Source organism: Passer domesticus, chromosome 31 (assembly GCF_036417665.1).
Source record: "Passer domesticus isolate bPasDom1 chromosome 31, bPasDom1.hap1, whole genome shotgun sequence".
Lineage (NCBI taxonomy): Eukaryota > Metazoa > Chordata > Aves > Passeriformes > Passeridae > Passer > Passer domesticus.
This window is the reverse complement of record NC_087504.1, coordinates 77,539-198,612: the sequence shown is the minus strand read 5'-3', so window position 1 is coordinate 198,612 and position 121,074 is coordinate 77,539. Positions and strand designations below refer to the sequence as shown.

The window sequence follows — 121,074 nt, the reverse complement described above, 5'->3', positions numbered from 1 at the left end:
ACAGTAAATATTTGAGGAAGCAAGTTTGCTGCTCCAGAAATTCCTTAAATCAGTCAGTTAAACGGTAAGATAACACGATTTGGGATGTGTAATCTCACTTTAATTCATTGTGCAGAAAGCTACAGTGAGCTGTGTGTCTAACCTAAATGACCTTGCCACCAAGAACTTAGAAAAGTGGGAGAGATGGAATCAGTAGCACAAGGATCTGCATTGTGATTCTCCCACAGGCCTGAGGACACAGCCCACTTCCACTGGGCCATGGCTTTTTATCCTACATCAAAACTTTGTGCTTCAGGTTGTGGTAGTGAATGCCCCCGGCCTTGTCCGGCCACACGGTGGCCTGAGAAAGGCTTGTGAGGCCTGGGCCTTGCTGAACAGCCCCTGGGCCCAGCTCCTCCTGAGCTTGTCAGAGACACTGAGCACTCCCAGGAGCTTGTGCTGTCTGACGAGCTCCTGGGGTGTCCTGTGAACAGCCTTGGAAACCACTTTTCTTGCCTCAGTGGCACAACATCCTTCTTCTCCCACTTTCAAAGACAGGCTGCTGACCCACAGTGTGGCCATGATGAAGCATTAACAAAACACCCAATATATAGAGACCTATCTTGCAAAGTTGCCTTAGCCAAGGTGCAAAGCTCCATTCTTGGAACAGATCATCCAACCAGGATTCACCATCCTCTTTAATTTGGGCTGTCAAATCTTTCAGTTTTTGTATGCTTTTGTGAATGGATTCCGAATGATCAGACAGGTTCATACAACACAGTCCTTCAAATTCCTCACAACCATGTCCATGTGCCAGTAAAAGAAAGTCAATTGCTGCTCTGTTTTGAAGGGTAGCATGTCCAACACTATCAACATCGGTCAACATATCACTAATGGCAGAGGATGTGGCATTAGTTTGCTTGCTCAGCCAACACCCAACTCGATCTAATTGTTTCAAAGCCACTGCTGAAGTCAATTGGGGTAAAAATATACTTGCTGAAACCCTTCTTGCAGCTTTCCAAGGCATGAAATCACTCTGACAGTTCCATCATAATGATGAGCAGATCTTGTTTTCCTTTGTTTCCTTTTCATGACTGCTTTAGCTGAGGGTGCAATTACAGTGAGCATCCCAATGCCACAAGGGTCACCTTCAGGGTGTGCTGGAATGCCTTGCCAAGCCCTGTCTCCACAAATGAACCAATATCCCTTAGGCAATTGCCGGGGATATAGGTCAGCCTCAGGAAGCACATCCCAACTGTTTGAAGAATTACACCAAAACCTCAAATTTCTATATGCAAAGTAATGGGGAGTAACATTGAAATTTGGAGGATCACCTTTTCGCCAAGCACTAGCTATGAAGGTAAAGCAAAAATCTATTGTTAAAGAACCAAGGATTTCCAATTCTTGGGGTTCAGAAGCTGACCTCGGAAGTTTTTTGGCCCAAAGGTTCCAATTCAGTGTGGGATTGTTTCCATTGTCAATTTCACCTGGCTTACCATTGGATTGTTTTTTGACTAAAGGCAACTCTTTTACTGGCACACCAACCAGACAGGTTGAGAAAGGTTTTTCTGGTTCCGAATTAGACAACCATACGGTATCTGAGCCGGCTGCCTTGGCTAAGGTCACCCAAACATTTGGTTTTGGTTGTTCCACAGGCAAATCTGCACGACAAAAAAGAATTAAAACCCACCAATACCAACATACAACTTGCATTTGCTTCATCTTATCCATGAGCTAAATTTTGGCAGAATCCTTACATATATATCAATTTCTAAAATTTTGCTTTCAACAAAAACAAAAACCCAAACTTTTGCCAAAAGTCAGCTCTATAAAACAAACATTTGACATACAATTGACACACTTGTAAATAACATTAACACAAAACCAGAATTTGCAGGTTCCACCGATGCACAAGGAACGTCAGGCGTGACCAGGGATCTCTGTGCTCGGCTCACATCTGTGTACTTGCTTCCTCGGTTCTGGACTTGTCAACACGTTCTGGGGTGCGATATGGTTTGACATTTTTGGCTGGGACCCACCTAATTCCAGCACCTGTAGAGACAGAAGCATACCCTTTGCTCCAGGTTATTAATTGGAAAAGACCTTCAATTTGTCCAGATTCAGGGTTTCTAATTAAAACAGGTGGATTTTCTTTCAGTTTCACCTGAGTGTTATTTGAAAAATGCCTAAAAATTGATGGATCAGGTTCTGCAAAACGAACTGTTTAGGAAATTAAAAACATACAAAGCTTTGTTCAGTCTCATCTGTGGTGTGACCTCTGCTCCCCCTTTCTGTTGATCTAAAATGCGTTTTAATGTTTGATGTGCTCTTTCAATAATTGCTTGGCTTGTGGGAGAGTGAGGAATACCACAAACTTTGATGTGATCTTTTGCTTGAGCGAGTGTGGCAGTTGCAGGCTCCTTTATTCCTGTTTTTGGACTTGACTTAACTTTTAGTTCAGGGAGATTAAGACTCAGGCAATATAGATGGGGGTATTTCCTGCTCGATTTCTCAAGTGATGGAATGTAGGAATGCCTTCCAGGTGGAAAGAAGTGACGGAGTGCCTGTCTCAGATGAAGAAAGCGAGGCACTGCAAGAAACCAGCTGTCCTGGGTTGACTATATGATGCTTTTATCCCCAATTGTCTTGTTCTGTTTATACTGAATAATAAGTTTTACACCTTTAAGACTCTCTTCCAGACAGTGAGGAGGAGAGGGAAGAAGCGCGCAGTTTGTTTTCAGACTGCTCTCACTCCTCCACATTCCTGCTCCTGTGTTGTCTGTGGATGGACAGACAGCCGGACAGAGCTCCTTTTTCCCTTTTTCTTGCTTTTAGTTAGTTTTAGCTAGCTGAGGCAAAGAAGTTCTCCAGATTGTGATTTTTTCCTTTTTTCTTGGACCTGTTCAAGCCTGCTCTTGACTGAACACCCAGAAGAGCACCGGCAGCTCCACCTGTGGCCCCTGGCCGGGCCTGGGCCGCGGCGTTTCCAGCACCAGAGAGACTGATTAAAGACTGAGTGAGCCGACCTGCAACCCGGGGAGGGGACTGTTCTGAGTTTGCTTTTCCTTGAATTGTTTAATATTGTTTTATTGTTTAATATTATTTGGTTTCTATTGTTTAATAAACAGGTTTCTTTCCACTTTTCTCCAAGGAGATATTTTCTCCCGAACCGGTTGGAGGGGGGAGGGGCAATTGACTCTGCTTCTGTAGAGAAGCCCCTTTAAGGGTTATCTCCCAAACTTGTCCTAAACCAAGACAAATACAGTTAGTGGCGCCCAACGCGTGGCTTGAGAAAGTAAAAAAAAACCCTTTATTGATTGTAGGTTTGTTGTGCTTGGTGTGTAGTAGGTTAAAGTACCCAGTAGCCATGTTATTTGAATTTGTAATGTCTCTTAAGGAGGCCTTTATATGGCTCTGGTCTCTAGACCTTTTTGAGGTTTCAATACCTTTCTAGTCACTAGGATTATTGTCCCTATCACGTAGTTTTTGCAGTAAAGGGGCACGAATTAGATTAGCTATTGTGTTGGCCTTAGTAATAATGATTTATAAGGCGTTTACAAAAATACTGGCGTCTGTTTACGATATGTATGGTTTATGGTTTCTTCGTCCTACCACCCTGCATCCCAATTCTAGCAGTATGTTTTGGGAATTTATTAGTAATTGCACCCAGCTGGTTAGAGGAGGAGCAGGGAATGAGGCTTTCCAGCCTTTCCTTTCCTTCTTCTCCTTTGAATCTGTTATGTCACTTGTAGAAAATGTTCAGTTTCCCCTGAATATTAAACAGACCATCTTTCTGGCATTTAATCTAGTAGGCTTCCGCTATATAGTCTGCAGCTTCTCTAGAATGAGGGCTGAGATGTCTAGAAAAGCTGATGAGACCCCTGACCCAGAAGCAGACCCACGTGTGGAGAATCCTGAGTGGGGTGGAAAATGGGAAAATATGAGCCAAATCCTGAAAGAATTCTCTGACCCTATAGTCTAAGACTTTCCCCATGAACAAATTCAGAACCCAGCTAAAGTGGGAAAATATCTGAAAGAGAAGTATCTCAATGATGGCCCTAAAGAGAAAAAGATCATTGCAGTGAGCTGGGCCCTGGCATATGCTTATCGCACACTGCTAGATACTCTAGGGCAGCAGACCGAGGAAGAGGGGCAGGGAGATACATCAAGAGCTATCCCAGTCGCTCAAGTTACAACCAACACTCCAGGCTCAAAGCCAACAGCTAAACCACATAGTGAGCCTAAGCCGGCGGTTAAACCAAACAATAAACCTCAACCAATAGCTGTTGCTACTAGCACTAAAAGTAGGAAGTGCACAGACAAGACCGATTGACCAATAAATGATAATTATGATGATGCAGGAGAAGGACCCTCAACATTTCCTGACATAAAATCAGGAGTCAAAGCAACTGGCACAAGATCAGAAGCCAATATTGAGTCCTTCTCCCTGAAAGACCTGCGTAGCCTAAAGAAAGATTACAACCGACCATCTGATGAATCCATAATTAGCTGGTTAGTCCGTCTTTGAGATGCTGCAGGCGAGGCTACAATTCTGGACGGCACAGAAGCGAGACATTTAGGATCCCTGTCACATAATCCTGTCATCGACCAAGGCATGATGAGGGGGGCTAACCCTCACAACCTCTGGGCACGGGTCTTAGACAGTGTAGCGCAAAGATACCTATATGCCGATGATCTCTACATGCAGCAAACACAGTAGAAGACCATAGAACAAAGGATTCAACGCTTGAAAGAAATGGCAGTGGCGGAGATTATATTCTCAAATGACATAACAACTAAGAATCCAGACTTGGTACCATGCACATCTGTGATGTGGCGAAAACTAGTACGACTTAAGCCACATAAATATGCATCTGCTCTAGCTATCATGAAGCGGGATGACACAGATGAGACCGTGCTTGACATGGCAAAGAAACTCCGAGCTTATGCAGATGCTGTACATAGCCCAACACATGCCAGAATCGCAGCGGTAGAAACACGTCTGCAGAGATTAGAGGATAAGATAGAGGAGAATCATAAGAAGCTCAAAGAGGAAATTAAAGAAGACCTTCTCCAAATCTCGACAATACAAATCAGAAGTTCTAGTACCCAACGCAGACGTTCCCCAGATGGAGAGAGAAGGTACACCCCACGAGCTGAGCTGTGGTTCTTTCTGCGTGATTGTGGAGAAAACATGAAGAGATGGGATGGAAAATCCACCGCTGCTCTAGCCCAAAAGGTGTGTGAATTGAAAGAAGACAAGGCTCAGAGAGGAAGTTCCACCACAAAGAAAGCAGCTCCAGTTGCCCATAGCCGAACTGCCAGGTATGATAATAATAATGACATGTCTAATCCCCTTGAAAAAACCTCTAAGACATATGCCCAAAGAAAGAAAGATAACCAAGCTTAGAGGAGCCCTGCCGCTAGCCAAGTAGAAGCTAAAAAAAATCATGTTTTCTGGACAGTATAGATTCGTTAGCCTGGCACATCAGAACCACAAGAGTATAAAGCTTTAGTCGACACTGGTGCACAGTGTACCATAATTCCATCAAGACACGTAGAGACAGAATCCGTTTCTATCGCTAGTGTGACAGGGGGATCACAAGACTTCACTTTAGTAGAAGCTGATGTAAGCTTGACTGAGAATGAGTAGAAGAAACATCCTATTGTGACTGGCCCAGAGGCCCCATGTATCCTGGGCATAGATTATCTGCGAATTAGATATTTCAAAGACCCAAAAAGACTAAAGTAGACATTTGGGATAGCAACTGTAGTGACAGAGGGCGTCCAACAATTGAATACCTTGCCTAGACTGTCTGAGAATCCATCTACAGTAGAGCTTCTGAAAGGAGAAGAGCAACAGGTACCAATTGCCACTTCCACAGTACATTGTCGACAGTATAGAACCACTCGAGATGCTGTGATTCCCATCCATAAGATAATACAAGAGCTAAAAAGCCAAGGAGTAGTCAGCAAGACCCACTCACCCTTCAACAGCCCCATCTGACCTGTGCGTAAATCTGAAGAAGAATAGAGACTGACAGTTGACTACCGTACATTGAATGAAGTGACTCCACCACTAAGTGCTGCTATGCCAGACATATTAAAACTCCAATATGAGCTTGAGTCCAAAGCAGCGAAGTAGTATGCCACTATCGATATTGCCAATACATTTTTCTCCATTCCGCTGGCAGCAGAATGCAAGCCTCAGTTTGCCTTCACCTAGAGAGGTGTGCAGTACACTTAGAACCGGCTGCCCCAGAGGTGGAAGCACAGTCCTACCATCTGCCATAGACTAATCCAAAGTACACTAAAAAAGAGTAAAGCTCCAGAACATCTGCAATATATTGATGACATCATTGTATAAGGGAAGACAACAGCAGAAGTGTTTGAAAAAAGAGAAAAAATTATCCAAATTCTCCTGAAAGCCGGCTTTGCCATCAAGAAAAGTTAAATCAAGAGACCTGCTCAAGAGATCCAGTTTCTAAGAGTGAAGTAGCAAGACGGACGGCGTCAGATTCCCACTGATGTCATCAACAAGATAACAACAATGTCTCCACCATCCAACAAGAAGAAAACACAAGCTTTCCTAGGTGCCATAAGTTTTTAGAGAATGCACATTCCTAAGTATAGTCAAATCGTGAGCCCTCTCTATCTAGTCACCCGTAAGAAAAACACTTTCCACTGAGACCCTGAACAGCAACAAGCCTTCGTCCAAATTAAGCAGGAGATCGCTCATGCAGTAGCCCTTAGCCCAGTCAAGACAAAACCAGATGTGAAGAATGTGCTCTATTCTGCAGCCGAGAACCATAGTTTGTCCTGGAGCCTTTGGCAAAAGGTGCCTGGGGAGACTTGAAGCCGACCACTGAAATTTTAGAGTCGAAGCTACAGAAAGTCTGAAGCCAACTATACTCCAACAGAGAAGGAAATTTTAGCAGCCTATGAAAGAGTCCAAGCTGCCTCAGAAGTAATAAGCACCGAAGCACAACTCCTCCTGGCACCCCGACTACCAGTACTGGGGTGGTTGTTCAAAACAAAAGTTCCCTCTACCCACCATGCCACCAATGCTACATGAAATAAGTAGATTGCTCTCATAACACAACGCGCCCATATTAGAAAGCCAAATCACCCTGAAATTCTGGAAATAATTACAAACTAGCCAAAAAGTAAAAACTTCAATCTCACTAATGAAGAAGAACAAGAAGTGACACGTGCTGAAGAAGCTCCTCCATATAACCAACTGCCAACAAAAAAACCACAATATGCTCTTTTTACTAATAGTTCCTGTTGCATAGTAAGAATGAATCGCAAGTGGAAAGCAGCCGTATGGAGCCCCACACGACAAGTTGCAGAGGCCACTGAAGGAGAAAGTAAATCAAGCCAACTTACTGAACTCAAAGCTGTTTAACTAGCCTTAGACATTGCTGAAAGAGAGAAGTGGCCAAAGCTCTACCTCTACACTGATTCATAGATAGTAGCCAATGCTCTGTGAAAATAGCTAAAAAGGTAGAAAAAGGCTAATTAGCAACGTAGAAAAAAACCAATTTAGGCTGTTGAAGAGTGGAAAGACATCGCTACCAAAATAAAGAAGCCACCTGTAAAAGTCCGCCATATAGATGCCCATGTCCCCAAGAGTAGAGCCAATAAAGAGCACCAAAACAATAAGCAGGTAGACCAGGCTGCAAAGATAAGAGTGTCCAAGATAGACCTAAATTAGGAGCACAAGAGAGAGTTATTCCTAACTCAATAAGCCCATAATGCCTCAAATCATCAGAGTAGAGATACCAGCTATAAGTGAGCACGAAACCGAAAAGTAGATTTAACCATAGACAATATTTCTCAAATTATCCATGACTGTAAGACGTGTGCTGCCATCAAACAGACCAAGACAAAGTCCCAGTAGTACATGTCAGAAGTTTATTAGAGAAGACAGTTTAGATCAATCCTGCCTCGAATACAGACAAACCCATTCGTGAGGTTGTTTTTGCTCAAGAACCAAGTTGCACATAGTAAATAATGCAAAAAGATAGAAGAACACGATGTGTACCTCAAAGAGATCTGATTGTTGAGTGAGAACCATGTATAAATATCACTATTTGCTGAATGTTGCCACCATTGTCTATATATAGCTGTATATTAGATGTATAATGTATGTGTTTGTAGAGTTAGAATATATATATTAGTTTTAGTAATAAGGTGACGATATAAGAATAAAGAGTAGAATATCCTGGGTTGACTATATGATGCTTTTATCCCCAATCGTCTTGTTCTGTTTATACTGAATAATAAGTTTTACACCTTTAAGACTCTCTTCCAGACAGTGAAGAAGAGAAGAAAGAAGCGCGCAGTTTGTTTTCAGACTGCTCTCACTCCTCCACATTCCTGCTCCCGGACTGTGTTGTCTGCAAATAGACAGACAGCAAGACAAAGCTCCTTTTTCCCTTTTTCTTGCTTTTAGTTAGTTTTAGCTAGCTGAAGCAAAGAAGTTCTCCAAATTGTGATTTTTTCCTTTTTTCTTGAACCTATTCAAGCCTGCTCTTAACTGAACACCCAGAAGAGCACCGGCAGCTCCACCTGTGGCCCCTGGCCGGGCCTGGGCCGCGGCGTTTCCAGCACGAGAGAGACTAATTAAAGACTGAGTAAGCCGAGCTGCAGCCCAGGGAGGAGACTGTTCTGAGTTTGCTTTTCCTTAAATTATTTAATATTGTTTTATTGTTTAATATTATTTAGTTTCTATTATTTAATAAACAGATTTCTTTCCACTTTTCTCCAAAGAGATATTTTCTCCCGAACCGGTTAGAGGAGAGAAGAAGAATTGAATCTGCTTTTGTAGAGAAGCCCCTTTAAGGGTTATCTCCCAAACTTGCCCTAAACCAAGACACCAGCATGCCAGGGAACTGCTGTCCTGGGCTCACGAGTCCGACTGACAGTGGTCCTGCAGGCCTTTGCCCATGCCTGCTCCAGCTGGGCCATCTGCAGCCAAAGCTGGAGGTGTGAGTGCAGCAAAGCTGTTGTCCAAGGAATGCAGCACAGCTGCTGTTGAGGCTGACTGTTGCCTGCAGTGTGTGGGGAGGATATTGCCGGCAGCAATTGCCAGAGAGATGCTTGAAGGCATCTCTGGACAGTGGGTGTGGAGGATTTTGTGAACAGCTGGCTAGCTAACAAAGGTCACACTGACATAATACCGTTAGTTAGGGATGAAGGAGACGAGGATAGGAGTCAGCAGTCAGTGTCCAAACCTGGCAAGGGCACTGTGCCCTTGGTGCAACATCAGGATGGGGGAGAGGTTCGTTAGTTGGAAACATGAAGAAAATATGTAAACAGCTGCAGCATAGTAGCCTCAAGAATGATAAGGTAGGCGTAGTTAGCTGATAAGTAACTAACCAATAATGAGCTCGCTTTTTGCAATATGTATTAGCCTCATTAACACCAATATAAATGTATGTGCCTATCAATAAAGTGTGGAGATTTGCTGATCACTCATATTGAGTGCTGCATTTCTTCCGCCGATTACCACAAATGGTGACCCCGGACGTTAAATCGGTAACGGCAACCACGGTGGATCGGTGAAGGAGTTCGGGTCCTACAGCAGCAAGGACGGCGAATAAGCACTGCTGAAAAAGCGAAAAGTGCCGCGCCCTGGGTGACCTTATAGAAGAGCCCGGCCGATACGTGCTGCCGAGACCTTGAAGGGCTGCAAAAACGTCGACGTTCTCAAAAATGGAAATGGAAATGGAAATGGAAAGGCAAGCAGCATATTATTTATTTACTTGCTTTTTAAAAAAGCGTCAGGTTAAGGACATAGACTTGCAGAAAGAGCTCCCACAGTTGTTAGCTTACGGGTGTGCACAAGGAGTTTCTCAAAATCCTTATACAGTACATGAATTAACAGAGTGGCGTAAGTTCGGGACCAGGAGGGCAACAGGGGCCGCGGGAGAGCCCGGGGCAGACGCGGCGGCGAGAACGCGTATGGCAGTGGTGGCATGCTCGGTGCCAGCGGCGGGCACGCGCACCGCGGGTCCAATGACACGCACGGTGACAAAAAACTCGCACGGCAGCTGTCCGTGGAGAAAGCGCACAGATCGCGAGGGAAGTGCCAGCCAGGGCCGGGCCAGACAAGGCGAGACGCGGGGACCGAATATGCGGCAGCGACAAGCGCAGTGCCAGTGGTAGCGGCGGCGGACGTGCACCAGTAACGCGAAACCCGAAAGCTGGAGCTGGGAGGGCTTTTTCACTTTTTGCAAGCGCACAAAAGCACAAGCGGTGCGGGACATGCTCCCGCTGGCTGCGGGTGTTGGCGCAGAGCCAGGGGGAACCAGCCCGAGCGGAAATCCAGGCACAGCGGAGCCCAAAGGAGATCGGGGCTGCGCGGGTCCGGGCGAGAGCGTTCCTTTCCGCACCCCCGGGATAGCACAGACTGAGGCTCTGCCGGAGCAGGCCGGAGACGGGTGCGGGCAGACATTCCTCAAAGCACCGCCCTGTCACAGCTGCCTAGCAACCACAGCAGCCAGCCCATCGCAGCAATTCAAACAAGTGTCTGAGAAAAAACAGGTCAGGAATTTTCTTCAAGATCAGGATGAAAAACTTCTGAAAATTCACACAGTGCTTCATCCAGATGTTATACTGGGCATTTTACCCAACTGTTCCACAGGCTTTACAGTTTGTTTACCAGTTTTTTGGGTTTTTTTTGTAAATGTGTTTGCTTTTTTAAAACTGTTAGAGTATTTGGATTTGATTGCTTTAAGTTTGATGACTTCATTGCCTTTCCCTTACCTGAGGCAGGAACAACCTTTTAAGGGAACAGAATCTAAATAAACTTCCTAGTTTCTTTTTGGACTACATGTGAGAAGATTTAAACTGTAATATTTCTGTATACTATGGTCTTTATGGTCTTTGCTCTCTTCTATTCATTAAGAGATGGCATTAGATAAATGGATGTAAATGTGCTAATTGTTTTTGTACTGTCCTTATTTTAAGTGAAATTATTTGTGTTTGAAATTATCTGTCATCTTTCTCAGTTTTGTTTTAAAATATCTATGCAAACTGTCCAGCCTTACCAGCCTGTTATCCTTCAGTTAATGATTGTTGTCAATCAGTAAAAAATCTCAGTGTAAAAAAAAAAAAAAAAAAAAAAAAAAAAAAAAAAAAAAAAAAAAAAGGGAACTGCTTCTATTGTAAAAAATTATTCCCAGGGAAACAAAATGTCGTGTAAAGATGAAAGTATTAGCAAATATTTAATTACCCAAGGTGTCTTGGAAGACAAAGCATTTGGGAAAGGTCAATCAGACCCTGTTGTGGGGTCATCAGTCGATTCCCCAATGATTCAAAGTTTTAAGAATTATTTATATTAAGTTTATAACCTTTGTTATTTTCAGTTTTTGTAAGTAATGCTGATAGATAGTGATTGTTGTTAATACTAGATGAATACTTTGGGAAGGTTGTCTTAACCCCTTCAAGAACTTCTTGTTAGGGAGTTTTCAGATTTTTGTGATGAGAGTTGTTGTTAGTATGTTGTTGTGGTGTTTGCAGCCGGCTTTCATGTGTTTTTCTATTTTTTTTTTTTTTGTGTGATCACCTGCAAGACACGTGTCTCTTCAGGATCCTGTCTTTTATTTCCTAACTATTTAGATGTTTTTGAGGGTTTTTATCCAAATTGCCAGTTTTGTAGTTCTTTTAATTATTATTACAGGAATACTCCAGCAGAGAATTCAAGAAGTTTGCTGTGTTTGGAAAATCTCTGTCTTGACAGAAACTTCAGAAGGATTCAATTGTTTGATAATTTAATTGGTTTGTAACCCTGAAGTTTTTTGTTTATAAGGATTGTTTTTAAAAGTCCTGATTAAAAAGTATGTTAAGTGACACTCACCAATTAGAGTTCGGGCTCTGGCCAAGCTCTAGCTCTATTTGGATGGAGTGATTGACAATCAACCCAGATGTTTTCTGCATCAAATAGTATTCAAGTCCTTTTGACTTGGCAATTTGACCATCTATGACGGCTGAGCCATTTTCAGAGGTGATTTGGAGAAACATGAATCCGGACATGATTTCTCCAATTCTCTGTCATTTTAAGGTTTATCAGCTGTCGCAGACTCTGGGATAAGAGTTCAGTGTTGTAGTGTTTGGTAATTTTCTGATTTTGTATGTGTTGTTCATTGTGTGTATTATCTGAATTTATTCCTAATTACTCTTATCTTAACATTTCTCTATGTAACATTGCAAAATGAAACCAGGACCCATTCTTCACCTCTAAGATTTTGAGAAAATTCTTCATTCCTGCGGGGACGTGGGATTTGTTTGTGTTTTAACAGGTGCAAAATCCAGATGGATTTCAATGAAGAATGTGAAACTTTATCAAGAGCAAGAGAAACGTTGACCATTCAACAAGCAAAGAAGACAGACAGATACTGGACTGTGTGACGCAGGGCAGTGTCCGGAGACGAGACCTTAACCTCCCTATACAGCTGACAGTTTGGTGTGGAACTAAATACTTACTAGGTGCACTTACTCAGCAAAACAGAAAAACGGGGGAGGTGTGGGCCTTGGAATGGATATCTCCTCCACTTCAACAGCATAAAACCCTTCTTCAAAAAATTGAAATTTTGGCTGAGTTGCTCAAAAAGGGTCGTGAACGGACACTACAGATCATGGGAAAGGAGCCTGATCAGATACGGGTACCAATGAAGAAAGACACATTGACCTGGTACCTGATAAACAGTGTGGAATTACAAGAGGCACTGTTGGGAGCTGGAAGTGTGATTGCCACTGATGATATCCCCAATATACCGTTGAATTGGATAGGGCAATGGGGTTGGATTCAATGCCCAAAAAGGTCACAGAAACCCCTGTCGGATGCTGTAACAGCCTACACGGATGCAGGAAGAAAATCCAGAATTGCTGCAGTGACCTGGCAGGAAAAGGGACAATGGCACCATCAGATTCTCCAGGCCTCCGAGTTGGATACTTTACAAACGATGGAGTTATTGGCTGTTGTTTGGGCCATGATGCATTTTTCTGGGCCCCTCAATATTGTGACAGATTCTTTATATGTCGCTGGAGTATGCGAGCGAATAGAAGATGCCTCTATAAAAGAAGTTCAGAACAGGAGGTTACATGAGCTGTTTATACAGTTACAGAGGGCAATTAAGCTGAGGAAGTATCCTTTCTCTGTCATTCATATCAGAAGTCATAAGTGGGATATTGGCCTAGGAGAGGGTAATGCACGAGCAGATAAGCTAGTCTCAATCACACATGTGACTCCAATTCCCAGGCAGACTATGGCCAGAGAGGCACACTCCATGTTTCACCAAAATGCAAAAGGCCTCCATAGAGAATTTCAGATATCTATGGAAGAGGCACGGGCAATAGTCAAAGCCTGTCCCATATGTAGTCATCATAACGGGGGCTGCGGGTTAGGTCTAGGAGTTAACCCCAGAGGGCTGAATACAAATGAGACCTGGCAAATGGATGTCACACATGTTGCTGAGTTTGGAAGGATAAAGTATGTGCATGTTACTATAGACACCTACAGTCATTTTATATGGGCCACAGCACAAACTGGTGAGAAAGCAGGGCACGTGGAGAGGCATCTCAGTAGCTGCTTTGCTGTAATGGGAGTGCCACGACATATTAAGACAGACAATGGACCTGCCTACAGCAGCAAAAGAATAAAACAGTTCATGCAAATGTGGGGGATTGAACACGTGACAGGCATCCCTAATTCCCCGACAGGACAAGCGATTGTAGAGAGAGCTAATGGTACTTTGAAAAAATATCTAGGTAAATTCAAAGATATTAGAGAGCCGCAAGAGAGGTTGCTAAAATGTCTATTTGTTTTAAATCACCTGTGTGTTTTTGGGGAAAGCAAAGTTCCTGCTGTAATTCGTCATTATGTAACAGAGAAAGATAGTGTGAAGCAGGACGTATGGGTAAAGTATAGAGACCCCAAGACAGGACAATGGCAAGATCCTGCTAAGGTATTATACTGGGGCCGCGGGTATCTTTGTGTTTCTACCCCCACAGGATCCTTGTGGGTACCTGCTAAATGGACCCGAGCAGCTGTGTTAGATGGAACCGGACCCCAGACAACTGAGCAAGAAGGACCGTCAGCGACTGGAGGCAAAGCTGCTGATCACCATTCGACTGATACTTCTCAAACTGAAAGGACACTATAGCTTTGCCATTGACCGAGCGATTGATCGGTGTCAATCTCTGGACAGTATACTAAGCCTGATTCCAGCACTTCATACGTTTTATCATAGAGGGCCTAAGAGATTAGCTTGTATTAAGTGTCAAAATACTCAGTGTGCTGCATGGATATTGTTCTTTTGCCAGGGGTATCAGCAGCAGGTGCCCATGCCATTTTAAACAAGCTAGGGTGCTGGCTTGCTAAGCAAACTAATGCCACCTTTTTAGCACTTTCTAACCTTTTGCTTGATGTTGATTCTATTCGCTATGCAACGCTTCAGAATAGAGCTGCAATTGACTCCCTTTTACTGACACAAGGCCATGGTTGTGAAGAATTTGAGGGCATGTGTTGCATGAACCTCTCTGATCATTCCCAGTCCATTCACTCCCAGCTCTCTGAGCTGCGAAGGTTAACTGGAAATTTACAGGTAGAATCGGGCTCTGGTATTGATGAGTGGCTCAAATCATTAGGCTTGGGATCATGGTTGCGCTCTGTTGTTAGAGTTATCATTATAGTAGGCATTATAGCTTTGTTAGTAGTGTTAGTTTTGCCTTGTTTTTGCATGTGCTTACAGAACATGGTTCAAAGAATGATATTTGCTGCATCTAATCAGACTATGCTTGTGCAACAGAAAAACAGGGGAAGTGTGGAGGATTTTGTGAACAGCTGGCTAGCTAACAAAGGTCACACTGACATAATACCGTTAGTTAGGGATGAAGGAGACGAGGATAGGAGTCAGCAGTCAGTGTCCAAACCTGGCAAGGGCACTGTGCCCTTGGTGCAACATCAGGATGGGGGAGAGGTTCGTTAGTTGGAAACATGAAGAAAATATGTAAACAGCTGCAGCATAGTAGCCTCAAGAATGATAAGGTAGGCGTAGTTAGCTGATAAGTAACTAACCAATAATGAGCTCGCTTTTTGCAATATGTATTAGCCTCATTAACACCAATATAAATGTATGTGCCTATCAATAAAGTTTGGAGATTTGCTGATCACTCATATTGAGTGCTGCATTTCTTCCGCCGATTACCACAAGTGGGCTTTTGGGGGGGTCCTGCTACTTCTTGCTCGGGCGGTAAAGACTGTCCCAAGACAATGCTCTTCCCTTTGAAGTGATGAAGAGGAACCACTGAGCTCCTCACCCTTGTTCCTCTCCTCTGCTCTCCACAGCAGCTCCAGCTGCGCCTCTGCGCTGTCTCTCGTGGGCCTCTCTGAGATACCAGCAGCTCTGAGATAGCCACCCCCTGAGAGGGCAGCCCAAGGCTCTGTTCAGAAGAGAGCTGTGCCTCAACCCTTGAAGCAAGCCTCACAAACTCTTCTCATATAGACACCCACACTTGCAGCCTTCCAGATGCACAACTGAGAGCTGTGGGACATATGCATGCTCATGCCCTGCAGTGCCCTTTCTGAAATGCCTCGGCTGCTTCTGAGGGAGCTGACATGCCACTGCAGCAGCAAAAGAGCTCTGGATTCAATGGGGTCCGGCAAAAAGCGTGCCTGGCATTTGCCTTGTGTGTTGCTCTGTCCAGTCGCCAGTGCCTTGGTTTGCCACCTCATCCCTGCTCTCTGCCACTGGGGCCGGGAGGGGCGGGCCCGGGGCTGTGGGGCTGTGCCGGCCCCGCTTCCCGGGCCGCAGCTCCAGCTGCCGCCGCTGCCTCGGAGCGGCCCCGCTCCGGCGCGAGGGCCGAGGCGCCGGTGCCGGGCCCCATTGGCCGCTGTCGTGCCGCCGCAGGAGAGCTCTCCGCCGTGTCCCGGCTGCAGAGAGCGGCTGCCGGGGCGGTTCGCCTGGGAGTCTGAAGCGAGCATGGCCCAGGGAGCGGAGCCGAGAAATAGAGACCTAAGAGACAGGGGCAGGAAGCAGAACGGAGAGACAAGGGGAGCAAAAGAGGGCCAGGGAACGGGGCCGGAGCTGCGGGAAGGGGCAGCAGGGACAGAGGAAAGAGACGCAGAATGAGCAGGAGGGAGCAGGAGAGAGCGAACGCTGGGCTGGGGCGGGATGGAGACTGTTGAAGAAGCTTTGGAGGGACAACAAAATAGAGAGCGAGTGGCAAAGAACAGGGCTATAGCGGGCAAGCAAGGGACAGGCAAGTGGCTAGAGCAACACACAAGGAGAAGCCCAGGGGCAGTTTTTGTATGCACTCCAGTAAAGCCCGAGGTGTTTTCCTGCTGCAGTGGTCGCTGCGAGCCAGCAGCAGCAGCTGGGGCTGAGGCCCGGCAAGCGGGGCCGGCACAGCCCCGCAGCCCCGTGCCCGCCCCTCAGGGCCCCGTGCGCAATGGCGGCAGCAGGGGACGAGGAGGCCGCGGGCTGCGGGCAGCGCTGCCGCCCCGCCGGGCCACACGCCGCGGGCGGCTTCAGCAGCAGCACAGGAGCTCTGGGGACACTGGTGCCGCAGCTGGTGACGGGCCGCCGAGCAGCACAATGGCGCGGAGCGCGGTAAGGGAGAGCCTGGGCGTGTGGCCCCTTAAGGAACAAAGGAGGGCCGTGTTCATTGGTGCTTCCCCTCGGGCAGGAATGGAGGGCCCGAGATGGCGCTCAGACCCAAGGCCGAGGCAGCTGGGCAGCCTGCCTGGGTCCTACGTAGGAAGGAGATGTCACCAAGACATCCTCCAGCCTGCTCTGGCCCTCTGCTCATTATGGGCTGCGGCCTTCACAGTGGGCAGTGATGTGTGCTTGATTCCAGAGGATGCCATGGGCCGAGTTTCTGCAGCTTGTCAGCTGCATAGGACTCTTACGAGCCTTAGAGAGAGACCCGAGGGGTGGAAATCTGTCAGTGCCTCTTTGCTTGCAGCTGGAAACACCTGGGGCTTAAGTGGTGCTTCAGGGACAACTGTACCAAAGGTGCTCTAGAAGGCTGTCCAAGAGCTCCTGAGCGTAGGTTGCCTGGCACACATAAGTCATGCATATTTATTTGCCAGAAGAGCTGCTCAGCTAAAAGGCCAGCAGTGTTACCAGATATCTGCAGCAACCAAGACATTTGTGTGTGTCCCGTGGCGGTGCCTGATGGTGTCCGAGGACAAGGCAGAGGGAGCTCAGGGGCTCTGGATGACTGCTTGAGGGATCTGGGCCGCATGTGGTATTTTCTTCCGCCACGTGCAGTGAGCCAGACCCAGGAAGGCTCTAGAGGTGAATAGCTGGCAGCCTGGTGTTCCCAGCAACAGTGTGGGAGTTTGAGCGTGGGTTACTCTACAGGACAGCAGGCCTGATGGTGGCACATGGGCTACATCTGCCTCAAAGGGAAAAAGGCTCTTGGCTCCAGAGTTAGCAGGGCTCCTTGAGAGAGCTTTAAGTAGCATTGGAAGTGGAAAAGGGAGTAAACCAGGCTGACGGGGAAGATGCGTGAGCACTGCACAGCCATGTTTGCGTGACAGTGGAGGATGGAAGCAGTGCTGCCATCAAAGGTCATGAAACTGTAGCAGAAGTCATGGGAAAAGCAGGTTTTTGCCACAATTCTTTCAGACAAAAATACTACCAAAGAAACACTCTTGAATTTGGGCTTTTTACAGCAGCCTTCATCCAGGTCTTCTTCTAGGGAATTTCTGAGGAATAAGACATGAGTGCCTCTGCATTCCCATGCACAATGCTGCCTCCAAAATACTCCAGCCCTTCTCCATTTGGCTCCTTCCATTCCTGTGCAGAATAAGGAAATTCAGTAGAGGGGAGGTGCAGGAATTCACAGGCAACGTGGGTGTACATTGGGGCCTTCACAGCCATCACTTTGTTATGAGGTCACAGAGCTCTGTTTGATGTCACGTTCCAGAGCCCCACTGTGCTCTTCAGTGCTTGCTCTGGGCAACACTGCAGCAGCAGCAGCAGCAGCAGCAGCAGCAGCAGCAGCAGCAGCAGAGTGTTGCTAGCAGGGGGGATCATGGTCCTGAGCCGCTACCTCCTGCTGCTCTTTCTCGTGGCCCTGCCAGCCCAGAATGCCCAGAGTGCTCCAGCAGCTGGGCAGGGAGCAGGTAGGCAGGCAGGGGCCAGCACACAGCCCTGGCTGGCAGCAGCGGGGCCGGGAGCAGGGATGGCTGAGCCAGGAAGGCAGCACGGGGCAGGCAGAGGGGCAGAGGCTCCAGGGGAGGTGTGAGGGGCTGCAGCTGCTTTAGGGTGCAGCATGGAGAGAGCTTCCTAAGGAGCAAGGATGTGGGGAGGGTCGGGTCAGGCCCGGAAGCTCAGCACCAGTTCTCCATCACTCAGCAGTGGCTGTCCGTCCCTCCGCTCTGGTTGTCCAGCCTTCTGGCCCGGCTCCAGGGCTGACCCGCACACAGATTGTGTGGGCACGCCACGGCTTTTCCCTTCATGTGGGAGCTGCCAGCTCAGTGTCCCAAGGGCAGCCAGACCCCCCTGCAGCTGTGAGGATGCAGACCTGCCTGAGCGTGCCCTATCAGTGCCTCCCACATCCAGGCCTTGAGGTGTGCCCATGAGGGCAGTGCACGTGATGGTAACTTCTTGTGGGTGTTTGGTTGTAGTTGTGGACACAGAGAGTGCTCTTTCAGCCCCTGAGCGAGGGGCAGATACCGTGCTGACTCCGAGCTGGTACCTCAAGCGTGAGTAGTCAGTCTGTCCTGCCTTCACAAAAAGGAGCGCCCCTTTTCCCTGTTTTATTCACGAGAAAAATACCGTCATGGGTTAACGTGCTTTTGTAAATCTAACAATAGGGATGAACGATGACAAGGTTCCTGAAGAGTTCCCTGAAGGATTGCCGGATGTTCCAGAGGAGCTCCTGGCAGCCTTGCATGAAGCCCCATCTGGTTAGTATATCCCACTCTGTTAACCCTGGCAGCCGGCAAGCTGAGCTTTTGGTTCCTGTAGGCATGTGCTGTATCCTGGACAGGCAGAAGCACTCAGTCAGAGTCTTGCTGCAGGCCCACTCCATTTCACAGCTCCTGCAGGGAGCCCTAGAGATGGTCCAGCACAGCCTCTGCTCGCAGCTGTGCTTCCAGATGACTGCCAGGGGCTTCTCCAGCTGCTGCTGCAGTTGTAGCATTCCTGGCCAGGGCTGCTCTGTGCAGACATTGGCATCCAGATGTTGGGCAAAGGCCAGTGCTGAATTTGGGTTTGCCACATGCTCAGCACAGCATGGAGGCAGCAATGACATCAGAGCAAGCCTTGGCTGCCCCTTGCAAAGCTCAGGCTCAGGGACGGGTTGAAGCTGGAGTCCAAGGGTGAGGGGGAACCTGAAGGTACTCCTTCTGTGGGTCATTTGGTTGATTAAGTCTTGGCTGGTTTGGGTCTGCACTTCTTGTTGCACTGCAGAAAATCCAGCTGTCGATTCCTCCTGTCTTGGGGGGGACAGCGGCCTCGTCAGCGCCGCTTGCCGGAATGCCCAGGCCATGGTACCGTGCTTGTGCTGAGGGGCAGTGGCTTCTGCTTAATGTGTGCAATGGTTTTTTTTTCTGAAGAGACAGATTCTGAGACTGTACCGGAGACCTTAGCTGTGGAAGAAAGTGACATTGTGCCAGGCTCACATGAAAAAAGAGAACCAATAGAGGACACCAGGACACTTGCTGAGCCTGAGGAATATTCAGGTGAGTGCTTGCTAGATGCTGTCTTGGGCAAAGAGCAGCATTTCTGCTGTATCCCTGCAGTGCTCTCCATGGGTGAATTGCAGGTGCCCAGCACGCAGCCCGGGCCTGCAGCCCGGAGGAGTAGATGGGGCAGTGCTGCTCCCTGGCACACACTGGGCTCTTGTGCATGAGAGCTTGATGGGATCCCTCTTGGTCCCTGATGCTAAGACACCAGAGCCAGAGGAAGCCATCTCTGAAGACATCAGATGTCAGTTCTGATCCACTAGCAGTGCCAGTCCTTGGGCATCTGAAGCACACTGTGGGGTTATGCCTAGTGCAGAGCACAAACGCTGACTCTTGCATTGTCTCTTCTCCTGCCAGGGTCATCCGGTGGGCAAAAAGCCGAGACTGCTGGACACTGTGACCCGAGCAAGTACTACATCCTAGTAGGGACAGTAGCAGCCTCAGCTTTGCTTCTGCTTGGGGCAGTGTCTGGCTATCTAGTCATGCATCAGCTGCTGAGGAGAGACAGGTGAGTTATTAATTGCTGCCATTGGCAAGGAAGTCTTTGCAGCATGCAGGAGCGCCCAGGCTGCTCCTAGCAGGGCTCTGAGGAAACTGTGCTCCAAATTCCTATCTGTGAGGAGTCTTCTTGGAAATCTGTTTCTACAGGAGGAGCCAGGAGGACAAAGAGGCAACAGCACAGGACTGTGACTCTTCCTGGGAAAGCAGTGGTCAGCCTAGAGGTGAAGCAGAGTCAGGAGAAGGAGTGGGAAGCGGCGAGAGAGTCCAAGGCAACGGGTTCAGGGACAGCTGCCGCCTGTTTCCTGAGCTCTTTGCAGCAGAGCTCGCCCAGTTGTACAAGAACATGAGCGCAGACCCGTCACCTCTGCCCACCTGCTCCTTCTGTGCTCTGGCTGACAATGCCTCTTCACAGGACCACTGGATTTCCCTGGAGTCACCTCAGCCCACAGCATCCTCTTGCCCCTCCTACCAATACCAGCAGGACTACTATCTCTTAGAGGATGATGATTAGTGATAGTGATAGATGATTAGTGATAGTGATAGCCATAAATAGTGATAGTGGTAGTGATTCTTTTAGTGATAGTGATAGGGACACTTGATATTAGAGGGTGGTGGTTGTTTTAATGATAGTGATAGTTAATATTAGAGGATAGTGATGGTTTTAATGATAGCGTTAGTTAATATTAGGGGATAGTGATTGTTTCAATGATAGCGTTACTTGATATTAGAGGAGGGTGATTGTATTAGTGATAGTGATAGTCATAAATAGTGATAGTGGTAGTGATTCTTTTAGTGATAGTGATAGGGATACTTGATATTAGAGGGTGGTGGTTGTTTTAATGATAGTGATAGTTAATATTAGAGGATAGTGATTGTTTTAATGATAGCATTATTTGATATTAGAGGACAGTGATTGTATTAGCAATAGTGATAGTTAATATTGGAGGATGGTGATTTTTTTTGGTGATAGTGGTACATTTAGTGATAGTGATACTTGGTATTAGCAGACAATGATTGTTTTCTTGATCTTGATAAATAAATATTTTTCCAAAAGCAGTAAATTCTTGCCTGGTGCGGCTGTTTCTGTTGGGGCAGAATGCACAGAGCTGGGAGCAGGGCTGGGGCTGTGACAGGAGCTCTGAGAAACTTGCACTGCAGTGCAGGAGCTGCTTGTGCCACCTCAGCCTGCTTTCCCAGCAGTGGCCGTTCACAAAGCTTTCCTGCACCAGCACGGGGACACGCTGGCTAGCAGTGACATGCAGAAACTTCTCTGGGAGCTCATTTGGGATGCTGCCCTGAATCAGGAAGGTCTGGGCAGAGAGGGAAAGATGTTCTGCAAGGGATGGCTGTCCAGCAGTCAGCACATCAAGGAGACCTGAGGTGGTGACTTAGGTCGTGGCAGTCCCTCCCCGAAGAGCTTCAAGAGAGGAGCATCAAGGAGCAGAAAGCTGGAGCCGGGCTGTGTGAGAGAGGAAGGAATGTCCTATCAATCACAGGAGCCTTCTTAAAAATTAGATGGATAACAGCGACTATAATTATAATAAAAATTACAGTCTTGTCGCACGCAGTATGGGAAAAAAGCCCAGAGCTGGAATAGAACAGAGAACTTTTGTGGAGGATTTTGTGAACAGCTAGCTAGTTGACAAAGGTCACACTGATATAATACCCTTAATTAAGCAAGAAGGAGATGAGGATAGGAGTCAGCAGTCAGTGTCCAAACCTGGCAAGGGCATTGTGCCCTTGGTGCAACATCAGGATGGGGGAGAGGATGGTTAGTTAGAAATATGAAGAAAATATGTGGACAGCTGCAACATAGTAGCCACAAGAATGCTAAGGTAGGCGTAGTTAGCTGATAAGTAACTAACCAATAATGAGCTCGCCTTTTGCAATATGTATTGGCCTCATTAGCACCAATATAAATGTATGTGCCTATCAATAAAGTTTGGAGATTTGCTGATCACTCATATTGAGTGCCGCATTTCTTCCGCCGATTACCTGAAATGGTGACCCCGGACGTGAAACCGGGAACGGCAACCACGGTGGATCAGTGAACGAGTTCGGGTCCTATAGCAGCAAGGACAGGGAATAAACAGCACTGAAAAAGCGAAAGGTGCCGCGCCCTGAGTGACCTTATAGAAGAGCCTGGCCAATACGTGCTGCCGAGACCTTGAAGGGTTGCAAAAACGTCAACGTTCTCAAAAATGGAAATGGAAATGGAAATGGAAATGGAAATGGAAATGGAAATGCAAGCAGCATATGATTTATTTACTTGCTTTTTAAAAAGCATCAGGTTAAGGACATAGACTTGCAGAAAGAGCTCCCACAGTTGTTAGCTTACGGGTACGCACAAGGAGTTTCTCAAAATCCTTATACCGTACATGAATTAACAGAGTGGCATAAGTTCGGGACCAGGAGTGCGACAGGGGCCGCGGGAGAGCCCGGGGCAGACGCGGCGGTGAGAACGCGTGTGGCAGTGGTGGCATGCTCGGTGCCGGCGGCGGGCACGCGCACCGCGGGTCCAGTGACACGCACGGTGACAAAAACTCGCACGGCAGCTGTCCGTGGAGAAAGCGCACAGATCGCGAGGGAAGTGCCAGCCAGGGCCGGGCCAGACAAGGCGAGACGCGGGGGCCGAATACGCGGCAGCGACAAGCACAGTGCCAGTGATAGCGGCGGCGGACGCGCACCAGTAACGCGAAACCCGAAAGCTGGAGCTGGGAGGGCTTTTTCACTTTTTGCAAGCGCACAAAAGCACCAGCGGTGTGGGACATGCTCCCGCTGGCTGTGGGTGTTGGCGCAGAGCCAGGGGGAACCAGCCCGAGCGGAGATCCAGGTGGAGCGGAGCCCAAACGAGACCGGGGCTGCGCAGGTCCGGGCGAGGGCGTTCCTTTCCACACCCCCGAAGTGGCCCAGGCTGAAGCTGTGCCCAAGCAGGCGGAGACGGGCACGGGCAGACATTCCTCAAGGCACCGCCCTGTCACAGCTGCCTGGCAACCACAGCAGCCAGCCCATCGCAGCAATTCAAACAAGTGTCTGAGAAAAAACAGGTCAGGAATTTTCTTCAAGATCGGGATGGAAAACTTCCGAAAATTCACACAGTGCTTTATCCAGCTTTTTATAAAAAAAAAAAAAAAAAGGGCAACTCCACAGAAAATGCAGCAGATGTTATACGGGGCACTTCACCCAACTGTTCCACAGGCTTTACAGTTAGTTTACCGTTTTGGTTTTTTTTTGTAAATGTGTTTGCTTTTTTAAAAGTGGTAGAGTATTTGGGTTTGATGGCTTAAAGTTTGATGACTTCATTGCCTTTCCCTTACCTGAGGCAGGAACAACCTTTTAAGGGAACAGAATCTAAATAAACTTCCTAGTTTCTGTTTGGACTACATGTGAGAAGATTTAAACTGTAATATTTCTGTATACTATGGTCTTTATGGTCTTTGCTCTCTTCTATTCATTAAGAGATGGCATTAGATAAATGGATGTAAATGTGCGAATTGTTTTTGTACTGTCCTTATTTTAAGTGAAATTATTTGTGTTTGAAATTATCTGTCATCTTTCTCAGTTTTGTTTTAAAATATCTATGCAAACTGTCCAGCTTTACCAGCCTGTTATCCTTCAGTTAATGATTGTGATGGGAATATAACCTTTTTGTTCACTGAAAACAGGAGAAAACATAAGGTTGTGATGGGAATGTGACCTTGTTGTTCACTAAAAGCAGGAGGAAATATAATGTAAATAAGTAACCGCCAACTGCCATGCGATAATGTATAAGACAAAACATTGCTGAGCTAATCAGGATACAAGTTATTCCCAGCTCAGGTTCCCAGAGGGGGGGGGCGCCGAAGAAAAGTACCAGAAGCCCTATTCAACGACCACCAGGAGGCAGAAGGAGACCCTCTAACAACCTGGTGGACATGCGCGGAGGAGCACCGGAAAGGCGACGGAGCCAGGAGCGCGGGAGAGTACAAAAAGGAGAACGGAACTGTTTTCGGCGCAGTAGTTGGCGGAGCAAGGACTCCCCCACCGCCCAGCGCTGCGAGTTTGCTTTCTCTTTTCTGTATTATTAAATTAGCTATATAATTGACCCGACTGACCCATTGTGCTCATTTATAACAACTTGGTGCCGTGACTCGGATCGGTGGCCGTCGGAGGGGTCTCTCAATACCGGAGGGGGCGCCCCTCCGATTCGGAGGCCCCGGGACCTGAGGGACCCGCTCCCGGCCCCGACCGACGAACCCCGAAAAGAGGAAAGGAGAAAGCAAAGGGAGGTTGCGGGCCCAAGGAGACCCCTTAAAAGATTTGTGCACAAAGTCCGGACGAAGACGCAGGACGCGTAAGTATTACGGGATCCGTCCGGGCGGGGTTGGGATCCCGGAGTGCAGCGAGTGTGTGGTGTGTGAGAGGAAAGCTGACAGTCGGACTTTCCAAGTGAGTGCGGACCCGTAGTAGTGCGTTTCCCACAGACCCGCGAGGGCTTGGGCCACGAACCCGGGGAAGCGAAAGTTGACTGTGTGAAAGAAGGCACTCCGGAAGAATGGGACAGGGGAAGAGTAAGCCCCCTGTCGAGGTGAAACTCCCTCCAATACCTAGGGAAAGCCCTTTAGGATTTATGATAGAAAACTGGCGACATTTTCCAGGCACACGGGACAAGGATAAGGCTAAAATGATTCACTATTGCATGGAAGTATGGGGAGGAAAAGAAATCTCCAAGAGGGTGTTCTGGCCTGTATTTGGCTCTTCAGAAGATTGGGTAAGGCAAACCTTAAATATCTGGGTAAATAGTAGAGAACCCCCCTGTGCTCAAGAGGAGAGTGATTATGCTAAAGTTTGGGTAGAGAGACCCGAGGTATTTCTCTTCAAACTCTCTGAAACACCGAAAGGGAATAAGAGCAAGAAAAAGGGGAATAAACCAGAAGACACTTTGGTGCCACCCCCTCCTTATGTACTCCCACCCCAAGCACAGGAAGCGGAGGCTCCTCCGAATGCACCAGCAGGGACAGACTCGGATTCGGATGGGCCCGAATATACAGGGCCAATGACTCGAAGCCGAACCAAGAAAGGCTTATACCCCTTAAGGGAAATGCCCATGGGGGGACCCCAGGCCGGTATAGGGTTTGTGTCGGTGCCCCTAAGCTCAGGAGATGTTAGGGAATTTAAGAAAGAAATGGGACACCTCTTGGAGGACCCGCTTGGAGTGGCCGAGCGGGTAGATCAATTTTTAGGACCTAATATGTACACCTGGAAGGAGTTACAATCCATACTGAATATCCTGTTCACGGCAGAGGAAAAAAATATGATTAGAAGAGAGGGAATGCGCATCTGGGATGCGCAGCACGCGCAGGGGCCGGCAGCAGATATAAAATGGCCGTTACAAAATCCTAATTGGGATCATCAGGACCCGGCCCATAGAGTGCACATGCAAGACCTCAGAACAATAATTGTGCAGGGAATCAGGGAGTCTGTCCCAAGGGGACAGAATATTAATAAAGCCTTTAACGAAAGACAAAAAAAGGATGAGACCCCCACTGAATGGCTAGAAAGATTAAGGAAGAACTTTCAGTTGTATTCAGGAATGGATCCAGATGGACAGATGGGACAAGCAGTGCTAAAGGTACACTTCGTTTCCAAATCCTGGGAGGACATCAGGAGGAAAATACAGAAATTAGAGGATTGGCAAGATAGAGGGTTAGACGAGTTGCTAAGAGAAGCTCAGAGAGTGTATGTGAGGAGAGAGGAAGAGCGAGATAAGAAACAAGCCCGACTAATGATGGCGGCAGTACGTGAAAGCCAGGGAACGGATAGGAGACCCGAACAAGACAGAAGGGAATTGAGGCGAAGTGGGCAGAGAAGCCCACGGGATAAACAGGAACTGAAGGTGTACTTTTACTGCGGACGGAGAGGACACTTTAAGAGGGAATGTCGGATGCGAATTCGGGACGAGAAGGAGTTTAAGGAGGACTAGGGGGGTCAGGGGCTCTATCTCTTGGGGACCCAGAAACATCAAAGGGAGCCCTTGGTAAAATTGAAGGTAGGTCCCCAGGGCCAGGATGTTACCTTCCTGGTTGATACTGGAGCTGAGAGGTCCACACTCCAGTCATTACCTAAAGGGTGCAAGTTATCTAGGGAAACCGTTACAGTAGTGGGAGCAAAAGGGGAACCGTTCGAAGTTAAAGTTATAAAAGAGGTAGTAGTAGAATCGGACTCCAAGATGGGTATTGGGAATTTTTTATTAGTACCAGAATCAGATTATAACTTATTGGGTAGAGATATGATTGTAGAATTAGGTATTCAAATCAAGGTGGTAGAACAGGAGATTCAGATTAAGTTGTGTCCCCTAAGATTAGAAGATGAGAGAAAAATCAACCCTGAAGTATGGTATAATCCGGATAGTGCCGGCAGATTAGAAATTACCCCCTTCAAGGTAACCATTAGAAATCCGGAGATTCCAGTAAGAATAAAACAATACCCGATGTCTTTGGAAGGAAGCAAAGGGTTGAAACCGGAAATTGATAGACTAATCAAACAAGGATTATTAAAACCCTGTATGTCCCCTTATAATACCCCAATTTTACCAGTAAAGAAATCAAACGGGTCTTATCGTTTAGTACATGACCTGAGAGAAATAAACAAGAGGACAATAGCTAGGTTCCCCGTGGTGGCTAACCCTTACACATTATTGAGCAAACTAAGCCCGGATAACCACTGGTACAGTGTAATCGACCTGAAGGATGCCTTTTGGGCTTGCCCCCTAGATGAAGCAAGCAGGGATTATTTCGCCTTCGAATGGGAGGACCCAGAGACAGGGAGAAAACAACAGCTTAGATGGACGGTGTTACCCCAGGGCTTTACAGAATCCCCTAATTTATTTGGACAAGCTTTGGAACAAATCTTGGAGGATTATCAAACCGAACCAGGGATAACCCTGATACAATATGTAGACGATCTATTGTTAGCAGGGAAAGATGAGGAGGGAGTACGAAGAAAAAGTATAAAACTTTTGAATTTCCTGGGGCTTAAAGGACTAAAGGTTTCGAAGGCTAAGCTGCAGTTTGTAGAGGAAGAAGTAAAGTACTTAGGACACTATCTCAGACGAGGTGAGAAGAGAATAGATCCGGAAAGGGTGCAGGCTATTCTATCATTGCCAAACCCCAGGAACAAGAGACAAATCAGACAAATCTTAAGTTTAACAGGATACTGTAGACAGTGGATAGAGAATTACAGCAGTAAGGCCAGGTTTTTATACCAAAAATTGACTCAGGATGGGTGGATGAAATGGACTCAGGAAGATACAGAAAACTTGAAAGAATTAAAGGAGAGCTTGGTGCATGCTCCAGTTCTAAGTCTCCCTGACTTAAAAAGACCCTTTTATTTATTCGTCAATATTGAAGGGGGAATTGCCTTTGGAGTACTAACCCAAGAATGGGCAGACAAAAGAAAACCGGTAGCATACTTATCGAAACTTTTAGACCCCGTGAGCAGGGGATGGCCTACGTGTTTACAAATGTTAGCCGGGTGTGCCTTATTAGTTGAGGAAGCTAGGAAAATTACCTTTAACAGTAGTCTTAAGGTTTTCTCCCCCCATAATATCAGGAGCGTAATGCAGCAAAAAGCAAATAAATGGATATCAGATGCTAGGCTCCTGAAATATGAGGGGATTTTACTAGAAGCACCAAATTTTACCCTAGAAACAACTGCTATTCAAAATCCAGCTACCTTTTTGTTCGGGAATGTAGAAGAAGCACCTTTAATACATGATTGCTTAATAACTATTGAAGAACAAACCAAGATTAGGCCTGACCTGGAAGAAGAAGAGCTAGACGAGGGAGAAAAGTTGTTTATAGATGGGTCCTCCCGGGTGGTAGATGGGAAACGTCAATCAGGATACGCTATTATTAGGGGCACAGACCTACAAGTAGTGGAATCAAGGGCTTTAGATAAATCTTGGTCAGCACAAGCCTGTGAACTATACGCTATTCTGAGAGCTTTGAAGCTCCTAAAAGGGAAAGAGGGAACGATATATACCGATTCTAGATATAGGTTCGGGGTAGTACATACCTTTGGAAAATTATGGGAAGAAAGGGGATTAGTAAACTCACAAGGGAAGGGATTAGTTCATCAACAATTGATAACTGAAGTACTGCAAGCCTTGAGGAGACCAAAAAGAATAGCAGTAGTACATTTGAAAGGCCACCAAGTAAGAACAGACCTCAAGACGAGGGGTAATAATGCAGCAGATCAAGAGGCTAAACGAACAGCGGCTAGAGAAATGCTCTTGAGAGAAAAACCAAGGGAGCAGGATAGTCAGGAAGATCCAGCTTTGGTCTTCACTCCCGAAGAGGAGGACAAATTGAAGAAAATGGGATTGTCTAAACTTAATGGGGAATGGGTAACTCGGGATAAGCGGAAAATATTGCCAAAAGCCGTGGCCCAAAGAGTCCTATATAAACTACACCAAGGTACACATTGGGGAGCACAAGGGTTAGCAGATCACTTTGCAACCCAATATATGACTATAGGGCTACATGATATCGCCAAATACATTACCAAGAGTTGCCCGACATGCTTACGGGTTAATCGAAATAACCTGAGGAAGTTGCCCCCAGGGGGTCGGCCGTTGGCAAAAAGACCATTTTCACATATACAAATTGACTTTACTGAACTTCCAAAGGTAGGGCGGACACGATATCTCTTGGTAATGGTGGACCACCTTACCCATTATGTAGAAGCATTCCCAACTACCAGGGAAACCGCCCATACTGTAGTAAGAATCCTATTAGAGGAAATAGTGCCAAGATATGGAGTACCTGAAACCATAGATTCAGACAAAGGGCCACATTTTACTTCAAAGGTAACCCAGGATCTAGCCGACTCCCTAGGAATAAGGTAGGAGCAACATACCCCTTATCATCCCCAGAGTTCGGGAAGGGTGGAAAGAATGAACGGGGAAATAAAAAAACAGCTAACCAAGTTAGTATTAGAAACTAAGTTGTCCTGGGTAAAGTGTATACCCCTGGCATTACTAAACATTAGGACACAACCCCGGGCAGACACAGGGTTATCCCCTTTTGAGATGCTATATGGAATGCCCTACCACTTAGAAAAAGTACAGATAAACCCCAATATCAGTAATAAGAGTCTGAACAGTTATTTGGTTACCTTGGAAAAATACAGAAAGAAACTGTGGGAAAAGGGAATGTGGGTTCAACGACCTCCTTTGAATCTTGTGTTACACCAGGTTCAGCCAGGAGACTGGGTGTTAATCAAGAGTTGGAAGGAAAATCCTTTAACCCCAAAGTGGGAAGGCCCATATCTTACCCTGCTCACCACAGACACTGCTGTGAGAACTGCCGAAAAAGGGTGGACTCACGCCAGTCGAATAAAAGGACCAGTGAACCCCTCCAACTTTCCTGAGCATTCACAGAACTGTCAGTGGAGAATAAAAGGACCCCCAGACGGCCTAAGACTGACATTCACCAAAGCACCAGAAATGGGCCGTCATCCCGATGACTGAGCAGTGGGAAAGGCTAGGACCAGCGGACCAAAGGAGGGTCCAACAAAAGCTGTCATTAACTTTACAGCCGTATCTACTAAGTTTAGCACGCTTCAACTCAGCAGCTCGAGAAGCCTTAACAAATCCTCCAGACAATTGGATCTGGTGGATTGAGACTTTTGGACCCCAAGAGGAACCCTCGTTCCGACCCCTTAAACGCAGTCCCTGCTGTTGCTGTGGAAAAGAACTTTGTGAGGCATGGGTAGCCTTTAAATGCGGTGGTTGTAATAAGGTTTATTGGAAAGAACAAAGGTTAATATATCACTTGTGGTGTGAGAGGTGTGCAGGCGAAGACATTAGGAGGGGAGATTGGGCTCTAGTATTAGAGAAAGAAAACGGAATACCTTATACTCAATTTCGGAGTGTGTATGAGACCCCAGAACAGCTCTTGTTAGCATGGGCAAGGTGGCAAATTAAATGTTGGTCGAAAAAGTGCCGACAGATCGCCAATTCCCGTATTCTAACTGCAAGGTGCCGACATACAGTACCATACTTAAAGACCTCGATAGTTGGACCCCTAGGAAAAGACACAGACCCAGACACAGCTTTAAATAATTTGATTGCTAAATTTGAACGTCTACATATCAAGAAAAGCCGGGCCAATCCATCCCTGTCATAAACTTTGTAAAAGGTTGTGGTGAGTCCACTGCCAGAGAGGGAGGGCTCCCAGAAAAATACGTACCAACCTCGTTGGGAGGGATTACTAGGGAAAGAACTCTAGAGTGTCCTAACCAGTCTCTTGGTCCTTACAAGGGTAAGACTCGCAAGCAGAATAACAGCTATAGGTGCGACTCCCCATTAACCCTCTTAAGAGACGAAGGAGGTGCAAACCCCATCCCTCAGAAGATCCTTGCCGCCGAGAAGATAACAACCCTCGTAACTAGTCGCAAACTAGTTGACGAGCGAGGCGGAGGGATACTCAGCAGAAAGATGGAATTTCACAAAATGGGAGCACCAATAAAGCTTACAGGCAGGGATCAAAAGGACCAAGGGACTCAAGTTGAAGAAAGGGTGAAACTGGACAGGCTGATTATTCACACCCATACTGGCAGTGGATGTTACTCAACTTTAATGCGAATATTGATGATATGGTTATTGATTAGGGAAACATTAGGAAACAGCGTAAGCCATGAACCCTTCAAATGGTCACTCATTAGGTGGGAAGATCAACGAGTCATAACAACAACCACAACTTCAGGGGTCCCCTCCTTTAGATGTCAGCTATGCGATATTATCCAGGCTAAACCCTGTTTAAATAAGATAGGGTTTTATATGTGCCCAGCGTCGAATCCAGGGAAACCATACTGCAACTATCCTGGACACTTTTATTGTGGATATTGGGGATGTGAAACGATAGCTCATGGCTTTACCCCAGGAGGAGGGAGGGACTCATATATAAGAGTCGGATGGTACCCATGGGGCTGTACCCCTCCCCGATTTGATTTTGCCGGTGGAGTGACAACGGGGGGGAACTGCCAGTCCATTCAGATAAACGTGACCTATGACAAAATTAACGATCCAGTCTGGGTCACAGGAAAAACCTGGGGGGCAAAATTATGGGAACCAGGAAAGGATCGGGGAGGGCATTTTCTAATAAGAAAAGAGCCAGTCCCTCATGATCCGGAACCTGTGGGACCGAACCCCGTACTTACTGAAGAGGGGAGAAAGGGAGAAAGGGGCAATTATTCATTAGTAGAAAATCACACAAGGAAGCCGACTCAGTCGGGAGAATGGCCACTAACAGCTCCACCTGCTCAGGAGTATAGTATGCTGTGGAAAGTGATGCAAGCTACATTCAGAGTTCTCAATACTACGAACCCAAATTTAACCAATGAGTGCTGGTTGTGCTATACTGTTAACCCGCCTTTTTATGAAGCTTTAGGAACTACAGCAAAACCTAGGAGGATTAACGGAACCAATCCACGGAAGTGCCTTTGGAAGAGAGGCCAGGACAGAACCCCAGGGATATCAATAGTTCAGGTAACAGGGAAAGGGAGGTGCGTAGGAAAAATTCCATCAGACAAAAAACATCTGTGTGAAATAGATGTGACAACCGTTAAGTCTGAAAAACCGGCTAAGTGGCTTCTCCCTGCAGTAAATGCCAAATGGGTATGCAATACACTGGGAGTCACTCCATGTATATCTATACCTCATTTCAATGAGTCATCCGAATATTGCATACAGATTGTGATAGTTCCCCGAATTATATACCATCCAAAGGAATACATATATAAACACCAAATCACTCCTAAACATCATTTAGTGAAACGAGAACCCTTTACGGCCACAGCTCTTACAGTAGCCGTCCTATTGGGCTTAGGAGGAGCAGGAGTAGGAACAGGGGCAACTGCCCTAATAAACCAGCAACGGGGTATGAAAGACTTGAGAGCCTCAGTAGATGAAGATCTAAGTAGAATCGAAAAGGCAATAGATGGACTAGTCAAATCAGTAAGATCTTTATCAGAAGTAGTACTCCAGAACAGACGGGGATTGAATATACTGTTTCTACAACAAGGAGGGTTGTGCGTAGCATTACGAGAGGAATGTTGCACATATGCAGACCACACTGGAATAGTGATAGATACCATGGCCAAGCTCAGAAAACAATTGGAGAAGTGAAAAAGGGAAAGGGAAGCACAACAAAACTGGTACGAATCATGGTTCAACCGCTCCCCTTGGCTTACCACACTCCTGTCCACTATAGCGGGACCTCTCATATTGTTTATCCTAACAATCACTTTCGGGCCTTGCATATTTAATAGATTGATTAATGTGGTAAAGGGGAGATTGGAAGCCGCCCACCTCATGCTCATTAAGGCAAGGTATGAACCTCTAAGCGATGGGAACACAGAGGACTACTTAGAGCTCAGCAGGAAGGAGCTTGCCAGATTCAGTGAACAAAAATAGTGACATAGAAAAAAAGGGGGGTTTGTGATGGGAATATAACCTTTTTGTTCACTGAAAACAGGAGAAAACATAAGGTTGTGATGGGAATGTGACCTTGTTGTTCACTAAAAGCAGGAGGAAATATAATGTAAATAAGTAACCGCCAACTGCCATGCGATAATGTATAAGACAAAACATTGCTGAGCTAATCAGGATACAAGTTATTCCCAGCTCAGGTTCCCAGAGGGGGGGGGCGCCGAAGAAAAGTACCAGAAGCCCTATTCAACGACCACCAGGAGGCAGAAGGAGACCCTCTAACAACCTGGTGGACATGCGCGGAGGAGCACCGGAAAGGCGACGGAGCCAGGAGCGCGGGAGAGTACAAAAAGGAGAACGGAACTGTTTTCGGCGCAGTAGTTGGCGGAGCAAGGACTCCCCCACCGCCCAGCGCTGCGAGTTTGCTTTCTCTTTTCTGTATTATTAAATTAGCTATATAATTGACCCGACTGACCCATTGTGCTCATTTATAACAATGATTGTTGTCCATCAGTAAGAAATCTCAGTGTAACAAAATGCCACCTGGATTCATCAAAAAACCAAAAAAAACAACAAAAAACAACAAAACAAAATTTAAAAAAAAAAAAGGGGAACTGCTTTTATTATAAAAAATTATTCCCTGGGAAACAAAATGTCGTGTAAAGATGAAAGTATTAGTAAAGATTTAATTACTCAAGGTGTCTTGGAAGACAAAGCATTTGGGAAAGGTGAATCAGATCCTGTTGTGGGGTCATCAGTCGATTCCCCAATGATTCAAAGTTTTAAGAATTATTTATATTAAGTTTATAACCTTTGTTATTTTCGGGTTTTGTAAGTAATGCTGATAGATAGTGATTGTTGTTAATACTAGATGAATACTTTGGGAAGGTTGTCTTAACCCCTTCAAGCACTTCTTGTTAGGGAGTTTTCAGATTTTTGTGATGAGAGTTGTTGTTGGTGTGTTGTTGTGGTGTTTGCAGCCGGCTTTCATGTGTTTTTCTATTTTTTTTTTTGTGTGATCACCTGCAAGACACTTGTCTCTTCAAGATCCTGTCTTTTTATTTCCTAACTATTTAGATGTTTCTGAGGGTTTTTATCCAAATTGCCAGTTTTGTGGTTCTTTTATTATTATTACAGAAATACTCCAGCAGAGAATTTAAGAAGTGTGCTGTGTTTAGAAAATCTCTGTCTTGACAGAAACTTCAGAAGGATTCAATTATTTGCTGGTTTGATTGGTTTGTAACCCTAAGGTTTCTTGTTTATAACAGCTGTTTTTAAAAGTCCTGTTTAAAAAATGTGTTAAGTGATACTCACCAATTAGAGTTCGGGCTCTGGCCAAGTTCTAACTCTATTTGGATAGAGTGACTGACAATCGACCCAGATGTTTTCTGCATCAAATAGTATTCAAGTCCTTTTGACTTGGCGATTTGACCATCTATGATGGCTGAGCCATTTTCAGAGGTGATTTGGAGAACCATGAATCCGGACATGATTTCTCCAATTCTCTGTCATTTTAAGGTTTATCAGCTGTCGCAGACTCTGGGATAAGAGTTCAGTGTTGTAGTGTTTGGTAATTTTCTGATCTTGTATGTGTTGTTGATGGTGTGTATTATCTGAATTTATTCCTAATTACTCTTATCTTAACATTTCTCTATGTAACATTGCAAAATGAAACCAGGACCCATTCTTCACCTCTAGGATTTTGTGAAAATTCTTCAGTCCTGCGGGGACGTGGGATTTGTTTGTGTTTTAACAGGTGCAAAGTCCAGATGGATTTCAATGAAGAATGTGAAACTCTATCAAGAGCAAGAGAAACGTTGACCATTCAACAAGCAAAGAAGACAGACAGATATTGGACTGTGTGACACAGGGCAGTGTCCGGAGACGAGACCTTAACCTCCCTATACAGCTGACAGTTTGGTGTGGAACTAAATACTTACTAGGTGCATTTACTCAGCAAAACAGAAAAACGGGGGAGGCGTGGGCCTTGGAATGGATATCTCCTCCACTTCAACAGCATAAAACCCTCCTTCAAAAAATTGAAATTTTGGCTGATTTCATCAAGAAGGGTCGTGAATGGACACCACAGATCATGGGAAAGGAGCCTGCTCAGACACGGGTACCAATGAAGAAAGATACATTGACCTGGTACCTGATAAACAGTATGGAATTACAAGAGGCACTGTTAGGAGCCGGAAGTGTGATTGCCACTGATGATATCCCCAATATACCGTTGAATTGGGTAGGGCAATGGGGTTGGACTCAATGCCCAAAAAGGTCACAGAAACCCCTGGCGGATGCCATAACAGCCTACACAGATGCAGGAAGAAAATCCAGAATTGCTGCAGTGACCTGGCAGGAAAAGGGACAATGGCACCATCAGATTCTCCAGGCCTCCGAATTGGATACTTTACAAACCATGGAGTTATTGGCTGTTGTTTGGGCCATGATGCATTTTTCTGGGCCCCTCAATATAGTGACAGATTCTTTGTACGTTGCTGGAGTATGCGAGCGAATAGAAGATGCCTCTATAAAAGAGGTTCAAAACAGGAGGTTACATGAGCTGTTTATACAGTTACAGAGGGCAATTAAGCTGAGGAAGTATCCTTTCTCTGTCATTCATATCAGAAGTCATAAGTGGGATATTGGTCTAGGAAAGGGTAATTCCTGAGCAGATAAGCTAGTCTCAATCACACATGTGACTCCAATTCCCAGGCAGACTATGGCCAGAGGGGCACACTCCATGTTTCACCAAAATGCAAAAGGCCTCCATAGAGAATTTCAGATATCTATGGAAGAGGCACGGGCAATAGTCAAAGCCTGTCCCATATGTAGTCATCATAATGGAGGCTGCGGGTTAGGTCTAGGAGTTAACCCCAGAGGGCTGAATACAAATGAGACCTGGCAAATGGATGTCACACATGTTGCTGAATTTGGAAGGATAAAGTTTGTGCATGTTACTATAGACACCTATAGTCATTTTATATGGGCCGCAGCACAGACTGGTGAGAAAACAGAGCATGTAGAGAGGCATCTCAGTAGCTGCTTTGCAGTAATGGGAGTGCCACGGCGTATTAAGACAGACAATGGGCCTGCCTACTGCAGCAAAAGAATAAAGCAATTTGTGCAAATGTGGGGGATAGAACACGTGACAGGCATCCCTAATTCCCCGACAGGACAAGTGATCGTAGAAAGAGCTAATGGTACCATGAAAAGATATCTAGGTAAATACAAAGATATTAGAGAGCCGCAAGAAAGATTGCTAAAGTGTCTATTTGTCTTAAAACACCTGTGTGTTTTTGGGGAAAGCAAAGTTCCTGCTGTAATTCATCATTATGTAACAGAGAAAGATAGTGTGAGGCAGGACGTATGGGTAAAATACAGAGATCCCAAGACAGGACAATGGCAAGGTCCTGCTAAGGTATTATACTGGGGCCGCGGGTATCTTTGTGTTTCTACCCCTACAGGATCCTTGTGGGTAGCTGCTAAATGGACCCCAGCAGCCGTGTTAGATGGAACCAGACCCCAGACAACTGAGCGAAGAGGACGGTCGGCGAGTGGAGGCAAAGCTGCTGATCACCATTCGACTGATACTTCTCAAGCTGAAAGGACACTGTAGCTTTGCCATTGACCGAGCAATTGATCGGTGTCAATCTCTGGACAGTATACTAAGCCTGATTCCTACACTTCATACATTTTATCATAGAAGGCATAAGAGATTAGCTTGTATTAAGTGTCAAAATACTCAGTGTGCTGCATGGATATTGCCTTTTTGCGGGGCTTGTCAGCAAACTAAGTGGGTGCTTCAGTCCCAGTTACCTGAGCTGTGGTGCAGAAGCTGTGCATTTTATTGGCAGTGGGATTCCTGGCAAGTAGAACTCCAGGCCTTTACAGGGTTACCTGGCTGCCAAGGGTTACAGTTGTATGAGTCCCCAGAACAGAAAATTCTCGCATGGTTTAGGTGGGAAACCCAGCACTTTGCCAAACACGTTTACAGCAATCTCAAATGTGTATCTTACTGTGTAAGTGTGGTCGGGGTATTCTCCTCTCCCAGTTAGATATAGTAGGTCCGATTCTGGGGGATCAAGATCCCAACCAAGCGTAGGATGATTGTTTAAGGGCTCTAAAAAGATTAAGTCTGGGCAGCTCGAGAAAGAAAAAGGAGAAAGGAGAGAAGAGACTTTCTTAACAGTTTGTGAGCAACCTGTTAATTTCCCAAATGTCTGGATGGTTCAAAACAGCGCCCGGGAAAATCAGGGTGATGTGGCAGACTTATGCTGCTGTTTTACTCATTTTTACCCTCTTAATAGACAGCCCAGACATTGCCAAAGGAGTGGGAACCCATCAAGCATGGGCTCCACCTCAGCCCAAGACTAATATTTGGATCACCATGGCAAATTTAACTAACCAGGAGGCTATTTGCTTGTCATTATCTTCTCCCAGCAATCCATTTACCACCTGTTTGGTTGGACTACCGGCAGATCCCTGGCCATGCCCATCAAAAATACCCACCTGCAAAACCAATGACGCCAGGGTCAGTGTAGATAACTGGGACCAATGGATTTCTCATTTTCCTATAGCACTGCAGGAACCCCAAGAATTGGAACTATTAGGCTCAGTGATGGCGGATGCATGCCTTAGGTTTAAGCATAAAAGTCAGCTGCCAGCCAAGAACTATTCTACTATTGTAACTTCTAGCATGGCCATTTACCGTAATGCAACAACCTGGTGCAATTATACCACAAAGAGGGTGTCAATCTCATCAAATGACCCTATTCAATTACCAGCAGGTTACTTTTTAATATGTGGGGACTGTGCTTGGCTTGGTGTCCCATCGATGCTGAGAGGGAGGCCATGTACAATTGGACGGTTGTCTCTACTCACACCCAATAAATCCATGATCTTAAATATGAGCCACCGCTATCATAGAATTAAAAGAATGGCCCATGCGTTTACTGCTGACTGCAAAGATGATGTAAAATTTTGGTCCCCAGGGGCCATAGTGGCAGCATCCTTTTTGGCTCCAGGGGTATCAGCAGCAGGTGCCCATGCCATTTTAAACAAGCTGCGATGCTGGCTTGCTAAACAAACTAATGCCACTTCTTTGGCACTTTCTAGCCTTTTGCTTGATGTTGATTCTATTTGCCATGCAACGCTTCAGAATAGAGCTGCAATTGACTTCCTTTTACTGGCACAAGGCCATGGTTGTGAAGAATTTGAGGGCATGCATTGCATGAACCTCTCTGATCATTCCCAGTCCATCCACTCCCAGCTCTCTGAGTTGCGAAGGTTAACTGGTAACTTATAGGTAGAATCGGGCTCCGGTATTGATGAATGGCTCAAATCTTTAGGCTTGGGATCATGGTTGCACTCTATTCTTAGAGTCATCATTATAGTAGGCATTATAGCTTTGTTAGTAGTGTTAGTTTTGCCTTGTTTTTTGCATGTGCTTACACAACATGGTTCAAAGAATGATACTTGCTGCATCTAATCAGACTATGCTTGTGCAACAGAAAAACAGGGGAAGTGTGGAAGATTTTGTGAACAGCTAGCCAGTTGACAAAGGTCACACTGATCTAATACCGATAGTTAAGCAAGAAGGAGATGAGGATAGGAGTCAGCAGTCAGTGTCCAAACCTGGCAAGGGCACTGTGCCCTTGGTGCAACATCAGGATGGGGGAGAGGATGGTTAGTTAGAAATATGAAGAAAATATGTGGACAGCTGCAACATAGTAGCCACAAGAATGCTAAGGTAGGCGTAGTTAGCTGATAAGTAACTAAGCAATAATGAGCTCGCATTTTGCAATATGTATTGGCCTCATTAGCACCAATATAAATGTATGTGCCTATCAATAAAGTTTTGAGATTTGCTGATCACTCATACTGAGTGCCGCATTTCTTCCACCGATTACCACAGGCCTCAACCCACTACTTTTATCCCAGCAAGTACAGTGAGACAAGAGCACTCCTTTAGATCCAATGCATTGAATTCAGCAAAACCTCCCCAGCCACTCCCAGCTGAGATGTTCAGGAATCAAAGGAGGAAGCTCCACCATGATTTCATTGGCAGTAATGGGGACACGCCTCTGGAAGTGCTGCCAGCTGAGCCAGGGGCTGGGCCTGGGGGGGACTCCTGTGCCCCCATTGCCCTCTCAGGGCAAATGCCGTGCCTGCAACACCAAGGAAATGTAATGAACACTGCCTTGGGGATTTCATAGAGACAGAAAGGCAAAATGGAGCAAACTTTGGTTTAATGATAAAAACAGATTGTGTCTCAACAAAGACAAAATGTGAAAAGTTGAAGCATAGAAACACCAAACCTGTTACATTTATTGCTAAATCTAACACTACTGATACATCTTGAATAATACTTATATATCTTAGCTAATAAACAGAGAGATTACTATCATGTAAACTAATAGAAGAATAAACAATCCTAAAAACTTGAAAAACAATCTTATTTCTATCTATCCTCTTGACGCCTAACTCTTGCTAGCCTGGGGCAAATGCAGGGCTAATTTGGCCTTTTCTTCTTGGGGAGAGGCTGTGCATCCTTGTGTGGGCAATGTCTTCTTCTGTGCTTGTTCCTCTCCTTGATTGTTTCAAACTCCCTGGAAGACAGGAAACAAACCATCCATTGTTAACTTCATACACACCATTAAGCCAAGCGCCGAGATCTCCCTTTTTGGATGAATTTCCATCTTTTCAGGCTGTGACACCTTTGTAAAGTGATCAGCACCATGAGTCTCATCTTTCTGGTTTCAACTCTTTGAAATGTCTTCCTCCTTTTGCTTCATCATAGGTTTAATTGGATCAGCAGCATCAAAGCAAGCTTTGATGCATGTGTTCCTGCTTCTATGAACTGTGTCTTGTTGGGGCATGGCAAGGTTTCACTGGGAATGCTGGGTTTGAACGAAGCTGTTTGGGTTTCAAGTGGGCTGTAAGCTTGAGCAGGGCTGCCAGGGGCGATCCTGCAAGTGGCCTCAGCTTGCCCTGTGGTGCCTTTGGAAAGGGTCAGCGTGCTCTAGGCCAAAGGGGCAGGTGGGAGCAGAAGGAGGAGGAGCTTGCGCACCGTTGGCACTGCCCGCACGGAAAGGGGCCTCCCGCCGCCTGGGGCGGCTGGCGCGGTTGGCAGCAGGGACACTCCGCACTGCCAGCCCGCTTGCAGCTTCTTTTCCCTGTCTCCCCAGTCTCCTTCCTGGGAGGGCTTTTCCTCCTCTTCCGTTTGCCCGCAGTCTGGGAATCAAAGAATCCTTATCAGTGCTTCCTTCCTCTCAGAAAGCTGGAATTCACAGCATCCACCCCAAAAATCTATCAGCCTAAGCAAATTCTTCCAAACCCCGAAGAGCTGAGAAAAGGGCTGGATATGGCAGTGGGCTGCGGCAGGCTGCCAGCCATGGAGGTTGGAGGAAAATACTCCCCTTCACTACAGCTCTAAGGGGGTGGGATAAACACGTGGCTATCTCTAGTTCTACATGTCTTATTTCTACCTCTCTGCCTAACATCTATTTATCTCTGGTTTTCCTCCCCACATGTCTAGGGCATGGCTTTTACATTCAATCACACTAGTGAAGACACATGATTACCTATATTCAGCTACCCAAAATGATCTCTCTCTCTCCCTCTCTCTGTCTCTCTCTGTGAAGAAAATTGTTCTTTGCTGGTAAGGAAAGTATTAAAGGTGCCATGGCACCGGCAGCTCCTTCTTGGGGATACGCTGGGGTGCTACAAAAGATCTCTAAAATTTGGCAGCATCTCCATGAAGGCAGCCCAGATGGCTGATGTTAGCAAGCAGTGGGGAATGAAAGGTCTGATTGGAATCTGAGGGTGCCAGCCCTTGAGAAACTGATTTGTAGAGAGTCAAAGCCCATTTTGGTGGTGGTGCTGCTTTGTTGGGTCAAAGTTGTGCTCCAGAATTCCGTATTTTAGGGTAGCAGCACAAGAAAGCCCCGGGCAGCACCTGCTGCGCCTCTCCCAGTGCGTGGGACCAAGGGAGCTTGGCAAAGCGGCGTCTGGCGTGGCTTGCCAGCAGGGCTTGTGCCCTTCTGCCCGTTTCTTGACCCTGCTGGCATGTCTGGATTTTCTTCCCACTCACCTGAGCAAGAGTGCTGCTGGCAAGTTTCTGCTCTTTTTTCCAGCAGTAGTAATACTCCACACACTGTGCCACGGTCTTACTTGGGATCTGTTGTGAAAAGCAAAAGAAGGAATCTGAAATGGCCATCCTGTAGGGTGCATTGGAGAACAATGAGATTACAGAGTAAAGTAGGAATTAAAGTCACGGAGAAAATTGAGGAGGGTGTAAAATGAAATCAATATGCAGGAGTCAGAGAGGCATTATGCAATGTAATAAACCGAGTATTGTGCTACGTGGTAACGCATGTAATGCACAGATCAACACCAAGTCCCTCTAGCAGAGTTCTTCTTTGCCCCGTTCACTGCAGTTATCCCAGCACAAGGTGTTGTGGAAGCAGCAGCACACCTGGGAGACAGGTTTAACAGAACAGAGCTTTGTCTTCCAAAACAGCCTGGAGAGAAGGGCTGCAGAGGAAGGATCACCATTTTCACACAGGCCTTCCATGTCCTGTTCTGTGACTACTTTAACAGTTCTGGTACTTGAGAAAAGAGGGACATAGGTGCAGTATTTGGTACCACAATAGTCAACTTGTCCTTTTGATGATCTGCCAAGGTGTGGAATGTCCTGTGGCTTTACCTGCTTCTGGATGAGATGGAAATCCTTGCCGTAGGTGTGGAAAGCCTTTTGGAAGGCCTCCTTCTCCTCAGGTGTCCATCTATCAGAGCCTGGCAAGAAAAAGCAGCAGCTGAATTGATCCCTCTAGCCACTTGAAGCAGATCCCACTGGCTGCCGAAAGCAAGCTGGTGCCAGCCGTCATTCACGTGTGTGCATGTCTGCTCCCTCAGAAGGTGATGAAGACGAGAGCAGGCATTCCCCAGGGAAAAAAGCATGGAAAACGAGTCAAGCTGAAGGAGTAGATGCTGGTGCTTTCCCTGCCCCCAGAGAAGGCGAGATTGTGTGCTGGTTTTAAGCACAACTAATTGAAGCAGAAATGCTTGACACAGCCATTAAGGGCACGGCAGCATGTGTCAGTGAAGGAAGAAGCTGGGCTTAGGTTACCTGCGTAATGATAATCAGCCAAGGGATGGCCTTGAGCTGTTGGAGGACCCCCTGAGAGCAACATCTCCAGAGCCTCCTGCAAGATGCAAAGGAAAAAGGCTTGAGCTGCCCCACAACACAAAAAAGGAGCCAAACCCCACCCATGCTGCCCTGCAGCCGCTTTGCGTCTTCAGCTGAGGATTCAGGACACTGGATCTCATATGGGTCAAAGATTGTGCTTTGCTCCCAGTCCCTCATTTTTGCTGCCCAGCCCTTGGCTCCTGCTCCCAAGGGTAGCATTTTCCTCTCCAACTCCATGATTTTGCTCCTCCTGCACCCTGAATTGCCTCAGCTGACTGCGGCTTCTGGGAATTGCCCCTCAAAATGTCTTAAAGAACACAGATCTCCAGGAGGTTTTCAAGGCAGCAGGCTGCAGGACCCTGCGGCGCTGCCTCCAGGAGAGATCTTGTCCCTGCTGGAGCCATTTGGGCTCAGCCCTGCCGCAGCTGGACGAGACACAGCAGGCAGCGAGTGCTCTGCTGCTTGTGAACTCCCTTCTTCAAGGAGCAGCCAGGAAAGGCTGTCCCGCTGCCCGGACCTTATCAATTCCCTGCCCACTCTTGCCCGCGCCCAAACAGCCGCTTCCTACCGGAACGCTGCCGCAAGCCTGGTGCAGGCAGTGCAGGGCGAGCTCCAGCTGAGCTGCTGCCCCGGGGAGGCCACGGGAGCTGGCCATGTCCAACAGTTCTCTGACTGCAAGCACAACAAAAACCCACCCAAAGTCAGCCTTGAGCCAACAAAGGGGAATGCTTGCCATACAAGGCAGGAGGAAAGCACAAGAGCTAAAGCCTGCAGCTTGGAGAGCACGAAAAGGAGAGCAAAGCAAGGGGAAGCTGAAGCAAGGGCCCACCTAGTGCTGCCTCTCCCTTCCAAGCAGCTTTTGGCATAAGGAGTGGGGGCCAATCTCCCCTCTTCCAGTGGCAGATGCCCCTGACCCATTTGGAGAGCAGCACAGTTGCTCTTTTTCCTGCTCTGCTGCAAAAGCAGAGCATTCTCCTTGCCCCTACCACTTCCACAAGGGAAGATGGGCATGACAAGGAGAGAAGCAGAGCCTGCCAAAAGCTGCCATTTTACCCAAAAACCAGCATTTTACATGCCCGACTATCTCAGGAGTGGAAGGACAGCTACCACTGTCCGGTTTATCCAGGTCAGGGTCGTCTTCCTCCAAGGGCTTCCAGACCAGGGTTGCAGGCTCTTCAGCCTCACTTGGCGGCCCGGTCTGCAGCTCGGGGAGCTCGGCCTGAAAGTCACTGCCAACATTGATGTGTCTAGAGGAAGAAGGAGTAGGACGTAAGAAAGGCAAGTGGTCAAGAGACACCTGGTGTGCAGCCACGGCCTTGGACCAATCCCACCCTGACTCTGAAAGAGCAGTTGTCCTGCTCGCCATTCCTCAAGTTTGCTGTCCTTTAACCCTAGGCCAAAACTCACGGCTCAGTGTGGGCTCTCGCTTTCCTTTTCATTGTGCCTCTCCTTTCCACCTGAAAGAGATCAAAACAACGCTCCAGATAAAACTCATTCTGCCAAGATGTGTCGGTAGCCTGCTTTTCATCCTCATCATCACTGAAAACCCCAAGCTCCTCTGTCCCAGCTCCCCTCCATTAGGTGTCATTGCTGTGTTTTTCACTTGGAATTTCTGAGGCAGGTCCCTCTAGCATTCTGCAGCTTCCTGAAGAAGGAAAGCTGAAGGGCAGGCACTAGAGTGCCGTGAGTCTTGGGGCCAGTGAGAAGAGCCAAGAGGATGCATGGAAGATGCACTACTGCAGGCTTGGGTTGGATGGAAGGAAAAGGTTCTTCAGCCAGAGGGGGCTTGGGCACTGGAACTGCCTCCCCAGGGAAGGGCTCCCAGCACCAAGGCTGAGAGAGCTCCAAAAGTCTTTGGACACTGCTCTTGGGCACAGGCTGGGATTCTTAAGGATGTCCTGAGCAGACCCAGGTGCTGGGCTCCATGATCTTTGGGAGTCCCTTCCAGCCCAGAAAATGCTGTGATACTGTGATTGTGTTCCTGAGAAGCACCACTCAAGAGGACATTTCACAGCTGCCTCTGACCGTGAGGCAGAGCCAGCCCTACACACATTGAACAACACAGACAAATCTATAGCAATATCTCTCTGGAAAAGAGATGCAAGGCAGGTGGAAAAAAATCAAAAAAGCTATGAAAATAGAATATTGTTCCAGTGTCTGTAAGTGATGTAAGTATGTGAGTACATAAGAATTGCTGCAACCAGATCATTTTGGAGGATGAAAGCCAGTACTGCAGGACAAGCCCAGCAAACTGCTTCCATGCTCTGATGGGCAGGCATCCCAGAGGAGAAGTCCCATCCTTCTGGTTTTTGAAGCTTTGCAGGAGGTGTGACCAGAGTGAGGGTGTAACAGGATTAGTGGACACTGAACCCCTGACCTCCCCCGGAATGACCAAGTGGTTTTGGGGTTACCACAACGTAAATGGGTGCTAAGAACTTCTAATCAGGTGATCAGTGGACGAGAATCTACAAGTGCACCGTGACAGCTCCCTACATCCTCTATGGAAAGGTCTGTATTTCCCCTGGAGGCAGCATTATTCCTGGAGAAGTTGCACCCTGCTTTCATGTGCAACCTCGTCTGGGGAAAGTGACCACACACCATATCTCTGGTGGTTGGTGGCAGAGCCAGCTTGAGCCTCCTGCTGTTCTGTGAGTGCTTTGGGGCCCACGGGTATTTTCTTACCTTGCACAGTGCCAAAGTGCTGTGGGGATGCCTGGCGGCAGACGAGGAGATGAGGATGTCGCTGCAGAGGCCAGCTGTGGCGCTGAGTGCAGAAGGTGGCTACTGAGGGACAGCCAGGAGCAGATGCTGCAGCTGCTGCTCCAGCTGCTCCACCAGTGTTCCACCAACGGCCGCAGGAGCAGCAGACAAGGGCAGTTGCTACGGACACAGCCCAACATTCCATGCAGAACCCCAGGGGAGCCATGGGACAGAAACAGGGATAGGCCACCTTTGCCCCTTCTACTTCTTCTGCTGAGAGTTTGCTCTGAGGAGCTCCCATTGAGGCTTTTCTCCTCAGTCCTCTGGACGGGGAAAAGCAGAGCAGGGACAGCTCTGGCTCTCCTCTGTGCTTCTCTGTAAGGTGCCTGCAGCTGAACAGGCAGAGGAGGCTGGCACTGTCCAAGGGCCCATTCCACATTTCCTGCACTGCAGAACCACAAGGACTCCTGCCGCTGCCTCTCCTCTGGCTCTGAGAGGAGCTGGAGCTTGCAAATCGTTCCATGCAGAACCAAGTGCAGAGCTTTCTCTCCAAGTGGCGGCATTCATCCTGCCCCCTTTCTCAATTGTCTGGTGCCCAATAATGTCACTTGATGTTTTCCCTCCTTTGGCCTGCTGAGCTGGTCTCTCACCTCAACACTCCATCCCTGAAACTTGGAGAAACGGGATGTTTCTCAGGGCAGCTGATGCGGACACACACACTGGGGCAGTGCACCAGCATTGCTGTAGTCAACAGGTCATGCAGAATTTCTAGGTCTCTCTTCCAGCTCCCTTGAAGAAGGGAGAATGTTCATCTCTACTACTCTGGCATTCCTCTAAGGAAGGAACACCAAGAGAATTTCTTTTCCACACTAATGACCTTCAGCTTTGTTTGACTACTTAGGTGCCAGATATGGCAAAACCCAGCCACTTGTACTGCTTCCCTGCCTAAGGTTTAAGCAAAAGCAAATCTTGCTTCCTTCCCAGCCTGCATGTTACACCTACACCAGCCACCAGCTGGGAAAACACCTGGAACAAGGCCCACTGCAAGGCAGATACTTTGTAGGCTCCAGATCCCACCTGCACTGGCTCCAGCAGGCAAGGGCAAGCTTTGGTCACTTCCCAGAAGCAGCCTGGCCATTCCCCCCTGCCTCGCCCCCTGCCATCCTCCACAGCCCCTGCTGCCAAAGCCTTGCTAGGCAGAGCCATTTGCTGGGCTCGGTAAAAGAGTGACTTGGATTCTTCTTTGGCGCAAATACCAAAGCTGTGAGAAGTGAGAGGATCAGGTTCACAGCCGCTCTGCTTTAGCTGAGGACATTACTGGAGGCTCAGCGCCTGGTCCTTTAAATAGAAACTGAATCTGAACTCCTGGTGTCTTTGTGGTGCATGTGGATGTTTCTTTTCTAGAATCAGAGAGGTTAGAAAAGTCCTCCAAGGTGCTCAAGTCCATCTGTCCCCCAAAACGAAACAAAGTTATGTTGCTGGGCAACAAAAAGGCCTCAACCCACTACTTTTATCCCAGCAAGTACAGTGAGACAAGAGCACTCCTTTAGATCCAATGCATTGAATTCAGCAAAACCTCCCCAGCCACTCCCAGCTGAGATGTTCAGGAATCAAAGGAGGAAGCTCCACCATGATTTCATTGGCAGTAATGGGGACACGCCTCTGGAAGTGCTGCCAGCTGAGCCAGGGGCTGGGCCTGGGGGGGACTCCTGTGCCCCCATTGCCCTCTCAGGGCAAATGTCGTGTTTCCAACACCAAGGAAATGTAACGAACACTGCCTCAGGGATTTCATACAGACAGAAAGGCAAAATGGAACAAACTTTGGTTTAATGATAAAGACAGATCATGTCTCAACAAAGACAAAATGAGAAAGGATGGAGCATAGTGAACACGTAACCTCTTACATGTAATGATAAATAACATACTATTAATCTACTAGTAATTTAACACAACTTATCATCTAATAGTACTAATACATCTTTTATATTATTAATGTATCTGAACTAATTAATTGAGAAATTCCTACCACGTAAATTTAATGGACGAATAAAGAATCCTAAAATCTTAAAAAGCTATCTTATTTCTTTCTAATCCTCTTGAGGCCTAACTCTTGCTAGTCCTGGACAAGTGCAGGGCTAATTTGGCCTTTTCTTCTTGGGGAGAGGCTGTGCATCCTTGTGTGGGCAATGTCTTCTTCTGTGCTTGTTCCTCTCCTTGATTGTTTCAAACTCCCTGGAAGACAGGAAACAAACCATCCATTGTTAACTTCATACACACCATTAAGCCAAGCGCCGAGATCTCCCTTTTTGGATGAATTTCCATCTTTTCAGGCTGTGACATCTTTGTAAAGTGATCAGCACTGTGAGTCTGATCTTTCTGGTTGCAATTGCTTGAAATGTCTTCCTCCTTTTGCTTCATCATAGGTTTAATTGGATCAGCAGCACCAAAGCAAGCTTTGATGCATGTGTTCCTGCTTCTATGAACTGTGTCTTGTTGGGGCATGGCAAGGTTTCACTGGGAATGCTGGGTTTGAACGAAGCTGTTTGGGTTTCAAGTGGGCTGTAAGCTTGAGCAGGGCTGCCAGGGGCGATCCTGCAAGTGGCCCAAGCTTGCCCTGTGGTGTCTTTGGAAAGGGTCAGCGTGCTCTAGGCCAAAGGGGCAGGTGGGAGCAGAAGGAGGAGGAGCTTGCGCACCGTTGGCACTGCCCGCACGGAAAGGGGCCTCCCGCCGCCTGGGGCGGCTGGCGCGGTTGGCAGCAGGGACACTCCGCGCTGCCAGCCCGCTTGCAGCTTCTTTTCCCTGTCTCCCCAGTCTCCTTCCTGGGAGGGCTTTTCCTCCTCTTCCGTTTGCCCACAGTCTGAGAATCAAAGAATCCTTATCAGTGCTTCCTTCCTCTCAGAAAGCTGGAATTCGCAGTGTCCACCCCAAATGTCTTTTGGCCTAAGCAAATTCTTCCAAACCCCGAAGAGCTGAGAAAAGGGCTGGATATGGCAGGGGGCTGCGGCAGGCTGCCAACGATGGAGGTTGGAGGAAAATACTCCCCTTTACCACAGCTCTAAGGGGTGGGATAAATACGTGGCTATCTCTAGTTCCTCATGTCTTATTTCTACCTCTCTGCCTAACATCTATTTATCTCTGGTTTTCCTCCCCACATGTCTAGGGCATGGCTTTGACATTCAGTCAAACTAGTGAAGACACATGATTACCCATTTTCTGCTACTCAAAATAATCTCTCTCTCTCCCTCTCTCTGTCTCTCTCTGTGAAGAAAATTGCTCTTTGCTGCTAAGGAAAGTATTAAAGGTGCCATGGCACCGGCAGCTCCTTCTTGGGGTACGCTGTGGTGCTGCAAAAGATCTCTAAAATTCGGCAGCATCTCCATGAAGGCAGCCTGGATGGCTGATGTTAGCAAGCAGTGGGGAATGAAAGGTCTGATTGGAATCTGAGGGTGCCAGCCCTTGAGATACTGATTTGTAAAGAGTCAAAGCCCATTTTGGTGGTGGTGCTGCTTTGTTGGGTCAACGTTCTGCTCCAGAATTCCGTATTTTAGGCTAGCAGCATAACGAAGCCTTGGGCAGCATCTGCTGCACCTTTCCCAGTACATGGGACTGTGATTGGTGTTACCAGTCACAGCTAGAAGATCTGCCTTCTGATTCCCCAGTGGGAGACAAGCCAAACCAACTTGCAGAGCAAGCCAAATAATTGTTGATTAGACACTTCTTTTAGCATGGAGTGTTCTGCCCTTTTAGCTGTCCTGGTAATATAGGCCAAATCAGTTACTAGATTAAAAGGTTGTTGTAATTTTTTAAATGCTCTGACATCAGCAGCCAACTCAGGAATTTGGGGGGTTCCTTCAATGACTTGAACATCCTACTCCCACTTCTGAGTGTTTGGATCCTTCCAAGTGATAACCGATTTGTGTGATTTTCCAGAGCGATCTGTAAAAACTGTGAGGGCTTTAAGAGGAACCTTACCTTTTAGAGAATTTGGGACTAGATGGAATGTTTCTTTTAGTAGCTTGTGTTTTGGATAATGAATAGAGACTTGTCCGGGATAGCTGTCTAAATCAAACTGAAGGTATCCATTTATCTGTAATAGCGATTCTAATTTGTGTAGTTGAAATGCTGGATAAATGTATGTTGGGTCACACGCTGCAGGGGTTCGGAGGTGGTTCCTGTCTTTAATGATTAACTGAGCTAAAAGCTCTTGAGGGATTGTAATAGTTTTTTTGGTGTGGCAAAAATACCCATTCTACAATTAACAATTTTTCTGTAGAAGACGGGTCCCACTGAAAAAGCAGTGCCTGGAAATGTGGGGATTTACCAAGACTAGCAAACTGGGAGGTTAGAGAGCGGTCAACGCGGTGTGCTTTTCGAGATGAGATAGCAGGTGCTACCTTTTGCAGCGTGTCGTGGGCATCTGGAGTTAAGATGAGCTGGGAAGTCAGGTCATGGCTCCCCTTCAGTAGGCTGAACAAAGGGCACAGCTCTTCTCTCGTGAGTCCAAGCAGTGGTCGGATCCAGGTGATGGAGCCACACAACTGTTGTATGTCCCTTAGCATTTGAGCCTTATCTTTGATGGAGATATTTTGGGGAATAATGGCTCACCCGCTGATAAGGAATCCAAGGTACTTCCACAGGGAGGTCTACTGGGTTTTTCAGGAGCAATATCAAAACCTGCATCTTCAACTGCTGTCATAGTCTTTCTGATCACTGGGTTAAGGTAAGTCTTTTCTTGGGAGCAAATTAAAATGTCGTCCATATAATGCCGAAATATAGCTTCAGGGAAGGTTTTCCTGATTGGAGATAGAATCCCAGCCACAAACATTTGACATAAAACAGGGGAAGTTTTCATTCCCTGTGGCAATGTGACCTAATGATATCTTTTAAAGGGTTCTTGACAGTTGATTGGTATCGAAAATGCGAATTTGGGAGTGCGGGACAGAGAGGGATGTTGAATAAACAGTCTTTGATATCAAGGATTGTGAGCTGCCAGTCCCTGGGAAGTACAGAAGGTGAGGGGAGCCCTGGTTGCAAGGAGCCCATGTCTTCTAAAACATCATTTACTTTCCAAAAGTCTTGTAATAACCTCCATCTGTCTTTGCCAGGTTTTTTATAAAAAGACATGGGTCAGGAGCTAGTTGATGGTACAATGTGTCCTTTTAATAATTGTTCCTGTACTGGGGCATGGAGCACTTCTAATTTGTCATTTGGAAGGCCCAATGATCCACCCACACAGGATCATACCCACAGGGAGGGATCATACCTTTTCCCACAGATGGACAACAGCCATATTGAGTGGTTTAGTTTTCATTTCTTTTTAATTCCCAAAGTTTCATTTTTTTCAACATTGTAATACAGCATCTCTATTCAAATCATTATACTCACCTTGGTTAATTAAATATTTATTAATTTATTTTGCCCCCATAATATCAGACAAAAGCATAGGACAAAAGCATAGGAAGAACAACAAGCAATTACAGAAATACAGTATCTTCCCTGAAAATCCCTTGGAAACCATGTTAAAACAATGGGAAGAACATCAACTTACTAAAGATAAAGACCCACAGCTCAAGATTGTGCATTGCATGTTAGAATGGCCAAAGAAGAAATTAAAACAAGGTCTTCGCTGGCGGAAGCATGGGTCTACCAGGATGTGGATTTGCGAAGTACTTTACAATTACGCCCAAAATAAATTAAATGCAGACTGGAATTACAGTATGTGGAGGTCTGGTTTAAATATTGGAACAGCGAAAAGGAAGTAGAAACAGATAAACCAAATTCTCTCTGTAATGATCAATGATAAAGACACAAGGAGGAAAACCAATCAACCAAGGTGGGACTCATTAAATTTCCTCCCCCCTACTGCACCTCCCAACGAACCAGCTGCAACTGCAGCTGAGTCATTGGAGGCTTCATTGAGTCATGTAACTGAGAGGGCTGAAGAAATTGAAAGTAGCAGTGGGACATCAGAAGAAACATATATTCTATCATTCTCCTCCAGGCAAATTACAAATTCAGCCATGCAGGAAGTTCCATCCAATCAAGAAGGTCCAGCCTTCTTCACTTGAAGGAGAACCCTGGTAGTACAAAAATGTTCCTCCTGCTCCAGCAGTAAAGATAAAACAAAGGTGGCATCCCTCAGAGAGGTCCCAATGGAGGGTGCACAAGGTGGAATAGGATATGTAAATGCACCCCTCACCTCTTCAGAAGTGAGGCATTTTAAAAAGGAAATGGAGATATTATTCAGTGACCCAGTAGGTATGTCAGAAAAAGTTTACCAGTTCTTAGGCCCTAGGATTTACCCTAGGGGAAAATGAAATTCAATAATGCAAACCCTTTTCTCTCCAGAGAAGAGAAAAGTTATTTAGACTGCAGGGATCAATATATTGGACAGAGAACATAATTTAGGAACAACTGGAGAGAAGAAATTACCATTAACAGATCCAGAATGGAACCCTAACTCAGATGAGGGAAGAAAAAGTATAGCAGAATACAGAACCCGAATTGTAAGGGGAATAAAAGAGGCAGTCCCCAGAGTTAATAACATGAAGAAAGCCTTTGGTAGCAAACAATAAAAACATGAGAGCCCAACTGACTGTATAACTCGCTTAAATAATAACATCCAATTATATTTAGAAAGAGATTTAGGTAGTGAAGGAGGGAAGACAATGTTCTAGGTCCACTTTGGGTTACATTCTTGGCCTGACATAAAACAGAAATTAGAGAAATTAGATGAATGGCCAGAAAGAAGTTTAGATGAGTTATTAGCTGAAGCACAGTAAGTTTATGCCAGGTGAAATGAAGAGAAAATGAAGACTAAAGCTAAGATGATGGCTGCTGTCCAAATTCCTAAACCAATTAGGCAGGATGGGGAGAATATTCAATTGAAGAAACCTATTTGCTTTTATTGTAAGAAAGAAGACCATATGCAATCCTGCTGTTTTAAGACATTGAGGGACTTAAGAGATTCTCCAAGTGGAGAATCAACCCTCAGAGAACTGAGGGGGTCAGGGGCTCTTCTTCTTGGGGCACAAAAACCATCTTCAAGAGCCCTTGATAAAATCAAGGATAGGACCCCTAGAACAATTAATGGAATTATTAGTAGACACAGGAGCAGAGACAACTTGTTTAACTGAAAAACCAAATGCATGTGCCATAAGCAAAGACACTTTCAATATTTGTGCTGCTAAAGGGGAATCCTTCCCCATTCCCATCATTAAGAATGTCACTATAAAGGGTAATGGACTAACCAGAAAGGGAGATTTGTTTTTCTACCTCCAACAGGTAACAACTTACTTGGCCAGGATCTCCAGATACCTTTGAAAGTTGGAGTAGTTCCACAAGAAGGAAGGATGAAGGTCATTTTGTTTACTTTATCCACACAAGATGAAAACTGATTAATCCTACAGTGTAAGCCCAACCAGGTAACTGGGATAAAATGAACATTACACCCATTGTAATTAATCTCCTTCCAGATATTAAACCAGCAAAAGTACCCTGGCACCCCCTTACAAAGACCAAATGGTATTGGCTAAAACCCATAATAACTGAACTGTGACATTATAATATACTAGAGCCATGTACTTCCCCATACAACACCCCATTCTTGCTATTAAAAAGCCTGACAATAGCTACAGGCTAGTTCAAGACCTACGTGAAGTACATAAAAGAGTGCAAGCTGTGTGCTCATTAGTACAAAATCCTTACACCTTGTTAAGTTATCACCTATGCACTCTTGGTTCTCAGTAACTGACCTGAAGAATGCATTTTGGTCATGCCCTGTAGATTCTCCTTCTAGACACCTGTTTGCTTCCACCTGGGAAGATCCAGACACTGGAAGGAAACAGCAGCTGACCAGGACCTGGTGACTGCAAGGGTACATGGAGTCTCCCACACTCTTCGGTCAAGCCTTGGAGAGCCTGTTCATTTCCTTTTCTCCACCCTCAGGAATACAAGTAACACAGTATGTAGATGACATACTACTCTCCAGAGAGCAAGAATCCACTGTAAAATTAGGCACCATTCAGTTACTGAACCTTCTAGGAGAGAATGGACTAATAGTATCTAAATCCAAATTACAATTTGTTAAACCAAAGTAAAATATTTCGGACATGTAATTGGTCATGGTACCAGAAAATTGAGTACTGAAAGGATAGAAGGGATTTTAAATTTACAACCTCCCCAAACAAAGAGCGAGGTTAGACAATTATTAGGCTTAATGAGGTACTGTAGAATATGGATTGATGAATACACACAAAGTGTCACAATTTTATATGAAAAATTAACTACATCAGAACCTATTAATTGGACCCAAGAGGATAATAAAAACTTAGAAAATTTAAAGCAAAAGATGATTCAGACCCCAGTTCTCTTTCTTCCTTCACTAGAAGAAGATTTTCACCACTATATTAACATAGAGAAAGGAATTCCTTATGAGGTCTTGGCCCAAGAGTGGTCAGGAATCCATAAACCTGTAGCCTACTTGTCCATATTGTTGGTCCCTGTGTCCCAAGGATGGCAAACATGCATCCAACCAATCACTGCAGCAGCCATCCTAGTAACAGCCAGCCAAAAACTTACATTTGAGAGAAATCTGACAGAATACATACCACACTCCACCCAAACCATTCTTAAACAACGAGCAGCCGAATGGCTAACAGACTCTCATATTATACAATATGGGAGCACCCTCATCCATTCCACAACTGTAACCCTGAAAACAACCACCCACACCAATCCTGCACAGTTCCTATGTGGAATTCCCCAAAAACAAGATCTCATGCACAACTGCAGAGTTTTTATAAACCTGCAAACAAAAATTCAAGAAGACCTCCTAGAGAGCCCATTAGATGAAGGAGAAATCCTGTTCATCGACGGATCATCTAGAGTAGTAAATGGAAAGAGGTGCTCTGGATACTCCATCAGAGATGGAATAGAACTGTACAGGTTAGAAAAGGAAAACTACCACCTTCCTGGTCTACCCAGGTATGTGAATTAGATGCTTTGGAAAAAGCATTGCACAGACTAGACAGAGCTATTGGAACCATTTATACGGACTCTAAATATGCATATGGAGTAGTCCACACGTTTGGGAAAAGCTGGGCTGAAAGAGGGTTTCCCACATCTAAGGCCAAAGACATTTTACACAAAGAACTTATATTAAAAATTTTAGAGGCACTTAAGTTACCGAAAGAAATTGCAATGGTACGTGTTCCAGGTCATCAAAAGGGAACTCTGGAGAAACCAGAGGAAACATCCTAGCAGACCATGCTGCAAAGGAGGCTGCTTTTGAGGGGGAATTAAAGGTATACAGATTTTATCCAAGAGACACACCCGAGAGTACACCAGACAACACCCTTCCTATCCCTATTTTTAAAGACAATGAAAAACAGAAACTCATATCACTAGCTGGAAAGGAAGATTCTGAGGGACGGTGGCATCTTCCTGATGGCCATCAAATGTTAAATAAAGAGCTCACTCGAGAAATTTTACAGAACCTCCACCAATCCACGCACTGGGGATCTAAAGCTTTAGCAGATCACTTTCTTCAGAATTTTGGATGTCGGGGAATTGATGAATTAGCTAATCAAATTACCACAGGTTGTATAATTTGCCAAAAAGTCAATAGAAAATTAACGAGGAGAACGAGACCTGGAAGAATTGAAATTGCAATTAGACCCTTCCAAAGTATTCAAATTGATTTCACAGAAATGCCCCATGCCCAAAGATGGAAGTATTTCTTACTGATTGTAGATCACCTTACCAATGGGGTTGAAGCATTTCCACTGTTAATGCCACTGCTCAAACAGTAAGAAAGGTAATCCTAGAAGAGATAGTCGCAAGATATGGAATTATAAATAACATTGATTCAGACCAAGGTACACATTTTACATCATTAGTATTGCAACAGTTGGCTCAACAATTAGGAATAACTTGGAAATTACATACCCCTGGCACCCTCAAAGTTCGGGAGGGGTAGAACGCATGAATCAGACTATTAGAACAACCTGGACCAAACTGATGTTAGAAATGAAGTGGACTTGGATAAAGTGCCTACCCCTTGCCCTTCTCAGAATCCAGAGCTAACCCAGAGCTGACTTAGGTTGTTCCCCATATGAAATGTTATACAGGCTTCCCTATTTAGCCACCCCGCATCAAGTAACTGCCAAAGAGTGAGGAAATATAAATGTGCAAAGGGATATTCAAATGATTGCCCAGAATCTAAAAGACTTAAAGCAGAGAGGTCTTGTACCCCAGAACATTCCTTTAGACTTCTATTTACATAAGATATGCCCCAGAGAGTAGGTACTTATTAAATGCTGGAAGGAACAATCCCTGACTCCATCAGGGGAAGGTCCTTTCCAAGTTCAACTGACCACAGAGACAGCCATCCGAGCACAGGAAAAAGGGTGCACTTCCGTCAGCCGAGTAAAAGGTCCAGTAACACCACCGCAAGATAACGAGAAACCTCCATGAACTACTCTCTACAACAGTCCTCCCCGGTGTTATTCCTGAAATTATTATATCAATTGTTATTCTCTCACTGTTTTACAGTAGAGAATCTAATGGTTATTGTACTTACTATTTAACAAGTTATTATGAATTTTCAATTCCATTTCTCCACCAGTGAAGAGTATCATTTCCCTGAGAAATGACCCTTCCTCTCCAATAACTATGTCTTTTTTTTTTTTTTTTAAATTTCCTTAGGAGAAACAACATGAATAGAACCAAGGCCAGTTCCAGGTAGGACTTTCCTGCATTTAGGTCCCTTCCTGCATCCAGGTACACTCCCATGAAAACCAAGGGGTCTGAACCCAGTAGGAAAACCAGAGAGGTTGAATGGTCTGCACCACCTATCAAAGAGTACCACAGCACTTCAATCTTCCCATTGACCCCTGAGCGAGGGAAGGGAAGGTGCGCCCTACTCCTCATACTCTCCCTCTGGATCCTGTAGATCCCCCTTGTCAGAGCCTGCGTCTGCTGCCACCAATGCTAACATACAGTGTACCTGACCAAAGGAAACTCCTACCTCATAAAACACTCATTCCAGGCACATTCTTATGTAAATCCCTTTTGTTATAATATGATGACACTGAGTAGATACTGACAATCGGACAAAAACCAATGGATTGGTAGAAATATTGGAAATGCAAACCAGAAAAGGAATGGAGAGTGTCCTGATGAAGAGATTTGGCTATATGTCAAATTTAATTATATAACGAAAAAGAAGGATTTGTTAAAAAGGAAAACTTATGATGTTGATTTGATTCGAGAAATTGTAATAACTGAAAGGGGGAAACAAAAGGGGGACAATCCATTAGCTACCGATAAAAACTTATTTATTGTTTTAGCAGAACAAATTAGTAAAAATCAAAATATAACCAATTGTTGGGTTTGTGGAGGCACCTTCAAATCAGAAGCCTGGCCTCAGCAAGGAGTCAGTATTGGACCCCTCAAATGACTTAAACTAAATTATTTCCCCTCCCAAACTCCAAGAGATCAAGACAATTGGCTATTGAGGGACACAGTTCTTGGAGAAGAATGCATCTGGAGAAAAGGAAAAAGATACACTGAGGAAGTTGTAGAAACTACCTGTAAAAGATATTTACTAACTGAGGATCACGTGGATGTATCAGTGGTGGATACTGAACGAACCAGATACCTTTTGGTCAAAGAAGAAAATCAGAAACAAGAACTGCATATTACATCCCAATGAACAACTTTATCAGTGCTGGGACCCTAAAAGTCAGCCTTTATTCAGTATTACCCCAAGTTTCTAAGTATTGGACCTCCACTTTTATCACGCTTTCACATTTTTGGGAGGCCCCCCAAGGTTTATACTGGAATTGTGGGCAAAGAGCATATTCTAAACTCCCTTCGTACTGGTGTGGCAATTGTACCTTAGGAGCAATACGACCTAGCCCCTTTCTACTATCAGAAGCAGCTGGAAACCAGCTCGGAGTTCCCCTAGATGATAAATTAAAGAGACAAAAAAGATGTGAAATAGGGGGAATGTAACAATGGGGTAAGGAAGAGTGGCCACCAGAGAGAATTTTAGAAACTTACGGACCTGCCACTTGGGCTCAGGAGGGGAGCTGGGGCTATCAAACTCCCATTTACATGCTAAATCACATTACTGGACTACAAGCCCTGATTCACGTCATATCTAATCAGGCCAAGAGTGCAATTGATTTTTTCAACGCCCAACAGAAGCAAATGAAAACAGCTGTATATCAAAACTCTTTAGCCCTAGATTATTAGCCAAAGAGGGTGGAATATGCGGCAATTTCAACACATCAGACTATTGTCTGCATATTGATGACCATGGTGAAACTATTACTAAAATTACCCAAAACATCAGAAAGCTTACACATGTTCCAGTCCAGTTTTCACCTGATTAGTGGAAAAATATGTTCTCTAGGGAGTGGTAGAAGAAAGCCTTAATTATTTTTCGAGTTTCCTTAGTTAGCCTTCTCTTTCTCCCGTGCTTAATCCCATGTTTCATTCATCTAATTACCTCAGTAGTACAAAGCATGTTCGCTAGTCAAAATCTTCAAACGAGCCAACATTCTATGCCTACTGTCAAGAAAATCATAAATCTCAATCCAATCAAAAGAGATAGGAAAACGGGTAAAAAGGCCCAGCAAGTTTAGATTAATTTTAAACAATTAAACACTATCAACAAAGAACTTTTACATTTATGTAAATGCAAAAGCCAATGACTAACATAAGAGAAAGAGGGAGGAACTGTCATTTATAAAATCCCTTACATGGCTTTTGCATTTGTGACTGGTTTATATTTGTAACTGTTAATTAGCTTTTGCATTTATAACTGTTTAAAGTTACTAGTTTGATCAAATAAAAGTGTTCAAATTAATGAAGTAAATAATATAAAATCATTATCAAGTTATACTAGCTATTCAGTAGATCCCAACTGAATGTTTAACAGTCCTGTTAAAATAGGTAGCAAAATAAGAACTATATTATTTTTATAATCCTTTGTTCTTAACCTAATTACATTATTTGTAAATTTAATTATCTCTTTTTAGTAGCCTTATACTTTCAAAGTTCCCAGTGCAGTTTCCTCTCACCAACAGCATGCAGCATTTTACAGACAATTTCTAGCCCACTCCAGGTTGAACTGGTTACTTGATGCCACAGCAATGGTGCATACTAATGAGAGAGAGCTTCCCATCAAAAACCTCAGAGATATCATCCCACCCCAGTGACAGCACACTCTGGGAAAGAAGATCTTACCCCATCATCTACTAGCACCAATCACCTGAGACTATGGGGGCAGGACTGCAAGTACAGACTGAGAGGACCGAGAACATCAAAGGGGCAGCCTGGCCTGAAGAGCTGTCTTTGCTGTCTTTTACTGTTCCTGGGACTGTGACTTAGCTACAGCAGGGGACCCCACACTGCAGATTTCAGTCAATATCTCTTTTTAGAGACCTTATTCCAGATTTGAGGGCAGACTAAGTGCATTCACTGCAATGCCCTCGGGTTCTTGCCTTGGGGCCAGACGCCAGTTCAGCTAGAGGTTTCCTCAATCCTTGGGCCTGGGACTTTATGCTTTTTTCTTTCTTTCCTTTCTTCTTTTTCCTTACCTCCCTTTTTGTTTTTCCCCTTTAAATAAACACCCTATTTTTGTTCAAATCGCCAAAGCTGTATCTTTTTACCACATTCAGTAAATTTTCAGACTTCATGCCAGCTCCTCGGAGCAAAGCATGAAGATTACTCCACCAAGGCAAGTATGTGTAGTACTCCCTTGTGTTGGCATCAGTTCCCGTGGCAGAACATGCCTTCCCACTGGACACTCACCTGCACCTGAGCCTGTGGAGAAGCCCGGCTCCCTCCCCCTCTGCCCACAGCAACACAGACACTCCCAACCTTTCCCAAGAGCTGCAACACAACCACAGGCACAGCAGCATCCCCAGCAGTGACACCACTGCTCTGCTCCATTCTGCCCTGCTCTGCTCCTCTAGTCACAGCTGCAAGCCTGTATCTCCACAAGAGGCTGTGGCCTGGAGGCGAGGAAGGAAAAAGATCTTTGTTCACAAACAAACCGTGCCACAAACCCCATCCATGGGTCTTCCCACATAGCAGAAACACCTGACCATTCAGAAGCAAATTTAGAGCTTATTCACAGGGTGAGAACAAAAGGAAGCTTCCAACACAAAGGGTTTATTTATTTATTAAAGTATTTATTCTGACTATCACTCATAACAAACTACAAACTACGAGCTATAAAGTACAAACTACAAACTTCAAACAACAAACAACAACAAAGGCCTCCTCCAGGGCTAGTATCTCCTGTCGGCCATGAACTCCTGCGTGGCCATGATCAGAGGCGTCAGGGAGGAGGCTGGCTTGGCTGATGTTACAAATGGATGCTGCCCAAAGAGAAAAAGAAGCAATGAGCTTCTACTTTCCCCACAGGCTGAAGCAGGCTTTCTCTGGCTAGCAGAAAGATACAGAAAGGAGGGCATTCTGTGCACCTCTCTCTCCACATCCAGGACCTGCAGCCGCTTTGCCTGTTACCTGCAGAAGTTCCTGGGCAGACCAGCGCCTGTCCTCGTCCCTCTCCAGGCAGCAGTGCAGAAAGTCTCGCAGCCACGCCGACTGCTGCCTGGGCTTCTGCAGCTTCGGGGGGGCCCCGGTGCTTATCAGCTGTTGAACCTAGAGAAGAAGGAAATGCCACACTCTACCTGTCTCCTTCGCACCCCAAACTGCTCACACAGAGCCCATTGGACAAGCTCCACTCTGCAGTGGCACTTTACTCCCTGCCACAGGGTGGCAGATACCTTTCCTACCCCTACTAAAACTACCCAAAGCCAGAGGCAGCCATAGCCAGTCCAGTAGGCAAAGGCTCTTGCCTTGACCACTCATTTCACTGGATGATGGAATCAGCAGCAGCTCCATCAGCTAAAGCACACTTTGCTTCTCTGAGCACTGACACAGCCTCTACAAGTGACATGGAAGAGTGACTTTCATCTCACTCTTCTATTTCCAAGGATTATTCCATAAAATGCAGCTCAGCACTGCTCACTGCTCCCTTAGGCAAAGCTTCTGCCAAGCAAAAGGCATCCTGATTTTTAGGTCCTGTTCATGCACAAAAATGGCAAGGGGATGATCTGGCCAAGAAGCACGAGAGACTGTGCAGCCTGGAACCTATCATTTTCAGGTGTTGGCAAGCTTCCCAGGCAGAAGAATGGGAGCAGATTTTGTTAGGGTGACAGCAGTGTCTGAGAGCAGCTGCAGCGTACTGTGCGGGAGGTTTTCATCAGGTACGGAGGCGCTCCGTCCACCATCTCGATCCCCACGATGCCAAAGGACCAGATGTCCACTTTGGGGCCATAGGGCTTCCTGGTGAAAATTTCTGGCGCCATCCAGTAAGTTGTTCCAACAGCTGATCTCCGTTTGTTCTGCTCGGTGGTGAGCTGAGCAGCAAGGCCAAAATCAGCTGAGGAGGAAAAACCACTCTGATCAAGCCAGCGTGAATTAGGAAAGCAAACAAAAGAAATCCCCATTGTACCAATGTCCAAGAAGGCAGTGTGGAACCCAGCTGTAAAGAGGCCATACCTCAGGCCTGCAGCCAAGGAAATACGGAATTGGCCACTTAGCAAAACCCCCCAGTTTCAGGCAGTGGATTTTAGTCCCCTGAAGCTATTAGACTGTAACTGCCTTGCTTGGGAAGGGACACACACAACCCAAAGCCACCCCTGAGCCCTTCTTCCCAGCAACACTTCCCTGCACCTTGTGGCTGTGCTCTGTGCTTGCAGCAGGGCAGCCTGCACTGCCACAGGCACCACTGCAGGGAACTGGCAGCCACCCAAAGGCAGCCCCACACCGCAGCCTGCCACGGCTGAGCCTGGCCAGCAACACCCACCCAACTTGACTGATCCATCCAAGCCCAGGAGAATGTTGTGGGTTTTGATATCTCGGTGGATCACTTGCTTGGAGTGCAGGAAATCCAGGCCTTGCAGGCACTGAGAGAGGAAAAAGAAACACGAGCCTAAGTGGACTTCATCCCACAGGCAGAAAAGTGGCACATCTGCAACACTGACTTCCTGGGGGATGGTGAGCCATGGCAGGACAGGCTGCTGGCAAGGGCAGGAGCCTGCTGCTCCACCACGAGAACAGCAGTGCCTTTCTAAGTGAGGGTATGTTTGCTTCTGAAAGAGAAAGGGCAATTGTTCCTCTGGCCAGTGCCCTGCAAACACAGGCTGAAGGAGCCCTGCTGCAGTGGCTGTGCTCTCTGCAGCCAGACAGCAGTGGATGCTTTTGCAAACACCGCTTTGGGTGCAAGGCTCTCCTTTGAGGCTGTGCTCTGGGAAAGTCCTGTGAGTATCTCTTCGTCTTTGCCCCTTGCTTCACTTTGCACCACCAGCACCTTTGCCCTTACAGGGAAGGAATGCAGCACACACAGGCTCCAGGCAAGTGTTTAGAGAGGCAAAGACAAACACACCAGAAGAAGGGCAGGGACACTGGCAGGCACTTCAGATGCTCTTGCTACTGCCAAGGACATAAGAGAAAGGCTTGGAAGATGAAATCTCTCCTCTCCTTATCACCCATTTGGAAGGACCATCCCAACCAAGCCATGGGAAGCACAAGTGCCATCCCTTACCTCCTGAGAGACAGCTGCTATCTCTCCTTCTGCCATGCGAGTCTCCCTGATGACATCATGTAAAGAACCTCCGTCCATGTATTCCATCACCAGCCAGAGTTCCTCATCCACCAGGTAGCTGAAAGGAGCAAACAGCCTGGAGATGAACGCACGCACTTACACAACCTGATGGATTCTTGTTTCTGTGTCTCTCTCAGAGGAACACAGGAGGAAGTGAGTAGTCATTCCCGACGCTCTGCAGGGCTTGAACTCTGAGCAGTCTAAAAGACAGCTCGGTATCCACACCAATGCAACAGGCCAAGGGAAATACAATAGACAGTGCTTTGTCAGCACTTCAGACACAGGGAAAAAATCAAATCCCAAACCCAACAAAAAAAATGTGGAGAGAGGACAGGAACTTGGAGGCTGTTGGCTCAGTAAGACAGGGCCCAGTCCTGTCTTTGAAAGTGCCCTTCACACTAGGTATGCCAGGAAAGATGAATGCAGGCCCAATGCAATCTCCTCCCAAGACGCTGTAGATCAGCCCAAGAACAGGAATTAACAGCTCCATCCTCTTTTGCCAGCGACCAAAGGAGTGGTTGCACCTCTGGCTTGCAGGATGAGAATGACCTTTCATGGCAGGACAGCAGAACCACTCACCTGTCTACATAGTTCACAAGGTTGGCATTCTTACTGCCACGCATGACCTGGATTTCATTCAGGCACAGCTCACTGCTGCTCTCTTGCAGGAGACTAATTTTCTTGATGGCCACCTAAAACAACATGGAAAGCCATGAACCAAAGAAGTCTGTGGCACAGGAGCACAAAGGGAACATGAAGACAGTGATTATGGGATGACAGTAGCCCCAGCTGGGCTGGGACAAACTGCCTTGTGACTGGACATCAGACCCCATGCTTGGGCACCTCCCAGGACAGAGAGACAGATATCCTTTGCCTTGTAAACCTGGGAGAAACATGGTCTAAGCTCTCCACCTCAAAGCTCTAACAACACTCACTGTGCCCACTGTCTTCCCCAGGACCTTCCTTTATCATCCCCATTGTCATTGACACACCTCTTGCAAGCAGGAATCGATTCTGTGCCAGTAGAAATGGAACAAAACTGCTGGGAAACCTTGGGCACTTCTAGGGGGCTTGATCATTACTCCAGCAACCACTAGCATTCTCCATTGCACAACTACAAAGCAAACTCTTACAGACATGACTGATAAAATGCTGTTTGTCCTAAAATCATCCTCAGGGTTATTCCCCATAAGAAACACAACCCTACATATTTCACGGAAAAAATGCTGTGATGATGAAAACATCATTAAGGACACCTCCAAAAAAGACAATCCAAGCACTTCCTCACTTCAGGAATTTGCATTTCGTTCCACTAAAATACTTTAATTCACACCACTGATATTTGCAATTACTGCCTGACTGTAAAAAGAAATAACCCATGCCTTGATCCTCTAGGGATGCACACCAGGCTCTGAGCAGGACTCAGGCCCTTGAGACACTCCTTGCAGACCTTGCTCTCTCTAAGCACAGATCCCAAGGGCAGCACTGCAGGTGGCTGCAGAACTGCCAGCATGATTTCCATGTATTGGCTAACAGCCAGAAATGAGAATTCAGGAACGCTGCAGCCCCAAAGAGCAGTGCCATGCTCTGAGACACCACCTGGGCACGTAGACCCAGCCCTGTGTCCTCCTCTGAACGATACCGCTTGGCCTCCTTGCATCCCCTGGGGCAGCTGAGAAGGACAAAATCTGTCCCCACTGTATCTGGCAGGCAGACACTGCTCTGCACTCCATTTGCCTTTGCAGCAAAGCTCCACTGGTGAGCCAAAGCTCAGCCACAGCTCACAGCAGAGGGGAGGGCACTCGAGAGCTGCAGAAGCTGCGGCACTGCTTGAGGCTTACCTCTTCTCCTGTGGCAGTCTCCACTGCCATGCACGCAGTGCCGAAACCCCTAGAAACAAAACAGCAGCAGAGAAAGAACAAGTCCTTTAGTCCCTGCTAGTGCAAAACACTGCAGTCCAACAGGAGCAAAGTCCTGGAGCAAAGAGTAAATGGAACATGACAGATTCTTCTCTGGGTCTTTTCTCCCTTTTCTCTTTCTCTAGCTGTGCATGTGTCGGATTTTTCCAGGAATATGCCTGTTGGGTCTTCTTACACCTCTCCTTGGAGTCTGTCTGCCAAACTCAAGCACTACCACTCAGGCTTTTCTGAGAAGCCTGAAGCCATTAACAGCCATTGGAGGAAAGCCTCTAGACACAGATCCCTTCTCCAGCTTGCAAGGAAAGTAGTGTCCAGCCACAGCCATAGCAGGCAAAGGCTTCCATTGCTGCACACAAATGGAGAAATCCTCAAAACACAGGGTCCTTAGGCAGCTGTGTTCTGGGTCCAGAGCCATTGGCAGCTGCTTCTCTTCGATGCAACAGACACTGGAAGGACTCCACTTTTCTGGCGACTTCTTGTACATTTGGCTTCTGTTCTGGGGTGACGTTATGATGCTTGTTTCCCCAGTCACTTGTTCTGTTTATGCTGGATGTTATATTCTGTGCCTCCAAGACGGGATCAGACAGTAGGGGCCGGGAGAAGAGGGAGCACAGAGTTTTGTTATCAGCTGCACTCTCCCCCGCAGTCTGCTGGAACACAGAACTCCAGTGTTGTGGTCTGGGCACAGATGGGGCCACACACCACACTCCTTTTGCTTTTTAGTTAGTTTAGCTAGCTAAGGTAGTCTGAGTTTCGCCTTTAGTGTTTTTCTTTCCCTTTTCTTGGAGCCATTCGAACCTGCTCCAGACTGGGACCCAGCAAAACACTGAGAGCTCACACTTTGTAGCCCACCAGGGCCTACTCTGCAGCCTTTCCCAGCACTGGAGAATGACAACCCCCAGGAGAGACTTTCTGAACTTGCCATCTCTTCAGAGCAGCAAATGAGTTTTGTCATCCGGTATTGTTCATTTTGTGTGCTGGGGAGTGATTTCCCTGTTAAATAAACAATTTCTTTCCACTTCTGTCCGAGGAAATTATTCCCAAACTGGCTGGGGGCAGTGGCCATGTGGGTTTGCTTTTAGGAGGGGCCCTTTCTGGAGGTTTCCTCCAAAATTCGCCCTAAACCAGAACACCTGGTACAGAGAAAATGTTGCAAATCAATCCCATCTACAGTCAGCAGAGCTGGCTTTCAAAGGGAATAGCTTGGTGGATTCTTTGCAGCAAACGCCTAAACCCCACAGGATCCACGAGGAGTCTGCCATCAGGCAGATGATGCCTTTTCCTCTAGAGTGCATTGCCACTGGGCATGCCCCTGAAACTTTGCCTTTTGCCACCGCAGCCACAAAAGAGAGCTGCTTCTTTCATTTCTGCTTTTGGCTTCTAGACTAGGTGGTGGTCATCCTGACTACTGAATTTTATTTGCAGCAAAATATTGGAAAGAATTGTTACTGAGAGCTGTTCCCTGACAGCTGTCAGCTGCTAGCTTGACCTTTGAGACAATGAAGTTTCTCCTCCTTTCATTCCCACGTATTCTGTATTCTTTTGAGACACTCAAAAATTATTTCTCCTATGAAAAGCGGCAAACAGGTGCAAACACACTTGAGGGACAGGAGAGCTGCCAGGTGCTGCTCTTTGCCGCAGACAAGACATTGCCAGCATCCAGGTGTCTTGGCTGTGCCTTCACAACACAGCTATAAATGCTGGCCAGCATTGAGAGATCACCTGGCATCATCTTAACGCAGTGTCTGAACAGCTTTGGAACTTGCCTGATGTCACTCTGGGGAGATGGGACACGAGCAAAACACACTGCCCCTCTCTTTGAAGAAGGAACTGTGGCTGCACTCACCCTTTGCCAAGAGTTTCCAGTTCTGTGTATTTAGCCTCAGGATCTCCCTCGCTCACCAGCATCTCTGTAAAAATCCCAAGGACAGATGCTCACTTCAAAAGAGATCCCACCCTTCATCAGATCACAAAGGCAGCCCCACTCTTCGGGACACTGGGCCCTCTCAACTCAGTCAGTCGGGAAACAACAACACCACTGCACCAGCACCACCTCAAAAACAGCAGCAGCAAGACAAGCAGCCCTGCAGCACAGATGGCCAGCACTAAACTAAAAGCCTAAAGTAAAATCTAAGCACACAGAGAAACAGTCAGAGGAGACAGGGATCAGAAAACTCTAACCAAGAGAAGTGATTGTTGTCTATAAACATTAAGGGCAGCAGGAAAAACAAAACCTTCCTGTTCTTGGCAATGAACACTCTGCGACATTCAACACAAGCTTTCATCCTTGCAAACATCAAAGGCATCTTGGGTTCTGGAATCAATTTTTGTCATCAGCTGCCCTCTCCAGAACAGGAAGAATATTGCAAAGTGCTTCCAGCAGAGCCCAGATCTCCAGCTTTAAGCAGGACTTTGCCTAAACAATGCCCTTCAGCCTTTCAGGAGCAGCAGCTCATGTTATAAGCTACTGTGATGGCCTTAGGAATGAGGTCCCTCAGCCTTTAGGACAGGCTGAGTGCTGAAGATGACCTTGGCCGTGCCCACAGCAGCTGGGCCCCGCAGGAGCTCCTTGAGGCCTACTCATTTGCGAGGTCACGGCCTCCTGCTCAGCCAGAAACAATCTCTGCTTGGCCTTTTGCCTACAGGGAAGCTCAGGCAAAGCCAAACCAGGCCGAGCTGCTCTCAGAGGCAGGAGCAACACCCCGCTGATCCCTCACCACCTCAGAGCACAACAACAGATCCTGTGTGGAGGAGGCCTCAGGACCTGGCACTCAGCTGAGCAGGAGGTGGGACAGCTCATGCCGGCACACGCGCACACAAGGCACTGCTCCGGCACACAAGGATCACAAAGGACCTACTCAGCATGGCCAGGCACTTGTCCTCTGTCCTCTCTCGCTGCTGCTCTCTGCTGCCAGACGAGCTGGTCGTGCTCCAGGTGCACGAGCTGCTCGTGCTTGAGCTTCCAGCCTGGGCACTGGAGCCTTCTCCCGAGCCTTCAGCTGCAGCTCGTGCAGGTGCCAGGACAGAGGAGATGGAGCTCTGGGACAAGAAATGAATTTGGGTCACAAATGAGCCTGGCAGAGATGCCCCCATTCCATTTCAAATGCAAGCCCCTAGGAAGATGCTGCTGGCCACACCCAGGGCTCTTCACCTCTCAGCTTGTGCAGCCCGCTTCAACAGCTCAAGGCACAAAATCCAAAGGCTGCTTTTACATGACGGACAAAATGACACCAAAGATGCTGCTACCCAAAGCGGGCACTTACTGGTGTTGTTTGCTCCGGCCATGGGCTGACCGACCGCAGGGCCAGGTTCATCGGCACCTTCCTCCTCTTCAGCCTCTTCCTCAGGTACAGAGGCAGCTAGAGCAGGTGCTGACGCTGCCCTTGTGCTCTGTGGACAGACAGCAGCATGAGGGATAGGAAAGAACCTGTCATTCACCACCTTACCTATATTCAGCTACAGGCCCTGCTGCAGCTCAGCTCTTCCTTTAGCTACTGACTTTAGCTGCTCTGTGGGGAGGGCCAGGTCCCTGCTGGGGACAGTGCCTCCTCGTATCCTGCAAGCTTGTGAACTGCATCTTTGCACTGCTCTCCTCACAGGGGACAGGGAGCCTGCACAGCCACTGGCCACCAAGGACCTCACTTGTACCCCAGGAGCATCCAAAGACATCCTAATGCTACCTCTTGTCTCTTACTAAGACAAATTCACAGCCCCTTTCAGAACAGTAGGAAGCTGCTGCATAAACAATCCAAGTTCCACTCTGCTTTTCCAAGCTCCACTGACTGGGGGAAGGGCCGGAAAGATTCCAGCCTCCAGCATCTTCAGCCAGGCACAGGAGGTGCTGTCTGATCAGAAACTTGCAGCTATGCTTTGCTCCAGCCACAGCACGACCCAGAGCTGCTACTTTCTGATGCTGGATGCTCAGGCCCTGCAGTGGCAGCAGGCGCAGTTTGGGGAGCATCTTCCTCCCCTCTGGCCTCTTCTGCAGGAAGACACGCAGCCAGAGGATCCTCCGAGGTTGGTGTTGGGCTCTGCAGACAGACAGCAGCGTGAGGGACAAGTGACCTTTTCTATGTTCAGCTCTAGACCCAGATGCACTAAGGAGAAATCATCTGCAGAGAAATGGGTTTCTAAGTTGTTCCCACTGAAGTAAAATGGGACAATTAGAGGGGACTGCACTCTCTTGTGCAGGGGAAATTCCGTCATGGCTTAAAGCACCAAGCAACCCCACTTCCAGCTGCTTAAAAGCTCTGAAAAGGAATTGGAGAAAACAGCCTGGGCTCCTCCTGCTGCTGCTGCTCTTGCTGCAAAGGGTCTGGACTGTAGTTTCATTCATCCAACCAGGCTGGCACTGGACTGCAACACACCCAGCTCACAGCTTGCTCCACAATTGTCAAATGCTACCAAGGGCAGAGACTTCTTTCCCACTCACCCAAAGACCGGATTCTCTCCAGGCACGGGTGATGTGACCTGCAACACACAAGGGAAAAACAACCAGATGCTGGAAGAAAACTGCCTGTGCTGGGCAAGCCCACAAAAAGTCAACCCAAAGACAGAGCATTCTGCTTTCACTACATCACTCCAGCTGCAACCCCTGTGTCACACAGCAAGCAAGTCAACAGCACAAAATATTGCCTGGTGTCTACCTTCTATCCTCTGTGGCCACTCAACCCACAGAAACTTGAGACTCAGCAAGGCCCAGTGGTTCTGTAACAATCACTGCTTCTGCCCCACCCCACCCAGCAGGAGCTACAGCTCCTCCCTTTCCTGTGCTTCAGTTTTCTCAAGAGATTGCATGCAGCAATTGCCATGAGCTCACTGAAAACCTTTCCCCGGAAAAGCTTCACCCAAGTGCCCCTTAGCCAGGGTGGCAATTCTATCGTGACACAGCACAGGAACAGCTCCAGGGTTCGGGAGCATACAAGAACTCCTCTGAAATGTCTATCTCAGAGGCCTTTTCCAAGCTGATTCTGTGACTTCATCACAGAACAAATGGCTCTTTTAGTGTGCAGGAAATGTCAAGGTCCACAGGCACATGCTGGGATGAGGGAATGCAGACAAGAAGACTTGAACTGAGGGACATTCCCTCAGTCCTGGAGAGCAGTGCACAGCTTTTACAAGGACTCCTGACAAACTCTCCCACTCTTCCTATCTTGGAAGCTGTCTTCCTTGAGCCAGTAAACTGAGGAGACTAAACTCCATAGCCACAGGCTGTGCCACAGGAGGAGTGAAGCCCCTGCAGGCCACATTACAAATGCTACCCACTCCCCACTGGCTAGAGACACCCCCTTCTTGGCTGGAGCTGTTGACAGCGGCTTTACCCAACCAAAGGCCTCTTTGTGGCATTTTGGTTTCCATATGCTGCAACATCTACTTACGTGCCAGGTGGGTGAGAAAGTACCCAGAATAAGCCACGGAAAAAGCTGCGCAAACTGCAGCACACACTCCCTCCATGGCTTGAGCAGCGCTGCTCAAGTCTGTACCAGACAACGCCTGTGGGAAAAACCAAAAATATTCCGAGTCCTGCTGGCAGAGACCTCGTCGATCAGCAGGTTCCGCCTGCAGTGAGCGTGCCACAGAGCTGCTCTGCACACTGAGCCCTTCCGGGCCTCAGCACAGCAACTTTGCCTTGACAACGCCGGGATGCGGCCGCTGACATCACAATAGCAGCCGCCCTAGGCTGGATTGTGAATTCATGCATAGAACCAGACCTGCTCTACACCTAATGCCAAAAAAATCCTGCAAAGTTTTCCTCTGCTACGAAGCAACACAAAAAGCCCTCCTAGTCCATCACCTGTTGCTCAAGGCATGTAAGAGTAGAAACACACTTAGCCCCTAGAGCCCACACTGAGAAGCTGAGCACTGAGAAGGGACCAGGATGTGAGGAGCCGCAGCAGTGGTCTTTGACCACTATTTCTGCTGAGCAAAAACCAGAAAGCTTATTCCTTTGTTCTAGAAATCAGAAAACAAGGAGAAGCACTGCTTTAATTACATTTACAGAGACATGGTCATGGATCTTTCTGTATATATATATTTTATTTATATATACACATATATATATATCTATATATATGTATGTGTATTATATTATTGAATACTATATATTCAAAACATTTTACATCATAGCCATGGGAAATGGCATTCCCACAGCAGGGAAATGCCATGACAGAAAATGCAAGGAGGATCGTTCTGTATGACTCACTCTAGCAGGGAGGCCTTGGGACCAAAGCACCACCACCATTTTTTCCCCCATTTTTCTCCTTCCACAGTATTAGTCAGGAGGCGGGGCTGAGATGGGGGGCACGGAAGTGACAGCTTTGACACACAGCTGAAACCATCAGGGCCAGTGTGGCATGTGGGACTGTTTTTCCACTGCAGCAGAACCAGGCAAGCCAGAGTGGTGACACTGATCCCAAGTGAGTCCAGCCAAGCCAAGTGGAGCCCAGCAGGGTGGTAGGAAGAGGCAGCTAAGTGGCAGATCCCATTCCCACACACATGCCCAGCGTGGCAGACTGATGGCAGCAGCAGTGCCAAACAGAGCTCTGCAGGGACAGAGAGACACCCATCACCATCGCCACTGCCACCATCCCTGCTGCAGAGAGGGAGCAGAAAACTGCCACTGCAGGTGCACAGCTCCTCCAGGCAGCACCAGCAGCCCCCATCTACCATCAGAACCATTCTGTAAGCCGTCGCCATCCTGTCTTTGTTCCAGGGGCCCCATGTGACACTTCACCTTTGTTGCTTAAGCCATTACTCCTTTTGCACTATTTTCTTCTTATTGTTGTGCACTGCTTTTTATTTCCTCACTACATTATAACTCTAATAGTTTTAACCTCTCATTTATTGTTTTCTCCATTGACCCTTTCCATTGTCATGGAGAAGGAGAGAGAGGAGAGGCTTTACAAGGACTACCTCAAGAAGAGGACATAGAATGGAGGGAAGGCCTTAGAAAGAATAAACAACCCTCATGCTGCTGCTTTTGCAAGGAATAAATATCCAAGTTTCTTAATATCCAGCCACAAATCTGTGGAGTCTTGACAGCCAAGAAGCACAGGAACCTGGACACCTTGTTGTGAGAGACTAGAGGAGATTGCTGGCTCAACACTTTTCAGGGGCTTGTATGTGGGGAAGGGGCAGATCAAGCCTTGCTCTGGTGAGGCCATGCCCCACTCAGCACGCCCCACACCCCCAGGCCTGTATCCCAGCCCAGCAGTGGCCACTGATCCCTGGCACACCAGAGGCAATGCTCCACACCTGTGTCTGGGGCCCCTAACCCAGCTCCTAAATGGCCAGGTGAGTGGGAGCCCCATGTGGGGGAAGGCCCCAGGAGAGCCAAAGGCTATTTACCTTGGGATATGTGGCCACCACATGTCTTGACCCTACCTCTTCTTGGAATTTCTATCAGCTGAACACCACTGGAACCTGGAGTGATAGCTGTGTTGGTTCTTTTCTGTCATTCTCTTTTTCTCTTTCTTCTCCCTTTTCCCTCCTCTCAGATTTTTGAAAATAACTTAAAATGTAACAGGTTTAGTAATCTAAATGTAAATTAACTTACTAAGATTATAAGTTGAATGGGCTAAATTAATGCTTCATAGAATGTTTTATGTTGATTGAATCCTGCTCTAAATTATTTTTGGCTTTAAAGTTCTCTTATTTTCAAATGTTGCCAGTGAAGGGTTTTGATGTTGTTCCGAACTCTTGAGAACATCTCGTCAGTATTTCTCCTGCTTTTCTAACTTAGAGTACATGAACAAGTTTAAATCCTTTTAAAGTATCTCATAGAGCAATGTTTTTGGAGGCTTGCATTTTAATTGGCACAGCAAGCAGGGTACTCTTGAGGTGAGATGGGCCTTTTATACAGCATTAACTGTTCATGACATAATAAAGGAGAAATAAATTGTCAGTCAAAGCTGCTCTTTTCTGGCAGAAAAGTAATAGAATCCCACGCAGAAACTGATCTGAACTGCTCTCCACTGACGCACTTGCTAAAAGCTTATATAGAAAGCTTGTCCAGCCCTAAAGAGAGATGGGGATGGAGAGAAACTAGCACCATCCACAGTTACTTGTGGAGAAACATGAAATTTGGTAGAAGAAAATTAAAAATTCCCAGTAAAGGACCATGCCTGGTATGCATATGCATGGAGGTTTGACTCAGAGCTGTATGGTGCCCATCAGCTGGAAAAGGAGCTGCATCAGCTGCAAATTGCTGAGCCTGAAACAATAGCCAGCCTCAGGCCAGAGCAGGAATTGAATGCCAGGATGAAGCCAGCCCCCAAACCATGAGAAACCAGTGAAACACGCTCTTCCAAAGCCAAAGAGCTTTAGAGTTGCAATTCAACACTGCTGGGGAAGGCCCGGAAGCAGTGTTTTCCGTAGTCCAGGAACAGCCAGGCCTTCCTGACTGCAAGGTCAGCCCCACAGCCCTTGGGAGGCCTTTAGTGCCTCAAAGTCCAACCCCGCCCCTCACCCTAAACTCTCCCCACCCCTATAAAATACAGAGGCAGGATGCCCCGAAAATGATGTCACCTTCCTCTGCTCCCTGGAGGAGAGGTTCGGCTCTGCAAAGCCAATCTTCTTCCCTCCTCATCCCAAGCCCTGCTCACTGATAAAGAAGGAATTCACTTACCAGGATGCAGTGTCTGCAGTGATACCTCATTCTGCAACAGAAGTGGTTGAACTACACGGGAAAATAAGCAATGATCGCAAAGAAAGGGAAATGGAGAATGTTTTGCGAATTTGGATTTGGGGGAATGAAATAGAACTTTTGGAGAAGGAAGCACATGGTGAAAAGCGCTGGTCTTTTGCTCAGGGAACAACTTGTGGTATGAAAAGTTTGGACCCCTTGCAGAGGGGGGAACCCCATACAATGCATGAGAAACAGCTAATGCCTGTTGACCTTCTTCTGTGTTATTGTAAGTTATTTCAACATTCAAGGATCAAAACTGAGAAAACAAAATCTTGGCACCACCTCCAAAAAGTTATGGTTGTTGATAGAAGGTGGTGGATTGAAATATCCCTAGAGGCTCTCTGGAAAGAAAATGGGGATTAAATGGGGACTCAGTTTCCCCGGATTCTTAATGAAACTTTGCAAACTGCTCCTGCCCTGCCTCCTTCTGGCAGCCCTGGCTATTGAGCCTTGTCTGCCACCAAAGGCTGGAAGCCGAAATGCTGCTGCTAGAGCATAACCCTTAGGAGAAAATGCTTTTATCATCGTGCAAGTTTGTTGTTTTGGTCTCACTAATAAGCCTGAATGTTCAAGAATGTCCTCACTAGTCAGGAGACTGGGTGTACATCCAGACCCGGAAAGGAGAGCCACTTAACCAGAAGTGGAAAGGACTTTTGATCCCATGGCTGTGAGATTTACAGCTGGACACTCCTAAATTATGTGATTAAAGTTAGCTCTGGACACATGGAATTGTATTGGACAGTCCAGTAAATGTAACTCTGCTGCAAATAAAGCTGCAGTGGACATTTCTAAAGTGAAAAAAACATTAAATGTTTTCTCTTTTTGCCCATTTCCAGAGCAGTGTCCCTGGTATGGCAGCAAGGCTGTTTGTTCCTGAATTAGTCAACCATCCTAGCAGGACCATGTACCTAATGACTACAATAGCAAGTATGGCTTTGAGTGCCAGAGGGGTAAGAGACCAAGAAAGAAAAGAGAGCCATGTCTGTAGGAGTGTGCACCCTAATGGCAGAGTGGCAAAACTAGCCTTTGTCCCCCAGAAAAGAAAAGAAGGCCAGAAGTTTCTCTCAAGGATTAGGTGAAAAGCCACCTCATGGGACCTCAGGGACTTCACCAAATACTTGAGGACATCTAATTGGATAGAAGCCAAAAAGTCCCGCTTGATCCATCAGGGAGAAAAAGAAGAGAAGAAAAGAACTAAGTGCTTTTGTGAAGTGTTTTTACCAGGAGCAGACTGCTGCACCTGGCTCGAGTTTTTCTCTTTGTTATTATACCTTTTATTAAACCTTTTTGTTTCTAACACTGCAGCAGAAGTCATCCTCCTAATTTTATGCCCCCAGAGTAATAGATAAGCTGTCCTTGGGTGTATTATATTTCTTTTGAGGGCTTATGAGACCTGGCTAAGAAAAAGAAACATAATAGAGCAGAACTGGGCAGCAGCAGGGGGTACTACAGTGCACTCACAGCCACCTGCCAATGCAGCTGGCCAAAACTAAAACAAGCACAACCAAAAACCCAAACACTACAGGTGCTTGGCCTAATAGCCTGGTTACTAATAACATAAGAAAACAACTATTAAAGATGACACCTGGGACACCAGCTGGCCAGAGCCATTTCCCAGCTACCCCAAAACTTGCCTTTCTCTGCGAACACAGAGGTTTCAGTTGCCCACCTTTCAGAGAGAGGAGCCTGCCAGACCAGGTTGAACATTCAGCAATGTCTACTTGAATGATCTCAAGCTTTCAATCCAAGCCCAAGCTTATGAAGTGTGATTCTTCCTTTAATTTCCTAGATTCAAAACTGATTCTTCAGATCTATGCATGAGACAGTTCTCCAGATCTACTGAGGACATGGAATGGTTTGGAAAGCAAACTAAGGAACAAGTCAAAAAACCAAATTTTATAGGGCCAGGGAGAAAATGCTAAGAGGAAAAAGAGCAATTGTGTTTCTATTCCATCCTTATTAGCTATAACTTGCAATTGCTGTGGGGTAGTTAAGAGTTTATTCAGGTTGACAACTTGAGTCAAAAGTTTATTTCATTCCTGAAGCTGCAGACTTGAAATGCTTCAAGTTCTTACATCCCAGGGGAATCCTGTTTGCAAAATACTTGAAAACACATTTTTTATCAGAAAGAAAAAGAGATTTAAGCATTGTTGCAAGTGTTTTATATATTCATAGAAATATCAAACTACTAGGTTAATTCCTGAGACTATTTTTATCTTTTGCTCTTGTGCTTATTGTTCTCTTATTCCATATTCTCTTACTACTTGTAACCCACACTAATCTTATCTCACTGCATGCAATAATAAAGCAAAGAATTACCTAAGGGATGAAAAGAAGGCATTCCTCACTATCTTGCATAAGGATGAAAATGGAACATTTCAAAGACTTCAACAACTCATTTCTCTGAATAGGAGCAAAGAAATAAAAGGCAGCAAGCTTTAAACACTCCACAAATTCTAGCAGAAGTAAGCAGCTCACAAAGGGCACTAAGGCAGGGAGACATGTGGACACGTGCACACCATCACCTCATCTGACAAAAATGAACCTGTTTCACAGCACCAGGCAGTTCATAGAGCCAAACTCCTTCCCCAGCCCCATGGGAAAGCAGTGTCAAGGCACAGGAACCGGGAAGTGTCCCAGGGTGCAGAGATAATGCTGGCAGCATTTGAGCCTGCAGCACTGGCTCAGACACACTGAAGTTCAGCTGTTGCTGTGCAGCAGTTTCTTCACACTGGTAAGTTTCATGGGGCTGGCTGTATTTTTCACAACAGCCACTTCAGTACAGGACGGGTGTAGTGAAAAGCACCGCAAGCTCCTTTGCCCTCGGTGGATGTTTGCCATGGAAGAGCATACTCGAGCTCTTCTAAAACCCAGGGTCCTTGTTCCCTTCAGTGTGCTCAGCACGACCTTCAACTCCATGGTGCTGTGCAACTGGAGCAGCAGGACAGGGACCTCTGCAGCTTGAGCTGCCCTTGTTCCTCTCTGCCCGTGCACAGACGACGGCGTGGAAGAGGATGGCAACAGGGCCCTGCATGTCCCTGGGCTCAGGATTTGTGCTGCTTCAGCTCCACAGAGGGAGCCACGAGTCATGTGAAAAAGCCAAAGTGTTTATTAAGGGAAGGCAAAGTGAAGGGGTGAACTGGGAGGGAAAAAAGGGGATGGGCAGGGCTTGGGGGCTAGAGGGAGGGAACTACCAACAGGAAGGGAGGAGCTCCTGAAGGTTGCCACAGGCTCAGCTGTGACCAGCAAGAGCTGCTGGGCCTGCAGCTTCAGCTGGTCCCCTCTGCTCTGCAGTTAGTCCCATCTTCAGTGGGAAGTGGGGGTGGCCAAAGGACACTGGTTCTTCCCATCCTGCAGGCGCAGTTCGGCAGATCTTGTGTCGAATGTCAGCTGGACAAATTGCTTTATAAAGGAGGGGCACTCATATTCGCTCAGGGCTTGAAGGGCTGGAAAAGAAAGGAACAGTGCCACGGTCACAGGCCTGATTGCTGGCATCCAAGCAAAGCCTCCTGCCAGGGCCTTCCCACCCAGCTTTTGCCATGGCCAGGAGTGAGCGGCTGACAAGGGCTTTGGCCAGAAGGCGCTGGCCTCGCATCCCGCACGTGTCTCTGAAAGCTCTCCGGGCTCTGCTCCCGCTGCCCCTGGTCCGCACAGGGAGCAGAGCCCTGGGCAGCCCGGGCAGGGATTGTAGCTCCGGGGCCAGGATGTGCAGCTGCCCCCGGCGGTCCCTGCTGGCACACGGCTGCCCTCACTCACCCTCACTGAGGACCTGGAGCTCCTCCTTCTGTCCCATCAGGAGCACTCCGGCCACCCCTGGCAACACAGAGGCTGTGGGGCCCCAGGCGGCACAGCTGCCCGACACGGGCGCTGCCAGCCCCGGGGCCCCACGCCCTCCTCCCCGGGCAGGGCTCAGCCCGGGCCCTGCCGCACGCTGCCGCCCGAGGGAGGGCACGGCTGCGGGAGGGCGGCGGCAGCGCCGAGGGCGGGCGGGGCTGCAGCGGCCCGGGCGCGGCTCCCGCTGCCGGGGCAGCGGCCGGGCCGGGAGGCGGGGAGGGACGCCGGGCTCATGGCTCACCGATGATCCTGACGGCCGCCTCTCGCAGGGGCCGCTGCGGGCTCTGCAGGCGCGGCAGGGCCCAGCGCAGGTGCTCGGCCACTCGGCTCGCGTCCTGCAGCAGCTGCGGGGAGCAAAGGCTCGGCATGGGCTCTGCCCCTCGGCCGGGCGCTCCCTGCGCCCAGCACCGGCCGAGCCAGCCCACACGGCCCAGGGCAGGGAGCGGCGTGCGGGGCGCGGGCTGGCGGCCCCGGGGGCAGCGTTGGGCAGGGACACAGCTGCCAGCCCCGCACACTGAGCACCGGGGCCAGGGGGCTTCTCCAGCCCGCGGCTGGTGCTTCCAGGCTCTCCTTACCAGGTGCTCGGCAAACTTCATCCGCTGCTCCTTCCTCAGCAGCTCCTCCATGTCCCTCCTCCTCAGGAACCGGGCCGCACAAAGCAGTGTTTCCAAAGAGGCCTGGAGAGCAGCACACAGCCAGAGGTGGAACCAGAGCCCAGGGCACAGGACCTGTGTCCCTGTGCCAAGGCCATGCAAGGCTGCAGCCTGCCAACTGCCAGGGCTGGAGGCAGCCGAACCCCTTGCCAGGGATGTGGCAGCATCACACAAAGCCTCACCTTGGCCACACGCCGGTTCTCATTGTGCCAGCAGAAGAAGAGAGGGAGCAGGCTGCGGCTCACAATTCTTGTCAAAGGCTTTTTGCCCTCTTCCACTACCAGCTCCATCACCTTGCTGAAGAGCTGAATGGAGAGCAGCTGCACATGGCTGCTCTCCTGGAACAAAGAAAAAGACCTCAGCACCAACTACTCCAGGCCCAGCAGGGCAGAGGCCTAAAACTGCACAAGATACAAAATTTCTAGGCAGCCTCGAGTGCTCCTGGCTGGGGGCACAGAGCCTTACATTCTCAAAGTGTGGCAGGAGTGGTTCAGCCAGCTTCAGGGCGATGATGCCGGGTATCTTGAGGTCTTTCTCCTGGAGCATATATGTAAGCACGGAGAGGATCATCCCGACCATCTCTGCATCAGGATCAGCCAGCTGCTCCAGCAGGTGTTGATACAGGCCACGTATTCCTCCACTCTGTGTGCAAGACGAAGCTGTGCTGTGAAGCTGAGGACAGCTGCAGCAGCAGCAGCTGCTTGGGGCACTCGGGCAGCTGAAGCGGGAGGCAGGAGAGCTGGGAGCAGCTGCCTCTGGTGCCAAAGGCCAGCTGAGCCCAAAGGTCTGTGTTCCCCAGCCCCACGCTGCCAGTGTGGCTTCAGCCACTGCCCCCTTCTCACCAGCGAGGGCTCCTTGCTGAGCACCACGAGGCCTCTGAGCTCCAGGCGCAGCCTGTCCCTGCACTCGCTGGGCAGGTGCCTGGATACGACCGACAGGGCACTGTGACCGTGTTTGCTCAAGTCCAGACACTCCAGGAGCTGAAATGCACAGGGCAGTGACAGGGCACCCGGCCAGCAGGAGCCCGGAGCTGCACAGGGCCGGGCCCAGGCAGCAGCAGCGGGCACAGGCAGCGTCCCAGGGGCTGCAGCTACCAGAGGCCAGAGAGCTGGGAGGCAGCTCAGCCAGGCAGCGCTGGCCATTAGGCTCACCTCCACCAAGAACGCCAGGGCAGGCAGATGCCAGCGTGGCTGCTTCCTGATGAGCAGGCTGAGCAGGTGCAAGGCGATGCGGGAACACAAGGGGGCCAAGCCACGGCGCATCTCCCTGGCAGGGGGAAAAAGGCACCAAAGCCCTAAGCCAGGCAGGAAAATCTCTCCCAGGACTGACTCACAGAGGTCTGATCTGTCCCTAGCACTGCCAGGGGACGTGGGTGCTTTGGGAGGCACCTGCTCCCGGGCACCCTCCTCTGCCAGCCTTTTCCAGTCTGCTTGGGTGCCCCTATGTGGCAAGGCACTCTGGCCCAAAACCACAGGGACTGTGTGGGGCACTCCAGGCACAGGGCACAAATGCTGGTGGTGGTGGCGGGGAGAAGGGGCTCTCACCTGGCCAGCAGACCTACTGCATAATGCTGGGTGTCGGCACAGAGCAGGGTGTCCCAGACCTGCTTGCACTCCAGAGCCACCAGCTTGTTCTCAAAGCCCAGTTGGCAGAGCAGAGCCTTCACGGCCTGCACTGCAAACCTGTGTGCCGAGCAAAGGCCAGGTCACACTGGGAGCACTGGCCCTGGCCACAGGGCCATGGGAAGGACAGGGCGACTGGCACCTGTTAGGCTTGGTGGGAAGGCGGTGTTCCTCCTGGCACGCTCTCCAGAAGTCCTCAACCTCTTCTGGTATCTGCTCTGTGGTGGAGAAAACTTGGAAGAGCAGAGCCACAAACAGCTGGGCCGAATGAAGGACTACTGCGTCGTGCCACTCGGACATGTGGGCAATCTTCCACAGCACCACAGTTGCCTGCAAAGGAGAGAGCAGCCCAAAGCAGCGCTCAGTGCCCAGCTGTGCATGTGGCAGGGCCCAAGGGGAAACGCAAGGCGAGCACCCAGCCTGCTGGCCCTGAGCCTGCCCCTAGCCCAGCTTTCAGCCCAGCAGCTGAGGCAGGGAGCTGCAGGGCAGGGAGAGCATGGAGAGGCAACCCGGAGGGTGAGCAAAGGCCAGTTGCAGAAACTCACAGCCAGGGCAAAGACGGCCTCGTTATCCCCACTGTAGAAAAACATACTGTACAGTGGCCTGTCCTCTATCACAGAGAACAGTGCTGGAAGCACCTTCTGCACTGCGGGTCTTGACGTGCCGATGCTTCTCCACATCAGTACAGCAGCTCTGTGGGAGCAGAGCTGCACGTCAGTACCGTGCCCTGTGCAGCCGCGTGGGGCCGGGTGACAGAGCCCTGGTGCCCTGAGGGGCAGGGGGGGAGCATGGCAGCAGCTCAGGAAACAGAGGGGCCCGAGGGTCCTGGAGCTCTCTGCCTGTCTCTCTGGCAGACCCCTCTGGACAGGCTGTGCAGGGTGAGGGGTCCTATGGGCCGGTGAGCACCGAGCTCTTGAGGCCCTTGTGCCCCGTACCTGTCACAGGATGGGGCACAGCGCAGGAGGCTCATCACCACATTAGCAGGGTGTTCTTCAGCCAGGCTCAGAAAGTCTGTTTCCAGCCCCGTGTCCGCAGTGACACGGGACACGAGTCTCTGGTGAATGTCCCCCACCCTGGCTGCCACCTGGAGGAGGCATGGGGATAGCTTGGAGTGCTGTCTAAGGGAGCAACTTGCCCACCTTCCCCCAGGAAGTGCTTGCCTTCCCACCCCACTGTGCTGGCCTCAATGGCTAAGGGGACCCAGGGGACGTGGCCTAAGGGGCCACACGATCCTGGGAGGCCTGCAGCCCTGGCCCCAGGCTGCTTACCTGCTGCTGAGATGAAAAAATATCCGGAATGGGAGCAGGAATCCCAGTCCAAGTGGCCGTGCTGTTCATCTTTGAGATGGCCCGAGTCCTTGGTGTCCTTCGCTTCCAGCTGTTTGTGCTGGCCGTGCCCTCAGTCGGAGCCATGACAGCCTTCGCCCGGCCCGCAGCTGTTGCCCTGTCCGAGGTTGCCGCATGCTCAGAGGACGCCGCGCTGGCACCAGGCCGTGCCCGCAGCTCGCTGGGCCTGGAGCCGCGCTCGGCCGTGCCCTCGGTGGCGGTGGCACTGGTCTTTCTGCGCCGAACACGCAGGAACCTCTGCAGTGCCTGCAGCAGAAGGAAGGGCGGGAAGAGAGGGACGTTCCAGGGTCTGCTCCAAGCGCGGGGCTCTGCCGAGCAGTGCCAGCAGGCCCAGCCCAGGCCGGGATGGCCGCAGGTACCTGTGCTGCTCTGTGGAAGCGTCCGCTGGTGGGATCCTGTTCTTGTGTCCCATCCTTTCCTGCATCTGGCAAAGAGCAAGTGCAGCCAGAGCTGAGGGGCTGCAGGAAAGGCTGGAGAACACAGCCCAGCCCTGTGATCCCCAGGCAAGGACAGCCCTGGGATGCCCAAGAGACAGAGCACGGCCACCGAGAGGGCAGCCCTGGCCCCTCTTCCATCCTGTCCATGGGCATGTCCAGAGGGGCAGGGATGGGATGGGGCCAGGTTGGCTGCAGGCACCAGCCCTGCGGCCCAGCCCTGCCACTCACCGTCCTGCAGTGGTTGCAACTGCTCTGGCTCTGCAGGCTGCTGCGCTGGGGCAGCTGCAGCGCCATTCTTTTTCTTCCCCCGAAGCATCCTGAACAGGCTGAGCACTCTGCCTGCCATCCCGCTGTCTGACCTCGAGGGCACGTTGGAGACAGATGCCTCGGCAAAGGTCCAAGTCAGCGGGTGCAGCAGTCGCGCCTTCCAGGTGCCTGCGACAGAGAAGTCTCAGGAAGGCCACAGGACAGCAAGTCCTGCACTCTGGTCTCAAGGGCTCCTGTCGCAATGACAGGAGACTCCTTGTGAGGGATGGAGGTCACCAAGTCCCACGGCCAGGCCACGAGGGCACCGGCCGCAGGGATGGGAGATGCCTCAGGAAAGCGCTGAGTCACCAAGTCCTGCAGTCTGGCCGCAGGGCCAGCCACAGGAGTAACGTCTCAGAAAAGCTCCGGGTCAGCAAGGGGTGAGCCAGCTGTGCGGGGTCTCCTCACAGCACCACTCTCTCCTGTCCTGTCCCGTCGTGTGCACCGAGCACTGGGGCCTGCCCGCGTCGCCACCAGCACCTATGTCAGCGTGTGTCACAAAGGGCTGCTGGCACACCCTGTCCAACTCCGTTCCACAGTGACCGTGCTGCAGCGTGTCACAAAGGGCCCTCGGACGCGCTGCCATGTGCCCTGGGGCCTCCCCCACCCCACCCAAAGTGCCTCCAATTGGAAGGAATGTGTTGCCCCAAGTGTCTAAGGTGGCCCGGGACACATCAAAATCAACCAAGTGCTCAGGGAAGGACTCTCCACAGTGCCTGGCTCACACAGCCCAGCTCAGTGCTGGCCCTGGAGCAGAGCAGCTTCCAGCAAGCAAGATGCGAATGCATCTTGCCAAGAGTTAAAACACAGCAGACAGGGACGTGGCATTAGTGTGTGCATAAAGGCCTTTGAATTCACAGCTCTCCATGAAAGCTTTGGGGCTCTCACGTGGACAGAGACGATCCGTCTCAGACCTGTGCTCAAAGCGGGGGAACACACCCTACCACAGGTGCTTGGCTTGGTCTCCACAAGCCCGGCAGATGTCAAAGCTGCTCTTCACATCCTTCCCCCTTCCCTGCTCCTCTGCCAAGTGCAAGGGGCCTCAAGGACTGAAAGGAGCGCAGGGAGCCAAAGGGAGACAGCTGCACCTACCTCACTGGGGGCTCCTGGGCATGGGCATTGGGGGTGAGAAAGCCAGATTTTCAGGAATAACATGGGAAAGCACCATTGTCTACATTAGGGAAAATTCATTCCTTTCCCATGATTCAAATGCTGATTCAAATGCTGTACTCCCTTTCACACCTGTACCCTTTGTATCTTTCATTAGTTATTCCTGTAAAAACTTTTCCCCTCCCCATCCCCCTCAACATGTATCACGCCACCTTTTGCCCTCCCCACGAACTTTCCAATGACCCACGAGTTGGGTCATTTTGTACCTAACCCCTCTTACTTGCTGCTGTGCTTAAAAACAGTAACTTTCCCCAAGGACATTGCACTCTAACTGGTTGTTACCCGATCCTGCTGTCCCTCTGACTCACCGTCCGTTCCTCAGTTTATCCTCCATCTTTTCCTATCACTTTTGCACCTTGCAATAACTCAGTTGAAATTATCCAGGACTCGAGCTTCCCTCTTTCCATCTGGTGAAAAGAAACATCTAGCCAGGGTAGAGCAGGTGGGATTCTGACCCTGGGACCTGGGGAAGCAGTTTCCTTGAGAATCAAGCTCCTCTCCTCCAAAGACACTTCCCCAAATGTCTGCATTTCCCAGAGAACACCAACACACACATCAGAAACCCTGGCAAGGCTGAATTCCTTCTGCTCCTTGCAGCACAGGCACTCCAGCTCGAGCTCATCTTCCTTCCCCCAGCTCTGTGTCACTTCCTTCCCCACGCCCACGTGTCGCTTTGGGCGTGCAGCCCCGGGTCCCTACAAACACGAGCTGCCGCTGCCTCTGCACGTGCCTGAACTCCTGCCTGCGCTCACGGCAGCAAAACCAGGCTGTTCCCAGCCAGGGAGCAGAGCCCTGTTCCCGCAGGAGGCTCTGCTCAGCCCCTTGCAGGATGCTCCGCTGTGCACGCAGCACTTCTCCTGCCTGCCCAGAGCACTCCTGGCACAGCAGAGCACAAGCTGGCCGGCTCTGGGCTCAGCACACCCCAAACCCAGGCACAGGAAGACTCAGCCGCTGTTTTGCAGCCATGCCCAAGACAGCTGGGAAGGGTCCCCTGCCTCTGGTCTCACTTGGTTGTCTTTCTGACTGGGCCTGAGGCAGGGGCTGCAATTCCTCACTTGTGGGGAGAGCAGAGCTGCCAGAAGCGCACCCAGCCTGCAGGCACTGCCTGACAGCGCTGCGGCCACTGGGACGCTCGCGCCTCTGAGTCACAGCCACTGCACTGCTGCTGCTGCTTCATTTGCTTTGAGGCACACCCAGAGCTCACTGTTAGGCCATCATGGTGTCTGGTTCTGCCCTCTTCCTGTCCCTGTGTATGCATGGAGCATTGCTGTGCTTTCAGCAAGCTCTCGGGGAGAACTTCCAGCATGGCAAGCTCCTCTGCCCTTGGTGGATGTTTGCCATAGAAGAGCATACTCAAGCTGGCTCTTCAAAAACCCAGGGTCCTTGTTCCCTTCAGTGTGCTCAGCACAACCTTTAACTCCATGGTGCTGTGCAACTGGAGCAGCAGGACAGGGACCTTTGCAGCCTGAGCTGCCCTTGTTCCTCTCTGCCCATGCACAGACGACGGCGTGGAAGAGAACGGCAGCAGGGCCCTGTGTGTCCCCGGGCTCAGGATTTGTGCTGCTTCAGCTCCACAGAGGGAGCCACGGGTCAAGTGAAAAAGCCAAAGTGTTTATTAAGGGAAGGCCAAGCAAAGGGGTGAACTGGGAGGGAAAAACGTGGATGGGCAGGGCCAGGGGGCTGGAGGGAGGGAGCTGCAAACAGGGAGCAAGAAGGCAGGAGCTCCTGGAGCTTGCCACAGGCTCAGCTGTGACCAGCAAGAGCTGGGCTTGGAGCTGCAGCTGGTCCCCTCTGCTCTGCAGGTGCTCCCATCTTCAGTGGGAACTGGGAGTGGCCAAAGGACACTGGATCTTCTGAGCCTGCAGATGAAGTTCGGCAGATCTTGCGTCGAAGGTCAGCTTGACAAACTGGTTTATGAAGGAGGGGCACTCGTATTCGCTCAGGGCTTGAAGGGCTCGAAAAGGGAGGAACAGAGAATAAAAAAGTCTTGACTAGCATTGATTTGTTTGTTGTTTGCTTTTTAAAATTTTCTGGTCTCTTGATAGCTTAAGAGTTTCAGTCTATCTATTTTTTACATTTCTTTGTTTCGGTTATTTGTTTTCTGGTCTATGGAAATCTATAATATTATCTCAGCTTTTTTTTTTTTCCTTTTTTTTTTGTTTTGTTTTGTTTGTTTGTTTGTAATCTACATCATGACTGCCATGGTAAGTTACTTACCAGACAACAAAAACTTTATGCACTTTGTGTTTGCACTGCTGGAACCTGTGTCAGCTGTGTCATGCTCTTTGTGTGCCCGTAAGATGTGACAAGGAGCAGCTGTAGTGGATGTCAAAGGAGTGCAAGGAGGGGTGGAGGAATCAATTTGCATTCCTTAGAAAGAAGGGAAACAGAAGTACTGAGATGGCTTTACCCTACTTCTGTGATGGATTTCTGGCATATTGTAATACAATTATCTACAAGCAGGAAATCAGCAGGCTGCTGAAAGAATTACAGCAGAGGGCTGAATACCCCTAGTGCTGAAGGGCAAGGGATTTAATTTGTTCCTATGTTGGTAGGGATCTCATTCTGTGATAAGGTAAAGAAACAAATTGCAAGTAAAATAAATCTGTGCACATCTGTGTTGAGACACTCTGACTGGTGAGGTGTCTGGATGTTGTGTGCATAAGAATCTCTAACCAAATACCAAATTCTAATTGACTTTCACAAGTGAATTCATACTGGATTTCACAAAGGCAGTTGTCAATGCTCTGCAGTTGAGCAGCTTCTTGAATTAGGAGAAACTTGCTCACTATTCTGAGCAGACTGCATTCTGAAAGTGCAGGTGAAAGAGTTAAAAAATCCCATCAAATATGAATTAGCAGAGAAAGGATTTCTGAAAATTGCATTGTAAATAGAAATGTATTTTTCTGATTTTACTTTCATTGTTCTGTAAAATTAGGATGACTTTTATGAATAAAAGAATTTCTGTTTATTGAACATAAGAAATTCTTTTCTTCTTTACAAATGGCTGCATAAATTAAATACTATTTCTATATTTCAGAAAGCTGTGGGAGAGCTGTGGAGAGTTCTGTTTAAATCACCCCAAGTGATTTCTAAATCACTTCTAAATTGTTTAAATCATCTCCAGCCTATAAGATAGGAAACTCTTTTTGTTAGAGAAGAAGCTAACCCATGTCTCTTCATACTTGAAATATCTGATGCTTTGAATAATACATGACATTTGAATGCTGATTTTGCACTTGGGACCAATATCATCTACTAATCTTTAGGGATATTGGGACCTGACATCCATCTCAGCAGCTTGCTTTATGCAGTAACCAGCTGCAAGCAACTTAAAGAACATCAGCTGTGAGAGTCACTTCTAAAACTTCCTGTCTCCAAAGTTAAATTATTTAAACAAATACTATAGGTTTTTAATAAGATGTAAAATGTATAAGGAAGCTTTCAGAATGGCTTAGTGAGATATAAATGGACTGTGATTGACTGGAAATACACCTAGGTGCTGTGATGGTACCTTTTTGCTATGGAAGTGTGAGCCTGTTGTTACTCAGGAATGACAGACTTCATTGTCAGGAAAACAAGAGGTTGCATAGAGCAAGGAGTTTCCAACAGTGCAAACCAGCACCAATCATTTTGCAAGTCAGGACAGCCTTCAATCACATTTCTTTCCAAGTTTCATATTGGATGCTCTCATGACTGTTTTCTGTTCACAGACTCATCTGGAAAATGTGGAGATCCTGAGCTGTTTACACCGACTAATCCCTCAGGCTAGGAAATAGAGCAGAAAACAATGCATGTGACAGACTCCTTAATCCTTTTATGATATCCATCTTTAATAGGCATCCTGATGGCACACAAGAAACCTGACTGCAGAGTGGTGATGCATACAGAGCACATGTCACTAGTTGCTCAAAAGTGGGCCTGTGGGTATTTCAGGCTGAGTGGGTGGGTGTTTTCTATATCACATGCATGTGACAGCTCTCTTCGTGTAGTAGGTGAATGCAGTAACTGATGTTCCACCACTAACATTTGTTTAATGCAATCAAAGAAAAGGGTTTTTTCTTTACATTATTTGTTTCTATATATCCAACTCTGTATCTTAATGGATTCTGAAAGCCATAGTGACTTTTTCATCTGCTGGGTTTTTGTTGTTGGTTTTTTTTTGTTGTTTTTTTTTTTTTGTTTGTTTGTTTTTGTTTGTTTGTTTGTTTGTTTTTTTAAGAGGTCTAATAGCACAGTTAACACAGTTGAATTATTTATCCATGTAAGAAATTTCACTCCATTTTCTGCTTTCCACATTTATTCAATTTATTTTCATCAGGTGCCAGCTTGCTGTCTGGCAAACCAATCTCATTCTATATTGGTTTGTGATGAGGCCACAGCACAAAACAAAGCAAAAAGAATAGGAAAAAAGTAGCGAAGAAAAGAGAAGCCCTTGACCTCCTTCCTTTATGTGGCAGCCTCATTTGGCTGAAAGATAAGTGTTGTAGTATAGATGAAAGTAATTCCTCTAGTACAAGAAGTATAAATTTATTTCTAGCTCCTCTCAGTGTGGAATTTGTGTGCTAGATTTGGATAGTTAACATTTTGTGACAGGAGTCATGATTCAGCAGAAAATATTTTCTAGTTGAAAAACTCGCGTGACCGCTAGCTGGTGAAAACCCAACACAAGCAGAAAGTTTGTTTGGCCACCCTGTCTTAAGAGCCTCACTGCTGAGTGAAATTGGCAAAATGAAGCCAAGATCTTTTCAAAGGCTCGGGCCTGTTTATTGAAAGTCAAGACAAGTGCAGAGGAGAGCCCAGGGTGAGCCTGGGACCTGGGCGGCAAGTCCGAGTTCCAAGCTAACAATGCTGGGTGCTGTACAGGGTGTTTCCTTGGGCACGGGCTGGGCAGAAGGACCCAGGTGCTCAGCACCCGCGGCTTTTAAAGTCTCTTAAAGCCACAGGAGTGGTGCACTCTCAATCCACCTGTTGCTTGCTCCTTTTCTTGGTTGTTGGTTGCTCCATAAAATGGTGCATCTCTGGCCAATCATTCCAGAGTTCTGAGGCTTCATTGGCTGCCTGCTCTTGCGATCATGTTTCATATTAATGTCATCATCTCCTGAGGCAGTTTTCTAGCAAATTCCCTTACCCAGATCTCACCACCCTCCCTCTACTGGGCATGCATTCCTATTTCAGCACATTTAATTCCGTAACTTATTACTCTATAACTTATTACCTAAATTAAGTATAACAATTGATTGCATTAAGTAATAATTCATGTCCCCGCCTACAAAAGCTAACTTATTTATAACCCTACTGCCAAGAACTTGGAGCTCTGCTCCTGCGCCTTTCTTGGCAGGGCTCCTGGGGCAGCTGGTTACTGTGCCAACACTACCTGTTCTTCTGTATCAGATACAGGAGTGATGAGAGAAAAAAAAGAAAACACAGTGTAAAGCAGAGCTCCTGAAGAAGGGACAGCCACAGTGTGTCCTTTTGTTGTTCAGAAGCTTCTCACCGTCAGGGAAGGGAGCAAACCACATCAAAACCTACCACTTTAAACCTGAACTGGAAATCCAATCATCCTCTTGTGGTATTCACATATTCTGTGTGTGGTAATCGGCGGAAGAAATGCGGCACTCAATATGAGTGATCAGCAAATCTCAAAACTTTATTGATAGGCACATACATTTATATTGGTGTTAATGAGGCTAATACATATTGCAAAAAGTGAGCTCATCATTGGTTAGTTACTTATCAGCTAACTACGCCTACCTTATCATTCTTGAGGCTACTATGCTGCAGCTGTTTACATATTTTCTTCATGTTTCTAACTAACGATCCTCTCCCACATCCTGATGTTGCACCAAGGGCACAGTGCCCTTGCCAGGTTTGGACACTGACTGCTGACTCCTATCCTCGTCTCCTTCATCCCTAACTAACGGTATTATGTCAGTGTGACCTTTGTTAGCTAGCCAGCTGTTCACAAAATCCTCCACACTTCCCCTGTTTTTCTGTTGCACAAGCATAGTCTGATTAAATGCAGCAGATAGCATTCTTTGAACTATGTTCTGTAAGCACATGCAAAAACAAGGCAAAACTAACACTACTAACAAAGCTATAATGCCTACTATAATGATAATTCTAACAATAGAGCGCAACCATGATCCCAAGCCTAATGATTTGAGCCATTCATCAATGCCAGAGCCCGATTCTACCTGTAAATTTCCAGTTAACCTTCGCAGCTCAGAGAGCTGGGAATGAATGGACTGGGAATGATCAGAGAGGTTCATGCAACACATGCCCTCAAATTCTTCACAACCATGGTCTTGTGCCAGTAAAAGGAAGTCAATTGCAGCTCTATTCTGAAGCGTTGCATAGCGAATAGAATCAACATCAAGCAAAAGGTTAGAAAGTGCTAAAAAGGTGGCATTAGTTTGCTTAGCAAGCCAGCATCCTAGCTTGTTTAAAATGGCATGGGCACCTGCTGCTGATACCCCTGGAGCTAAAAAGGATGCTGCCACTATGGCCCCTGGGGACCAAAATTTTACATCATCTTTGCAGTCAGCAGCAAACGCATGGGCCATTCTTTTAATTCTGTGATAGCAGCGGCTCATATTAAGGATCATTGACGTATTGGGTGTGAGTAGAGACAACCGTCCAATTGTACATGGCCCCCCGCTCAGCATCGATGGGACACCGGGCCAAGCACGATCCCCACATATTAAAAAGTAACCTGCTGGTAATTGAATAGGGTCATTTGATGAGATCGACATCCTCTTTGTGGTATAATTGCACCAGGTCGTTGCATTGCGGTAAATGGCCATGCTGGAGGTTACAATAGTAGAATAGTTTTTGGCTGGCAGCTGACTTTTATGCTTAAACCTAAGGCACGCACCAGCCATCACTGAGCCTAACAGTTCCAATTCTTGGGGTTCCTGTGGTGCTATAGGAAAATGAGAAATCCATTGGTCCCAGTTATCTACACTGACCCTGGCGTCATTGGTTTTGCAGGTGGGTATTTTTGATGGGCATGGCCAGGGATCTGCCGGTAGCCCAACCAAACAGGTTGTAAATGGATTACCGGGAGAAGATAATGACAAGCAAATAGCCTCCTGGTTAGTTAAATTTGCCATGGTGATCTAAATATTAGTCTTGGGCTGAGGTGGGGCCCACGCTTGGTGGGTTCCCACTCCTTTGGCAATGTCTGGGCTGTCTATTAAGAGAGCAAATACGAATAAAACAGCAGCATAAGTCTGCCACATCACCCTGATTTTCCTGGGCGCTGTTTTGAACCATCCAGACATTTGGGGAATTAACAGGTTGCCCACAAGCCGTTAAGAATGTCTCTTCCTTCCTCTCCCCCTTTTCTTTCTTGAGCCGCCCAGACTTAATCTTTTTAGAGCTCTTAAACAATCGTCCCACGCTTGGTTAGGATCTTGATCCCCCAGAATCGGACCTATTACATCTAGCCGGGAGAGGGGAATGCCCCGACCACACTTAGACTGTAGGATACACGACTGAGATTGCCCTAAAGCGCGTCTGGCAAAGTGCTGGGTTTCCCACCTAAACCATGCGAGAATTTTCTGTTCTGGGGACTCATACAACTGTAACCCTTGGCGGCCAGGTAATCCTGTAAAGGCCTGGAGTTCTGCTTGCCAGGAGTCCTGCTGCCAATAAAATGCACAGCTTCTGCACCACAGTTCAGGTAACTGGGACTGATGCACCCACTTAGTTTGCTGACACCCCCCGCAAAAGAACAATATCCATGCAGCACACTGAGTATTTTGACACTTAATACAAGCTAATCTCTTAGGCCCTCTATAATAAAACGTATGAAGCGCCGGAATCAGGCTTAGTATACAGTCCAGAGATTGACACCGATCAATCGCTCGGTCAATGGCAAAGCTACACTGTCCTTTCAGCTTGAGAAGTATCGGTCGAATGGTGATCAGCAGCTTTGCCTCCACTCGCCGACCGTCCTCTTCGCTCAGTTGTCTGAGGTCCGGTTCCATCTAACACGGCTGCTGGGGTCCATTTAGCAGGTACCCACAAGGATCCTGTGGGGGTAGAAACACAAAGATACCCGCAGCCCCAGTATAATACCTTAGCAGGATCTTGCCATTGTCCTGTCTTGGGGTCTCTATACTTTACCCATACGTCCTGCTTCACACTATCTTTCTCTGTTACATAATGACGAATTACAGCAGGAACTTTGCTTTCCCCAAAAACACACAGGTGATTTAAGATAAATAGACACTTTAGCAACCTCTCTTGCGGCTCTCCAATATCTTTGTATTTACCTAGATATTTCTTCAAGGTACCATTAGCTCTCTCTACAATCGCTTGTCCTGTCGGGGAATTAGGGATGCCTGTCACGTGTTCAATCCCCCACATTTGCATGAACTGTTTTATTCTTTTGCTGCTGTAGGCAGGTCCATTGTCTGTCTTAATATGTCGTGGCACTCCCATTACAGCAAAGCAGCTACTGAGATGCCTTTCCACGTGCCCTGCTTTCTCACCAGTTTGTGCTGTGGCCCATATAAAATGACTGTAGGTGTCTATAGTAACATGCACATACTTTATCCTTCCAAACTCAGCAACATGTGTGACATCCATTTGCCAGGTCTCATTTGTTTTCAGCCCTCTGGGGTTAACTCCTAGACCTAACCCGCAGCCCCCGTTATGATGACTACATATGGGACAGGCTTTGACTATTGCCCGTGCCTCTTCCATAGATATTTGAAATTCTCTATGGAGGCCTTTTGCATTTTGGTGAAACATGGAGTGTGCCTCTCTGGCCAACGTCTGCCTGGGAATTGGAGTCACATGTGTGATTGAGACTAGCTTATCTGCTCGTGCATTACCCTCTCCCAGACCAATATCCCACTTGTGACTTCTGATATGAATGACAGAGAAAGGATACTTCCTCAGCTTAATTGTCCTCTGTAACTGTATAAACAGCTCATGTAACCTCCTGTTCTGAACTTCTTTTATAGAGGCATCTTCTATTCGCTCGCATACTCCAGCGACATATAAAGAATCTGTCACAATATTGAGGGGCCCAGAAAAATGCATTATGGCCCAAACAACAGCCAGTAACTCCATCGTTTGTAAAGTATCCAGCTCGGAGGCCTGGAGAATTTGATGGTGCCATTGTCCCTTTTCCTGCCAGGTCACTGCAGCAATTTTGGATTTTCTTCCCGCATCCGTGTAGGCTGTTATAGCATCCGACAGGGGTTTCTGTGACCTTTTTGGGCATTGAATCCAACCCCATTGCCCTACCCAATTCAACGGTATATTGGGGATATCATCAGTGGCAATCACACTTCCGGCTCCCAACAGTGCCTCTTGTAATTCCACACTGTTTAACAGGTACCAGGTCAATGTATCTTTCTTCATTGGTACCCGTATCTGATCAGGCTCCTTTCCCATGATCTGTAGTGTCCGTTCACAACCCTTTTTGAGCAGCTCAGCCAAAATTTCAATTTTTTGAAGAAGGGTTTTATGCTGTTGAAGTGGAGGAGATATCCATTCCAAGGCCCACACCTCCCCCGTTTTTCTGTTTTGCTGAGTAAGTGCACCTAGTAAATATTTAGTTCCACACCAAACTGTCAGCTGTATAGGGAGGTTAAGGTCTCGTCTCCGGACACTGCCCTGCATCACACAGTCCAGTGTCTGTCTTCTTTGCTTGTTGAATGGTCAACGTTTCTCTTGCTCTTGATAAAGTTTCACATTCTTCATTGAAATCCATCTGGATTTTGCACCTGTTAAAACACAAACAAATCCCACGTCCCCGCAGGACTGAAGAATTTTCTCAAAATCTTAGAGGTGAAGAATGGGTCCTGGTTTCATTTTGCAATGTTACATAGAGAAATGTTAAGATAAGAGTAATTAGGAATAAATTCAGATAATACACACAATCAACAACACATACAAAATCAGAAAATTACCAAACACTACAACACTGAACTCTTATCCCAGAGTCTGCAACAGCTGATAAACCTTAAAATGACAGAGAACTGGAGAAATCATGTCCGGATTCATGTTTCTCCAAATCACCTCTGAAAATGGCTCAGCCGTCATAGATGGTCAAATTGCCAAGTCAAAAGGACTTGAATACTATTTGATGCAGAAAACATCTGGGTTGATTGTCAATCACTCCATCCAAATAGAGCTAGAGCTTGGCCAGAGCCCGAACTCTAATTGGTGAGTGTCACTTAACATACTTTTTAAACAGGACTTTTAAAAACAATCCTTATAAACAAAAAACTTTAGGGTTACAAACCAATTAAATTATCAAACAATTGAGTCCTTCTGAAGTTTCTGTCAAGACAGAGATTTTTCCAAACACAGCAAACTTCTTGAATTCTCTGCTGGAGTATTCCTGTAATAATAATTAAAAGAATTACAAAACTGGCAATTTGGATAAAAACCCTTAAAAACATCTAAATAGTTAGGAAATAAAAGACAGGATTGTGAAGAGACACGTGTCTTGCAGGTGATCACACAAAAAAAAATAGAAAAACACATGAAAGCCGGCTGCAAACACTACAACAACACACCAACAACAACTCTCATCACAAAAATCTGAAAACTCCCTAACAAGAAGTTCTTGAAGGGGTTAAGACAACTTTCCCAAAGTATTCATCTAGTATTAACAACAATCACTATCTATCAGCATTACTTACAAAAACTGAAAATAACAAAGGTTATAAACTTAATATAAATAATTCTTAAAACTTTGAATCATTGGGGAATTGACTGATGACCCCACAACAGGGTCTGATTGACCTTTCCCAAATGCTTTGTCTTCCAAGACACCTTGGGTAATTAAATCTTTACTAATACTTTCATCTTTACACGACATTTTGTTTCCCTGGGAATAATTTTTTACAATAGAAGCAGTTCCCTTTTTCTTTTTTTTCTTTTTTTTTTCTTTCCTTTTTTTTTTTTAATGAATTAAGCTGGCATTTTGTTATACTGAGATTTCTTACTGATTGACAACAATCATTAACTGAAAGATAACAGGCTGGTAAGGCTGGACAGTTTGCATAGATATTTTAAAACAAAACTGAGAAAGATGACAGATAATTTCAAACACAAATAATTCCATATAAAATAAGGACAGTACAAAAACAATTAGCACATTTACATCCATTTATCTAATGCCATCTCTTAATGAATAGAAGAGAGCAAAGACCATAAAGACCATAGTATACAGAAATATTACAGTTTAAATCTTCTCACATGTAGTCCAAAAAGAAACTAGGAAGTTTATTTAGATTTTGTTCCCTTAGAAGGTTGTTCCTGCCTCAGGTAAGGGAAAGGCAATGAAGTCATGAAACTTAAAGCAATCAAACCCAAATACTCTAACAGTTTTAAAAAAGCAAACACGTTTACAAAAAAAAAAAAACCAAAAAACTGGTAAAGAAACTGTAAAGCCTGTGGAACAGTTGGGTAAAATGCCCCGTATAACTTCTGGATGAAGCACTGTGTGAATTTTCAGAAGTTTTTCATCCTGATATTGAAGAAAATTCCTGACCTGTTTTTTCTCAGACACTTGTTTGAATTGCTGGGATGGGCTGTCTGCTGTGGTTGCTAGGCAGCTGTGACAGGGCGGTGCTTTGAGGAATGTCTGCCCGCGCCCGTCTCTGCCTGCTCCATCAGAGCCTCAGTCTGCGCTATCCCGGGGGTGCGGAAAGGAACGCTCTCGCCCGGACCTGCGCAGCCCCGATCTCCTTTGGGCTCTGCTCTGCCTGGATCTCTGCTCGGGCTGGTTCTCCCTGGCTCTGCGCCAACACCCGCAGCCAGCGGGGGCATGTCCCGCACCGCTGGTGCTTTTGTGCGCTTGCAAAAAGTGAAAAAGCCCTCCCAGCTCCAGCTTTCGGGTTTCGCGTTACTGGTGCGCGTCCGCCGCCGCTACCACTGGCACTGCGCTTGTCGCTGCCGCATATTCGGTCCCCGCGTCTCGCCTTGTCTGGCCCGGCCCTGGCTGGCACTTGCCTCGCGATCTGTGCGCTTTCCCCACGGACAGCTGCCGTGCGAGTTTTTGTCACCGTGCGTGTCACTGGACCCGCGGTGCGCGTAACCGCCGCCGGCACCGAGCATGCCACCGCCACCATACGCGTTCTCGCCGCCGTGTCTGCCCCGGGCTCTCCCGCGGCCCCTGTCGCTTTCCTGGTCCCGAACTTACACCACTCTGTTAATTCATGTACTGTATAAGGATTTTGAGAAACTCCTTGTGCATACCCGCAAGCTAACAACTGTGGGAGCTCTTTATGCAAGTCTATGTCCTTAACCTGACGCTTTTTTAAAAAGCAAGTAAATAAATAATATGCTGCTTGCCTTTCCATTTCCATTTCCATTTCCATTTTTGAGAACGTCGACGTTTTTGCAGCCCTTCAAGGTCTCGGCAGCATGTATCGGCCGGGCTCTTCTATAAGGTCACCCAGGGCGCGGCACTTTTCGCTTTTTCAGCAGTGCTTATTCGCCGTCCTTGCTGCTGTAGGACCCGAACTCCTTCACCGATCCACCGTGGTTGCCGTTACCGATTTAACGTCCGGGGTCACCATTTGTGGTAATCGGCGGAAGAAATGCAGCACTCAATATGAGTGATCAGCAAATCTCCAAACTTTATTGATAGGCACATACATTTATATTGGTGTTAATGAGGCTAATACATATTGCAAAAAGTGAGCTCATCATTGGTTAGTTACTTATCAGCTAACTACGCCTACCTTATCATTCTTGAGGCTACTATGCTGCAGCTGTTTACATATTTTCTTCATGTTTCTAACTAACGATCCTCTCCCACATCCTGATGTTGCACCAAGGGCACAGTGCCCTTGCCAGGTTTGGACACTGACTGCTGACTCCTATCCTCGTCTCCTTCATCCCTAACTAACGGTATTATGTCAGTGTGACCTTTGTTAGCTAGCCAGCTGTTCACAAAATCCTCCACACCTGTGGACAGAAAGAGACTTCATTCTCTGTCAGGATTTTCCTGAAAAGCTGTGAGAAAGCTCAGAGAAAACTAATTCTTCTCTTAATCTCTGCACCTGTTGTTGTGCACATGTGGAATGTGTTCTGGAGGTTGTTTACCAAAAGGTAGTTTCCTAATTGGACTCTAGTGCTGGTGTTGGATTCCTTGACCAATTGGATCCAGTGTGTTGGACTGGCTGGGAATGGAGATGGGTTTTTCCTAGTAGTATAATGTAGTAGTGTAATATAATATAGCATAGCTTAATAAAGCAATTCTTCAGCCTATACTATACTATACTATAATATAGTATAGCTCGATAAAGCAATTGCTCAGCCTTCTGCAATCATGGAGTCAATGCACATTATTCCCCCCATTCGAGGGCCCCCTGCCACACAATAATCCTATAAGGATTGATCAATGGCCTTTAACAGAGAAAAAATTAAATATCCTTAAGAGATTGGTAGAGGAGCAATTAGAGGTCCAAGATCACATCACACCCATGAATAGTCCCGGGAATTCACCAATATTCCTCATCCACAAGAAGACATCGGGTTCCTGGAGGTTGCTTCATGACCTGAGGAAGATGAATGGAATGACTGAAGACATGGGACCTCTTCAGCCTGGACTTCTTTCTTTAAAAATGTCACATTAAAAATGTGACTTTATGGTCTCATTTTTCAGTGGGACCTTTCTGAGAGATATCCTTTGTTGAGAATAGAATGGGTTTGTCTTCCCTACAGGTTTCCAAAGACTAGTTTTACAGTGTTAGGGATTATAGCACAAATTGTCATTAAGGCCAGAACAAGATTGTTCAGTTTAGCAAGTCAAGAATTTGCAGTTATCTATTTACCACTGAAAAAAAGATTCTCTTGATTGGGCAATGCAAAATTCTGATGATTTACAATATGCATTATTAAATTTTACAGGTATTTGTTCTGTTCCTTACGTGGCTCACAAATTATTGCAAGCAAAATTGAGTTTTAGAGAGGAACCTATGTTAAGTGAGGAACCTTTAAATGCAATAACTCTCTTCCCTGAGGGATCTGGGAAAAGTCATAAATCAGTTGTAATTTGGTTGAACCAAACATCTAAAACCTGGGAATCAGATTTTCTAATAATAGAAGGATCTCCTCAGATTGTTGAGCTTGCTGCTGTGGTTCAGGCTTTTCAGCTCTTCCCACAACCTTTTAATTTAATCAGAGATTCTGTTGCTAATGTGGTTAAAAGATTAGAAGGATCAGTTCTAAAGGATGTTAGTAATGACACTTTATATTGTTGGCTTCCCTGTCTTTATACATCATTGCAATATAGAACTAATCCATATTTTGTTTCTCACATCAGGGCTCATTCTTCACTTCCTGGATTTCTAGTGGAAGAAAATGCGAGAGCAGACAAACTGGGAATGGTTATTTCAAACACTTTGCAAAACATTTTTGAACAAGCAAAACTGAGTAATGTCCTTTTTCACTGAAATGTGCAAGCACTTGTGCGAATGTTTCAAATTTCTAAAAGTCAGGCTAAAGCTGTCATCAGTACTTGCCCTGACTGCCAGCTTGTGCAGCCTCCTGTTTCTACAGGAGCGGTCAACCCGCGGTGTTTGCAGAGCCTGCAGTTGTGGCAAATGGATATTACTAAATACCTTTCCTTTGGTAAATTTAAAAATACTCATTTTTCAGTAGACACATTCTCTGGTGCAGTTTTTGCTTCTCTTCACACAGGTGAAACAGGTAATCATGCTTGTCAACATTTTTTGCAAGCTTTTGCTTCATTGGGTGTGCCCCAAAAAGTAAAAGTCTGCAATGGTCCCACATATATATCTCAAAAATTGGCCACATTTTTAAAGGATTAGATTGCTCATCACCATTCTCCCACAAGTCAAGCAATTGTTGAGAGGACACATCAGACATTAGAACAGATTCTTGATCAAGAATGAGGGGGGGAGTAGAGATCACACCACAGATGAGATTGAACAAAGCTTTATATATTTTTCATTTCTTGAACTGCTCTGTTGCAGAACCTGATCCACCAATTTTTAGGCATTTTTCAAATAACACACACGCAAAATGAAAAGAAAATCCCCCTGTTTTAATTAGAAACCCTGGGACAGGACAAATTGAAGGTCCTTTCTGATTAATCACTTGGGGCAAAGGGTATGCTTCTGTCTCTACAGGTGCAGGAATTAAGTGGGTCCCAGTGAAAAACATCAAACCATATCACACCCCAGAAGGTGTTGATGAGTCCAAGACTGTAGAAGCAAGTACACAGACGTCAGCTGAACAGAGGGATCACGGGTCACACCTGACGTTCCTTGTTCATTGCTGGGACCTGCAAACTCTGATTTTATGCTGTGTATAAATGTGTCAGTTGTTGGTTTTGTAGAGCTTTTTTGGCAAAAGTGTGGTTTTTGTTTTGTGACATTATAGATCCCCTCTATTGGGTTTTCAAAAGTGAAGTTTTTATTAAAGGTCAAAAGCAAAGTTTTTAAATTGAGGAAGATATGGGAGGTTCTTTTGCCAAAAATTAGCTCACAAAAAGAATGGAGCAAAATTGAATGATACACTGATGTTGGTTGTTTTTAATTGTTTAACAATTTAACAAACTAATGCCAATATCACTGCAATAACACAGTGATATTAAACAGATGTTAACATCTGTTTAATATCACTGTTAAACAGATGTTAAGATTGTGGGCATGCTACCCTTTGAAATAGAACAGCTGTTGATTTTTTCTTTTTCCTGGCACATGGACATGGTTGTGAGGAATTTGTGGATTGTGTTGCATGAACCTGTCTGATCATTCTGAATCCATCCACAAAAGTATACAAAAGCTGAAAGATTTGACAGCTCCAATTAAAGAAGATGGTGGTTCCTGGTTAGATGATTTGTTCCTAGGATGGAGCTTTGCACCTTGACAAAGGGAACTTTGTAAAATAGGTCTATATGTGTTGGGTGTTTTGGCAGTGATACTGTAGTAATACCTTGCATACCTCAGTGTGTGCCACAAATGACGGACAAAACTATCAAAGAAGTATTTAGCATATAAGAGACATAGGTAGGAAATGGATTCACAGAGAGTTCTCAAAATCTCACAGAGATGGTGGATGAAGGTATTGACATAGAAGAAGGTTTTGAATTAAGACCTTGGAACAGGTGAGACTTCTTCTGACAATGACTTGTAATTGCTATCAGACATGACTTATGCCCTTTGAACTGACTGGACTTTCACAACATTAAAATTGCTGTGTTGTAAAATAGCAAGGCTTAATGTGAGCAAAAAGGATGCTTTAAGCAAGTAAAAAGCCGATATCCTATAGTAAAGCTATGAAACGCAAGGCAGTTAATAAATGACACGGTTATGAAGGGTTTTTTTAGTCAAACCGAGAGGGAGAATTGTGGGAATCCTTAAAATCAGAAGGTTTTGGGAAAGCTGCAAAAGGCAGGGCTCAAAGACATAAGAACTGCAATTAGAGCTAATCAGCAGCCATAAGTCTGCAGCAAAATTACATAAGACGTAAAAAAGTGAGGACAAATGGAACAATGGTCTTTGTAGTAACGCTTGGCTAGAATAACTCCCTAAGCTACAGAAAAGTATATCTAGTGAGATATTAGGAACTTCTGAGCTTAATAATGGAGCTCTGTGCATTGTACTTTAAGGCTTACAATGGGTATTTCATTCCAAATAAGCAAGCATTGTTTGAACAAAAGGTACCTGTGCTTCTAGGGGTTGGATAGAACTATTGTCAATATGCTTTTGCTTTGTGGGATTGGTCAAAAAAGTTTACTTTTTTAAGGTAAGGTAACATTAAGTTCTTTGTGTGCTGCCGGGGACGTGAGCTGTTGGCATCTTCCCATTGTCATAACCATGTAATGAGAGTGGAAACCAAACAGCTGGAAAACAAACAGCTCGAGGCGCGTTCCTCAGCATTCCCGTCCCATTCATGGATTGACACAGACCCCTGGCCAGCAATGCTCTCCTCTCAGGAAATGTGGAGGGACATGGAGTTATTCAGCTTTGTGAAGAACAGGCCCCAGGAAGACTTTAGCTCCACTTCCCAAAACTTCAGGGTGGCTTTGAAGAAAGTGGGAGACAGCTTTTTTAACAGGACCAGTTACAATAGGATGTGGTCTAATATTTTAAGGAATAGATTGTAAACAAATCAAGTTCTTATATGAACTGTCCATGAGGTAGGTAGACTTCAGGATGCTTGTCTGTGGTTTCCACTGAAGTGTATTTTAGGCAGCTGAATATCATAGGGTTATTATACTGTTATATTATTTACTTAAGAGTCAAAGATGCACCTTCACAACAACCCCTTTTTCCCCTTTTTTCTTTGTATAATAAATAAAAATAAGGACAAAACATGGGTTTTGAGCTCTGCCTGAGTCTCTTTTTCACTATGAGAACCTGAGAAAAACCTCTTCTGGATGAGGCTTTTTTCATTTCTCTCAACGGAAAAAGAGAATCTAGGTTTAATAATATATTTTTCTTTACCAGCCAAGTTCATGGCTTGATCAGGATCATGAGCTTGGTTGGGGGAGGTTTTTTGTATTTATACTTTAAAAACAAACTTTTACTAATATCTAGTGCACGAAAACTTTAGACATGAATAACAGTGCAAGTAATCCACCCTTCTCCCCTTGTTAAAAGTTATACATTTTGTTAGTGATTTAATAGATGACTTTTAACTTTTAAAATGTGTCTTGGTTTGAAATGACAGATGTCTGCTGAGGAAGGCAGAAACCTCCACTGAAATGGAAAATGTGAAACCCCTCCTTACAAATTGTTGTAGTTTTGAAATTAAGGGGGCCTCTCAGGCAAAGATGCGGGAGCAGGAATAACAGTTCTTTATTAGGGAAGAAAATAAAAGTCAAATAAACAATGCAGTAATACAAAACAACACTGCCAGAGTCAGAATACAACCTGACACCTGTCAGCGATGGAGAGAGATGGAAGACTGACTCAGTGATAGAATCCAATTTTATTGTGGGATACAAACACTTTTATATTATATACTACTTCAGGGAGACTAGTAATGTGTACTACAATGATTAGGTTAAAATCACATACACAAACTTATGCATATAACAACATCTCCTGCTTGCAGAGTTTAATGGGATTTTCTTTTTCTGGTAAACCTCTTTGATTTAATCTTCTTGCAATCTAAGTCTAACTTTCAAAGTTCCATTTGCTTTTGCCAAGGCATCCTGTTATCAAATCTCTTATGTTAACCAGGTCCAAAGTCCATCATCTGCCTTGTGTCCTCCAACACTCCAAGAGACACCTGTTGGTCAGGGGGTTGGTAGCAGTCCAATTGGAATGATGGCTGCCGTCCTCCTGGAGTGTCAGGTGTAGTTCTGTTGAAGCAGTGATCCTGTAGAAAGGTGTAGTCATCCTCTCAAGATCCAGTGGTGGTGTAGATGGGCCTGGTCTTCCTCTGGGAATCCAGTGGAAAAGGCAGCTGCTCTTCTGGGAATCCAGTGGAAAAGGCTGTCCTGGTGTCCAAAATCTCAGATGATATCCAGTTAGGAATGCTTGGCTCCTCCCTCTGGGCAGAGCTTCTCACAATGTGGGATGATGTAGTTTTATCAGTCATGCTGTGGCACTCAGTGGCCCATTAACACAGATGTGTTCCCAGAGGGAGGATTGGTCATGGAAGAGATAAAGAAAACTGCCCAATTAAGAGAAGATAACAGAGCCACACCTCTAACAGATGGCAAATAGAATACACACATTACCTTGCAATCTAGGACAAAATGATGACAAGTGGTAGAACTTCAGTGAAAGAACTTTGCAGCAGTAATTTGGTTATGACAAATTGATATTTTTTTTAAAAATTAGTATCTTAGTGGATATCCCTTGGATCTTAACCATCCTTCTTGAAACAAGGCAATAATAATTAGTAGGAGTACTAGGAAAACACATATTAATAGACATACTAAGGCTTCCTTGATGCACAGCAGTTATTGCCTGAAGAAGAAATAGCACATTTTCCCAATTATAGGCCTATTGATTTTGGTCCTAACAATTGCAAACAGTCATAATGAGTATTGTTCTATGAACTCTAAGGCATATTTTACAAACAGTTGTACATTTTTCTAACTTTTGTGTGATAACCCTTCAGTGTGTTTGTTAGAGTTTTTGGAACATGATAGCCTTGATTTGAAAAGCTTTGTAGGGCAATGTTGGCTTTCTGTTGGACTTGGTGAGAAAGTGGCCCTCTCTCAGCTGCTGTGAAATGGCCGTGGCATGTGGCCAGCAGCATCTTTTCAGGACGGCTTGCTTGCTATTGCTGACACGGTCCCACACCCTCGCACGCTTCTTTCCACTATATTTTGTTGGTTGGGCCCCCGCAGGGGCTTTTCCTACACTCTGCTTCTGGCTTTGGTGTCTGCAGCTCTTCTCAGATCCGACCTTGGAGGCAGGCTCGGGGCTCGGGGGCAGGGCCACTCCCGATGCAGACACGCTGGGCTCCAGGGAGGGGTGACTTTGGAGCCAGTCCACTCGGTTTCCATGGTGATGGGAATTGCGGCGGCCCCGGTGCGAATGGTGGGGGGCGATCTCAGCGGCCACGTGGCACGGTGTAATGGCTGCGGAATTCCCCTGTAACCCGGGAGGGCTCGGAGCGGCTGCATGGCATGGTGTCCCCGGTGGGGAGCAGAAGCGTTCCCCACATGGTCTGCTCCCCCAGGGCAGGGCGGCGTGGTGTGCCCGCCCGGGTCGGCTGCCGGGACTGTGGCGGCCGCCATCTCTCCACGTGTCTGGATTGTGCAATCGGCGCCACCGGCCCTCTGGACGACACCAGTGTCCTTGGCTCCGGCAGCCCCCGGATGGTCTCTGTTTTCCGGGATTCCCCCACTCCCTGGGGCTGTGCTGGTTCCCACAGCCGCTCCACATTGGTCAGCCACAGTCCCAGTAGCAGAGCACGTTTTCACAGCGGCCGGGGCCTGCCGTGTCTCGCGGCAATGCCAGCTCACACACAGGGTGGAACGAAGGGGCGGCTGCGCTGCTGCCCTTCCCCCTTTGCCTTTCATAATCCAGTTCTTTAATAAGTCCAGAACAAGTGTCCATGGTTTTATAATACCGATGGCTGCATCATCGCCAAATGAGACTGCCTCAAATATATTTTGTCCATCCCTCTCCCAAAAGGGCAAATCTAAAGCATCCCCTTTTGATACGTGCAGCTCATGGTTTTCGCACCATGTGAATAAAGCTTGTAGAGCTCACTCATCATGGTTTATTTCTCTTCTTTGGAGGACGAAAATCAGTACCTTCGTTACAGAGTTTTCTGGTCCTGACATCCAAGCTCCCATGGTCTCCTAAGTGATTCCAGTCCACAAATACAGGGCTAGAAACCTCGCAGCACTTTATGCTACTTAGCAAAGTCCCAGGTTTTCACCATATCAGCTCTGTCACCATTCCCAGCTCCCAGGCTGTATTTCTCCAGTTCCAAACACCAATTTGGGCCTGTTGCTCTTGTAATCTGGTTCCCACACCGTTTCCCAGCTCTTACGCTGCTTGTAATCCGGTTGTACACCGATTTCCAGCTCTAACGCCATGTGTCTCCTTTGCTCTGTGCTTCTGAGTTCTTATCACTTCAGGGTTCACCACGTGTTAGGTCACGTCTGGGGGTTGTGGGTGCAGGAGACAGAGATTGCTCAGCCCCAAGGTTTGTGTGGCACAGAGAGGGTTTATTTCCCAGCCTACCCCTCACACAGAGCATTTGAAAGACCCAGTCTGCATATTCTCATTGGTCTGAACTGCACACCCCCTCGGCATCTGGCTGGTGAAATGCTTGCAGCTTCCTAAGAGATCTGACTGGGAGAAGCCCCTGGCAGTCAATCCCGGGGCTTGGCAGCAAGCTCATCTCTGACATTTGGGAGCACCAGCCAATGAGTGCCTTCTTTCTGTTCAGGTCTGTTAGGTCTCGGTTTGGTTTCAGTTATGTCAGGTTGGGACTAAAGGCACAAAAAGGGTGCCATGTTTACAATAAAGGGATCTCCTTTAGATGCATGAGGGGATCTGTGTCACTTTGTTCCCCACTGCTGCATCCAAATCTGCCTTTTGGGAGTGCTAATTCACTAAACAGTCACTATACACAAACAAGGCATGGGCTATAATTCTCAAAAAACTTCAAATTGTCTCAAGCCATTTTGTTTTGTTTTGTTTGTTTGACAGAACACCTACTTTATGTGTGAGGTAGAGAGTTATATCTTACAGACTGCCTTAAAATAAGAGATACTGGAACCCCACCAAATCAGATCAACCAAAGCACTCCTAATCTATTACTAAGTATTAACAAGGTCTGAACTTATATTTTCTGTCTCAAGACTTTTTATGTACATCCATCCACACAATACCACTGTGATTAACTACACTGACACACAGGTTTGCATAAAGATTATTTTCCCAAATACACTGGAGTATGGTAGAGCAAAAGAAAACCTTGATTGCAGTGTCTAAAGACATTGCACGTGGTTAAATATTCCCTTTCTGTTCACAACTTGAAATTAAAATTTACACCTTTATAACTAAAGGTACTATAAATAAAGGCACTAGAGGTTCCCATGAACTCCACAGATCTTTGAGAGGTGTTTGAAGGCTAGGTCTGTATACACAGAAGTGCTTCATCAGCAGGTTTTAAGTTGCAGAGTTTTCTGACTATTTGCCACCTGTCACTTCTGTTTACAGTGTATATAAAATAATTTTCATGCTGAAAATCATTAACAACTACCTTCCATATTTATTCATGGTTAAGCACTCATGCCAGCTCCTGTTGAAGTCAAGAGCAGGTTTCTGAAAATAGCAGGAATAGGATTAAACCTAAAAGGTCTGCCACTGCTATCACTGAAATATTAATTTGCATGTTTTCTTAATTTTCAACCAAAATATGACCATGGCTTTTAATGTTGGGTTTTTGCAGCCAGTATGCAGATATAATAATCACAGAACTGAGGTCATTTGATATTACAGAAAGGTTAAAAACTAGGCATGGGATGGTCATAATGAAAATTTCTAACTAACAAAAACTGGTTTGTCCTGCAGCCTTGAACTCATGTCCTTATACCCTTCCCAAAAGAAAACCTAATCACTGAAGATGCATCATCATCCCAAAAATATGTTGAAATTAGGCTCATGATTCCCTCAGAGAGCTAGGAGGTAATATTTTGCTGCAGCCAAAAGGTTATTAGAAAAAAGAATGAAAGCTGTTGGTGCTAGGTGGTGTTAGTTCTGGTTTGCATTTGTTCCAGTTGATTTCTTGGGTGTTGCTGTGAGCTGGAAAAGGGGCAGGCTTGAACACCAGAATAAAAGAGAGGTAGGAGAAGAGGAGAGGGGACAGAAAAGTAGGCTGTCAGGAGAGAATAGAAGTTGCCTAGCACCCAGCCAAAGGGGAAGGGGACAGGGATCACCCGAGGCTGGGAAAAGCAATCAAAAGCAGCATTGTGTTGGTGTGTGTGCATGTTCAGCTCTTAGGAGACAGAGATACACAGCCGGCTCAGTTGAATCCTTACTAAGAAGAAGGTTCTCTTTTGCTTTAATGACTTTGTCTCCACTTAATGGTAATTAAGAATTTGTTTATTTCTAACACCTCTCTCCCAGCAGCTCAGAGGGGCATTGCACAGCACTTGTTGTGCTCCAGAGAGCACAAAGCAGGCTGGCCTGGTGGCCCTGGATATTTCTGCAAAACACTCTGCATTTCACACCTTTGCTGTGGCTCAGGGCAGAACTGCAGGCCTGCAGGCGCTTCCTGGCAGAGCTGTGGGAGGCACTGGCTCCTGCAGATGTGAGCTGACACGCTGTCAGTGCCTCAGGCTGGCCTGGGTTGCCCTGGCAGAAGTGCCGTGCCTGAAGGACGCTGCCCTGTGCTCCAGCCTGCCCAGCAGCCCGGCTCCCTGCGCCGCTGCCCAGAGTGCTGCACACACTGCTGCCCTTTGCCAGGAGTCACAGGGCAGCCGGCAGAAGAGTAGGAATCCTCAGCCAGGCCACCGGCCCTCGCCTACCCCTGGCCTTTCTCTGCTCCTGGGCAGACTCCAGACGGCCAATGCCTCCAGTCTGGGCTGTGCCCAGCACGGCTACGCTTCCCCTCGGGAGCAGCCAGCTGCCACCTGGGCTCTGAGAGCGGAGGATTCGCCCGCTGCCAGGAAGAGGCACCCAGGGCCCGGCTGCTGCCTCCTGCAGCTCCAAGGGCCTCCTTCCAGCCTGCCTCTGCCCAGGCTCAGGCTGCTCCGGGCTCTGCCAGGCCTCTGCTGGGGCTGCACCCCGGCCAAGGCCGGGCCCGCTCTCACCTCACAGGCGCTGCCAGCTCTGCACCAGAGGAGACCTTTCAGAGCCCCCTCTCTGATCCTTCTGCTTTCTCACTTGAGCAAGGCTCTCCTTCTGCCAAAGAGATTGCACTTGGGGATACAAATCTAAGTGGCAGGAACTTGAATGCTCCTGAGTCACAGCAGAGAGCCTGCATCCGCATAGAGTATTTGGGCTGCCCCATTCCTCCATTGTATTTCCCTGCAAACGCCATTGCCCTTTCTACCTCAAATAGAGGTACCACAGCAGACCAAAACCAGACAAGTGGGTCATATTCCAAAAGCAGCATGGTCTGGAGAGGATAAATGAAGAAGAGCATTCCCCAATTTGACACCATGCCAAAGACACTGTGGGGGTGACTTCCTCCTTTAACAAACAACAGACAATTTACAAGGAATTCATGAGCTTATTCACAGAGTAAGAAGGAAGGAAATTACAAGGAGAGTTTTGGTTTTAAAAATTTTATTAATTTCAAATCCTACTCAGCAGACCTATTAGACAATCATACCCTAACCCTAACCCCCTAAGATTAGTTGTAACCCTAATGCTAACGCTAACCCTAACACTAACCCTAAACCTAAAGCTAGTCATAACACTAACTCTAACTGTAACCCTAGTCCTAAACCTACTCCTAAACCTAGTCCTAAGCCTAAGCCTAAGCCTAAACCTAAGCCTAAGCCTAAGCCTAAATCTAAGCCTAAGCCTAAGGCTAAACCTAAGCCTAAGCCAAAACCTAAGCCTAAACCAAGCCTAAATCTAACCAAGCCCTAACCCTTAACCTTGTCCTAACCTACAATCCTGCTCTAAGCTGGTTGAGAAACAAGTGGTGCTGATGTGATTTTCACTTTCTTGTCTCCTTCCTCTTCTTCAAGGAAACAATCAGTGGCACCAGGCTGGATGCAGGCTCAGCAGATGTTATAAATGGATGCTGCACAAAGGAAAAAAGAAAATCAAGAGAAGTCAATGAACCATGACTTTCCAAACTCAGTGCTTCACAGGATTCACAGGGCTCCTAGAAAGATCCAGAAAGATGGACCATCTGCACCTCAATCATCATGTGCAAGACCTTGCCATCACAGACAAACCTGGCCCAGAATCCCACTCATCCTTTTATGAAGGTGTTTTCATCTTGCTGGGATTTTTGCACTGACAGTGCTCTAGAAATGGTGCTTTCAGTCCTTGGAGTTTCTTCTTTTCAGGAAACTCCAAAGCCTCACATTGGTCCTTGTCTTTGAACAACAGGCACTGGGCTGATTCCCACAGGGAGACAGAGCAGTGTCTACCTTTCCATGCCCTGCCCCTCCTGTGCTGGATGTCACCTTCCTTCCCAGCAGGGACAGCCCAGTGGCACTGGCTGCTGCACTTCCCTCTCTGCCACACGAGCTGGCAGTAACCCTGGGGCAGTTCCTGTCTGTTTGAGCGTGCCAGGCAGCAGATGGGGCTGGGACAAGTCCCTCTCAGCTCTCCCTGTTTGCATGCCAGAAACCTCGAAGGGTGGGCTGGGGGCACAAACCAGGGCCCCTCAGAGGCTCACAGTGAGCCCCCCGCAGCCCCTCCTGCCCACAGCCAAATCACTGACCACTCAGCCAGGCCTGGCTTCCTTGGGTTCCTGCACCACCTTTTCATGTCTCTGTACCCTGCATTGCTCTACTTCAATTCTTTTGCCATTGGATAAAATGGGGCACACCACCAAATTGCAGAACAGGGCAACAGAAAACAGTCAGAGGACAGAGCACCTCTCCTTTCAGGAAAAACAGAGAGAGGTGGAGTTATTCAGTTGTGTGAAGAACAGGCCCAAGGAGATTTTATAGCCATTTTCCAAAATTCAGGGTGGCTTTGAAGAAAGTGGGGGACACCTTTTTTGAACAGGGCCAGTTACAACAGAATGTGGGGAAATATTTCTAAACACAAAGGGGATGCAATCAGAGTAGGTCTTAGGTAGAACTTGTTTACTTAGAACATTCTGCCACACTGGCACAGGGGTCCCCAAGAGCTTGTAGGCGCCTCATCCCTGGAACCATTCCAGGTCAGGTGGAAAATGGCTCTGAGCAATCTGATCTCTTTAAAGATGTCCCTGCTCATTGCAGGACACTTGCACCAGATGACCTTTACAGGGCCCTGCCAGCCCAACCCACTCTAGGATTTCTCACTGTTTCCATTTGAAGAGCACCATGAGTGGAGATGAGGAGGAAGGGGGCTCATCTGATGCCTTGGACTTCCATAGAGGAGGAGCCCATCCTTCACACCTTGTTTCACCTGCAGCCCCTTTTCATTTTACCTGCAGGAGCTCCTTGACAGACCAGCGCCGCGCCTCGTCTGCCTGCAGGCAGCAGCTCAGGAAGTCACACAGGCAAGGTGAAAACATCTTGGGCTCCTGCAGCTTTAGTTTCCCTCCTGTGCCTATCAGGATTTGAGGCTGGGGAAAAAGGAAACAGGGAGGTTCCACCTGCTGCTTTGCCCATCTGTAACTGCTCTCCCTGAGCCCATTGTTTAAGCTCCACTCTGCAGTGGCAGTTTCTGCCCTGGCAGAGACCCAGAGATGACTTTCCTTCACCTACAAAAAACCCAAACCCCACAGCTTTTCCAACATCCTGCAGATCTTGCCTTGGCAGCTGATTTCAATGACAGACCTAACAAGTGGGAACTACATCAGCAAAGCACGTTTGATTCTCTGGGAATTCACACCAGCTTGATAGGCTTTTTGGAAGCGTGACTTTGCTATACTAACTCTGCTATTTCCAAGGATTAGTACAAGAAAGGCATCTCTGCAGTGCTTGTTGGTCCCTTAAGCAGAGCTGCCATAAAACAAAACTCATCAAGTTCTCTCCTTTGTTCTTGAAAACAATGGTAATTGGAAGGAAAGAAAGGAAATCCACCAGGTATTCCTCAGGTAAGGAAACAAACATTTAAATCTCAAATTCCACACAGACACATTAAGATGCCTGCAGAAATGTATTGGGATGAAAATGCCTGCTTGGGCACACAGGAAACACCTGCAGCTCGACTCTCAGCAGTCGGAAAATTTCAGCTTCCCTTATGCAGCAAAAGAAAACTTTCCATGGTCAGAAGAAGGAGAGGTGCCATCCCTATGGTCGCTCTCTGCTCATTTGGCTACTCAAGTCAATGCATTAATGGTAGGCCCATCCCAAAAAGTGCCAGGAAACAAACAGGAGGTTTTGGCAGGCTCTCCACATCACCAGGCTCTGGCTTGGTGACGTGGAGAACGTGGCTTGGGCTATGAGAAAAAACTCGGTCACTAGGTGTTTCAGCAGCACTGGAAAAGAAGCAGAAGAGACTGAGCCATTTACACCCTCATGTCCAGCCTTCCAGCACAGGGAATTAAGTTCCTCTCTAAAAATCATTGTTTTAGAAACTTTGTTGGCTTTGGGTTTCTTTTCTTCATTGCTGGAAATGTAACACCAGTTCTGAGAGGCTTGCGTTGTGGTTTTAGGGGCATCTTCACAGACAGACAAGTGGGAACAATTTGAAACCCGAAGAAAAGTGTTGCCTGAGAAGACTTGGGGAGTGTTTGCCTGTGTTAAGGCTTCAGCTGCCTGGCAGTCCCCTTACATCCATGTGCAGAAACACCCAGCTGCTCCCCAGATCTCAGTCCCTCTGGGCACACAGGCCTCAGGAAAATGATTCCAGCCTTTCTCCTGCTCAAGAGTATCTAACCTAAGCTGAGCTCCAGTTTCTTCAGTAAAGCCAAGGATGTTCTCTTCCATGCAGCTGACAGTGTTCATGGAGCTCAGCAGGTCTTCCTGATATTCCTCAGGCCAAGGAATTACAGTGGAATTTGGCCAGGCATCAGATGAACATTATCCAATGTGGTTCATGCAGAACCAAGCTCTAACGCTGACAAGCCAGAATGAGAGAGCTCATTCTGCTTTTGAAAGATGTCAGTTAGAAACATAAGACACAGACTTGGAACTACTCAAACCTCAGCTTGCAGAATCCATCAAAAATAGACCAAAATCATAATGGCAAGGGGCCTTGGGGTCTTGATAAATACACCCACCACGATAATAATAACTCTGTGCTAGTGGCAGTGAAATCAATGGTGGCCAAAGAGACTTTATTACTTTCCTCTTCAAACCAAAGGAAAATTTCCAAGCCTAAAATAGCCAATGTACTCTCCTTGATTAAAAGCAATTATGACAATTCATTCAAGTATGCAGACGTGAGCCAAACAGAAGGATCACAGGTCACGCCTGACGTTCCTTGTTCATCAGTGGAACCTGCAAACTCTGATTTTATGCTATTTATAAATGTGTCAGTTGTTGGTTTCGTAGAGCTTTTTTGGCAAAGGCATGGGTTTTATTTTCTTATGTTACAGATCCCCTCTATTGGACTTTCAAAGGCAAAATTTTAATGAAAAGTCAAAACCAAAGTTTTTAAATTGATATATATGGGAAGATCTTTTGCCGAAAATTAGCTCATGAAAAGGATGGAGTGAAATCAAATTATACACTGGTGTTGCTTAGTTTTAATTGGTTCTTGTAGTGCAGATTTGCCAGCGGAACAACCAAAACCAAATGTTTGGGTGACTTTAGCCACCAGGCAGCAGGCTCAAACACCATAAGTTTGTCTAATTTGGAACCAGAAAAGCTTTTCTCTACATGTCTAGTCAGTGTGCCAGTAGAAGATTTGCCCTTGGTCAAAAAGCAATTCAGTAGTAAGCCTGGTGATATTGACAATTGGAGCAATCCTGTAGTGGATTGGAACGTTTGGACCAAAGAACTTCCCAAAGCAGGACCTGAACCCAAAGAATTTGAAATCCTTGGTCTTTTAACAATGGATTTCTGCCTTACGTTTGAAGCTAATGATTGGCAAGAAGGTGATCCTCCAAAGTGCAATGTTACTCCCCATTATTTTGCATATAGAAATTCTAGGTTTTGGTGTAATTATTCAAACAGTTGGGACGTGCTTTCCGAGGCTGACCAATATCCACGACAATTGCCAAAAGGATGTTAGTTCATTGGTGGAGATAGGGCTTGGCAGGGCATCCCATCACACCCTGAAGGTGCCCCATGTAGCATTGGAATGCTCACTGTGATAGCACCTACTGCTAAAGCAGTCATTAAGAAGAAACACAGGGGAACAAGATCTGCTCATCACTACCATGAAAACTGTAAGAGTGATTTCATGCCTTGGAATGTTGCCAAAAGGGTTTCAGCAGGTTTTTACCCCAATCAGCCAGGGCATTGAAACAATTAGATCAGGTTGGATCTTGGCTGAGTAAACAAACTAATGCCACATCCACTGCAATCAGTGATATGCTGACAGATGTTAATAGTGTTGGGCATGCTACCCTTCAAAATAGAGCTGCAGTTGATTTTCTTTCACTGGCATATGGACATGGTTGTGAGGAATGTGAAGGATTGTGTGTTGTATGAACCTGTCTGATCATTCTGAATCCATCCACAAAAACATACAAAAGCTGAAAGATTTGACAGCTCCAGTTAAAGAAGATGGTGGGTCCTGGTCACTCCAGCAGCTGGACCACACCGGAGAAGCCACTGGACACCTTGTCCTGCAGCACAACCTCCAGGGGAGCGCTGGTGCCGTCGGGCTGTGGGACGAGCACGATGCCGTCAGTGGGGCTGATGCCGTGCCGGGGGTCAGGAAGCCCTCAGCCAGCCCGGGATGCTCTGCGCCCTGCGCTGGCCCCACGCCCGCTCTCCCTCGAGGCGTCCTGGCGGCTCCCACCCTGCCGGGCCTCGGCTCATCCCTGCCCAGCACAGCACCTCGCTCACTCACCAGCTCACCCCAGTGATGGACGCGGTTCCGTGGCACCCTTTTGATGGCCACCTGCAAGCCAAGTGCAGAACAGGGCTCAGCTCGCTGTCCACCCTGCCCAGCCCCATCCTCCACCCGCCTCCTCCGCCCTGCTCCTCCTCCTCCTCCCCTTCCTCCTGCGCCCGCCGCCGGCCCCGCCGCTCACCGGGGCGCCGTCCGAGAGTCGCGTTGCTGCGAAGACGCTGCCGAATCCGCCCCGGCCCAGCAGCGAGCCCAGCCGGTACCGCTCCTTCAGGCGCTGCTGCGCCTTCCCTGCGGGCGGGACGCGGCTGTCAGCGCTCGGCCCGGGGCCAGCAACGGCCCCCGAGCGCCCCTCACCCGCCCCGGCCCGGCCATCCCCCGGCGTTCGCTCCCTGCAACGGGACAGCAGCGGCTCGGGGCCGGGGGCCGTGCTGCCGAGCGGCGGAGCTCGGGCCGGGCAAGCCGCAGCGGAGGCGGCGGGAGCGGCTGCGCCGCGTGTGTCCTCCGCGGGCCCCGGGAGGAGCCGGGGCCGGGCTCGGGGCCGGGCTCGGGCTCGCGCCAGGCGGAGCCAAAAGCCGGCGATGCCGCCCCAGCCCCAGGCACTGAACCCCGCCCAGCAGCGCCAGCGCCAGCACGGCCAGAGCCGGGCTGAGACACAACGGCGGCGGGACGGCCGGGGGCGGGCACGGGGCAGCCCCGCCGGGGCCGGGGGCGGGCCGGGGGCATGGCCCGGCCCGGCACGGGGAGAGGGAGGCGGGGAGAGGAGACCGGGAAAGGGAGAGTGGGAGAGATACGGGACAGCGGGGAGGGAGAGGGAGAGGAGAAGGGAATCTGAAGTTTCTTCTCTCGCTGCCGCTGCCGCTGCCGCTGCTGCTGCCGCTGCTGCCGCTGCCGCCGCTGCTGCAACTGAAGCTCCGGGGCCGTTTGTCCCCGTGTCCGTTTGTCCGTTGCCCGCTCGCCCCCGCCCCGAGCCCCACGTTCCCCGAGGGCAGCCCCTGAGCCTGTCCAAACACGGGAACTTTGCCTAGTTCAGCCAAGAGCCAGAGTCTGGACTCCTGCACAGTGGCTCAGGAATCCCCTCGGTCCCTGCTGTGCATTGTCCCTGCTGAGGGTCAAAGACTCTCAGAGCGCATTCCCTGAATGCAGAATTTGTACCTGACACAAGCACTGCACTTACCTCTCCAGCATTGCTTTCCATGAAAAACAGGGGAAGCCAAACTGTGTGTAGGTCATGGTATCTTAAAATGTCTAAAACATGCCAAGTCATGGATCTTAGCGGTGAGATCTGTTTGGAATTAATGGGATGGACAACTAGTGCAAGATGGAAAAGAGGGGGAAAAATAAACAGAGAAAAATGTCTTGAATTGTTTCAAATTTCATTTAATTTCTTAAAAGCTCTTTCAGTTTTTCCAGAAACTTCTCCTCAGTCCTGTATGCTTTTTCCAAGAACCTTTCCTGAAGAATGAGGTGCAGCTTCTATCACAAGGTGTGCCACCAACTGCAGCTTCTCTTGGCTTTCCACACTGTGTGTGCAGCACACTTGCAGCAAAGCAGGACAAATATTTGAAGAACTTGACAGCTTGTTCTTTTCTTTTCCTTGTGGGCTGGGCAGTTGTGCCATTGGTAAGGTTTTCATTGTTACTGTTCTACCCCAAGAAAACATGACAGGCTACCAAGAACTCCTAGGGAATGCAAGCCTGACTGAATGCAGAGAAACAATCTGCAGAGCCTGCAGCCAGAAGTGGAGAGCTGTGTGATCATCATTCCAACACCCCCAAGGACATCTTGAAAGTGATCTAGAAGATGAAAATGGGCTGACAGAGGGAGTTTGTTTCTGTGCTCACTTCAGATTCTGCTACATCTGAAATCAATTCTAAAATCTCCATCTAAATCAAGAGTAAAATCAATTCATGAAAAGCCCCAGAACAAACTGTACCTCTCAGGAGATGACTGAAAGAATGTGAAAAGGAAAAATGCAGGAGAAATGCATTTCTCAGCACTGCAGTATTTGTCTGCCTGAAACCCTCCTCCATTTCCTCTGCATGCCTGGATCTGTTGGTGTCAGTTCTGTATTCGGTGGTGCCTCCAGCCCTGAATCCCCTCGTCTACAGCCTGAGGAACCAGGAGCTCAAGGCTGCGGTGTGGAGACTGATGACCGGACATCTTAGGAAGCATTAAACTGATTGCCAATTTCTGCAAATCACTTGTAACAAAATTAATTTTTGATAGTTCTGCTGGTTTGGTTCTTTGATTTCCCTGTCTCTTTTTTTTTTTTTTTAAATATTCTTCCTAAATCTAGATCATTGTTTCTGCTATTTCTGACTTTGTTTCTCTCCACATTCAGTGGCCGCAGACTGTGACAATGAGGAGCTGTGCTCTCAGTGGCTTTAAAGGAACTAAAGGATCTCCCAGCAGAGTTTTCTCCAGAGATCCCTTTTGTTGCCTTCTCTAGAGCTGCAGCAGCAATGTCGGTGTGCAGAGCTGGGGCAGATCAGTGCTGGCACAGCAGCTGTGCCCAGCAGCAGCAGCAGCACTTGGTGTTGCCAGTGCTGCTGCCGTGGCCCTGCCCCGCTGCCCTGGTGGCCCTGGTGTTGCTGCAGGGCCTGAGTGCTCTCAGGGCCGGGCACAGTCCTGGGGGTGGCAGTGCCAGGGCTGCAGCAGGGACAGGCCATGGGCACTGCTGGGGCAGCGCTGATGCCTCAGGCCAGGCCCTGGGGGCTGCAGGCTCCTTGCCCAGGCTCTCTCAAGAACACGGCCAGGCCAATGCTCAGCACAGAAAAGCCCCAGGCTGAGCAGCCCCAGGCTGGCCGTGGGCAGGCTGGGGACAAACAGCATGGCTGGGGCTCTGCAAGGGCCCTGGGGGAGACGGGAAGGAGCAGCAGAGCAGGGGCTGATCCATCCCCAGTGCGCTGCACAGCCCAGGGCAGCGTCCCAGAGCGTCCTGATGGAGCTGCCAACAACATCCCCCCTCTGCAGCCCTGGCCTCTCCCCCAGCTCACAGAGGTGCTGCATCCTTGCAGGCACAGCCATGGCAGCACTGGCTCAGGAGCCCCTGTTTGCATTGCACAGAGCAGGCAGGAGCACCCCCATGCTGTTGCTTGTGGGGACATGAACCTGAGGGAGCACAAATGCCATCAGCCCCTGGGGCCAGCAAGGGCTGGGGGACACCAGGGAAACCACTCAGCTTTGTCCTGGCCTCTGCAGTCAGCCAGAAAGTTTGTTCCCATTAGCTGGGAGTTTCCTGTGCCACTGCAGACGCTGTTGCTCAGAGCCAGGGCTGCCTGGCAGCCACCCCCAAACTGCCCTGAGCATTTCCTTGGCTTCACCTTTGCTTTCTTTACTGTTCCTGTTACAAATTTCTTCCTCTTGCCCACCCCTGTTCCCTCCCCTGCAAACAGCCCATCCCTTTTTGCCCTTTCCTCTCTGGCCCCACTCCCCATTGCAGTTCCTGACTTGGCACCATGGGAACGTCCCTTGGGGAGCAGGATCATCCTCCAAGTGCTGCAGGAATTGTCTGCAGGCTCCTGCAGTGCCTGGTGCTGCTCCCTTGCCAGAGGCACCCCAGGCCAGGGGGGCACATCTGGGCTGCTGTGTCTGCCTGTGGGGCTCCCTGTTCTGGGCAATGAGGAGGAGCTGCAGAGGCTCTGCAGGACTGACAGGATGGGCTTTGGGCTGGGAGGAAAAGCTGAGGCACCTGGGCTGCTGGAGCTTCTGAAGAAGAGGCCCAGGGCTCATCCTGCAACTGCTCCAAGGGTGGTTTCAGAGAATCCCAGAACCAGCAAGGTTGGAAAAGTCCTTGGAGATCATCAAGTCCTACATGTGCCCTGACATTGCCTTGTCTCCCCTGAGCCTCCTCCTTTTATCCAGGATAAATAAACCCAGCTCCCTCAGCTGCTCCTCGCAAAACTTGTGTTCCAGACCCCTTACCAACCTCGTTGCCCTTCTCTGGACACGCTCCAGCCTATCTATGCCCATCCTAAATGGGGGGATCCAGGACTGGACACAGCACTCGAGGTGCTGCCCAACCAGTGCTGAGCACAGGGGAAGAATCACTGCCCTGATCCTGCTGGCCACACCATTCCTGATGCATACGAGTGGCAGGGGTTGGATGAGGGAAATGGTGGGGAGTGGGTGGGGACAAAGTCTGATTGATTGTCAGCCAAGAAGGGTCTTGATTTTCATATCTATTCAGACTGCATTAGAAAGTGCTGTGTTCAATATCAATTGCAGATTGCTGATATAAGTAAAAAAAAACTGTAAAAAGGTGTCTTGGGTTGAAAAGACAGGAGCTTGTGAAGGAAGGCAAAAGCCTCCTGTGAAATGGAGAAGGTAAACCTCTTCCTTCCGAATTATCACAACTTCAGAATTAAAAAAAGACTCTCAGGTAAAGATATGGGAAACGGGAATAACAGTTTTTTACTGGAAGAAAAAAAACAAAACAACTAAATAACAATGTAATTTAACACAAGCAAAAACAACTACTGGCAGAGTGAGAAAAACCTGGCACCCTGAGAAGTCAGGGTGCTGATAGCAGTCTAGCTAAATGGTGGCTGCTCCTCCTGGAGCGGCGATCTGCAGAAGGGTGTAGATCCCTTCCGAAAATGCGGCGAAGGAGCAGCTGGGCTTCAGTTCCTGATTCCTCTTGGAAATCAAGTGAAGAAGGCTGTCTGTGGTCTCAGAAGTGCTTGTTTTATGGTGGCAGGAATGCTTGGCTCTTCCCTCTGGGTGGAGCATCTCCCAATGGGATGATGTAACTAATCTTACCAGCCACAGTGAGTAATTCAATAGCCCATTAGCAGGACATTGTCTTCCTGGCAGTGTCATTGTTCTTGAAAGAGATAAGAAAAACTGCCTAACCCTCAATAGATGGCAAAAAAGAATACATGCTTATTTTACAAGCTAGGACATTATCCACCCCTTATTCTATTTCTATTTGTGTCACAATGAAATCTTATACTCAGTTTTTACTTAAGACCAGGTTTCCCTGTGGTACACAACGGGTTTCTCCATTTTTTTGCATTACTTACCAAGTGTAACTAGGTCTTTGAGCAAAAACAATTTTACGGATGGGTTTGTCTCTGCTTGAGGTGGGATTAATCCAGACAACTTTCCCTAAAATACCTTTTATATGTACCACAGGGACTTTATTTCTATCTATTGTGTGCAAGGGTTTAGACTGGGCAGGGCTAGCTCGATTGATGGACTCTCGGGTGTTGACCATCTAGGTTGCTTTTGCCAGGTTATTTTCCCAGTTTCTAAATGTTCCCCTACCAAGTGCCTTCAGGGTAGTCTTAAGGAGTCTGTTGCACTGTTTAACTTTGCCAGCAGCTGGAGCATGATAGGGGATATGCTATATCCATTCGATACCATGTTCTTTGGCCTAGGTGTTGATAAGGCCGTTTTTGAAATGGGTGCTGTTGTTAGATTCAATCTTTTCAGGTGTGCCATGTTTCTATAGGACTTGCTTTTTTAGGCTTAAGATGGTGTTCCGGGCAGTGGCATGAGGTACAGGGTAGGTCTCTAGCCATTCAGTGGTGGCTTCTACTATGGTCAGCACATAGCGCTTGCCTTGGCGTGTCTGGGGCAGTGTGATGTAGTTAATTTGCCAGGCCTCTTCATACTTGTACTTAGACCACCGCTCTTCGTACCACAGGGGCTTCACCCGCTTGGCCTGTTTGATGGCAGCACACGTCTCACAGTTGTGGATAACCTGAGAAATACTGTCTATGGTTAGATCTACCTCTCGGTTTCGTGCCCACTTGTAGGTGGCATCTCTGTTTTGATGACCCGAGGCATCGTGAGCCCATCGAGCCAGGAACAACTCTTCCTTATGGTGCTAATTTAAGTCTATCTTTGACACTTCTATTTTCGCTGCTTGATCTACCTGCTCGTTGTTTCGGTGTTCCTCATTAGCCCGACTTTTGGGGACATAGGCATCTACATGACGGATTTTTACTGTAAGTTTCTCTACCTGAGAGGCAATGTTTTTCTATATATCAGCAGCTTAGATTGTTGTTTTTTTTTACGTTGCCAGTTGGCTTTTCTCTACCTTCTCAGCTAGCCCCATAGAGCATTGGCTACTATCTATGAATCAGTATAAAGGTAGAGTTTTGGCTACTTCTCTTTTTCAGCAATGTCTAGGGCTAGCTGAACGGCCTTGAGTTCAGCAAGTTGGCTCGATCTACTTTCTCTTTTGGTAGCTTGTGCAACCTGTTGTGTGGGGCTCTATACGGCTGCTTTCTACTTTTGGTTCATCCTTACGATGCGAGAAGAACTGTTAGTGAAAAGAGCGTAGCGTGTTTCTTCTGCTGGTAGTTGGTTATAGGGTGGAGCTTCTTCAGCTCTTGTCGCTTGTACCTGCTCTTCATCATCAGTGAGACTAAAGTTTTTACCTTCTGGCTAGTTTGTAATTATCTTTAAAATCCTAGGGCGATTCAGGTTTTCAATACGGGCGCGCTGGGTGATGAGGGCAATCTATTTGCTCTATGTGGCGTCAGTGGCGTGGTGGGTAGTAGGAACTTTTCTTTTGAACATCTACCCCAGTACTGGTAGTCGGGGTGCCAGGAGGAGTTGTGCTTCTGTGCTAATCACCTCCGAGGCGGCTTGAACTCTTTCATAGGCAGCCAAGATTTCCTTCTCTGTTGGGGTGTAGTTGGCTTCGGACTCTTTGAAACTTCGGCTCCAGAATCTTAATGGTCGACTTCGAGTTTCACCAGGTACCTTCTGCTAAAGGCTCTAGGACAAACCATTGTTTTCGGCTGCAGAGTAGAGCACATTTTTGACTTCTGGTCTCGTTCTGACTGGGCTAAGGGCTACAGCATGTGTGATCTCCTGCTTGATCTGGGTGAAGGCTTGTTGTTGCTTAGGGTCCCAGTGGAAATTGTTCTTTTTGCGGGTAACCAGGTAAAGAGGGTTCACAGTCTGGCTATACTCGGGAATGTGCATTTTCTAAAAACTTATGGCACTTAGGAAAGTTTGTGTTTCTTTCTTGCTGGTTGGTGGGGACATAGCGGTGATCTTGTTAATGACTTCAGTGGGAATCTGGCGCCATCTGTCTTGCTATTTTACTCCCAGGAACTGGATTTTTCGGGTAGGTCCTTTGACTTTGTTCTTCTTGATGGCGAAGCCAGATTCTAGCAGTATCTGGATGATCTTCTTACTTTTTTCAAACACTTCTGCCGCTGTGTTCTCCTACACAATGATGTCATCGATGTACTGCAGGTGTTCTGGAGCCTCACCCTTTTTTAGTGCAGTTTGGATTAGTTTATGGCAGATAGTGGGACTGTGTTTCCACCCCTGGGGCAGTTGGTTTTAGGTGTACTGCACGCCCCTCCAGTTGAAAGCAAACTGAGGCTTGCATTTTGCTGCTAGAGGAATGGAGAAAAACGCATTAGCAATATCAATAGTGGCATACCACTTCGCTGCCTTGGACTCCAGCTCGTACTGGAGTTTTAGCATATCTGGTACAGCGGCGCTTAGCGGTGGAGTTACTTCATTTAAGGCACGATAATCTACAGTTAATCTTTATTTTTCGTTAGATTTGAGCACAGGCCAGATGGGGCTGAGTGGGTTTTGCTGACTACCCCTTGGCTTTTTAGCTCACAAATTATTTTGTGGATGGGGATCATGGCATCTCAATCCGTCCGATACTGCCGGCGGTGCACTGTCGAGGTCGCAATTGGCACGAGTTGCTCTTTTACCTTCAGGAGTCTTACTGCAGACGGGTTTTCTGACAGTCCAGGCAAGGTGTTCAATTGCTTAATGTCTCCTGCTTCTACAGCAGTAATGCCAAAAGCCTACCTGAGTCTTTTTGGGTCTTTGTAATAGCCGTTCCGGAGGAAGTCTATGCCCAGAATACACGGGGCCTCTGGGCCAGTCACTATAGGATGTTTCTGCCACTCCTTCCCAGTCAGGCTCACCTCGGCTTCCACCAGGGTCAATTGCTGTGATCCCCCTGTCACACCAGCAATAGAAACAGGCTCTGCCCCTACATGTCTTGATGGTATCAGGGTACACTGCGCACCAGTATCAACTAGGGCATCGTATTTTTGTGGCTTTGATGTGCCAGGCCATCGGACTCACACCGTCTAGAAGATCCGGTTTTCCCGTGCCTCTCCCTGGCTAGAGGCAGGGCTTTTCTAACACTGGTTATTATTCTTCTCTTGGGTATACATACTAGAGGTTCTTTCAAGGGGATCTGACAGATCGTATCTAAAAGCTTGGTCATGGGAGGTTGAGGCTATCTTCACCTTGGTGGAATTCCCCCGGTTAGAGTTTCCTTCCTTGAGTTGACGGACCCGTGCTGCTAGGACAGAAGTGGGTTTCCCATCCCACTTCCCCATGTCTTCCCCGTGGTTACGCAGGAAGAACCACAGATTAGTTCTTGGGGTGTACCTTCTTTCTCTAGCTGGGGAATGTTGGGCTCTGACTTTGGGGCTTGTGACTCGTACGGGTGCTGCATTAACCTTCTTCATTTTTTCTTTCATCTCTTCTTTGAACTCCTTAATTACAGTTGAGATATGAGCCTGCATTGGGCCATTAATCATACTCTCATAATTCTTAAGTTTGTTGGCAACAGAGCCCACTGTCTCTTGGTTAGTGTTAGCATCAATTGTTGCAATGAAAGTGGTGTACTGAGATGGCCCCAGATTTGCCAGACTCCACAGCATTTGCCCTGTGCACCTGACCTTGTCGGGGTCATTATTATGTTGTCCATCCTTCCCAAAGAGTACCTTTAATACTGCCACTTCCCTTAACTGTTGGATCCCTTCTTCCAGGGTCTTCCAACGCATTCTATGGTGGTGTTCCTGCATTCTCTCCCTGTGGACAAACCTCTCTCTGACACTCATTAAAAGCTGCTCCCAGAGAGAAAGGGATCCTGGCTCCCTTACAAAAATCTGATTCATACTTGAGTCCTGGGTTAAGGGTCTCAAGTTCTTTGCTTCACTACCGTCCAGCTGCACGCCTGTACCTATAAGGTCTCAGACCCGGAGTAGCCAGGTAGTATAAGCCTCACGCCCTCATCGTACAATGTCTTTGTGTAGATTACGGAGACTTTCGTACGTCAGGGACTCAGTGATGATCGCAACTTCTGGCTCCCCTGTGGGTTGTGAGGTTCCTCCATTCTTATCTCTATCTGGGTGCTCTGCTTTCATCTTAGACTTCTTTGTTTTTACCGGGGCAACTGCTGCTGGCTGTGACTGCCTTTGTGGTTCAGTTGGAACCTGGACAGTTGTAACATTTGTGGGTTCCACAGCTGTACTATTAGACTGTCTCTCTTCAAGGCAAAAGGCAGGCTTCTCACTAGCTGGTGAAATGCACTCTTTCAGCATTGCTTGCATCTCCTGCATCTCCTTAACCAGCACCCTCACCCAATCTGGGTGGTTCGTTTTTGAGGCAGGCTGTGGGGCAGGGTCAGGCTCTGGAGCAGCAGCATCTCCAGTCTCTGGGGTAGTGTCAGGCTCTGCAGCAGCACCCCTAGTCTCTGGTGTAGGTGTCAGGGTAGTTATCCAGGTTAATCTTCTTTTATCTCTGAGTGCTAAACATAACAGGCATATCAGCAACACCACTCATTGTATGATATCATTAGCACTTAAAGTGGATCTTAACCCTTCGAAAACTGGTGGTGCAGACCTAAAAAGATGGTTAAAAGGTTGGGAGAAAGTTTTCCTCTGTGTCATTTTTTCACAGTAGGTACTATTATTAAAGTAACTCTAAAAACATGCAGTTAGTGTGTGATAGCTCTGAATCCATGTACTTGCCATCTAGAGGAAATTAAAGATCCATGAATCCTTCACCCAGAGGACAAACTTGATAACAGACACAGTGGTTTTAGTTATAGGACCCATATTTAGATAAGGGCCTGTAAATGGGAAGTATACACTTGCGACCACATGCCACCCAAACTAGGGAAAACTGGACCACATGGTGGTACTTACAAATTAAGCTACCTAAGAACTGTTAATCCCTTTTTTTTTCTCAATGCCCTCGAGCCCCACGTTGGGCGCCAAAATCTGTCTTGGGTTGAAAAGACAGGAGCTTGTGAAGGAAGGCAAAAGCCTCCTGTGAAATGGAGAAGGTAAACCTCTTCCTTCCGAATTATCACAACTTCAGAATTAAAAAAAGACTCTCAGGTAAAGATATGGGAAACGGGAATAACAGTTTTTTACTGGAAGAAAAAAAACAAAACAACTAAATAACAATGTAATTTAACACAAGCAAAAACAACTACTGGCAGAGTGAGAAAAACCTGGCACCCTGAGAAGTCAGGGTGCTGATAGCAGTCTAGCTAAATGGTGGCTGCTCCTCCTGGAGCGGCGATCTGCAGAAGGGTGTAGATCCCTTCCGAAAATGCGGCGAAGGAGCAGCTGGGCTTCAGTTCCTGATTCCTCTCGGAAATCAAGTGAAGAAGGCTGTCTGTGGTCTCAGAAGTGCTTGTTTTATGGTGGCAGGAATGCTTGGCTCTTCCCTCTGGGTGGAGCATCTCCCAATGGGATGATGTAACTAATCTTACCAGCCACAGTGAGTAATTCAATAGCCCATTAGCAGGACATTGTCTTCCTGGCAGTGTCATTGCTCTTGAAAGAGAGAAGAAAAACTGCCTAACCCTCAACAGATAGCAAAAAAGAATACATGCTTATTTTACAAGCTAAGACAAAAGGAAAAGTAAAAGAAAGAGGACAAAACTGTTCTCTCTGCATTGTTTTCAATACAGTATATTCACTTTGAATTCACTTCTGAAATCTGTCTAACTAGCCACAGAAGAATTGAAAACATCAATTATTCCAAGGGGCTTTTCTTTTTTTTTTTTTTTTTTTTTTTAACTAATATTTAT

The 121,074-nt window shown here is 47.3% G+C and overlaps 4 protein-coding genes and 4 long non-coding RNA genes across 11 annotated transcripts; 3 read left to right on the top strand and 5 right to left on the bottom strand.

The window, feature by feature from the left end:
- Positions 1-9,111: 9,111 nt before the first annotated feature.
- Positions 9,112-15,157, top strand: LOC135287879 (uncharacterized). The gene is made up of 2 exons (XR_010351341.1): positions 9,112-9,725; positions 13,999-15,157. It is a non-coding gene; the product is annotated as an uncharacterized LOC135287879 (long non-coding RNA).
- Positions 15,158-16,692: 1,535 nt separating this feature from the next.
- LOC135287874 (uncharacterized) lies at positions 16,693-22,035 on the top strand. Its single transcript, XM_064401096.1, has 6 exons — positions 16,693-18,121; positions 18,626-18,703; positions 18,815-18,907; positions 19,559-19,684; positions 20,045-20,195; positions 20,336-22,035. Exons 1-6 carry the CDS (start codon positions 18,031-18,033, stop codon positions 20,697-20,699), a joined length of 903 nt encoding a protein of 300 aa, XP_064257166.1. The 5' UTR covers positions 16,693-18,030; the 3' UTR covers positions 20,700-22,035.
- A 16,859-nt stretch (positions 22,036-38,894) lies between these two features.
- Positions 38,895-42,359, bottom strand: LOC135287911 (zinc finger protein 541-like). Its single transcript, XM_064401153.1, has 4 exons — positions 41,794-42,359; positions 41,371-41,459; positions 40,756-40,842; positions 38,895-39,271 (listed from the first exon to the last, which is right to left on the bottom strand). Exons 1-4 carry the CDS (start codon positions 41,855-41,857, stop codon positions 39,263-39,265), a joined length of 249 nt encoding a protein of 82 aa, XP_064257223.1. The 5' UTR covers positions 41,858-42,359; the 3' UTR covers positions 38,895-39,262.
- Positions 42,360-42,457: 98 nt separating this feature from the next.
- On the bottom strand, positions 42,458-44,678 carry LOC135287940 (uncharacterized). The gene is made up of 3 exons (XR_010351366.1): positions 44,536-44,678; positions 43,261-43,310; positions 42,458-43,100 (listed from the first exon to the last, which is right to left on the bottom strand). It is a non-coding gene; the product is annotated as an uncharacterized LOC135287940 (long non-coding RNA).
- Positions 44,679-47,380: 2,702 nt separating this feature from the next.
- Positions 47,381-58,212, top strand: LOC135287910 (uncharacterized). 4 transcript variants are annotated; one of them, XR_010351353.1, is made up of 4 exons: positions 47,381-49,273; positions 50,555-51,977; positions 52,339-52,516; positions 55,261-58,212. It is a non-coding gene; the product is annotated as an uncharacterized LOC135287910 (long non-coding RNA). The 4 variants fall into 4 exon arrangements; XR_010351351.1 differs by having other exon boundaries at positions 47,381-50,386; XR_010351352.1 differs by having other exon boundaries at positions 47,406-50,811; positions 51,838-51,977.
- Positions 58,213-58,818: 606 nt separating this feature from the next.
- Positions 58,819-68,743, bottom strand: LOC135287936 (serine/threonine-protein kinase PAK 3-like). Its single transcript, XM_064401196.1, has 11 exons — positions 68,541-68,743; positions 67,595-67,632; positions 66,021-67,193; positions 65,009-65,072; positions 63,085-63,133; positions 61,823-61,935; positions 61,184-61,301; positions 60,446-60,545; positions 59,823-60,019; positions 59,098-59,235; positions 58,819-58,949 (listed from the first exon to the last, which is right to left on the bottom strand). Exons 3-11 carry the CDS (start codon positions 66,253-66,255, stop codon positions 58,860-58,862), a joined length of 1,104 nt encoding a protein of 367 aa, XP_064257266.1. The 5' UTR covers positions 66,256-67,193; positions 67,595-67,632; positions 68,541-68,743; the 3' UTR covers positions 58,819-58,859.
- Positions 68,744-75,912: 7,169 nt separating this feature from the next.
- On the bottom strand, positions 75,913-79,416 carry LOC135287766 (maestro heat-like repeat family member 5). The gene is made up of 10 exons (XM_064400983.1): positions 79,226-79,416; positions 78,893-79,041; positions 78,503-78,650; positions 78,100-78,287; positions 77,880-78,017; positions 77,487-77,601; positions 77,178-77,315; positions 76,801-76,977; positions 76,518-76,673; positions 75,913-76,359 (listed from the first exon to the last, which is right to left on the bottom strand). Exons 1-10 carry the CDS (start codon positions 79,367-79,369, stop codon positions 75,913-75,915), a joined length of 1,800 nt encoding a protein of 599 aa, XP_064257053.1. The 5' UTR covers positions 79,370-79,416.
- Positions 79,417-104,482: 25,066 nt separating this feature from the next.
- On the bottom strand, positions 104,483-110,272 carry LOC135287937 (uncharacterized). The gene is made up of 3 exons (XR_010351363.1): positions 110,241-110,272; positions 106,759-110,052; positions 104,483-105,408 (listed from the first exon to the last, which is right to left on the bottom strand). It is a non-coding gene; the product is annotated as an uncharacterized LOC135287937 (long non-coding RNA).
- Positions 110,273-121,074: the final 10,802 nt, after the last annotated feature.

Coding starts and splice junctions, on each gene's coding strand:
- LOC135287874 (XM_064401096.1), top strand. CDS start 18,031: ATGGTCCTGAGCCGCTACCTCCTGCTGCTCTTTCTCGTGGCCCTGCCA. Junction 18,908..19,558: donor CTTGCATGAAGCCCCATCTG/GTTAGTATATCC, acceptor TTTTTTCTGAAG/AGACAGATTCTGAGACTGTA. Junction 19,685..20,044: donor TGAGCCTGAGGAATATTCAG/GTGAGTGCTTGC, acceptor TTCTCCTGCCAG/GGTCATCCGGTGGGCAAAAA.
- LOC135287911 (XM_064401153.1), bottom strand. CDS start 41,857: ATGTTGCTCTCAGGGGGTCCTCCAACAGCTCAAGGCCATCCCTTGGCT. Junction 41,460..41,793: donor GGCTGATTATCATTACGCAG/GTAACCTAAGCC, acceptor TTTTCTTGCCAG/GCTCTGATAGATGGACACCT. Junction 40,843..41,370: donor TCCATCTCATCCAGAAGCAG/GTAAAGCCACAG, acceptor TTTTCACAACAG/ATCCCAAGTAAGACCGTGGC.
- LOC135287936 (XM_064401196.1), bottom strand. CDS start 66,255: ATGGGGGCATCTCTGCCAGGCTCATTTGTGACCCAAATTCATTTCTTG. Junction 63,134..65,008: donor CTGGAAACTCTTGGCAAAGG/GTGAGTGCAGCC, acceptor TTTTGTTTCTAG/GGGTTTCGGCACTGCGTGCA. Junction 60,020..60,445: donor GGATGGATCAGTCAAGTTGG/GTGGGTGTTGCT, acceptor TTTCCTCCTCAG/CTGATTTTGGCCTTGCTGCT.
- LOC135287766 (XM_064400983.1), bottom strand. CDS start 79,369: ATGGCTCCGACTGAGGGCACGGCCAGCACAAACAGCTGGAAGCGAAGG. Junction 76,978..77,177: donor TCAGCAAGGAGCCCTCGCTG/GTGAGAAGGGGG, acceptor TCTTGCACACAG/AGTGGAGGAATACGTGGCCT. Junction 76,674..76,800: donor TCCTGCCACACTTTGAGAAT/GTAAGGCTCTGT, acceptor TCTTTGTTCCAG/GAGAGCAGCCATGTGCAGCT.